Source organism: Vigna radiata, chromosome 1 (genome assembly GCF_000741045.1).
Source record: "Vigna radiata var. radiata cultivar VC1973A chromosome 1, Vradiata_ver6, whole genome shotgun sequence".
In the NCBI taxonomy this organism is placed as follows: domain Eukaryota; kingdom Viridiplantae; phylum Streptophyta; class Magnoliopsida; order Fabales; family Fabaceae; genus Vigna; species Vigna radiata.
In genome coordinates this window covers 8,997,362-9,141,540 of record NC_028351.1, presented here as the reverse complement: position 1 = coordinate 9,141,540, position 144,179 = coordinate 8,997,362, and the positions used below count along the sequence as shown (strand labels likewise).

The following is a 144,179-nucleotide window of genomic DNA, read 5'->3' as shown; positions in this document are numbered from 1 at the left end:
AATGTACCATAGATAAGTACTTAAGAATAGTGTCCATTGACACATCAAAAAACCATCTTCTTTTCTCAAATAGCTTTTACTACATGTTTTTGCAGTTTCAATTGTTTCCTTCTAAATGCAAGGATCATAAGGCTGCTGGTTCCTATGAATAATTTCATCATGAAGGAGAAAGACTTAAACCAGTTAAATTTTGTAACTGTAATCTTTAACTTTTCCCATAACACTACATTGGCTACTTTTAGCATTTTTATTTAGTATGTTTGAAAATTTTGTATAAGGAGAATGGTTACCATGATGCTAATTCACTCTTTAGTTGGAACAAAAATAGTTGTGTTTACTTATATGGCTATCTTTCAGATGATGTCTTTGTGTAGCATGACAGCTGGTTTGCTTTAGACTTGAGATGTGGAATTCCAATTCCTCATGTCCTCAGTAAGCCTGCTAAATATCAGAATGCATGGTCTCTCTGTTTAAGCTAAAAAAATGTATTTCATAATTAGATTTTCATAACTAGAGCTCGTTAAATGTGGAGTAAAAATGTTTTTAGAACATCCAGCTACTATTCATATCTTAAACCAGAAATTTATCCTTTTTTTCATTTGTTAGGTTACCCTCCCCTTCTTCAGCAACCTTGTCCTCAAGGTTGAAATTAAAATTAGGATACTGATCTTGGATAGTGAACACATCTTCCCACGTAGCTCCTTCGTTGCCACCTTCCTGCCACTAAACCAGGATCTGTGGTATTTGCTCATTCCCTTGCTGTCGTTGCCTCTTCCCCAACACTCCCACTGGCCAATATGTAGGCCCCTCTGCTTGTAGCTCAGCTGGCAGATCCTTCTTAACCTTCTTTGTTCCCACCACCTTTTTAAGTTGTGACACATGAAAGACTGCATGTATACGTGCATTTTCTGGCAGCTGTAGTCGGAATGCAACTGGGCCCACCTGTTGTAGCACCTGGAAAGGGCCAAAGTATCGAGGGCTAGTTTAGGATGTAAACGAACTGGTATAGATGCTTGCTTATGGGGTCGAATTTTAAGATAGACCCAATCCCCCACTTGAATGTCCACATCTCTTCTCTTCTTATTCGCTTGGCTCACCATTAAATCCTGAGCACGACTTAGGTGAAATTTCAGTTGCCTCAAAGCCTCGTCCCTTGTCATGAGATCTTGTGCGACTGCCTCTACCACTAACTCCCCTGGTACAAATCTGTTCAAGGACGGAGGAGCTCTACCATAGACCGTTTCAAACAGCGTACATCTCGCAGCTCCCTGGTAGCTGGTGTTGTACCAATACTCAGCCCACGGTAACACTGGATGCCAGTTCTTGGGCTGCTCTGAGCAAAAACATCTCAGATATCCCTCCAAAATCCGATTAATTACCTCTGTCTGTCCATCCGTGGCCGGGTGGTAAGCGATACTCATATTGAGTTGTGTCCCCTGCATTCTAAAAAGCTCCCTCCAAAACGTACTCAAGAACAAAGGATCTCGATCACTCACAATTGAGACAGGAACCCCATGTAGCCTGACAACCTCTCGGATAAATACCTCCGCCACCGTTTTGGCCGAATAAGGATGTCTAAGTGCCATAAAGTGTGCGTATTTGCTCAGCCTATCCACCACAACCAATATAGCATCATAACCTTGTGATTTAGGTAGCTTTACAATAAAATCCATGGTGATCTCCTCCCATACTGTTTGCGGTATCGGTAGAGGTTGCAACAAACCTTAGGGAGAAGCTGCCATATATTTGTGCTGCTGACAAATTATGCATCCTGCCACAAAATTGGTGACAGCTTTCTTCATACCCTTCCAATAAAGCGATTGGGCTATCCTCCTATATGTTCTAAATACCCCAGAATGTCCTCCAGTATTCGTCACGTGAAACTCAGCCAATAATTTGGGAATCCAGGTAGATGTTTCGGATATTACAAGCCTGCCCTTGTAGTGCAGTCGGTCATTTTCTAGAGTATACGTCGCATGGCATTCGGGATCCCTTTTAATGTCAGCTATTATCTTTTTCAAAGTCTCATCTCTTTCCACCTCCTTTAATACCTCCTGAAAATCCTGCCAATAGGACCTGGACATCACCCGTAACTCTGCCTCCTCCATTTCTCCTTCTTCCTTCCTTGATAAAGCATCGGCCACTGTATTGGAACTCCCCTTCTTATACATGATTTCAAAATCATAGCCCATCAACTTGGCTATCCAGTTTTGTTGGCTGTATGTAGTAATCCTTTGCTCCAACAGATATTTTAAACTACGTTGATCAGTATGCACCACAAACTTTCTCCCTAGTAGATAAGGTCGCCAGTGTTGGATGGCCAACACCAACGCCATTAACTCTTTTTCGTATACCGATTTGGTCATGGAAGTCTCGGATAGTGCTTTGCTAAAAAACGCAATGGGTTTTTTTCTTTGAGTGAGTACAGCTCCTATTCCCCCTCCTGAAGCATCACATTCAACGTGGAACTCCTGATTAAAATCATGCAAAGTTAAAATTGGTGCTGTAGTGACCGCCTTCTTCAGTTCTGCCATGGCGTGACTGGCTTGCTCGGACCATAAAAATTTGCCTTTCTTCAACAACTCCGTCAAAGGCTTAGCTATTTTTCCATATCCCCTCACAAACCTCCTATAATACCCCGTTAAACCCAGGAATCCCCTTAATGCTTTCAGAGTCTTCGGTTCTTCCCATTCTACCACGGCCTTAACTTTGTCCCCATCCATTTCAACTCCTGCTTCTGAAATTTCATGCCCCAAGTACGCTATCTTCTTTTTCCCAAACTCACATTTCTTTTTATTAGCTATCCAATCACTTCCTTCTAATACTTCCAACACCAGATTTACATGTTCAAGGTGCTCCTCCCAGCTGGCACTGTAAACTAAAATATCATCGAAGAAGACCAATACAAATTTTCGTAAGTACCTTTGTAACAGTTCATTCATCGCATTCTGGAACGTTGACGGTGCATTTGTGAGACCGAAGGGCATCACGAGGAACTCGTAGTGGCCTTGGTGAGTCCTAAATGTTGTTTTGTGTATGTCCTCTTTCCCCATTCTGATCTGGTGATAGCCGCTTTTAAGGTCGATCTTCGAAAAATATGCAGCCCCTCTCAACTCGTCCAGGAGCTCTTCGATGACAGGGATGGGAAATTTGTTCGGAATAGTCACCCGGTTTAACGCCCGATAGTCCACGCCAAAACGCCAGCTTTTATCTTTCTTCTGTACTAGTATCACCGGACTGGAATATGGACTCGAACTGGGCCGTATTATTCCCGCTCGCAGCATGTCAGCCACTTGCCTCTCGATCTCGTCTTTTAACAGATGTGGGTAACAATAGGGACGAACATTCACTGGGTTTTCTCCTTCTTTTAATGGTATCCAGTGCACCAAGTCTCGAGTCGGTGGTAACCCCTGCACTTCTCGAAAAACACGGTAGTGCTTCTGCAGAAGCGTCCCCATCTCTGCCCTCTGTGCTTCTGTCAAATCCACCTCTTCTTCCCGGTCCAGCTCACTCTCCACTCGGCCCAACTCCCAAATAATAAGCCATGACTCAGCATTTGTCATTTTCAACAAAGCGTGTGGCTCCACCAACTGTCGGGTTAGAGCAGGATCTCCTTGTATCACCACCCTTTTACCCCTCGTGCAATACCCCATGGTCATTGCCCTCCAATTTAACACTACTTCACCCAATTTTTCTAACCATTCCACCCCCAATATAGCATCGACTCCGCCTAACTCAAAGAGATGAAACTTCTCTTCAACCTCCGCCTCTCCCAGAACAACGACGACTCTCTCACAGCAACCCCTCGTTATCTTTCTCTGTCCATCCCCCAGACTTACAGTATACGGGACCGTATCTGTAATGGTTAGTTCCAATTCCTCCGCCAACTTCCGACTAATAAAATTGTGGCTGGCCCCACTATCAATGAGGACCAACACCTCCCGGTCTCCGATCTTCCCCTTCACCTTCATTGTTCGAGGTTGAGTTAAACCCCCCGCTGAACATGCAGATAATTCCATCGGTTTAACTTCTTGATCAGTTTCATCATCGCCGGCGTCCTCCTCATCCTCCGCCAATAACAACACTCTCAAGCTCCTTTCGGAACAACGATGGCCCGGTGCAAAAGGACCTCCACATTGAAAAAAACGTCCTTCTTCTCTCCTCTTCAGATACTCGGGGTAAGGCAAGTTGCGCACCGCTCGCGCTCTGTTATCCCCACCTCCAAAGGTACTTCCCCTCCCATTACCTGTTGTCGTCCCCCATTCTCGCCTGTTCGCGCCACTAATCTCCGTCCCCCCCGGCCGATTCACCGATGATCGATCGACATCGCCTCGAACGACCGCTGACGAAACCCGCATACTCGTGGTGTTCGGCCTAAAGCCATTCCACACCCCTCCCCGCGCTTTGACCATTGCATCCTCCACGTCCCGCGCAATTCTCACCGCCACCATGAATTCTTGGGGGTCTTGGATACGAACCTGTCCCTTAACGTTCTCTCGTAAACCCGCGAGAAAAAACCCCAATACTAACTCTTCCGCCAATCCATGGGTTTGGCCCAGCAAGATTTCGAAATTTCTAACGTATTCCTCCACCGTTCCCTCCTGTCGTAGCGTCGCATCTGTTCGAACACGGTTCCTCTAAAACCTCCTCCAAACCGATTCAACAATGCCAACTTCAAACCAGTCCACGAACGATCAATTGCTTTATCTTTCCAAACCTTAAACCAATAACTCACACTACCTTCCATGCTAATGTAGGCAAGTTCCACCTTGTCCTCCTCCGCTACCTTCTGGATGTCGAAGAAACGTTCTGCCCGATTAATCCAACTGTGCGGCTCCATTCCCTCAAACGCCGGTAGGTCCACCCGTTTCCGCCAATTCTGTTGGAAGCTACCTTGATCACGTTTCTCTTGATTATCATTCACTGAATTACTGCTTCCGTCAGACCCTCCATCTTGATTGTTCACTCCTCCTCCCATGAGTCGCATCATCTGCTGCATATCCCGTCGTATCGCAGCGGTTTCCGCCTTAATCCCTTCTACAGTAATTTCAAGGGTCTCCACCCTTCCGTCCATTTTGCTCTCCATCTCCGTCAACCCCTCTCTTGATCCGGTAGGTCGGACCAAATGTTAGGTTCCTAATTCGGGAACCAAAGGTAACGCAAACTAAACACACCAGAAACTTCTGTATAACTCTCGTTGTATTATCCACAAACACAATGCCTGGATACAGCTAGAGAGCTTAACCTCCCCCTACAGGAGTCACGCCTCCTGTACAGCTCACAAAAAAAATAACTGCCTCTTTATTCAATTATTCACCCTTTTATACTACCCATCCCGCCTTTCCTACTGTTATCGCAGTTAGGCTAACTAACTTCTAATTATTCTCTTTTTCCTCTCATATACACGTAACTTCCTAACATCATTTGTTATGTAACTTTGTTCTTTCTCAAACGTAAGTTTAAAGACTCAAAACCCAATTGATGAGCATTAAGAGATCTAGATAACCCTGCATCATTACAAGTCAGTCTGAATCTTTCTAAATCCTTTTAAGTTTCCAGTCCAATTTTAATTGATTCCTATTTCTGCACAAATACAGTGTGTGAATCTTGCTAGTCCACAAACTTTTTACTTTAGCAGCTAATGGTTTTGTGATTCCATACCGATAAGATGATTGTTCAATTTTCTCATGCTAATGGATCAATGAAATGAACATCCTTCATGGATTATGGCATGACTCCTTTAAGTACATAAACTATGACTCCTTTAAGGATTGAGATTTGTTCACAATACACAAGTTTTTGAATTCTGTTACAAAGATTAAAAAAATATATATGATCTAATTCCATCCAGAACCTGACAAAATCAAGGGAAAATCTTGACAGTCAGTTTATGAAAGCCATGTAAAATCTTGAAATGAAAATGGAAATTCTTTTGTGGGAGTGTACTGGAAATTGAGTTCCCATATATTTTCCAGTTTTTTTCTTATATTTATGGAGAACTATCGAGATATAACAGCACGAAAGATGGAGGTTTCAACAGAGGTCAACTTGACCAGTCGAAAACTTCTGACAATATTCAAATGAAAGTTTCTCCACACTTGCTAACCAGATATGTTATATATCTTGGTTAAACCTTTGTATTTGAAAATTTCAAAACTCTTAGATTCACCGACTTCTGCAAAGAAAAAAGAAAGAAGAATTGAATGAATAATCTTACAGTGGATTTATCAATTTACAAGATAAGGAAAATGCACTCATTAAAACTTGCCTTCAATAAGTTTTTCATCTCAATTGTCGAAATACTACTGCAGGGTAACTTGCATATGGCAAGTTCCTTTGGCTGAAAATCAGATGGTAAACAATTTGACGGATATCTCCACCATTCTATCACTCTCAAATTATCTGGGAGATATTCTGGACCTTTGGAAAAACTACCATGTCTAATAATAAGTGTTTTGAGGTTTTGCATATTCTGGAAGGCCTTTCCATCCCATTCTACTTTTTCTTCTTGATCAAATATGGAGAAATCCAGACATATGATTTCAATTTTACTAGTTCCCTGTTAATGCAAAAGGCATGAACCAACCACAGTACAAGAATGTGTAAGACTTTAGTACACATATTTAGGGAGAAATACTACAAAAGAAATAAACAACTATGATGTGAAAATATGATATTCAAAAACCATAAATCAAACCAATCATGAATTTAACTCACCCTGTTGTTTTCTAAAAGTTGTCTTACATCTTCGAGTAACCATAATCTCGTACGCTCACCTGGCCCTNTCAATGATTCCTGTCGGACAATATCTTTACCCATGTCCTCAATCATGTCATGCAATGTAACTCTGTCATAACAAGGTTTTGTACCATGACTAAGCTTAACTAAAGATTTCTCAACCAATGAGTCAATGTAACACTTCATGTTCTGACCATAATGAGCTTGAAGTATATCTTCGACCTCTGCCAATTCATATCCTTTGTAGCAACAAGCAAGGTCAAGGAAAACACTCCTTTCTTTTTCCTCCAAAGAATCAAAGCTTGCTTTAAGTACTGTTTCGACCGGATTACTTGGACATTTTTCTAATTGATGAATGACAGATTTCCATTCTTCTACACTTTTTCCACACAAGTTGGAACCTATTACTTCCAAAGCTAATGGAATGCCATCAGAAAAAGTTACTGCAAGATTCAAGAGCTCCTCATACCTTGGATCAAAGTCATGATTTTTAAAAGCTTTCCATTTAAGCAATACAAGAGCATCCTTGTTATTTAATTTCTTCACCTCATAAGTTATTTGAACATCATGGGAGGCAAGGAGCTGTTCATCTCGTGTTGTGATTATGACTCTGCTGCCACGACCAAACCAATCAGCTCTTCCAACAACTGCCTGCAATTGCTCCTGCCTGTCAACATCGTCTAGAATCAAGAGAACCTTCTTTTTCTGGAGCCTGCGTTGTATCATTAAAATTCCTTGTTCCACACTAGTTAACTTGATGTCCTTCTCTCCAAGTAAATTCTCNAGAATGGTGCTTTGGAGGTATTGTAACCCGTGCTTGTTTGATTTTTCTCTCACATTTTCAATAAAACATGAAGCATCAAACCTTTCAGAAATCAAATTATTATAAACTTCTTGAGCCAGTGTCGATTTTCCAACCCCACCAGTTCCATGAATCCCGATCATGTGGGCACCACCATCACATCCAACATCCAAAAGTTTCATTACCTCTTGCACTTGTGACTCTAGTCCAATTGGATAATGAGCATGATTAATCTTCTTGGAGACCCACTCCACAATCTTCCCAATAAACTCATATTCATAACCAGCCCTGTTTGAAAAAAGGTCTAGTTAGTTTAAAGTTAAATCCTTGTAGAAGTCAAGGTTGATAAAAAATTATTTTTCCTTCTAATTTTAACACGAAATCATAAATCCAAGTGAAACGTAATCTCATTTGCAAATAGAAGAGTGGCAGGGTGGGGTACCCATGGTCGATATGAAAGAAAAACAAGTTAGCTACTTGATGAAGAGCCATCTTCCATTTCAACAACTTTTCCATGTTATGTTTGAGCCTCTCCTCATGCTTAGTCAAGGCTTCTCCAAACCTGCCTTTCTGCAATTGCACCTGAGTGGGATCCACATAATAAAAGACTGGTAAGACCAGCAGTCTTTCTCTATTAAGGCAGTCAAGAATGGTTGCAAGTTCATCTAAGCACCAAGTGGAAGAAGCATAGTTTATAGAAAGCACAGTGATAGCAATCCTGGACTCTTCAATTGCTTTCACAGTTGTTGGTGTAATTTCCTCTCCTGTCTGATGGTTTTCATCATCAATGAAAGTGTGGATTCCACTGTCATTAAGAGCTTTGTAGAGATGGCCTGTAAAACCATAGAGTGTGTCTATGCCTATGAAGCTGAGGAACACATCGTAGCAGAATGCATCTGAACGTGACTCCAGTCCAACAGGGTCATTTTTATTTATAGCAGATTCCCATTCTTCTTCAAAACAACGGAAAGCAAGAAGCATAAGTTACAACATGATTCAATTTCTAATCTTAAAGGAACCGACAAAAGATCTAGAAGAGAGATATGAGTTCCAAATATAGTCAAGTCAATAAACTAGTTTGTTTAAAATCTCTTTCTTTAATCTCCGAAACTCTCTAGTCATATTCAGGTTGTGTCAAATCATGTAGCTTGTAATGATTGAAACGGAAACAAAATTATAAATCATCACTTAATAACCACATCATCTCGTTAACAAAAAAATTATTATGTATTGAATAGACTACAAAAATTTATTAAAGTTTCTCAATTTTATGAGAGACTTAAAACATGATTCAGTCTTAATATTATTATAACACGGATTTGTAGACAAATGTAAACTTTGTGAGTTTTAGTATATTTAAGATGTGAATTAGGTACATATTTTTTTACTCATAAAAGTTTAATATAATTTTGTTATTATTATAATAAGTAATTTAGAAATTAGAAAAACAACTCTTTATATAAAANATAGTAAAAATAGCTTATAAGTTATTCCAAAAGAATCTTTTTGTTTTGAAAAATTATAATTTTCTCCTATGAAAATTATTACCATCCAATTTCACTTGAGTAAATAAATTTATTTTAAAAAAAAATAAAAAAAATGAAATATAGAAAATATAAAAAATATGTTTTCAATTAATGATAAGTAAAAAAGACAAAAAATGAAATAAATTTTCTTTAAATTTTTAAACTTTAATTTTAACATAGGAAGAAAAAAAATATAATAACAAAAATAATAATAAAATAAAATAGTTCAATTTATTTTGTGAGTCCAAAAATTCAAAAGTTTTATACATATCCTTATTCTCCCTCCTTGTTTTACACCCCTGAGAAAACATGTCACAAGAAAATAGTTTAAAATCTCTAATTTTCAAGAAGATATGATTTTGATAATTAAAATCAATGTCTTGATATGATTCGCTTCATCGAGTTTCTTAGTTAGAGAAGGATATGATCTTAATAATTTGAAACAATACACCTGATAATAATTAGAATCAATATTTGAAATATTATATTTTAATTTGATTTTTGTAATATCAAGACCAATTCCTTTCTTATATTATTCATTTATAATTAAGACTAAGATCACAACGCATGCATAAATACAACCTATATATCATATGAAAAAGGGACACACATATCTTCTTCCCCAAAACTCTATTTCATTTTTCCTCTACACACTATCATTTCATACCTTTTCTCTACACATTAAACTTCATTCTTAATCTCGTCTTTATCACCATTCATCCTTCGTCAGTACCCCTAACATCATCATTGCCATGTTATGTGTATCTTTATAAAACAATTGTTTTGAGTGGGGTCTCCTATATCATCATTCTCTTAACATTTCTCAAGGTACACACAATTTTCTTTATTCCATTTTTGCTACACTATTTTGCTCACTTTCCATTACACTATTTTACATTTGTGTTTCATATATTTTCAAACTTGTTTTCCTTCTTAAAAAAATATAAAAAAAACTATAAAATTATAAAAAATGAGAACTTGTGTAATTGTCTACATCATTCTAGTCCTTTTTAAAAAAAATAACTGAATAATGTTTTTTAAGGTATAAGTACTTGTATGATCATCCACATCATCTTAGTACTTAGTATTCTTCTTTTCAAATAATTAATTAATGTTTTAAATGTATAAGTACTTGTGTGATCGTCGCATCATCATAGTGCTTAATACCTTCATTTTTCTCCACTGTATTAAAATACAAAAAATATTAAATTTTCAAAAATAAAAATATAGTTTTATCCACCACTTGTTTTTATGTTTGTAAGACCATTCACATTGTACGACATCTTTTTTTTTAAATAACGATTCCAAAATATAAAAAAAAATATATAAAATTTTCAAAAAATAAAAAATATCAATATTTTCAATAAAAAAATGGGTCAGAACTACGTAATCCTTGATTTTTCATCATGAATGAAGATATGTAAGAACAAGGTCAGTCCTTATCGAGTTCATTTTTCAAAAATTCAAAACAATCCATAATAATTTTCAAACAAAATTTTAAACAGTTTTTACATATAAAGAACTATAAAACACTAATTTCTCATTTCGAATGAAAATACGTAGTAGCAAGGTCCATTCTTGTCGGGCCCATAAAACAAAAAAAAAATTGTTTCTTTATAGTGTTATTCTTGGGGAAACTTAAACATTTTGAAACCACATCAACTTCATTGATTTACTTAAAGGTATTACCTTAGGGCAAGCATGGTAGGATTCTAATACCTTGCTTATGCTTCATCGACTCCCGGACCCAAAATCTGGTTCTTGTAGATCATGTCTTATTTTATGGTTTTCCATGGCCTTTTCATAATAAATTACGATCGCGAATCCAAAGCCTCTTCCTTAAATCCGTTTTTTCCAGTTTGACCTCCCATCGTGATTTTGGTTACGACAAATGGTGACTCTGATAATGCTAATTCTTACCATTATCTAAGCATCATTTTAGTAGCAAAATCAACTCTTTTCTAACTTGAAACTTGCTCAAATCCTCTCTTTTATCTAGTTTTAGTATTCATCTATATTTTGAGCTACATTACGTAAATAATACTCTAATCCCTTGTTTTTGATCTATTTCGATGTTAGGAAGATCCTCCATTACATTGAAGAGCCTCAGCGATCCAGGAAGCCATTGCTGTAAAAGTCATTTTCGCTTAAGCGAGAATAGTTTAGCTTAAGCGAAAATGACTATCTTCTCCAAGAAGTTTCTTCTCGCTTAAGCGAGAATAATTTAGCTTAAGCAAGAATTCGGGCAGTATATATACTCACGAGGCAGAAAGAAAAAGGGGTCTTTGGTTCTTTGGAGGTGCGATTTCACGGCTGGAGCTCATGGAGGGCGCGAGGAGCTTGTGGGAACATCTCCTCCTCTTCCTTTGGGTCTCCTTCTTCTTCCATCTTTCATGTTTGTAAGCTCTAGGGTTCTCCATGGAAGTGGAGAACCAAATCCATCTTGTTAGGGTTAGATGTAGCTTATAAACTCTTGTGTATTTGTTGAATGATTTGATTATATATATGCCTTTTCTATCAATTACTAGTATTCTTGTTTCCGATCTTAAAGCTTGCATGTAATGGGAACGTTCATGACTTGATTTTGGGGTTTCATTGAGCCAGGGATGGGATATGAAATCTTGAACTGAAACAAGGGTCCTTGTGGTTCATTGAGCCAGGGATGGGATATGATTCACATGTTGTCTTAGATCCTAGTTCTTAATGCGGGTTTGCTTGTTAGATTTTCCAAGGGATTGGAGTTTGATAAGGAAAACCTAGGCTCTTTCACCTAAGGGATTAGGGTTAGAGTGTTTTAGTGGATTGACTTTAGTAAATTGATGGAGAGGAGATAAAAGTGGTTTTACACAAGAGTAAATTGGTGAAATCTAATCTTAACATTGACATTTCATTCCATTTCTAGTCCTTCCATTTCTAAGTGCCTTCAATACCAAAGTTCAACCTTGTAATTACTTGTGAATTTATCTTTTAGCACATATTCTTAAATGAATGTTATGTTCTTAAGTCTTAATGAGTTTTTAATCACACAATTCTCTAGTATTACGAGTCTCTTGGGAAAACGATATCTGGTCTTACCAGTTTTATTACTTGAACGATTTGGTACACTTGCCAATGAGTCTAACAGACTCCATGGTGGAGAATCAGGCCTATGTGCAAATTGATATTGTTACTCTTTAAATATTTCTTTTCCCTTTATTTTTCCATATGATTGGTTCTTGTTCATTTTAATAATTTATCTATATTCTTGTTTTTTTATATTGGAATAAATGTACGATGCATATCACGAACAACACCCTATATCTGGGTCTAAATGTAACATAGAATTCGATCGATTGTGTAGCAAAGTCACTTGGGACATACTTCCTATTTAGCGATCGTGAGAACCCCTATCAGAATCTATTTTTTTCATTTGTATTTTCATATCTAGTTGCGCCTCAACTGTTGTGGAAGTGTTATGAAAAGATTCACAACTCTAATGGCCTTAATCTTTAAGTTTAAGGAACAAACCTTGTGATTAAATATATTTGACCTTATAACTTTAAGCAACCAATCTTTGGTAAGGCAAAAAAGGGAGATTGTAACATCCCAATTTGGGATGCCATGATTATGAGTAAAAATTTAAAATTTCTAAAACATAATATTATTGTAGAAATCCAAATTCAATAAGTCTTTACAATTAGGCAAAAATAAACCAAAATTCCAATGAACTACAAAATCAAACTCCAAATAAAATCGTTTATTTAAAACAAAACCCTAAGTTTCCTAACTCTCACAATAAGCTCATCATGTTATTCAACAACTGAGTTATTTGCTTTATAATCTACTCTCATATAAAAACAATCATAATAGGTGGAAACCACAACCACAACATGTAAAGGTGAGCTAACAGAAAACAATACAAGATACTACACAATAATGATAACTTTTTGGCAAGTATACCAAATCGTTACAAGTAATTCAGTAAATAAGTAAAGTATCGTTCTCTTAAGGGAATTTGAGTCACGTTATTCAATCAAGATTAATTATCAAAATCAATTACTGATGATAACATTTGATTTCAACTTTGGAAAATAGCATGAAATTAATAATGTAAAAATTTAAGATTGTAAAATTGGAATAAATATCACTAAAATTAGTCTTAGACCAACATTACAGTATCATCCTGAACAACATATGTTCACTGTTCAAGCATTCACATTAGCGTACCTTGATTTAATTCCTTAAAGCAAGTTCTAAAATTATCTATTAAATTATTAATTCCTTAATTCATTTAACAAATAACTTTACATTAATTTCAGATGTTAAGAATGACCAAAAGCACAGAAGTTATTCCTTAATTAATTTTAGTTGCTTTTCTTACGTTCCTGTTCCAAAAATCCTTTCCAGTACCAAAGATCATTTAAAGAAAAGTATACTTCCGTATAATCTTAAGCCAATTAAGAAAAACACAAGAACATAGACATATATTGCACATGAAAATTACATTAATGTAAAGTCATACAACTAATTCCAATGAACAGAAAAATTAGCCTCTCCTAGACATCTAGAACATACTCTTTACAACAATTCCTTGCAAAAAGCGAAATCTTGATGCCTTGAAGTGTCTCCTGATCATCTCCTGAATTTTTTCAGTATTTTTCGTGCTATATTTCTGTCATAAGATAGTTTCCGTCTTTCTGTCACGTCTTTTAAACCAACATCATTTAATTAATTCGCTCAACACATTGGTGTGTATGCGCTGCGCGAATTTCTTAATTGCTGCTCTTCAACTGATGACATTCGCTCAACGCATAGTACTAATGTGTTGTGCAAATGGCTTCCATCTAGCACTGCGTATTATGGCTTGCGCTTAGTGAACACTGGTGCAAAAACAACGTATAACGTCACACGCTCAACGTCCAACCACTGAATAGCCAACGTTAAAAATGACCGGTAACATTTTTGTAAATAAATGCAATTGTAGAACGTCGAATTGTATGGAATTCGACGTTATATTATGGTAATTATTTAAATCAGCGCTTCATTCTCTTTCTTCTTTCTTTTAAACCACCAATAGTACGTCGAATCTGTAGGGGCTTTGACGTATTATTTGTCAGCCAGAAGCCAAAAAGTAATCTCTTTTAATTCTTTTTTTCTTTTTTCTTTTTTCTTTTAATCCACATATAATACGTCGAATTATGTAGGGGCTTCGACATATTATTTTTCAGCCAGAAGCCAAAGAGTTACCCTTTTTAATTCTTTTTCTTTTAAACCACCAATTATACGTCGAATCTATAAGGGCTTCGACATATTATTTGTCAACCAAAAGTTTCCCCTTTTTAATTTGAGCGAGAGATTGAAAATTCATTCACTTTATCTTAGCGCGCAGGACCTTCTTCTCTTCTCAAACTTTTCTCGAACGAAGTTTGATGACCATCACATGTAATCTTTCTTTCATTTGATACAAATCCATGTTAATTAACTACTTTATGTATGATTTTCGTTTGTTTTGACCGATTATTTTCATGTTCTTTGTACTTCATAGGCGCATTATGCTTTCTCTCTCACTAGTAGAAACACTTTATTCTGACGAACCCACTAAAGGTTAGTTTTCGTTTTCGTTTTAAAGAACTTATTTGTTGAACTTGTTTGTTGTTTTTTTTAACTTATTTGTTTGTTGTTATTTGGTTGAATTTGTTTGTTGTTGTTTGATTGAACCTGTTTGTTGTTTGTTGTTAATACTATACTACACGTTCATAGTTCATGCTTTATAAAATGTCAAAAACTGAAATTGCTTATTTTTCTACTATTCATGTCTCTAGAGTTGTAAAAAAGGATCACAATTAATTAAAAAAGATAAAAGAATTTATTAATGTCGTATATTGATAAAATTCGACGTTAAATTTAAGGTCGAATTTTTTAAATTCGACGTCAATTTAACGTCTCTCAATATGATGTCGTTCTTGAATTTGACGTAAATGGTCCAAAATATTCGTCGTTATACGCTGTTTTTGTAATAGTGGCCTTATGACTGACAACATGTTAACTTCCCTGTACAATAATTACAGAACTTTTTACTTNCTATTATAACTTTTCAATGAGTAACAACATGAATAGTTACAAGATTGAGCTCATTTATAAGTGTGAAAACAACTCTTTTTCACACTTATCAACTCCCCCAAACTTGAACTATTTCATGGCATCATGAAATCACCAAAGAAAATAAACATCACAACAGACATTTGACATTTTGTTAAAATGACTATGTACATCAAAAAAAATTATTAGAAATTTCCCATAATAAATGTTAGCGTACGGGGAATGTAAATGGAAAATATCTTTCCCGGTCTTTCTTATTTGCATCATTATATTGGTCAATGCAAACAATAGCCACACAATAATGCTCCACTTGTTAACGTTCATTTATATATAAAAAAATGACGTAATTAATTAAGATGGTTGGTTCGCTTGATTTTGACCTTTGATAATTCTATACCCAATCCAAACAATTGAGTTTAAATTGATTTGTTTGATTAAGTTAGGTTGATCTAAGTCATTCATTCCTAATGATTTCAAACTATTGTTTTTACTACTTACAGTCATACGTGCCCTTTGATAGTTTTTGCAACTACATTTCATGTACTGTAAAAAAATTATTTTTACATTATTCGTTTCCGATAATTGTGAATGTTTTTTAATTTCAATCTTTCTTCTCTTTGGTCATCTAAAAGCTGATTATATGTTTATTGTTACATTATTTATAATTAATTTTCTATAATAGAAAAAGGTATAAACCTTCAATATATTATTAAAGCACGGGAGTTTTACTTTCATCCAGTTTATAGAAATAGTAAAAATAGCTTATAAGTTATTCCAAAAGAATCTTTTTGTTTTGAAAAATTATAATTTTCTCCTATGAAAATTATTACCATCCAATTTCACCTGATTAAATAAATTTATTTTTAAAAAAATAAAAAAAATGAAAAATGTAAAATATAAAAAATATGTTTTCAATTAATGATAAGAAAAAAAAATTCTTCAAATTTTTAAACTCTAATTTTAGCACAAAAAGAATAAAAAATATAATAACAAAAATATTAATAAAATAAAATAATTCAATTTGTTTTATGAGTTCAACCGTTCAAGGGTTCTATACATATCTTTACTCCCTCTTTGTTTTACACCCTTCAAGAAACATGTCACAAGAAAAAAAATAGTTTGAAATCTCTAATTTTAAAGAAGATATGATTTTGATAATTAGACTAAATAGTTATGATAATAATTAGGATCATATCTTGATATGATTTGCGGGTTTTTAGTTAGAGAAAGATTATGATTTGCGGGTTTTTAGTTAGAGAAAGATATGATTCTAATAATTTGAAGTAATATACCTGATAATAAATAGAATTAATATCTCAAATATTATATTTTGATTTAATTTTTACAATATCAAGACCAATTCCTTTCTTATATTGTTCATTTATAATTAAGATTAGGATTACAAAGTATACATAAATACAACATATAGTATGAAAAGGGGACACACATATCTTCTTTCCCAAAACTCTATTTCATTATTCTCCTACACACCATCATTTCGTATCTTCTCTACGCATTAAACTTCATACTTCATCTCATTTTTACTCTCAAAACTCATCATCAATCATCCTTCACCACTATCCCAACATCATCCTTGTCATCTTCCATGTATCTTAATAAAAAAATTGTTTCAAGTGAGATCTTCCTACATCATCATTCTCTTAACATTTCCCAATAATAAGTTACACACAATTTTCCTTATTCCATTTTTGCTACACTATTTTGCTCACTTTCTAATGTTCTGAATTTCTCTTTTTCTTTTACAACATTTATTTCATTTTCCATATCCCATTATTCTCTTTTACATTTTTGTATCATATATTTTCAAACTCGTTTTTCTTCTTAAAATAACAAAATATAAAAAAATGATAAAAAGACTATAAAATTATAAAAGAAAAATGAGCACTTGTGTGGATTGTCTACATCATTCTAGTCCTTTAAAAAAAATAACTGAATAATGTGTTTTTAAGGTATAAGTACTTGTATGATCATCCATATCATCTTAGTTCTTAGCATTTTTCTTTCCAAATAATTAAATAATGTTTTAAAGGTATAAGGACTCGTGTGATTGTCCGCATCGTCTAGTGCTTAATACCTTCATTTTTCTCCACCGTATTAAAATACAAAAAATATAAATCTTCAAAAATAAAAATATAGTTTTATCCACCACTTGTTTTTGTGTTTGTAAGACCATTCACATTGTACGACATTTGAAAAAAATTCAAAAATATAAAAAATATATATATAAAATTCTCAAAAATAAAAGAAATCCTGCTTGTAAAAGAAGTTGTGCTTCTGTTTTGTATGCACGATCTCTCCAGATTTATGGATTTTCCTTAAATCACTAATGGAAAATATGCTTTTTATAGTGATTCTTTATACCTGTTAAAATTTACTAGATATAAAAAGTGACACGGTGGCAGTTTTGTAAATATAAGAAACTTTTTTACACCAGTTACAATAAAAATAGGTAAGAAAAATGGTACAATGACAATATTGTAATAAAATACAAATATTTATACCGGTTGCAATCCGTATAGGTATAAAAAAATTCATTTTGGTTTAGTACCTATTTTGGTCCCTCCATTTGTTCAAAGATGTCCTCCCTTTTTTCAAAAGTTCACTAACATCCCACTTTTCGCAAAAACGGTGCACGTCAGTCCTTTTTGCTTACGGCGTTAAAGAGACTAACGGTAGAGTTGCCCCTTGGCAAAAATTTAATTAGTTGACCACTCATTATTGACGTGACATTGTGACGTAATTATACGTGTGAAAATAAGTTTAGTTTAATATTACGTGGAATATGTAAAACAAGGGGGTTAAAATAAAATTAGGATTAATTGCATTTAGGGTAAAATCAGCGAATTGGAGGCGATTTAGGGTTCGACAATTAGGTTCAACAAGAGTGTGCTGAAATTGCGTTCATGTTCTTGCGTTTTGCATTCGTGGTTCATTGAAGAACGTGGTTCGTTCAACAACGCTGGTGAACTTAGTGTTATTACTTATGTTGTTGGTGTTCTTACTTAAAGCGTTATTATCTGCTTTCATTGATGATGTTTGTCGTCTTTAATAGGTGGATTCTATATTTGTTTTCTAATGTGTGGAATGGGTTAAAATATTATTATATTTGTCGGGTATTGGGGGGCTTATGGAAAAAGTAGTCACGTTGGGTGTTGATATTGGTCCCATGGGTGTTAATTTAAGTTAACTGAGTGGTCCCCCTTTTCATTTGCAGGGTTTGGGATGTCTGACAATAGGTTTGAGGTAGTGGTCCACCACGGTGGGACCTTGATAAAGGAAGTGCCCTTTAAGTATATATGTGGGGAGATATCTTATTGGGACATTGACCCCAATACATGGAGTTATTTTGGAGTAGCAAGTTCTCTTAAAGATTTGGGTTACATTGAAGTAGAAGAGTTATATTACAATATTCAACATGTTTTACATAACATATATGAAGATAAAGGAGCTATGAACATGATGAATATGGCAAAATATTTGGGGAAAGTGCACTTGTATGTTGTACATAAAGTGAACAAACCAGATGTTGTAGAAAATGAGAATGAAATTATTTACCTATGCCAAGGGCCTGCAGAGAGTGGTGAGGGTAGTGGGGTTGAGGCTGATGTAGAAGGAAATGGGGAGGCACAAGTTGAAGTGCAAAAGGAGGTTGAGGAAGGTCTTGTTGACTGTGGTGGTGACTTGGAGAGAGATGATGGAGTGCAGGTGTTGACGGATTGGCAAGTGTACCAAATCGTACAAGTAATATAAATGGTAAGACCAAGTATCGTTTTCCAAAGAGACTCGTATGGATTCCTCATTCGTGCGAATTAAAATAATAAGACTTGAGAAATAAAAATTAATAAATTGGATTTATGGATAAAAATATTAACATGCAAAATAAAGTTGATTCAATTGACAAACGAAAACAATGGATGAATGGATGTTGTTGGGTACTAACAATTTCATCTATTCCACTCTCTCTTACATACTACCCTTGAATATTAGTTGATTGATTCAATCGTTATGCGACTTTCTTAGCCTTCCCTTAACCTGATCCCTCGGCGAAAATGGCCTAATATTAACTATTGGCTTGCTATCCCTAGCCTCCCCTAGTAATTAATACCGCATTATAAACAGAATTTAGCGCAATTGATCGTCCTATCCCTATCCCTAGGTGATATTGCAAAATCAAGAGATTACTCACCAATTCATGTCATTACTGTACGTTCCCATATCAATAAAGACAAACATCAATACACCGAATGAGTTAAACGATGAAAGCTTTAAGCACAGATGTTAACCCAATAATTAATAATCAAAACATATGGAGACCATATAAATAATCAAGAGATTCAATAAGAGATAGTATCAAAAGATTACATTGTTTNCCCCAACAACAATAGGGTTTAGTTCACCATAGTCATGGTGAAACTAGATGAAAAATGGAGGAAGAATGGAAAGGCAAACCCTAGAAAAGATGAAAAGGACCCTAAGCATCCAAGAGATCCTCCCCAGAGAGCACAATTAGGTTTGGCCGTTCTCCCCTGTCAAAAGAATGATTCTGAAATCGCAATAGGGGTATATATAGGTGAGGAGCGCGTCAAAAAATGGGCCCAAGTCCAGCGAGCCACCGCCGGGCAGTTTAAGTGTGTCGTCCGGCGGTTTGCCACCAATGCCTCAGAACCGCCCGGCGGTAATCGCTGCCGCCCGGCGGTTTCCCAAAAGCCTCCAAACTGCCCAACGCCCAAGCCAGTGTCTACTCCTCGTCCTAGACCGCCCGACGGTTTAAGTGTGCCACCGGGCGGTGCATCGACTCTTTAAAACTTCATTTTTCTGCTCTTTTCTTGAGTCAACGACCTGTATCTTCACTCCATTCTTTACTTTTCTCAAATTAGCTACAAAACAATGCAAAACAAGCATAAAATCGCTAAAAACAACTTTTGACTCCCTCGAGAATCATTTATTGAGTTTTGCTTGATTCTAAGCTCATTCTGAGTAGTAAAGGGTGTAATTTGGTCCCAATTGACATACGAAAATAACTGTTTTTCAACCTTCATTAGCAGGTTGACATAGAGGGTAGAGTGGAGGTGGAGGAAGTGGGTGGAGTAGATGTTGAGCAAGACGGTGCAATTGAGATGGACAGTGACGAAGAAGTAGAACTGCATAATGAGAAAGAAGTGCAAGTAGATATTGAGGATGAACCATATATTAGTGGTGATGACAACTTAGAGGAGGAAGGAGATTTGGGTATTGGTTTGAAAGACAGTGATGAAGAATACAGGCTCGAAGACAGTGGTAGGGGGTTGCCAGATGATGAATAGGAGTCTGATGTGCTCTTAACTCCAGAAAATAGTGGTAGTGAGAATGATGACAGTGCGACAGACCAAGTCGAGGTCCCTTTCCTACATATGGAAAAAAATTCAATGGCGGATTACAAATGAGAATTTGGTATTGTATTTAATGATAAGGATAAGTTTAAGGAAGCCATTAGAAGTTATGCTATTCATGTTGGGAGGGCTCCTAAGTTTGTAAAAAATGATAACCGTAGGGTGAGGGTGAGATGCATGGGTGGGCAAAAAAATTGTCCATGGGTAGCTTACTGTGGGTATTTGCCATCACGCAAGATTTGGCAGTTAAGGAAGATTGTTGATACTCATTCTTGCAGCAGGCAACTGAACATTAAAATGATGAATACTGAGTGGTTGAGTCATGAAATAAAAAAGTCTTTACATGAGAATCCTAGTATAAGGGTCCAAAACATACGTAATAAAGCATTAAGGAAATGGAACACCAATGTATCAATTTCAATAGCAAGAAGGGCAAAGTTAATGGCATCAAGTCAACGTGAAGGAGATTTTAAAGAACAGTTTAAAAGGATTTTTTGACTATGCACATGAGGTATTGAGATGTAACTCGGGGTCAACGATGAAGGTTAAAGTGAACACTGATAATGGTCAGTCCATCTTCGAAAGAATTTATGTTTGTTTGAAAGCATGTAAGGACAATTTTATGAGTTGCAGGCTCATCATCTGTTTAAATGGTTGTTTTTTGAAAGGTCTTTATAAGGGAGAGCTGCTTACTACTGTTGGTAGGGACCCAAATGAGCAAATGTTACCCCTTGCATATGCAGTAGTTGAAGTCGAAAATAAAGATAGTTGGATGTGGTTTTTGCAATTATTGGTTGAAGACCTTGGGAGTAATGAAATTTGTGGGGCGTGCACTTTGATGTCTGACCAACAAAAGGTACATGCACTACTTACATTATTTTATTCTTCGTACTTTATTAATCATGTATGTTTGATTAAAATATTGATGTCGTCAAGGGTTGATGTCAACTATCCAAGAGCGTTTGCCTAAGGCAGAACAAAGATTCTACATCAGACACCTTTATGCTAACTTTAGGAAAATGTTTATCGGTCAGATATTGAAGAATCTGATGTGGAGGGCTGCCACAAGCACGTACCCCCAGGCTTGGGAAAGAAAGATGTTGAATATCATAGCAGTGAATGAAGAAGCATATAAATACCTCATATCCATTCCCCAAGGAACATTGTTTCCCTTACATGCATATTTCAATGACTGATGTATGGTAACTCATTTTCTTCATTCTTGTGCAACAGGTTTTGGTCAAGATCTAGATTCACAACTTAAGCAATTTGTGATACCCTAGATAACAACATTAGTGAAGGTTTCAACAGTGTTATTGTTCATGCCAGAGTAAAACCCATAATCACCATGTTGAAGGATATTAGACTGTATTTGATGAAAAGATAGGCCACCAACATAACGAAGGTGGCATCTATGGATTTCGATGTTTGTCCAAAGTTCAAAAAGAGACTTATGAAGGAATCTAATTTGTCAAGATATTGGATCCCAAGGTAATATTGTTCTTGTGCCTTATTTATGTTCATATCCAATTGTTCATGTGCCTTATTTATGTTCATTTCTTTCAGCTGGTCTGCAAGAAGGATTTTTTAGGTTAGGCATGTTTCAGTCATTGGGAACAAGTCACAATGGACCTGGACAATCATGAATGTAGTTGTAGGAAGTGGATGATCAGTAGCATCTCATGTTGTCATGCAGTTGCAGCGATGAACTATTTAAATGTAGACCCAAAAACTTTTATACCAACTTGGTTCAGGAAATCCACATATGAAGAGACATATGCGTCCATCATTTATCATGTGAACAACCACCTCTTATGGGAAAAAGCAAGCTTCCCTGATGTACTGCCACCACTTAAGAGGAAGTTGTTTGGGAGGCCAAAGAAAAAAAGAAGATTGGAGCCATGAGAGCTAATTAAGGATGGGACTCAGATGAGTGTTGGTAGCCACAGAAAGAAATGTAGCATCTGCTTTGAATTGGGGCACAACAAAAAAGTCTACCCTTTGCGTCCAGCCATCATAGAACCAACAGAAGCAGCACAACCATCACACCCACAAAGTATAGAACCCCATGTACCATCTCAACCACCAAGTCCCAAATCCCCTCAGCCACCACAACCAACGCAAGATTCCATCCCAGATTCAAGTCCACCGATAGCAAGGAAAAAGTTAAATATTAGAAGAAAAGCTCCATAGATTTAACTCAAAATTTGGATGTATTTGGATCTATTTTGTACTCTTATTAAACACTTTAATTGTGTATTTTGTACTCTTATTAAGAACTTTAATTATGTATTTTGTAGTGCTATTAAGCACTTTAATTACATTTTTACCTTAAAGTTGTTGTGATATTATGTTGTGATATTTGGATGTAGTGATATTGTGTTATTATATTTGTTAGTATGTTCTATCAGGTTTCCTTAATATGTATGACACCCATATACGTTAGGGAGCGTCTTGCACAATTTTTTAGTAAAAAGGGGACCACATTTAAAATTTTTACACCATCATGGGGACTAAAACGAACTTTATTGCAATAACCCAGCTTGTTCACTCATATTACAACAACAACTAATATTACATGAACAAAACACCTAATATCAAGCTAAACACAACCACAATATGATAATGTTGAGCACAATAAGAACAAACACAACTCCAACTAAGAACTTTATCCTTCTCTGCAACTCTTTGACATTACTTTTGAGATCACATATCCTCTTGCTTTGTCTCAATATTTTACCATCTCTATCATCAGCGTTGTCTTTAGAACACCACTTGAAAAAATTATATGACATCCCACTTGTAAATTCACCCTATTATTCACCAAAAACACAAAAATGTGTGAACACATAAAATCCAATACACATAAAAGTGACTAGGGTACTCAAAAAACCTTGTAACGACGACATTCCCAAAATTTCCTCCCAGCATTCCTTTCAATTCTGGCAACTTTCGTCACAACAATATCACAACAATTACAAATAGGGGTTATCCCAACTCCCCTCGAAACAGCACCGTGAGAGGAATGCGAAAATCCTTTGTCCGTTGTCTTCGAACAAGAAGAACAAGAAGTCATTCCTAACCCTAACCCTTTGCTTTCAAATTTGGCAAACTGTAGAAAAAATCACCAACAACCCTAACCTTTGCTTTTAAATTTAGGGACAACAACCACGAATCACTTTGCTAACAGGATGATTCAGCAATTCAGTTTAACACGTCAACCAAAACTGTACAAGTCATCAAATTTTTGTCAGGGAGCAGCTCTGTCGTTAGTCTTTTTAACATCGTAAGCAAAAAGGATAACATGTACCGTTTTTGTGAAAAGTAGGATGTTAGTGAACTTTAGAGAAAAGGGAGGACAACTTTGAACATGCCCTACAAATGGAGGACCAAAGTAGGTATTGATAATGCTAAATATTACCATATTCTAAGCATCACTTTTGTAGCAAAATCAACTATTTTCTAAATTGTAACTTGCTTAATCCCCTTCTTTTTACTTGTTTTCTTAATAAGTGTGTTTTAGGCTACGTTGATGTAACTTCATCACTAATCCCATTATTTTGTAGCTAAAACTGTGCTTGGAAGAGTCTCCAATTTAAAGAGCTTAAACAGCCACAAAAGCAAGCAAAAAAGCAAATAAGGAGAGTTTTGGAATGTTGTCGTTGGGCTACCGCTTGAGCGCCATGTCTCTGGAATACTGTCGTTGGGGTACCGTTGGGCCACCGCTGGGCTCTCTGTCATTGGAATTTTTGGCGGTGGGCTGCCGCTTGAGCGGCAGTTGAGCTCTCTGCTCTCGGGAAGGCTACAGTTGTGTTGTCGTTAGGTTACCGCTTGAGGGGTGACAATGTCGATGTGGCAGATCTGGTCTATTTAGACCTAAAACGCGAAGAAAAAAGGGTCTTTGGTTCTTTGGAGGTGCGATTTCAGTGTTGGAGCTCATGGAGGGCGCAAGGAGCTTGTGGGAACATGTCCTCCTCTTCCTTTGGGTCTCCTTCTTCTTCCATCTTCCTTTTGTAAGCTCTAGTGTTCTCCATGGAAATGGAGAACCAGATCCATCTTGTTAGGGTTAGATGTAGCCTATGAACTCTTGTGTAATGAATGATTGATTTGTATTTATATATGCCTTTTTTTCTTTTACTAGTATTCTCTTTTCCGATCTTAAAGCTTGCATGTAATAGGGACGTTCATGACTTGATTTTGGGGTTTCATTGAGCCAGGGATGGGATATGAAATCTTGAACTGAAACAAGAGTCCTTGTGGGTCATTGAGCCAGGGATGGGATATGATTCACATGTTGTCTTAGATCCTAGTTCTTAATGCGGGTTTGCTTGTTGGATTTTCCAAGGGATTGGAGTTTGATAGGGAAAACCTAGGCTCTTTCACCTAAGGGATTAAGGCTAGAGTGTTTTAGTGGATTGACTTTAGTAAATTGATAGGGAGGAGATGAAATTGGTTATACACAAGAGTGAATTGGTGAAATCTAATCTTAACATTGACATTTCATTCCATTTCTAGTCTTTTCCATTTCTAAGTGTCTTCAATACCAAAGTCAAACATTGTAATTATTTGTGAATTTATCTTTTTGCACATATTCTTAAATGATGAGTTGTTCTTGAGTCTAGATGAGTTGTTAATCGCACAATTCTCTAGTATTACGAGTCTCTTGGGAAAATGATACCTGGTCTTACCGGTTTTATTACTTGAACGATTTGGTACACTTGTCAATGAGTTAACAGGTATTAAACCTTTTTTTATACCTATTAACCCAAGAACATGTATAGATTATTGATCTATATCGGTTAAATATTATACCAGGTATGGATTAATTTACATTCTTAATTTGTTTTTCCCACAATACTTTCTCTTCTATGTAAAAATTTATTCCGATTACCATTGTTCTTCGTTCGGTCATTGAAGTTGTTCGACGTTTGAAGTTGTTCCTCACATCTTCCATGTGAGATTCACTCACTTACAACATTCACATCTTCTTTGCCTTATTTTCTCTATCACACATTAAAGAGCATTTCTCATTATACGTTGTTAAGACTCCAACAAGTGTACCGAATCGTATCAAGTAATATAAATGGTAAGACCAAGTATCGTTTTCCCTAGAGACTCATTGGCCTAGATAGTCATGTGATTTGTTGATTATTTAAGACTTGAGAAATGAAAATCAGTGTTTATAATGCAAAACCAAAAATAAACATGAATGCAGTTGTTGATCAATTGACCAAAAGAATACATAGGTGAATGATAATGGATGAATTATGTTGTTGGGGTTTCCGACTTTATCCTACCCACTCTCATGTATTTACGAATTCAACTCCTTCATTAATGTCAATGTCACATTCTAATTTACCCTAAACCCGATGTCTCAGTGAAGAGAGCTTACTCCTAATTACTAGTTTATCATGTTTTGTCTCCCTAGTATTTTATCATGCATTACATTCGCACAGAAGCTTAAAGTCAATCGGTCCTCCTATCCCTATGTTTAGGTAATATTGCTCTCGAGAGAATTTTCCCAAGTCTAGATTTCCCCGTATGTGTTCATATCAACAAAATCAATGATCATGAAATTGAATGAGTTAAACAAAGCATGCATAGAGTGTAGAGGAAAAACCCTAATAATTAATAAAGTAAAGCATATATTATAAAGAATTAATTCAATACACGAGAGTTTCAAAGGATTACATCGTTTTCCCAACAACAATGGAGGTTTAGTTCACCATAGACATGGTGAAACTGGATGAAAATACTGAAAAGAATGAAACATAGAACCCTAGAAATTGTAGATTGGAGCTTCCGCATCCAAAATCCGCCTCCAAGGGGTGAAAAGAGTGTTTCTGCATCTCCTTCTATCAAAAGATAGTCTTTCTAAAAATCCTTAAATAGCTCATAAAAATAACAGGAAACTGGTCCGGCAATAACTTCACTGAAGAGGCTAGCACTCAGCAACAAAAGTGGCATGACTGCAACACTTGTTTTTTCCCTCAACGCAAATAATTGGAAGAAAGTTGAAAAATTAATTAGTGAAAGCTTTTCTGCTTTTATCGGAATCTAGTTTCGAACCAGGGCCTATGGGTTAGACTCACCAAGCTTCCACTACGTCACCCTGATTGTTGAAATGTGTTTTCCAAATTAACATAACAATTGTAAAATCATTTAAAGTTTACTTCCCCAAACGAACCTTTTACGAAAACGAATTGCAAAGTTGAGGTTGAATTATGATTTTTCTTTCTGCAATTTGAGGTTGAATTATGTCATATCCTTGATTCATTATGTTTTTTCTTAAATTTATGTTAGCTTATTTGGAGGAAATACCTTTTATTACCTTCCTGCAAGCACTTTTATTGAAAAGAATATGTAGCCAAACATGTTTTCTTAAATCTGTTATAGTACGATGAAGCGCCCAAAATACTTGATGGTAATCAGTTAACTCTGTTATAAAGCTGATAAGTATGCAGAAAAAGATGATCTTGTCTTTCAAGCCATCAGATAAAACAAAACCAAGTTTGAAGTGACTCCTACCCTATGTTTCTGTAAAACAGGTGGTTCAATTTCTTGAACGAGTCCATCATGCTCTGTTTGGGACATGTATACGTAGTTCTAAACTATATATATCCTCAATGTCACAAATTATCTTCTTTAGTTAGTTTCTGGTTATATTGGCATACTCAAATAAGGTCTCCATTAACTTTGGTATATCTCCTGATGTTCTAAAGTCACACGAGAGTTATTGCTTTGACACTTTAAAGATACATTGATGACTCCAACTCTGTAACCTTGTCTTTATACTTTTTTTTTTTAGAATTTATTTCATTTTCAAGGATAGTAAAAATTTGTTGAATGTTATTATTTACTTTGTATAACAAATAAATATAGAAATAGAAAGATGAATATGTGAACTTGTGATTATGATAACTCATTTATCAAGAGAATAATCAATTGTTGACATCCATAATGATATTCGCAATGTCAATGTCACTAGTCATTATAGTTGTCAAGATGAGTCACAATTCATAGGTCAACCCGGTCCACCAAGGGTTCGGGCCGAGTTGGATTTAAAAAATTGTATTTTTTTTATGTGGGTCAGATTTTAATCCGGTTCATTTAAATTCGGCTCATACGGGTTAAACCCGTGGTGAGCCGGGTTGGCCTACTAACCCACCTACCTAATTTTATTTTATTAAAATTTAATTTTAATTTAATAAAAAGATATTTATTTATTTATTTTGCTTGAAAAAATTATTTAAGTTCCTTATTTTCAAAATTTATTAAACACTTATGTTGGGAGCAAAATTTGGAAGTAAAATTTGTTTAAATTTGAATTATAGAAAGTTTGTAATTTTTTTATTTTAAAAAAATTATAATTAAGTGAGCTAGTAAGCCAATCCGTTTACCCACCAACTCATGGTGGGTCGGGCCGGGTTTAAATTTTTCTGACTCGCTAATAAATGAGCCGGATTGGATTGATTCACTAAGTAATAAACTCGTGGTGGGTGGATCTAGCCGGATTACCCGTTTTGAAAATTATACTAATTATAAGGTTTTTACTATATGAATGAGTGGCCAAGCGCCTCTGGGTCATGTTTTGAACGAGAACTTTGCTATTTAAAGTTATTGCGGGATAAACTAGTTAGATGCTGTTGTAGTTGATTTTTTTTTATTATTCAGTAAAAGTGTAAAATTAATTGAGTTGTAGCCAAATTAAAATTTTACTCCTCTTGCATCATATCAAATAAATAAGCGTCTTTTATTTCTTCATATTATATATCAATTATTATATACCAATTATCAAATAAACATAAGAAGAAAATCAACTTATATTTATTTCTATAAGATGGAGCATTGTCTGATATTTTAACATGTGTACATGTTTTCTATTATTTCTTTTTTGTTTTTATTTTAGAGTTTTACTAATAGGTGTTGTTTCTTGTCTGTGTAGGCAAACTGAAAATGTATACAAGAAGAAGATTGAGAAAAGAGTTGCTTTTCCATATGTATATCAGTAAACATATAGTCTGCCATTTCTCTCCACTAGACAGTGATGAGGCACTGTTGGAACGTGATATATTGAAAATGTAAGATTTTTAGAGCATGAATTTGTGATGTGTAGTTGGAAAATGGAGTATGTGGTTTTTGTTATTATTTGGAAGTTGATGGCTGTTTCTTTGGTTGGTGTAGTGATATGTAAGCATTAAAATACTACTGCAGAGGTGGCCTTGAGGCTTGTCGGGGTAGGAAAGACGGTAATCAATTGTGACTAGTTTTTATCATTGTAGTTGCATCTTTGTATTTGGATTTTACTAACATGTTGCTTTTCTTTAGTACCTTTCGGTGATAGTTGTAAATTCAATTGATATGTAAGCATTAAAATTGGAGAGAAATTAGTTTGTTTCATGTGTATTCTTTGAAGGAATTTCATTACTCTATTACGTGCCTTGTTGATTTTGATCTAAATAATGCAACTGTCATGAGCTATGGATAAACTCCGATGAAGCTTAATTGTCATAGTTACACTGATAGAGGTCATTTATGGTTTTTCTCCCTTGGACTTTCCAATTGAGTACATTGTTCAGCTTTGGAACTCATCTCCACTGTAGTACGGAATAAAAAGTTATTTTTTCGCACAGGTTATAATTTGTATAAAAATGAGACTCTTTTACCTCTTTCCAGAATATCAGACGTAAAATATCAGACTGTTATAAACGGAATCGGTGTAAAAAGTTAAACTTTTACACCAGTTCTAAAACATGTATAAAAAACGAAAACTTTTTATACTCTTGCTTCTATATCTACTCCAAATATAAAAAAAGGTTAAAACCACTTACTCGTCCCTGTTTTGGTAAGGTCTTTCCATTTTGGTCCCGTTCTTATAAAACTTCCCAATTGGGTCCTCAAAACGGCTAATTTGAAACAATCCAGCCCCTACCGTTAAAAATTGTTAACGGCCGTTTAAATTTGATGACTTGGCATTATAAATAAATTTTATATTAGAAATTATTAATGAATATAGATTTTATAGAAGGGTAAAGTGGGAACTTTCTTCTTCCTCCTTCCCAGAACCTGAATTCATCTTCTTCCCAAATAACATCACCCAACAGTACTACCAAACATTAAAATATCAGATCTACAAACTCTAATCTTCTCAAGATCACAAACCTACCCAGATCCCAAAAATTCAAAACCCTAAGATTTAAAGGAAAAAAGCTCAAATCTATTATCGGAAGAACTCGGTGATTTGGGTCTGCGGAAGAAGAAGAAAAATGGAAAACAGAGGAGACCATCTTGTTCTTCCTGTGGTTATTTTCGTAACTGCGTGCGTAGCGTTCTCTTGGAAATGATGTTGTTGGGCGAGTTTTGTCATATGGTCTTTTCAATTATTCGCTGCTTTGGGTCTTGATTTGTTTGGTTTTATCTTGTTGAGTTGTGATGAAGGACATTTTGGGAGTGAGTTTGGAATTTGCATTGTTTGTGCGTTATTTTGAGTCTGGACCATTGGGTGTTTTTGTTACGCAGGCTGTTAGATAAGAATAAGAAATGGTGAAAATTTGCTGCATCGGAGTTGGTTATGTTGGTGGGCCAACCATGGCTGTGATTGCCGTGAAGTGTCCTGAGATCAAGGTGGTAGTGGTGGATATCGCCGCTCCACGAATCAATGCGTGGAACAACGATCACCTTCCCATATATGAAAAAGCTCAGATCTATTCTCGCTTGATGATCTTGATGACATTCTAGTCCACCCATCTGTCGCACAAAAATCAGAAGTGGGAGAAGAAGACACATTGAATGTTCAGTTGTTTAGATCCATAGATGGTGGTGCTGCTTTGGCTTTCCCCAAGTCCTGAATGAAGAATTAGGGTTTCAGAGGAAGAAGAAAATCTTTCTTATTCCGAGTTTTCCCTTCTATTACACGAATATTCATTAAAAAAATTTAATATAAAATTCATTTATAATGCCATATATGCACATATTTAACACCGTTACTCAATTTTAACGGCAAGGGTTAATTTCAACGAAATTGGTACTTTTAAGGACCCAATTAGGAAGTTTTATAAGAACGAGACCAAAATGGGAAGACCTTACGAAAACAGGGACGCCTAAGTGGTTTTAACCTATAAAAAAACTGTTTTTAACCGGTATAAAAAACTTTTTTTTTGACCTAGTGAACTTTGTAATTTTAAATTTCTAACATCAAATATATAACAATTTGAAATTAATCTGAAATTAATCCATAGAACCGTTATTGAAGCTAATTACTCAACCTAATTAGATGAAGACTGAACTGAAGCACTCTCTTTTCCTCCTTTCCCTCTGCTTGTTCACTTGTGTTATGTCTTGACAAAGACAAGCCATGTGTTGTTGTCATGTTACTGCAATTATGGCTATGAATGAAACAGGTAATAAATGGAAGAATACTATAAGCAATATGTGTGTGAATAGAATGCTATTATGTAATTACTAATAGTTTTATTTAAAGGCTGGAAAGGTGGCTAACTTTGGGATTATAAACATGTTATAACTATTGTGCTGTAATGCAAAGTATTAGATGATTAAAGGATCAATGTTTATGTTTCAATTGTTGTAAATTTGATTGGTTTTCGAGTGTTAAAGTTAATGCCGGCAGTGTAGGTTGAATTAGTATTATTATATACATGAACATGGTAAGATAAGGTAAAAGGTGTAGGGGTTAAAGTTTCAAAGTGGAGGTACCATGTGAAATTGATTTGTTACGTGTTATCATGTTAGTTTAGATATTAAACATGATAATAGTTGAATGAATATGGTGGTTTAACCCTAGAGAGGTTAATTGTGGACGTTAAGAACCCGTGTCTTCAAAATAGAGAGTGACCACTTCAATCACAAAATATGGGTTACTTTCATCTAGTAGTTGTTGCAGCTGGTTAAATTGTTCATCTAAAAAACCCTTTTTGAAGAAAACAAAGACACCCCCACATTGAGATATAACAAAGTAAACTAAACATCAGATAACCCAATAAACATAAGTCGTGAACCTTTTTTTTGAAGGTATTTTTTTAGCAGATTGGTAGATATTATCTCCATCTTTATCTCTTTTTGTTGTACTATTATTTTCTCAAAAGGTTATGGCTGTTAACCATGGATTATAGTTGTCGATAATACTAATTTTTTTAGATATCTAATAATGATTTTTCTACTTGAATAATTTTTCTTCAAATTTCTTTTTTTTTTAAATAAAATAAACTCTTTAAATAAAAATAACAAACTATATATCTTTTATTTAAAACAGTTAACCACAGTATATTTTTCCTAATTAGTAAAATTTCTAAAGTCTCACATTCTTTCACCAAAAACAATTTTCATCCCAAAAATTTACTTACAAAAGGTATCATCTTATATTTTCTTATGATAAGACCTAGTTAAACAAACACAACAATAAATTCTTACTTTAAAAATATGCACAACAATTATTATATATATTAATATACACCACACTTACACATAAAACAAATAATAAAAGAAATAAAGATATATTATGCACACAAGATTAAAACACATGATCACCAATCCATGACAAGGAGCTTTAATCAACTCTCTTACCTTCACTTCTATAATAATTATTTTTCTTATTTTAAATAGCAACTCTCATGTCTACCACATTTTCTAGATATCTAATTTTCCTGGATCTTATAGAGATTATTTTTATCATTTTCTCTTCACTTTTTTTTTTTTACATAAGAATAAAATGTACCATGATATTTAAACAAAAAACAAAGTCATGCTTTAATGAATTCATATTTGATTTTTTTTTTCATTTTTGCTTGTTATACCAAGTTCGTGGAATCATTCTTATGACAAAATGAATAAATAAATAAGGCAATAAACATTATTTTGAAGCATTTATTTGATTTGCATAGCATGAAATTGTTATAATACATCGTTTCTTCATCACTTTCCATCATACATGTTGTCCATAAAGAATCATCTACATAAATCAAAGTTTGATTTTTATCTTTCAAAAGTTGTAACTCAGGAAAATATTTTGACATGCAAATAAATTTGTCCAAAAAAATAAAAAATATAATAAAATACTGTGTTTGGAGATTTATTTTCAAACATTGAGGCAATTTCCTTTTTATTAATTTGTTTCAAAAAATCATTAGACAAGGGACACTATTTTCATTCTTCATGGACATCATCTTTATTTCCTACCATATATACTCCACTTTGAATTTAAACCTCGACCAATCTTCTCCTATCATCATTCATTGCCCTTATTTTGAAATCTAAATTGGGAAAGTTATGTTTGTTTGTCATCCATACTTTAAGGATAATGATATTTAGACAACATTTTTTTTACAACATTTAAACATTGATTACGTGTCGATTGATCAAAAATTACTCCACAATAATGTTTATGATTATTATTATTGATTGTAGAGTAATTTTTGACCAATCAAAGATTGACACGTAATCAATGTTTAAATGTTGTCAAAAAATTGTTGTCTAGATATCATTATCCATACTTTAAACACTTTTAAGGACATTACGCGATTTAATGTGTATTATTCAAATAATATTTTAAAACCAATGTTAAGCTAAACATTTTTTAAATAAATTGACCAGACAAACAAATTATAATTTTTTTTAAGAAGAAGATGATTCCATGAACTAAAAAAAATGGAAATTAATTGGTATGAATTTTCAAACATATACATAACAAAAAAAAATACACTTTTTTGCATTATTACATAAATAATACGGCTTCTAAGTGGCCAACAAAGAAAAACAAAACATTTATTTCTCTAACATTGCCTAAGTCATATTTGCACAGCTCAATCCATTTGATCCATCTAGTGTGACATTCAAGCCCAATTTCATCGAGTCCAATTCAAACTAGTTTTATTTTCTAGACTTGGAAAATAAAAAAAAAATTATCAAATTTTTAAAATAAAAAAATTTCAAAACAAAAAAAAAATAAAAATGAAAAAACTTAATTTTTGAAGATTTTCATTGTTCATTGTCATAACAAAGAACAATTTTAGAGCCCATAGACCCAATTGTCATACATGGTTTTCTTCGAGCTCAATTTCTCAAAAAAACAAATAATGCAATAAGAAGAAAATTAAAAAAAAAAAAAGTTCTCAACAAGTTTTATAATTTTTACTTCAAAAAAAAAAACAAACATAAAAGGAAAAATATCACATTTTGAGTAAATTCTTGTCGTACCTTTTTTAGGTCGAATATTCTAAATAACCTATAGCATTTTCTGTTGAGATATGTGTGTGTGCATTACTTGAAAACATTTATCCTCCCGTATTCCCAAAATAAAGGATTGATCCTAACAAACACTAACACTACCCACAATAATAAACACAAATCCTTAAACTGGAGCACATTTGTCTTGCCTAAGTTATTCTCATCTATCCTAGTTGGGAGATACCTGAATATGTCAAGACAAATAAAATACATTTCAAAAGTTTAAAAAAAAACAACACATGTTGAGGTCATTTAGTATTTTCACAAAGTTAATCTCTTGAAGATAAAACAATCAGAATTTGAAATGATGTGTGGTCATCCTTCTTTATCTAAAAAGTATAAAAAAAATTCATTGCTATCGCATTTGAGCCAAAATAAATCAATTCTTTTTCAAAAAAAAATTACAAGCAAGGGTTATCATCATAATAAAAGTTACCTTAATATGCACACAAAAAGCTTTGAGTGATCAAATGAAAAGAATGCATCAAGAAAGGAAAAAAGCAAAAAAATAAAATCATGAAGTGATGACAAATGAAGAATGAAATTTTGAAAAAGTAAAGTTTTCAAAAGTTTTGACAAATAGCTTATGTGATGCCTAGATAGTAACTTGTGTTTCAAATAAGCCACAAACATTTGGGCCTTTATATCCTTCTTTTAATATGTTTCAACCCTAGCTACTTTACAAGCCTAATAAAAGTTTGCACATATTGAATAATGGTTGTTCAAATTTTCATAAAGCTTAATTTTGTGATAAGGCAAAATGATCAACAATGTAGTTGTTAAATAATGATGAATGAATGAAACACAAACCAAATAAAAAAGAAGTGATCTCTTAGGAAGAGGAGGGAACTTCCTATTAACTGCTAAAAACATGCAAAAGAAAATCAAACTAATTTGGGCAATCCTTTTCAACCAATCCTTTCCATATTCATTCCCTATCTTGAACAAAACTCATGCCCAAAAACTAGGGCAGGAATTTTTTGCCTTAGCATTCAAGGATCCATATCCCCATACTAATTTCCCCAAATACCAAACTAGGACATCTTTTTTGGGTATCTCATATTTCACATTAATATACACATATTATATCTCCTTTGAAAAGTATACGAAGAATGACATGTCCACATGGCTATCCTAATCTCCTTAAATATTTACTGCTTTTGACTTTCCTATGAATTCAAGCATGCATATACAAATGTTTCAAAAGAAAAAGTCAAGCACATGAGCACTATTTTGAATATCCAACTTCAGAATTTGTGACATCCATTATTTCAAAAAAAAAATGTAAGACATGCATGAATTTAATTATTTCAAAGAAAACAAATTGACTCCAAAAAATAAAATAATAAAACAAAAAAAAAATCAATCAAAGCCAAGGCATAAAAAGTTTCAAAAAGTCAAAACACATGTTTGCATAGTATTGCATCATGCATGCACAAAAATCATAAATAATTATCAGCATAAACAACCATCATGTACATATCTTTGTTAATGTTAAAAAAAGGTACTCTATTTGGAACTATTTTCATGAATGATTATCAAATCTCTATCCTTCAAAAATACAAAAAGATCAACATACATCTAGGTTTCATCTTTCAAGCAAGTCAGGTTTTCTCTTACATATTGGGGTTCCGACACATTGATCCCTACACCAAGTTTCCAACATCTTGTTTCTCTCTCATATTGGGGTTTCAACACCCTGATCCTTGCACAAAGGTTCTGACACCTTATTTTTCTTGCATATGGGGACTTTCGACACCTTGGTCACTACTAAAATTTTGACAACTTGTCTCTTTTCTCCTTAAATCAGATCCTCTCATTGGGAATCATCATTTAATTCTTTTAAAAAAAAAGTATATCCAAGATTTCTATAAAAAATTACAAAAAATATTCAAAAATTTATAAATTTCAAAAATTCAAAATCTAGAAGATCAAGCTTGTTTTAAATTTCATATTAGACTTATGCAAGGCAACGATTGAACTTGAGGTTAATACACCCTTTGTGAGGTTCGTACACCTCAATTCTTTATTTGTAGGGTTAGAACACCCTTTATGAGGTTCGTAAACCTCAATTCTTTATCTATGGGGTTAGTACACCCTTCGTGAGGTTCATACACCTCAATTCTTTACCTATAGGGTTAATACATCTTTTGTAAGGTTCGTACACCTCAATTATTTATCTATAGGGTTAAAACACCATTCTTGAGGTTCATACACCTTAATTCTTTTTCTATGGGTTAGTACACCCTTCGTGAAATTTATACACCTCAATTCTTTATCTATAGGGTTAATACACCCTTCGCGAGGTTCGTACACCTTAGTGCTTTATCTATAAGGGTTAGTACACCCTTCACGAGGTTTGTACTCCCTAGTTCCTTAATTCATAGGGTTGATACGTCATTTAAGAGGTTTGTACACCTTGATTCTTTATTTGTAGGGTAAGTGATAATGTTAATTCTTTCCATTATTTGAGCTTCATTTTTGTGACAAAATCAGCTCTCATATAGCTTATTACTTGCTTAAATTCTCACTTTTATATTCCTTTGTAAATACTCTTATTTTAAGCTACAATTATGTAATTATAACTCTAATCCCCTTTTTTGTATCTATTTTAGAGTTAGGAAGATCCTCTAGCAAATCAAAGAACTTTGGTAACCCAAAGAAGTAAGAAGATGCAAAAAAAAGGAGATTTTGAAGCCCAGGTGGTGATGAGCGCGACCTCCTAGTGTTGAGCGGAGCCATTAAGTGCCACAATTACAGAGAACATCCAAAGGCCTTAGCATTGAGCACCCCTACCACCACTAAGCACCATAATTACAAAGAACACCTAAGGCTGAAGACAAGCGTTGAGCGGCAGAGCCTTGGCACTAAGCGATGCCTATGTTGATGTGTCAAAATAAGCTTATTTATTCATGTTCTCTCAAAGGAAATAATGTCTTTGGTGGCTTAGAGGTACGACCATGTTGTTTGGAGCTCATGGAGACTGCTTGAGGCTTATGGGAACATCCTCTTCTTCCTTCTTGTGTCTCCTTCTTTTTTTCATCTTGCATTTTGTAAGCTTAAGGCCCTCCATGGAAATGGAAAGTCAAACCCATCTTGTTACGATATTTGTAGCCATTGAACTCTCATGAACTTTGTAAACACTTTGATTATATACATGTCTCTTCCATTAAATGTTAATTTCTTAGTTTTACTCCTAAATGCTTTGATTATATACATGTCTACTTTTTCATTTAAATGCTCATGTCAAACTTACTAAGTTACTCAAACCCAATCCCTTGGTAGAGAAAGCCTATATTTACTCATTAAATCCCAATCCCTTAGTAACCTTACAAGTTCATCTACATTAAGACTAGAGGTTTAAGACGACTAGAGGTTTAAGACAACTAAAGGTCCAAGCTCCACCCCTAGACATTATTTCCTTTAGGTGTTTAGTCCAGTTCAAGGTTCACACAATATTTCCCCATATCAAGCAAACCAAAGAATCATGCTATGGTTGATAAAGTCACAACAAGCTTTGAGAGAAGGAAATAAACACTCATAATAAATGAAAGAAGCTTATATTCATTCAAAACAAGTGCATTTACAAGAGAGTTTTGTAGTTACATCATTCCCCAACAAAATAAACTTAGCTCTCCATAGTCATGAAGAGCTTGAGCTTACAATGTAAGAAAATGGAAGAGATGGAGACCCAAGGAGGAAGAAAGGAGAGTTCTGACTGCTCAAAACCAACTCCCAAAGGTCCAAAAGGGTGTTTACAAGCTTTAGCCGCCAAGAAGATGGCACCCTCGTTGCATGGAAGCCTTAAATAGGTCTAGGGTGCCACATCAGCAAAAGTCGCGCCCAACCCCCTCTTTTGGGGCGCCTAGGCGTGAGGGTTGTTCAAGGACAGCGAGTCAAAGGGCGCCCAGGCGCTAGGTTTTGGCTGAATCTGTGAATTGAATGGCGCCCAACCCCCTTCTGGGCGCCCAAGTGTGAAGTTTGCAGTGAACTGCGAATTAAAAGGGGCTAAGCCCCCCTCCTGAGGCGCCCAAGCGCAGGAAATATTCATGATCCTTCAAGAACACTTGCTTTTGTAGCTTTTCCTGGGCTCCCACTCTTGGTAGTTTAAATGTTCTTCCAAAGCACACAAATTTCCTACAAAACTTTTGGAATTAGTGTGAAAACTCGTATGTGTAACCTAAGCTAAACTTATTCACAAAGTTAGATAAAAGAGAGGATTGCACGTGTTTGAAGCTTCAATAGAGTTGATTTGGTGAGAAAATAACACCACAGATAATGGTAAGAATTACCATTATCAGTAACATAGATTTTCAAACTCAATTTTCTTCTTAAAAAACATAAAAACTATGAAATTATAAAAAATGATTTTTCAGCATTTTTAAATGTATGAGCACTCGTGAGATTGTCTACATCCTCTTAGTACTACTGAATACATTTTTTAAAAAAAATAATTGAATAATATTTTTAAAGGTATAAGTACTTGTTTGATCGTCTATATCATTTTAATACTTAAAACTCTTTTATCAAAATAATTAAATAATATTTTAAACGTATGAGTACTCGTGTGATCTTTTGCATCATTCTAATGATTAATCCCTTCAATTTCCTCAACCATGTTAAAATATAAAAATATAAAATCTTTAAAAATAAAAATATAGTTTATCCATCACTTATTTTTTTTTTGTTTGTAAGATCGTGCACATCGTAGGATATCTTTTTTAAAAAATATAATTCAAATATATATATATATATATATATATATATATATATATAATTCTCAAAAATAAAAAATATCAATATTCTCAATGAAAAAGGGTTAGAACTATACGTAATTCCTGATTTTACATCATGAATAGAGATACGTAGGAGAAATGTTCGTCCTTGTCAGATTCATTTTCCAAAAATCCAAAATAATCCATAATAATTTCCAAACAAATTTTCGAAAAGTTTTTCCATATAAAGAATTACTTAACCGTGATTTCTCATTTCTAATAAGAATAGGTAGGAGTAAGGTCAATTCTTGTCAGACCCATAAAATTTTAAAAAAAAATGTTTCTTTATAGCATTATTTTTGGGGAAAATTAAACATTTTGAAAGTCACATCAACTTCATACATTTAATTAATCGTACTGTCTTTGAATAGACAATGTAGGATGCTAATACCGTTTCTATACATAATCGACTCCCGGACCTAAAATTTGATTCTTATAGACCGCATCTTATTTTATGGTTTTCCATATTTTTTTTCAAAATGAATTGTGGTGGTGATTCCAAAATTTAATTTTTTACATATGTTTTTTTTTTCGGTTTGTTGTCTCGTAATCTGATTGCGAGAAAAATAGATACTAAAATTTATTTTTGGTCATTGATTGACAATGGTCATGAATTGAGAAAATTTTTTAAAAGCAGTGTAAAATGAAGTTATAGGTTTTTTTAAGTAGTTAAAATATTGTAGATTTGAATAACAAAACCATATCTAAGACAAAACGAGAGTATCAAAAGCACAACCTATCCATTCTTCTGAGTCTCACTTATCGTGTTGTATTTTAGAACTTGAATTATATCTTTAGGTAACCATAATCTTCTACACATTTTTGCCTCTTTCGGTGATCTTGTTGGTCAATTTGTCTACCCATGTCCTCAATCAGGTCATGCATTTCATCTCCCACCCTAACAATCCTTTATGAGAGATTAACTAACACCTTAATATGATGTTTCGTGCCACCGTTATAAATAGCATTGAGCATAATGTCATCCTCTTTCAATTTATATCATTTAAAGCAATAAGTAATGTCAAGAAGAACACTTTTTTCTTCTTCCTCTAAAGCTTCAAACTAAGTTTAATCAACTTGTTCCATTTTGAAAGCTTTCCATGTAAGCAACTGAAGAGCATCTTTGTTCAATGTCTTGACCTTATATGTTCTTTTGACCTGATGAGATGCAAGTGATTGTGTATATCGAGTTGTGATAATGATCTTGCTGCCAGGACCGAACCAATCAGAGCTTCCACACAGTGCTTGCACTAGTAAAAAATTAAGTTTTTACAACGCACATTATGCCACGGTTCACCAGAAACCGCAACATAATGCTGCGCGGTGACATTTTTGAAAATAAATCGAACTCATAGACTGCAGTTGCACTAAGAACCGCGGCCTATTCCCCAGTCAAACTTTTGCATTTGATGCCACGTCATAAAAACAATAACTGCTGGGGGAATAGGCCGCGATTGTTCTGAGAACCGCGGCCTATTCCCCCTGCAAATTCTGAAATTCCCCATCAGTCAGCCCTGCAATAAATTTGCAGGGGAATAGGCCGTGGTTCTTAGAACAATCGTGGCCTATTCCCCGTGCAAATTCTGACATTCCCCATCAGTCTGCCCTGCAATAAATTTGCAGGGGAATAGTAACAAGTATCCTTATATCAAAGTTAATTTTTGATTTCAGGTATATGTTTGGGATCAGTAACAACTTGGGGCGCTCTGATGATTATGGATTCATTGATCCCCAATCCATTCACGAATCAAATGATTTTGATCAAATCAACACAAATCTCATAAGAAGTTTTGCAAGCAGCAAGAAAATATATTTTTTGCCTTATATATCTGGGTAAGTGAACTTTGTTAACATAATAAAGTTACATATGTGATTTTAAAATATAATAGTTAAGTTATTACGAATTTCAGGCGCCATTTGCAGCTTCTTGTTATTTCTATGAATGAGAGCTATGCTTTGTGGTTCTGCTCATTGCATAGTCCTCCTCCCACACATCTCAGACAATTAGTTGATTGGTAAGAACCTCAATGTTTGGACTTTCTTTTTTATATAAATGAATGCTAAAACTTTTTTTTATATATATATAGTTCTATTCCAGCAAGTATGGTGATGGTTGAGAGATCAATTGCTAACAGTAGAAAGATTGCATGGATTTCTCTCAAGGTTTGACATATGCTAAAGCTATACTTTCTTATAGTTGTTTGGTTTTAATGTTTTTCACTAACTATTTACAACTGTGATGATATATTGCAGTGTAACAGACAGAATGGGTCATATGAGTGCATATACTATGTAATGTATTGGATGACCCATATTATTTGTTCTCATATCACAAGAGGCTGAGAAACGGTAATATTTAAATCTAACAAATTTTTATTTTCTCCAAAATTTGGAATTCATATACACTTATTAATATCAATTGTTTTGTACAGAAATTCAAGACTACTACATCAGTTCCTGAGAAGCCAATTTCATTCATGAGGAAAGCTGCTGCAAAATATTTAGTTAGATTATATAATAGATCATAGTTATTAGATTTAAACATTGTATTTTATTAGATTGTATTTTATTAGACTTTGTACTTTATGTGATGTTAAAATACATTTGAATATGTGTTTGATTTGTTGAAATTGAATTTGAACATGTGTTTGATATGCAGGTTTGTTTTTGTGGTAGTGGATATCACAAAAACGGACCTGATATTTAAAAAAATTGCAGGAGAATATGTCACGGTTGTTTCCACAACCGCGGTAGAAAGTATGTCATTTTTTTAATTTTTTTAAAAAAAGACTTTTGGCCGCGGTTATGGCATGAACTACGGTCTATTCCTGGTCTTTTACCGCGGTTTGAACCGCGACCTATAGTGGAACAACTTTTTTTTTAAAAAGAAAGGGGTTTTGGCCGCGGTTATGGCATGAACCGTGATCTATTCCTGGTCTTTTACAGTGGTTCGAACCGTGGCCTATAGTGGAACAATTTTATTTTTAAAAGAAGGGTTTTGACTACGGTTCCTATTGCAACCGCGGTCTATTCGCAGACCTTTTGATCGTGGTTCCAACCGCGGCCTATAGTCACAGACTTTTTACCGCGCCTGAATATGTCGCGGTTCGTAAACCGCGACGTATAGGGAAAAATAACTACGGTCGTTTCCCTTCGTTACACTAGTGTTGTAACTGCTCGCATTTGTCAACATCATCAAGAATCAAGAGAACCTTCTTTCTCTGCAACCTTTGTTGTATCATTGAAATTCCTTTATGTTCACTTGCTAAGTTGATGTCCTTCTTTCCAATTATTTTTGAAAGAAGGATGCTTTAGAGGTCTTCCAGCCCATGTCTGTTTGATTTCTCTCTCACATTTCAAAGAAAATATTAACAATCAAAACTGACTGCAATCAATTATAAACTGCCAGAGTGAGTGTTGTTTTTCCTACCCCACACATTCTATGGATCCCTATCACTATTTTGACACTGCAAAAAAATAAATACCAGCACCATGAAGAAATAAACTTAAATTTAGGAGTTATCAAATAATTCTTAAGAGTAGTACTGTTTATTACATTTGGAAAAAAAAGTCAAAACGTTACTCTGTCATGTTTAACAGTCATTATAGGAAATTATTTGTAATAATTAGGAGCATTATTCAAATGAAAGTTTCTCCACACTTGTTAACGATATGTTATCTATTTTGATTAAACATTTGCATTTGAAACTTTCAAAACACTTAGATGCACCGACTTCTGCAAAGAAAAAAGAAAGAAAGAAGAATTGAATGAATAATATTACAGTGGATTTATCAATTTACAAGATAGGAAAAATGCACTCAATTAACTTGCCTGCATTAAGTTTGTCAACTCAATTGTCGAAATACTACTGTAGGGTAACTTGCATATGGCAAGTTCCTTTGGATGAAAATCAGATAGTAAACAATTTGACGGATATCTCCACCATTCAAGCACTCTCAAATTATCTCGGAGATATTCTGGACCTTTGGAAAAACTACCATGTCTAATAATAAGTGTTTTGAGGTTTTTGATAACGGTTGAAAATACTGTTATCTGTGATGTAATTTTGATACTAAATGCACCATTTTCTGCTTAGAAACTTGCTTTGAATCATGTTTTTCTATTAAGTTGTGTGAATAAGAGAGTTGAAGTTGAATTTGATGAGTTTATGACTAATTTCCCTTGTTTTGGTAGGAAATGAGACAAATACGGAAAGCAGAGCTGAAGTGCCAAGGAGATGAAGCTCAGAAAGGCTTGGAAAAGCACCAGAGGTGAGAGAAGCACGAAGCTTGGACACCCTTTTAGGGGGCTTAAGCGTTGAAGAGTGCAGCCCACCGCTCGGACGCCTCTTCGGGGTGCTTAAGCATCGAATCCACGAAGCTTGGGTGCCATTTTGGAGGCTTGAGCATTAGGAACCACCGCGCTCACCACCCGGGCACCCTAAATAGGGCGCTTGAGTGCCAACGTCATGGGCCAGACTTTTTTTTGTTCTGTTTTTTGCTCTATTTAAAGGACCCAGGCGCCCTAGGTTTTGTATCTTTGGCAGGAGGAGCGCAGCTGGTCACTCTTTCACTCTCTGTAGGCGAATTTGGATGCGGAAGCTTCCATCTCCAATTTTTAAGGTTTTTCTATCTCATTCTTCTCCATTGTTCACCTAGTTTCTCCATGTCTGTGGGGAACTAAACTCTATTTGTTGTTAAGGGATGATGTAACTTTGTGAACTCTCAGGGATTAATAATATATGTTTTGTTAGAGTGATTCATCTGTTTCAACGCTTGTTGTGTTTAACTCATTCACTAACATGCTTTATGAATTGCATGACTGTCGGGAAATTCCTTACAATTCAGGTTTTTGTTGAATTACTCCCAAGAGTAATATTTCTCAGGGATGAGGGTATGAGTCTTGGTTGTCTTAAGCTCTTGATCTTCACATCTTATTACTAGGAATGCTAGGAATTGTATGAACTAGTAATTAGGGACAAGCTTACTCGTCGAGGGATCGGGTTTAAGTAATTTAGTGAGTGACGTTAACATTAATGCATAAAGAAGAATTCTTATATACATTAAAGGAAACTTGGTGAAATCTATCCCCAACAACATACTTATCTCATATTAAACAACATTCATTCATCATTGTGCTACTCTGCTATTAATCAAACTTGGATTCATGTTTAATTTTCTGTTTTGCATTTGAAACCAATAATCTCGTTTTTTGTAATTCGTAACTAATCGGGTTATCACAAAACTGTCTAGTGCCAAGAGTCTCTTGGGACACGATACTTGGTCTTACCATTTTATATTACTTGTGCGACTTGGTACACTTGTCGATCCATCAAACAAGTTTTTGGCGCCGTTGCCGGGAACTCACGGTAAGTTGTACACTTGTAGTAGTGGACAGTTGCCCCCCAAGCTACCACACAAGATTAGTTTGTCTACCATCTATGGCAAAAGGATACTAGACCATAGACTAGGACATCTTGTTACTCTTCACTACATAATTCCCTTTTCTACTTGAGATTAAATGATTATCGGAGCGCCATAATCCAAACACACTACTCGACGCCTAAAAGTCAAAGAGCTCACTAACTTCGTGATACTCAACGCCCAGAGTGGTGCTCAACATCTTGAAGCCTAGGGGCCTTCAAGTTTGACAATACTAAGCATCACACAAGACCGCTCTACACCATACCAAATGATAATCAGAGAAAATCTTTAAGATCAATGATCGAAAAGGAATTAGAAAAGGAGATTCGATGTCACATGCATCAAACCTACTTATATGTGGCTTAAACAGAAAATCAAATAAAAAAGAAGTAGAAACTAACTTACTCTATAAGAAAAACTGATATAATGATATTGTAGACCTCACGATCGTCTAAACAATTCCTGATTGTAAAAAAATAACTCATAAGCTAAGAATCTTAGAGAAAATAAAAAAGAAGTTTAGAGAAAAGATTTTAGAAATATGATATATATTTTATATAATGATGCACATTTATAAAAATTCTATTTATATCATCAAAATTTTAATATTTAAATAATTGATCTCGTCATTTTAAATTATTTATAAATTCTAATATTCTTAGAACTTTACAAAATTTAAAAATTATATAAATATTTTAAAATTATTTTCATGAAATTATATATTATTTTAGTTACTGTAAAAATAAAATAAAAAAGTTATAAAAACTAGTGGAAACGTATTATGTGTGAACAACTTTTTATCAACCAACACTTTATTAAACTATAAAATGATTTTTAATTATTGAAATAAAAATTATTATTAAATTATAGAATAATTTTTGCAAAAAGGATTATATAATGTTTTTTAATTTTACTATAGATTATTCTTTTATTTTGTAAATGTTTTTTATTATAAATAATATTTAAATTTAAAAAATTAATTACTAAAAAGATAAAATTAGAAAAAAGTTATATACACAAAAAAGAAAATTTACCTTTTTTTAGTATTGTAATAAAATTATAAAAATAGTAAAATATAAAGTTTTATACAAAAGTATATACACAAAAAAAAAAATACCCTTATTAGTTAGTGTAATAAAATTATAAAAATAGTAAAATATAAAGTCAGATATACTTTTAAAATTATATATTTTAATATAATTAAAATGTAACACATGAAAGTGAAATATATATTAAGTATAGATATAATATATTTGTTAAATAATTATTATAGATTAAATTTAACAAGAAAATTATAAATCCACTAATGTAATAAAAAATAAAAAAAGTGCAGAATGCAATTTTAATTATGAATAAAACATAAAACAATTTTTTTGTTGAGGTGAACTGTATGGAAATATATTGATTTTTTGTTTTTTGGTGAGTGATTTTTATCATCACCACTCCATTCACAGGTACAGAAAACCCTTCTTATTCCCAAAGTTTCAGTTTGAAGGTAGTTTATATTCTCCAGTGAAGCTACTCACAAATCAAATCCTTTGTGCCCTAATTCCTTAAATTGAAACCCGATTCTCCATCACTCCAGTCCTTAATTTCGATCATCATCTTTGCAGTCGATTATCAGGTATTTCATCACAGGCCATTTCACAACACAGTACCGTGTCTTATATCTTTTATTTTCTTGAAATATGATTTTGAGGGTTTCCTCCAAAAAATAATGATTTAGATCTGTCACATTCGGACCGAGAATTCGGTAAGGTAGCAGTTCTAGAAGCGACTTTGTTTTTAAACCCTCCAAAATATTGTTCTTTTTTAGCTCTTTTGTTGACTGCAATGTTTGCATGCCTTTATATTTGATTGAACTTTGATGCTAGTGTTTTCCATCTTTGATATGGGTTCAGTTTTTGATTTTTTTTTCAATGGGTCTGTTTTTTTACCTTGAAAGTGCAAGTTTTTACTTATTGAAGATGCTGCTGCGAGTTCTGTATGAGGATTTCAAGATTCTGAATTGATAGGAGTTGTGACTATATGATTAATGTGTCTTTGACTCTAGTGAATTTTTTAATCTTCACAAATTTTGTCCAAGACTAATTTGTTTCCTGTACGTAGTCAGGATTTTGAATTTTGAAAACCATGATTAAGTTTCTGATTAGTTCTTGTGTATAAATGAGGTATTTTGAAATTTAATGAATGTCATGTTGTAAGTGTTATCATACAGTAGTATTTCAATGTTGTGATGTTGGAAGACTAATTAACTGAATGAGATTTAAGGTGAGGAATTGTTTCTTTTTAATTTTGATTTGTATCTACAGTCTTACTTTTTTAGTCCATTTTACTTATCTTGAACCTTATCCCCTTCGTCTTGGGTCTTTAGGTGGGTTGAGGAGGTGATGCATTTTGATTGTTCATTGTTTCCATTGATTCAATTAAGATATCTAATGATCTTTATTGTTTATGCAGTCAGTTGGTGGGAACTCTGTTATTCTGTTTTATTGAAGAAGTTCAAACAATGGATGATTTAGGTAATAATATCTTGGCTTCACTTTTTGTTTTTACATCCACGTAAGTTAGTTTGATGTTAATGTAATGACTGGAATCTTGCTTTTTTATTGAATTCTTTAATTATATGTTATGTAGAAAGTTTCATTATTTTTATTCAGTATGTATTTGTCTTTTTAATTATATTTTTTTACCTCCAATGTCCAGACATATTTGACATTTTCTCTTCTCATCATCTTTTTATTTTTTATTTTAGATCCTTTCTTCTAAAGGAGGATTAGGATATTATATTTGTATGTTTCACAAATTACTAGAGAAAACTATATAGGAATCTGCTTGGTGCTCATTTTTGTTCATTGTCACTATGTTTTGGATAATTTAAAAGGTATGAGAATATTCATAACATTATAGCACTCCCCCTAGCTAGGTTGGACCAAAACTAGAAGAGATGCAACGGAGATGGTTGGAATGGTGATGGGAAAGAGCTAAGGCTCTCGCCAAAGGTGATATAAGGTGGAAGGAAGTGGTGTTTGATCATGCTCAAAGAGAGGTTAGGCTAACTCTTGAGGAAGATGGCTAGATGAGACCACTTAAGGTGCTCTAGCCTTGGGTGACCTAAAATGAGTAGTATAGCTAAAAAATGACAGCATAATGTTACTCAAATTCAAAGGTAATTACAAGAGTGGGAGATACCTCTATTTATAAGGGTGTTTCTAATTTGTAAAAAGCAAAACCTAAAAACTCAATTTGGCTAGTTGAAGAACAAGGTGAAAATCCTCCCCATTAGGAGAGGACATGTGAGAAAAATCCTCTCCGTTAGGAGAGGAGCTGTAGCCATTACCTAATGGGAAATCTTCTCCAATGTAAGAGTGACACATGACCACTAACACATATGTGGAACACCCCACACTTGCTTACCAAGCTAGCTTTAAAACGTTGACCCCTTGGTTAAACTAGCTCTTGGACGTCCACTTGGGTCAATATTGGGCCTTGGCCCTTTGTTGACATAAGTTGTCAAAAACTACAAGGCCCAAAATAAATTTGTTAGGATATTTACCTTATTTATTATCATTATATTGTGTTTAGGGTTACCTTATTTATCATAATTATATTGTGTCTAGGGTTACCCTAATTATCATGTACTCTTGTATCAATTTATTCTTATATATAGAGGATTATGAGAGGAATCAATCAAGCCCTCTAAAATTATTTTACAGTTTAATTCTCAAGTAAATCCTACAATAATAGGCTCATGATACAAAGCCAAATAAATCATAGACTATTTGGTCTAAAATACAAGGACAAAATTGCTCTAAAAGCTTCATGATGGCCTGTTAGGAATAAAAGAGAGTAAATTAGACACGTGTGAGACACGTGTAAGCATAGTAGTATATTATAGTTTGTTAGAAGAGAGAGAGGGTATAAATAATAAACCAAATAGAAGAAAAGGGGTATCAAACATTTTGTTGCCTGTAGGTATAGACTGGATTGTTTAAGTGGAGGAAGAGAGGCTTCCTTGGGTGTGTGTTGTTTCTCATCTGTTAGGGTCCCTTAGTAAAGGAACCTAACAAATTTGGTCCGACTTGCCGGATCCAAATCGGAGGAGTTGCGCGATAGAGAACAGGTTGAATGCACTGAAGGAAAGGTGGGAAGGAAGATTTGATTCCATGGAGGCGACGTTGGAGGAAATTCGAGCGGAGTGGAGGGGAATGGCTCAAAACGCAAATCGCGACCGTGGAAGACGAAACATTAATCGCGACCGTGGGAGAAGAAGGAACCAGCGTCGAGCTCCGAAGGGAGTCGCGATTCCGTCAATGCTAAACGCAAACGGCGACCACCAGAGAAGTCGGAGGACGAAGCGGAAGAGGACAGAGGATACGTGCAACATAGCGGGATGAAGCGCGTTGAACTCCCAAAGTTCGAAGGAGTGGACCACATGGGCTGGATCGCGAAGGCAGAGAAATTTTTCGATCTACAGAACTTGACAGAGAGGAAGAAGATGAAGCTCGTATATACCTGTATGGAGAGAGGCGCGAGCTACTATTGGATTCGCTTCTGGCGGAAGAAAACCCGACATCCGAATTGGAAGATATTCACGGAAGCGCTGACGCGGAGGTCCGGCGAACTGAATCGAGACACCGTTTGTGAGGAGATGGCAGCGGAGCGACAGGAGGGAAGCGTCGACAAGGACTTCCAGGAGTTGGGAAATTCGGCGCCACAAGCATCGGGAAAACCAGATCACTCATTTTCTGTTTCTGTCGATCTTGGAGATGGCATTATAAATGGTGTTGAGGCTGCGGGGGCTATTGAGCGAAGATCAGATACTTATTCGTTGATTGGTGATCTGTTCGATCTGGGGTCGGCAATGATGAACAGTGATTGCAATGACAAAGAAACCAAACAAAACAATTCGGCAAATGGACCATTTAATTCCGAAAGGGACAGTTCGGTGGAAAGAAAGCTTGATGAGGATATTTTGAGCCCTCAAGAGAGGAAGGTTAGGGATTGGCTCTTCGCTCACTTGGAGCATGATTGTGCTGCTTCACTTAATAATGCTTCTCTTTCCTATTGGAATCACAATGAAGTGTATAGGAGTTTTGGAGGAGATCATGGTATGATTAAAAGGGGTCACAGTTTTGTTGTTGAGTATCCGGGAGAAGGAATCACAATTCCCTTGAACCATGTTGTAACAAATGTGTCAAATGATATCAAGGAGCCTGGTCAAAATTATAAAATCAAAGTTTCTACAGCAAATAGCAATGATTTCTTTGGTTATACTGTTCTTGTTATTGTTCTATTGGGAGGTTTGAAGGCTGGAACTATACCGTTCTACCCACCTTTGCCATAATGGAAATGTTTTTCTTGGAAGCGTTTTAGCTATGGAACTCTAAATACAGTGGTTCTGGAATTTCCTAGTGAAGTTTGGGATTATGCTGGGGACTACTTCGAAGCAACAGATGCGAGGAGAAACAGTAGAGGTCATTGCTTTATGTTCTGTAATGTTAGGAACGCAGTTGGGGTTCCTGCCCTTATTGCATTAGAAGTTGGTAAAGTAGCCATAGATGGTCAAAGCTAGAGCTCTTCGGATCATCTCAAACATGCATTGAAGGTTCTCCGAAAAGTTTTTGAGCAAGATTCAGTTCCAGATCCTGTTACATATGTGGTGACTGATTGGGATACTGTTTGGGGGCCGATGATGAGTGGATTATGTGAGTCTGTTAGCAAAATGGACATATTGAGCACTGGAAATGAATATATTAGTGAGGTGAAGGGATTAGAAATCAAAGACAAACTTTATCTCTTTGAGTTGGGAGGTTTGGATGTGAATTTAGGAGCTACCTGTTTGGCATCCCTGGGAAAAATGAAAGTAGATTGGTGGCAGCTGAGCATGAAGATTGAGCAAGAAGAATGGAAGACATCGGTGGAGGATTCGAGGAGCAAAATGTTGGAAGTTGATAGAATCCAGGAAGAATGGAAGATATTAGAGGAGGATTTGCCACCACCCAAGCCTCCAAACTTGAATTGGAGGGCGTCACTGGGAAGAGGAGTATTACGGCAAATAACAGTTTCCTAACTTAAACCTTGAGGACAAGGTTGATTTTGAGGGGTGAAGTAATGTTAGGAATAAAAGAGAGTAAATTAGACACGTGTGAGACACGTGTAAGCATAGTAGTATATTATAGTTTGTTAGAAGAGAGAAAGGGTATAAATAATAAACCAAATAGAAGAAAAGGGGTATCAAACATTTTGTTGCCTGTAGGTATAGATTGGATTGTTTATAGTGGAGGAAGAGAGGCTTCCTTGGGTGTTTGTTGTTTCTCATCTGTTAGGGTCCCTTAGTAAAGGAACCTAACATGGCCCAAGATGGACAAAGTGATAAAGTTTAGGTCCATCTTCCACAGATGATGTTAGGTTCCTAGGTTGGAAAGCTAACTACGAAGACTAACAATAGGTAGAAACAGTAAAGAAAGAATGAGTTCTATTATTGACAGCAATCGAATTCTCTTTATGGTTGGTAGCATAACCTCCCTGGTTAGGAGCATAACCTCCCTCACAAGGTCCAAGAACTGTCTATACAAAAGAATGTCACTCAATGCCCTCTACAAGGTTACAAGAGCTCTATTTATAGCAACTCTGACCCACTCCCCTATTACAACATAAGCCTCTACACCTTTGACTGTTCGGTCCTGCACCCTACACACCCTTGACCGTTTGGTCCTTCACCCCACACATCCTTAACCGTTCGTCCTGCACCCCACACACCCTTGACCATTTGCTTCCCCCTGCCTTATATACTATCATTACACCTCGCTGCAAAACAACCTTGTCCTCAAGATTGGAACAATGAAGCTTGAGCTCATGGCATTGTGATATGGTCTTATCATAGGAAGGGAACCCGCTGGCTATTACCTGCAACTTTAGGTCTGGAGGCTTGGGTGGTGGTCGAACTGAGAGATATAATTTATGGACCATTTTCGTGTCTTCATTATTTCCTTCAAGGTGAGGAGCTTCTTATTTTTTCCCCTGTCTTCTATTGTTTCGGCTCGCATCCCCCTGCCTTTCTACCGTTCTGCTAAAACAATTCTAATTACTGGAAGTATTTCTTGAATTTGTATCCATGACTTTCTTCTTCTTTAGGAAGTCCTTCCACCTAGACAAATTCTTGATTATCCAAGTGAACTTTCCCATATGCTCATCATACATCCGATAACCCCTCTCCCTTCTTTCGGCAATCACACGAACACTCATGGAGAAACTGTTGAATTCCTTGCTCGCATAACATGAGGCGTTAAAAACCCTTGGCAAAGTTGTTGTGAGATCTTCCCAAGAAAATTTCTTGGATTTTTGTTGCCCGGACTTGAACTCATGTTCTGTCCTGTCTTCCAGGTTCTTTGAAGGTTGGTTTTTGTTTGAATATTTTCCTTTATCTAAGGGTTGCTTTGCTTTCTTGATGCCTAAAAGAAGTTCCTCTCTTGCTCTGTGAACAATCTCAACTAGGTTTCTCTTTGACACCATTGTTTTAACCCCAAACTTGTAGATCATAGCTTCTTTCAGGCCCTCCCAAGATCGGTTTCTAGCCTTTTCTTTCCAGAATTTGAACCAGTACCCGACGCTTCCCTCCATGCTGATATACACCAGTTCGACCTTCTCCGCCTCTGTCATTTTCTGAATCTCAAAAAACTTCTCAGCCCTGTTTATCCAGTTCAATGGGTTTGGTCCTTCGAAAATGGGTAACTCCACCCTTCTCCACCAACTAGGTGGCCCCTCAGGACGTTCCCCTTCTTTCTCTCCATCCATGTCGTCTCGACGGTCCCCCCGATTGCCATTACACCCTTCTCCCGTCTGAGTTCCCTTTTATCTATCTGGTTTGCGCTCCCATGATCCTCATCAATTCTTAAATGTCTTTGCACATCACTGCGGAGTCTTGACGATTTGCCACCGATTCCGCCTTCAAACCATCCATGGCAATCTCCATATGTTCCAACCGTCCCTCGACCATGTTCATGCGCCCCTCCATTTTGATCTTCACGCCCAATTGGATCCGATAGGTCGGACCAATTTGTTAGATTCTTGGATTGGAAACCTAACTACGAACACTAACAGTAGGTAGAAACAGTAAAGAAAGAATGAGTTCTATTATTGACAACAATAGAATTCTCTTTATGGTTGGGAGCATAACCTCCCTGGTTAGGAGCATTACCTCCCTCACAAGGTCCAAGACCTGTCTATACAAAAGAATATCACTCAATGCCCTCTACAGGGTTACAAGAGCTCTATTTATAGCAGCTCTGACCCACTCCCCATTACAACAGAAGTCTCTACACCCTTAACCGTTCGGTCTTGCACCCCACACACTGTTTCACCCCACACACCCTTAACTGTTTGGTCCTACACCCCACACACCCTTAACCGTTCGGTCCTACACCCCACACACCCTTGACCGTTCCGTCCTTCACCCCACACACCCTTGACCGTTCCGTCCTGCACCCCTCACACCCTTGACCGTTCACATCCCCCTACCTTATATCCTTTGAGATGACTTCAACTCTTGTTAAAAGTGTTTGACCATGGTTAGGAGTATGTCATCATAACAAAAGGGATGGTGAATGTATTCTTGAAAACTTAGTCCTTGCTGGCTCTTGACACTGGACCATTAACTCAGGAAGGTGTGAAATATTTTTTAAACTAAACACTACTCCAATGTTACATAGTTATGTAATAAATAAGTGAATATTTATTGAAGTTGGACCAAGAGTGTTAATAAATAAACTAAACATGGATCCAACCTTGTTACCTAGTCATGTAATAAATAAGTGAAGATTCATTGAAGTTTGGGCCAGGAGTGTTAATATCTAAACTAAACATAGCTCGAATGTTACATATTTATGTAATATATAAGTGCATATTCATTGAAGAATAGTCCAACAGTATTAATAACTAAACTTTCTTCTTAAAGTAGTAACATCACCTTCCCAAGCATTTGACTACGATGTGTTCCTCAATTTTAGAGGCTCAGACACACGCCAAGGTTCTATTGGCTATCTCTACAAAGCTCTACATGATAGTGGAATCCAAATTTTCTTTGATGATGAGAGCATTCAGAGTGGAAAGATAATAACACAAGAACTCAAGGAAGCAATTAAAATGTCTAGGATTGCCATCACTGCGCTGTCTACAATCTATGAATCTTCTTCTTTTGTTTAGATGAACTTGTAATCATTCTTGAATGCTCCAAAAACAATGGACTCTTGGTGTTGCTAGTCTTTTACAAGGTGCCACCTTGTCATCATCGATACTAGCTAGAAAGTTATGAAAAAGCATTGGTCAAACAAAGGCAAAGACTCCACCAAAACATGGAACCTTTGCCCTTGTCTGGTCAATGCTTCTTCATAACTTGGGTGAATATTGGGTCTTGGTCCTTTGTTGACATAAGTGGTCAAAAACCCTATTTTATTTTGCCCAAAATACAATGTCCGAAATAAATCCTACAATAATAGGTCCATGATACAAAGCCCAAATAAATCCTAGACTATTTGGCTCAAAATGCAAGGACCAAAAATTATTCCGGCTCTAAAAGCTCCATGATGGCCCAAGCAAATTTAGACTTATCTTCCATAGATACTTCAACTCTTCTTGAAAGTGTTTGGCCATGGCTAGGGGTTATGTCATCATAACAAAAGGGATGGTAAATGTATTCTTGAAAGTCCGTCCTTGCAGGATCTTGACATTGGACCATTAACTAAGGAAGGTGGGAATTATTTTTTAAACTAAACATGGCTACAATGTTACATAGTTATGTAATAAATAAGTGAATATTTATTGAAGTTTTCTCCAAGAGTATTAATAACTAAACTAAGCATGGCTCCAGCCTGTTATATAGTCATGTAATAAATAAGTGAATATTCATTGAAGTTTCGGCCAGGAGTGTTAATATATAAACTAAACATAGCTCCAATGTTACATAGTTATGTAATATATAAGCGCATATTTATTGAAGTTTGGTTCAAGAGTGTTAATAAGTAAACTTTCTTCTTATGGCTGTAACATCACCTTCCCAAGCAACCAGCTACGATGTGTTCCTCAATTTCAGAGGCTCAGACACACGCCAAGGTTTTACTGGCTATCTCTACAAAGCTCTATTTGACAGTGGAATCCACATTTTCATTGATGATGAGGGCATTCAGAGTGGACAGATAATACCAGAATCACTCAAGGAGGCAATAAAAAAGTCCAGGATTGCCATCACTGTGCTCTCACCAGACTATGCTTCTTCTTCCTTCTGTTTAGATGAACTTGTAACCATTCTTGAATGCTCCAAAAACAGTGGACTCTTGGTGTTGCCAGTCTTTTACAAGGTGCCTCCTGGTCATGTCAGACACCAGCGAGGAAGTTATGGAGAAGCATTTGCCATACATGAGCAAGGGCTCCACCCAAACATGGAGAAATGGAAGAAGGCACTGAAAGATGTAGCTAACATTTCTGGCTTTCCTCTCGATTATGGGTATCCCCCTTCACCAATCTTTGTATTTTCTGTTGGATTAAATTTCATTTGTCATTAGAATGGACTCTTTGAAATTCTAAGGGAATATTTTTTTGGTTGACGTGTTTGTCAAGACATTGATAAATACAACACAAGGCATTAAGTTTGACTTGGTTGAACTTTTTGTTTGAAGCAGAAATGAATATGAGCACGAGCTTATTAAAAAGATTGTTGAGCGTGTCATCAGATTTCTCAATAATGATGAAAAAAGTTTGCATGTTCCAGATTTCCTAGTTGGAGTAGGGTCACAGGTTGAAGAAATAAGAAACCTTTTGGCTGTTCGAGATAATGGTGTCAATGTCAACATGATAGGGATCCACGGAATGGGCGGTGTGGGGAAATCAACACTTGCCTGCCTTGTTTATAATTTGATTACTGCTGGCTTTGAAGGTTCGTGTTTTCTTCAAAATGTAAGAGAAGAAGCAAACAAACATGGGTTAAAACACCTTCATAGCATCATTCTTTCACAGCTAGTTGGAATGAAGGAAATCAACGTGGCAAGTGAGCAACAAGGAATTTCAATAATAAAAAATAGGCTCAAACGAATGAAGGTTCTCTTAATTCTAGATGATGTAGAAAAGCACGAGCAATTACAGGGAATTGTTGGAAGTGCTGATTGGTTTGGTCCAGGCAGCATAGTCATCATCACCACTCGGGACAAACAACTTCTAGCATCTCATGGGGTTAAAAGAACACACGAGGTGAAGGAATTGAATAAGAGAGATGCTCTTAAATTGCTTAAATTTAAAGCTTTTAAAATGGAAGAAGTTGATCCAAGTTACAAGGAGGTATTGAATCAAGTAGTAACTTATGCTTCTGGTATTCCACTGGCTTTGGAAGTAATAGGTTCCAACTTGTTTGGAAAAAGTGTTCAAGAATGGGAATCTGCTATCAGACAATATAAAAGAATCCCTAATAATAAAATCCTAGAGATACTTAAAGTAAGCTTTGATTCATTGGGAGAAGAAGAGAAGAGTGTTTTTCTTGACATTGCTTGTTGCTTCAAAGGGTATAAATTGTCAGAAATTGAAGAGACACTTCGTGCTCTTTATGATAACTGCATGAAGTACCATATTGGGGTGCTAGTAGAAAAGTCTCTCATAAAGATTAGTCATGATGAAAGAGTCACATTTCATGACTTGATTGAGGACATGGGTAAAAGAATTGACCGTCAACAATCACCGAGAGAGCCAGGGAAGAGGAGGAGATTATGGTTACAGGAAGATATTATTCAAGTTTTGAAAGACAAATCGGTGAGTGAGTTAGTGACTTATGAATGGTTTTGTCTCTCATCCTTTTTCTGTCTATTGAATGTTTTCATCACAGTTGTCTTTTTTCTTAAAATTTGGAAATTTCTCTCAATACTTTATTCAATGTCTTACATATACTTGTTGATTCGTGCATTTTGCTATAACAGGGAACTAGTCAAATCAAAATTATCTGTCTGCATTTCTCAATATCCGACGTCCAAGTAGTAGAATGGGATGGAATCACAGATATGAAAAGTCTTAAAATACTTATTGTTAGAAATGGTATCTTTTCCCAAATTTGGAACTATCTTCCAGAAGGTTTGAAGGTACTAGAGTGGAGAGCATAGGTATCCAACTAATTTCATCCAAAGAACTTTCCATATGGGAAGTTACCTAATGGTTGCATCACATCATTGGAGTATGGTAGGTTATCCAAGGCAAGTTTGAAGAATACATTTTACTCACGCTGTAAATAAATAAATTCACTGTAAGCTCATAGTAATATTCTAGAGGTGATGTTTGCATGTAAGTTTATTGTTAATGGTATTCAAAGATCTCACTTGGTAAAAAAATATGTACTCATCTTGCCGAGTAGTTTGAAAATATTTTCAGAGCATAGTAAATAGAGGAGAGACACCTCTATTTATAGGAGGTACCACAATTTTATGTACACGAGACTCACTTGTGCAATGTATCATAGATAAGTCCTTAAAGATAGTGTTCATTGACACATCAGAAAACCATCTTGTTCTTTTCTCAAATAGCTTTTATTATATCTTTTTACAGTTTCAATTGTTTCCTTCTATATGCAAGGATCATAAGGCTGCTGGTTACTAGTATGGCTATCTTTCAGATGATGTCTTTGTATAGCATGACAGCTGATTTGTTTTAGACTTGAGACGTGGAATTCCAATTCCTCATGTCCTCAGTAAGCCCTGCTAAATATCAGAATGTCACTAAGATGGGTTCTAACATGGGTCTAATACATGTTAAGAAGTGGATTTTTTGTAAGATGAAGTTTGTACCAACTTATATACTTTAAATTGGTCTTATCTCTTGATAATATATGGGACTTTCAACACATTTACCCTATTAGCTTGATAATAAGTCCATTTACCAAAAAAAAATTAATCATAATAACGAAAGAAGAAAACAATGACACAACATTCTTTACCTGCTTCACTAGTTTACATTAAATCCAGGCTTTCCATTTCGGATTTAATAAAAATACTAATCATGTGCCACAATCGAACACTCTGCTCCTAATACTTCTTTTCTCTTCTTCAATTTATACAGATCAAAATAATAAGTTTATATAAAATGAGTTACTATGATAAAGTATGACACAGGATAATTTACCTTTCACACTAATTTTACCACTTACAAACTTTAACTCCATCGAACTTCACACTTTACACTTGCACAAATACCGTGTGTGAATCTTGCTAGTCCATAAACTTATTATTTTAACCATATAACTACTATTCAAATGAAAGTTTCTCCACACTTGCTAACCAGATATGTTATATATCATGGTTAAACCTTTGTATTTGAAAATTTCAAAACTCTTAAATTCACCGACTTCTGCAAAGAAAAAAGAAAGAAGAATTGAATGAATAATCTTACAGTGGATTTATCAATTTACAAATAATGCACTCATTAAACTTGCCTTCAATATGTTTGTCAACTCAATTGTCGAAATACTACTGCAGGGTAACTTGCATATGGCAAGTTCCTTTGGATGAAAATCAGATGGTAAACAATTTGACGGATATCTCCACCATTCAAGCACTCTCAAATTATCTGGGAGATATTCTGGACCTTTGGAAAAACTACCATGTTTAATAATAAGTGTTTTGAGGTTTTGCATATTCTGGAAGGCCTTTCCATCCCATTCTACTCTTTCTTCTTGATCAAATATGGAGAAATCCAGACATATGATTTCAATTTTACTATTTCCCTGTTAATGCAAAAGGCATGAACCAACCACAATACAAGCATGTGTAAGACTTTAGTACACATATTTATGGAGAAATACTACAAAAGAAAATAAACCAACTATGATGTGAAAATATGATAATCAAAAACGATAAATCAAACCAATCATGAATTAAACTCACCCTGCTGTTTTCTAAAAGTTGTCTTACATCTTCGAGTAACCATAATCTCGTACGCTCACCTGGCCCTGTCAATGATTCCTGTCGGACAATATCTTTACCCATGTCCTCAATCAAGTCATGCAATGTAACTCTGTCATAACAAGGTTTTGTACCATGACTAAGCTTAACTAAGGATTTGTCAACCAATGAGTCAATGTAACATTTCATGTTCTGACCATAATGAGCTTGAAGTATATCTTCGACCTCTGCCAATTCATATCCTTTGTAGCAACAAGCAAGGTCAAGGAAAACACTCCTTTCTTTTTCCTCCAAAGAATCAAAGCTTGCTTTAAGTACTGTTTCGACCGGATTATTGGGACATTTTTCTAATTGATGAATGACAGATTTCCATTCTTCTACACTTTTTCCACACAAGTTGGAACCTATTACTTCCAAAGCTAATGGAATGCCANCAGAAAAAGTTACNGCANGATTCAAGAGCTNCTCATACCTTGGATCAAAGTAATGCTTTTTAAAAGCTTTCCATTTAAGCAATACAAGAGCATCCTTGTTATTTAATTTCTTCACCTCATAAGTTATTTGAACATCATGGGAGGCAAGGAGCTGTTCATCTCGTGTTGTGATTATGACTCTGCTGCCACGACCAAACCAATCAGCTCTTCCAACAACTGCCTGCAATTGCTCCTGCCTGTCAACATCGTCTAGAATCAAGAGAACCTTCTTTTTCTGGAGCCTGCGTTGTATCATTAAAATTCCTTGTTCCACACTAGTTAACTTGATGTCCTTCTCTCCAAGTAAATTCTCTAGAATGGTGCTTTGGAGGTATTGTAACCCGTGCTTGTTTGATTTTTCTCTCACATTTTCAATAAAACATGAAGCATCAAACCTTTCAGAAATCAAATTATTATAAACTTCTTGAGCCAGTGTCGATTTTCCAACCCCACCAGTTCCATGAATCCCGATCATGTGGGGACCACCATCACATCCAACATCCAAAAGTTTCATTACCTCTTGCACTTGTGACTCTAGTCCAATTGGGTAATGAGCACGATTAATCTTCTTGGAGACCCACTCCACAATCTTCCCAATAAGCTCATACTCATAACCATCCCTGTTTCAAAAAAGTTCCAGTTAGTTTAAACTTAAAGCCTTGTATGAAGTCAAGGTTGATTTTTTCGTCTAATTTTAACACCAAATCATAAATCCAAGTGAAACGTAATCTCATTTGAAAATAGAAGATTGGCAGGGTGGGGTACCCATGGTAGATATGAAAGGAAAACAACTTAGCAACTTGATACAGAGCAATCTTCCATTTAACCAACTTTTCCATATTATTCTTGAGCCTCTCCTCATGTTTAGTCAAGGCTTCTCCAAACCTGCCTTGCTGCAATTGCACCTGAATAGGATCCACATGATAAAAGACAGGTAAAACCAGCAGTCTTTTTCTCTTAAGGCAGTCAAGAATGGTTACAAGTTCATCTAAGCACCAGGTGGAAGAAGCATAGTTTATAGAAAGCACAGTGATAGCAATCTTGGACTCTTCAATTGCTTTCACAGTTGTTGGTGTAATTTCCTCTCCTCTCTGAAGGTTTTCATCATCAATGAAAGTGTGGATTCCACTGTCATGAAGAGCTTTGTAGAGATAGCCCGTAAAACCATAGAGTGTGTCCAAGTCTCTGAAGCTGAGGAACACATCATAGCAGAATGCATCTGAACGTGACTCCAGTCCAACAGGGTCATTTTCATTTATAGCACATTCCCATTCTTCATCAAAACAATGGCAGTCAAGAATCATAAGTTACAACATGATTCAATTTCCAATCTAAAAGGAACTGACAAAAGATCTAGAAGACAGATATGAGTTCCAAATAAAGTCAAGTCTAACAAATAGTTTGTGTAAAATCTCTTTCTTTAATCTCCGTAACTATATAGTCATATTCAGGTTGTGTCAGATCATGTAGCTTTAATGATTGAAACGGAAATAAAATACAAAGAAAAAAAAAAAAAAAAACCTTTGAAACCTGTGGTGAATATCTGAAAGTTCTTAAAATTGGAACAATTTGAAAGTTCAAGTCTTTCAAGAGAGTTGAAGTTGAGAGATGGAAAACTAATAAGCTTGCTGCAACCAACAACCCTCAATATTTTAAGTCTAGTCAGAAAACCAACTGAGGCGTGAACTGTGATTAAATTCTCACACCCTTTAAATGAAAGTTCTATCAAATTTGGGAGATCAGATACATCAGGCAACTGCGTCAAAATTCTGCACTCGTCAAAATTCATGACGGTTAGAGTTTCGTACTTCTGCAAAGAAAATAAGGGAAAAATAAATAAGAACCTAACTAATAAACTTGAAGTTAATTTTGTAATTTTCAAGATCAGAAAAATATACTATTTAAACTTGCCTTCGATAAATTATCCAACGAAGATGGTAAATAATTTGAAGAAATTCTGAACCATATCAGTGCTCTCAAACTTTGAAGAAAATAATTAAAAAACTGAAATTTTTTATCATATTTTTCGGGGGTTTTCATCCTCTTGAAGGTGTTTGCATACGATCCTACTGTTCTCTGTATGGCAGATATGGAGCAATCAAGATTATTAATTTCACTTTCAAAGTTTATCTGTCAATGCAAAAAGGCGCGAATCAGCCACAACACAAGCAGATATGAAGCAATCAAGATGGTTAATTTCACTTTCAAAGTTTCTCACTCACATTGTTATTCGAAACATTAATCATATCTTTATGTAACCATAATCTACTGTTCTTCCCCAGCTCTTTCCATAATTCCTTCCAGACAAACCTAGGCATGTCCCTTACCAAGTCATGCATTGTAAGTCTATTATCAAAATAATCAAACTTCAACAGAGATCTTTCAACCAGCATGCCAATGTGTTGTTTCATGCTACGACCATAATAAGCATGAAGTATATCTTCAACCTCTCTCAGTGCATGTTCTTTTAAGAAACAAGCGATATCAAGAAAAGGAATCTTCTCTTCTTCCTCCAAAGCATCAAAGCTTACTTTAAGTATATTTAGGATTTCCCTCTTGCGAATGCTTTCATATTGTTTGATAACGGTCTTCCATCCTTCTATACTTTTTCCAACCAAGCTGCCTCCTATTACTTCTAAAGCCAGTGGAAGGCCAGAAGCATAATTTACAAGACGATTCAAGGCTAACTCAAAATCTGGATCAGCCTTTTCATTTCTGAAAGCTTTCCATTTAAGCAGCTGAAGAGCATCATTGTCATTCCATCCCTTCACCTCATACATCATAGTAACTCTATGATTAGCCAACAATTGTTTGTCCCGAGTTGTAATGATGATTCTGCTGCCAGGACCAAACCAGTCACGTCCTCCAGCAACTGCTTGTAATTGGTCGGGCTTGTTAACATCATCCAGAACCAGGAGAACCTTCTTCATCTTGAGCCTATACTTTATCGTAGAAATTCCTTGCTGCATACTTGTAAAGTTGATGTCCTTCTCTCCTAATATCTGTGATAGAAGGATGCTTTGCAGGTGTTTTAACCCATGTTTGTTTGTTTTTTCTCTCACGTTTTCAAGAAAACACAATCCATCAAAATTCTCACCAATTAAATGATTGTAGACAGCTCGAGCAAGTGTTGATTTTCCTACCCCACCCATCCCGTGGATTCCTATCATGTGAACACCATCCTCAAATCCAAAATCCAAAAGCTTCCTCACTTCTAGCACTTGTGACTGTACTCCAATTGGGTAATCCGAAACATGTTTCAAAGAATCACGAGTAATCTTGTGATAGACATCGTCAACAATTCTCTTAATAAACTTGTATTCATATCCAACTCTGTTTCAAACAAAACATCGTTAAAACTAAAAGCCTAGTATTGTCATGGTTATCAAATATTTCATCTCTCAAACTTAATGCAATACAATGAAAGTTCATGTATAAAGATTGGTAAGGTGGTGTACCCGTCTTCGAAATGATAGCCAGACAAGTTAGCTACTTGATGCAGAGCCATCTTCCATTTCTGCACCTTCTCCATATCTTTGAACCTTTTCTGATGCATAGTCAATGCTTCTCCATAACTCCCTCTCTGATGTCTGACATCAGAAGGGTGGACCTTATAGAAGACCGGTATAACCAACAATCCTTTGGTCTGGCAGTGAAGGATGTTTGCAAGTTCATCCAAACAGAAGTAGGAAGAAGCATAGTTGTGAGAGAGCACAACAATGGCAATCCTAGACTCTTCAATTGCACTCAGAAACGTTGCTATTGATTCCTTTCTCTTCAGAAGCATCTGATCGGTGAAAGTGTGAATTCCCCTCTCACAGAGAGCTTTGTAGAGATTGCCAACAAAACCATAGCGTGTGTCTGCTCCTCTGAAGCTGAGAAACACATCATAGGTGAATGATGCAGCCATTAGAGTAGGGGTTGGTATGATTATGGATCGATTTGTCGGTCTGTTGGAATGGAGAATCAAACTTGAACAAACGTGAACTATATAAACTCAAAGATTAAGCAGATAGCATCAAGTTTTGAGTTGACTTCACGCTAACATACATTACAACGTATAAATAAATTATCTTAATTAGACAACCTTGAACTTTTCATATTATGATTATAAGGTGGCGTTTTGTCTCTTTCACTGTCAGTTTCAATTTTTTTTTTTTTTTTGTGGTGATTTATCACTTTTTATTATTGGAATGGGTTTGAAAGTGTTAGAAATTCAAGTGTGAGTTTGAACACTACAATAAATAGAAATGAGAAAGTTAAACAAAATATATGGAAGAAAACATCTAAACTCATTATTTTAAGGTTTCTCAAAGTTTACTCATAACTTAACTGTGTTAAATCTTCGTTGAAAAAACTAAAAGATGTTCAAATGTTCAGGTTGGTTTGGATTCAATTTTGTTTATTTTCACGTATGGTTGACAGCCGGTTGTGAAGAAGTGAAAGTGGAATTGGCTAAAAGCAGTGATCAATCTTTCATGTGATGTATCTATTTTTGTTTAGGTATGGCCCATTCATTTCCTTGTTTCTTTTTATTCTTTTGCTTAATGGATACGAAGAAAGATACGAAGAAGAAAAAGAATTAAACCATTTAAGAGAGAAGAAAAAGAAAAAAAAATCAAGAATAACTAAGAATTCAAGATGAAGAAGAAGAAGAGATCAATGTTTAACATTTCTGCTGCTGCAAACATTATCTTTTGTTTGTCAATCACGTTAATATTTTATAATTTTTTGTTATTCTAGTGCGAGTTAATAAGACTTTTTGGAACAAAAATTTTGTGAAATGAAAATTCTTGAGTTGTAGTAAAAGGATAAAAAGAATGAGAAGGAAAGAAAAAGAATAATAAGATGGGGTATGAAATTAAAACACAGGTTTCCTTCATTTACAGTTTAACACCTGATTCTCACCATGCAACACCAGGAATGAAGCAAACAACATCCCATAGAATTCCTACTCAAACCAAAAAGGAATTATTCTCAACCCAAAGCTAAATATAAAATGAAACTGAATCACAATTCTTTTATTCATTCAATCCATTTCCACAACTTCGTCTAGCAATAGAAAAATCTCAACTCAACCATAAAGGAAAATACAACTATGGAAATCAATGCTGCTGAAGCTGCTACTAATCGCTCCTATGAAGATTTTGAACCTTATTGCAAATGGCTTACACAGGAAGGACAAGCGATTCTTGAGATTCATTTGAAGGGTACCTGTTAAATTTCCTTTTTTAGTTTCTACTTGTGTTCTCATTTATATATGAATCACTTAATAGTTTTTCCAAAACATTCACATCTATAATCAATAAAAAGTGGGAAAGTATAATATAACTTTATATGGTAGAGTTGTTATAAACTATATATAGATAGATTCGATTGGTCTGAATGGAAAAAAAGGTTGTCTCTTATGGTGTTACATTTTTACAGGCTTCAAAAAGGAGCAACTTAAGGTTGAAACCGACAACTGGGGGACACTAAAAATTTATGGAGAAAGGCCTGTGAATGCGACCAATAACAAATGGTGCCGTTTCCAGAAAGAAATTAAGATCTCAATAGGGAGTGATACGAATGCAATTCGTGCGAAGTTTTCTCATGGCCTTCTCTTCATTGCCATGCCTAAAGAAGCAGTAAGGGAGCTGTTCATCTATGGGGCAGAAACAAGAAAGAGAACAAATGCTATCAAAGTGGCAATTGCAGTAGTGTTTGTGGTGGCACTCGGGACTTACGTAGCTCGAAGAGTATATAATGATGAAAATATTCAGTTAATTAGCTAGAACATCAAAATTGAAATGTGGGGTGTTTGAAAATCAGGATATGTATTCTATGCTGATAATGCATAGCAGAGGAATGTTTGCTTTCAGAATGGTTTTCTGTGACAATGAGAAAAAGTGAGTAAGGTGTTCATACTTTTATGTTTTCTTGTAACATGTACATACCTTCGAAGAATAATAATAATAAAGTGTGCTTGGGATCACACATACACTCATGCTTTGGTGGTGATTTTAGTGCTTTTTCTGGTGTGTGATTCTGTGTGTGTGTCAGAATGAAAAATCAAATTAACTCTTGTCAGCATATAACTAGTTGCTCCAACATTATTGCAAAATTGTTAATCAAACAAAATAAAATAATCATACTGTGCTATCACTCTACCGACTTCATGATAATTGTCATCATCTGTTTTGTTTATTTTTATCTTTTTATTGATAGTTCTATTATTACTTTTTAGATAATTAAGGTTTTTATCACCCTATTAGTTTACTTCAATTACAAAAATCAAATATAAATTTCAAATCTAGGCCAATTCAAAAGATCTTATAAATAGAGGCTTGACAGGATTAGAAAACACATCCTTAAAACATAGGAAACAGACACTTTTCATTATTCTTTTCTAGTGTTCATAATGTAAATGAGTAACTAATTTTCTTATTCACAAGGGTGTAATGTATTTTAACTCTGCGATTTCTACTCATTAATATATTTCTTTTCCACCACTTTTGTGTTATATTCTTATTCGTAACTGCATGATTATTGTCTGCATATTTGCTAATACTAGCTGATTGAAAAATAGTTTGGGAAACATGATTAGGATTGGACAATTAATAGATTTCACATGCTAGACCTAAATGCAAAACCATTAGTCATTCATAACATTGAAATGTTGAACTTAATGCAAACTTATAATAAAATTTGCTAAGACATAAGGATTTTTATTATTAAAGTTTATATTTGTTGCTGAGATATTAAGGCTTGTTAGATGTGGTGTGAATATTCAAGTAGGAATTAAAAGTATTTTCTTTGATATTTTTGCATGGAATTGGATCATGAAATCCAACACCAGTGAAGTCTTTACCATATATTTCATTAAATCAATTTAATTTCTTTCAATAATTTTAGAATTATTTTTTAATTAAAAATTTATACTTTCATTACTTTAAAGTGTTCTTAACCTTAATTAGTGAATAAACGTAACTTTTCTTAATAATGCAAGTCTTTATAGGAAACAATATATAATTTTATCCACTTTATTACTTGTACGATTCGTGATTCAGTGCACTTGCTAATTTTGTTTTCAATAGTTTAAGAAGGAAACTGTTTCAACAATCATGGCTTTTAGAAAAAATTGTCTACAAAAATTTCTCACTTGTTACAAAATTGACAAGTGTACCAAATTGTATAACTAATAAAATGGATAAATTCAAATATGGTTTTCCACAAAGACTTGTGTTGTTCAAAAAAATTATGTTTATTCACTAATTAAGATTAAGAACTTTAAAGTAATGAAAAGTATTGACTTTTAATTTTAAAATTGTAAAAAGCAATTAAATTGATTCATTGAAATATATGGTAAAGACTTCATTGGGATTTGGTTTCATGATATAATTTCATGCAAAAATACCAAACAATATACTTATAATTCTTACTCGCGCATTCACACTACGTGTAACAAGTCCTAATGTCTTAGCAATAAATCTAAACTTTAATAATAAGAACCTTAGTATCTTAGTAATTTTGATTTATAAGTTTGCATTAAGTTTAATATTCTGATGTTATGAATGACTAATGATGAACTTTATATCTAAATGTTTAATGAATTAGTTGTTCAAACGTTGTTTTCAATAATTAAATATCCACATATATGCAATCAATTAATTCATGAAGTTAAGATGGAAAATAAAACACAAGAATAATAAAAAAGAAATATATTGAATAATAAAATTACAAAAATTGAAGATGCATTACATCCATTAGGTGAAACCAAAGTAAATGAGCTCAGTGACCCGAGTGTGAATTGTTTGATGGCAACTATATCCAATTTGAAAAATTAAATGAATTTTGGCCTGATGTGTTATGTATAACTCTTTTTTAATTAGTTTACTATGTTATGTGTTTTGTTGGTGGTTGTGTATACTTTTTTATTTTCTTCTTAATCACCTTGTAGCCTGAGCCGAAAAAATGTAGGTGTTGAAGCAAATGAAGAGCCTTCAATTTGATCTTTAGAATAGTAGTTCATAACTGTCATATGTTCAGTTTTCTGAAAACCTATATAGTACGATATAGTTTTTCTATATATTTAATATGTTAGTATGATATTATTCCTTTTGAATAATTATATTAAAATATAATATATTTCATGAATTATTTTTTGATGTTATTAATTATGAAATCTCTTTATTTAGGAATCTTACACATTAGAGACCATACAAGAATGCTCTACCTCTTCCATAACCATGGTAATTCTTCAAGTATATTGAAGAGATCTTTAAATATCTTTGATCAGTGTAATTATCTATTTAAACCCATAATAAAAGTGTTTTTCTATACATACTTAAAAAATTGAACTAAATTAAATAAAAGAAATTCAAATTAAAATCACTAAATATTATACTTGAAATTCTATATAAACAAAATATTAAAAAAAATCTTCTCAAAGAGTATAAAGTTTCAGTCTATCCAACTTTAATTTTAAAATAAATAAAAAATCATTTAAAAATATTAATTTTATAGGTTTATAAAATAAAAATTATTCAAAGAGTATAAAGTTTCAGTCTTATATTTAAGGTTTATGAAATAAAAATTATTTTAAATAGACTTTTTGTTTCTGAAGATAAACTTTCTAATTAATCATGGTATAGATGTAAGAAACGCACCTAATACGGTAGTCCTTCTTTAAATTTCAAAGTCGTAGATTATTATGTCTACTATATTATTATATAGCAATATAGTAGACAAGTATGGTGCATAAAGTAAAATGAGACCATTAAAAATCAAGCTATTTACTCTTTAATGTTTAAATTAATAAGAATTAATAATGAATATTAAAAAAATAAGAAATACGAGTATATTAAGGACTTGAATCTCATAGTTCAATTTTAACTTTTTTTACATTATGTTTACAAACTTCCAGAAACAAATGAATATATTATATTAATTTTATTACTTAAAAATAAGTAAATATTATCATCAATTCTTATACTATAATAAAAAAAATAAACTATTATATTATAAAATATTACATATAAATATATTAAATATATTTATAATACCTTATAAATATATACAAAAATATCTACTAGTACTTTTCGATCAATTCCTACAAAATCAATCAGTAATAATATTTTCTTTCTATAGAAGAGTTAAATATGTTTTTAGTTTCTATATTTTTGGGACGATTTTGGTTTTAGTTCATTTTCAAACCAAGGTATAATTTAGTTTTTCAACTTTAGAAAATTTTGGTTTTAGATTTTTTTTATCAAATTTTTTAACTTTACTTGTTGTTTCAAGCACGTTTCATTATAGCATTTGGATTGTTTACATTGTTTGACACATTTCAATGTTAACTGAAAAACGTGTTAACAAATAAAGTTAAAAAAATTAATAAAAAATACTAAAATCAGAGTTTTCTAAAATTGAAAAACTAAATTATACTTTAATTTAAAAATAGACTAAAACCAAAATCACTCCAAATCAGAGGACTAAAAACATAAAAACATAGTAGGATGATATCGGATGAATATGAACTTAAGCATTTTCGCATTATTTCTGAAGTAATAGTTTTTATTTTTTTGTCGACAATAAAAATAAGACTGATATATATGTAGTTATTTTTTATAACCAATTTAAAAAACTAAAATATTATTTGTACATATAACTAATCAACATAAAATTATCTATGGATTGAGACAAATTTTAAAAAAATATTTATAAGAATAAATTTGAAGAAAAAGAAATAACCCACTCCTAAAAAAGAACAGACTTAATTGAAACATTTTAATAACAGAGAAACTAACTTGAAATAATAAATAAATTGTTATACAAATAAGTCGCTAAGCATAAAATCAAAGATTAAGAATAATTAAAATACCTTTTAGCTTATTGATTGATTTTGACAGTGTATCATTTGCTATGTACCTTCTCCAGTATTTGTCCCTGTTTTCATCTGCAAACTCCTCCTTTCCCAAATCAAAACCCTAAATTGACAGCATTCTCATATTTTCCAATGGGTTCGAGAGGAGCCACCGTGGTGCTATCGAGAGCAAACAGGATAAGAACGAAGCTGCAGTCGGCGCTGGAAGCCACCGTTTTAGAGGTGGACGACGTGTCACACCAGCACGCGGGCCACGCTGCCGTGAGGGGAAGTTCCGACACGGAGACCCACTTCAACGTGAGGATCGTTTCGTCCAAGTTCGAGGGTCAGAGCCTCGTGAAACGACACCGTCTTGTCTATGACCTCCTCGCCGATGAGCTTCAGTCCGGCCTGCACGCCCTCTCCATTGTCGCCAAGACGCCCAACGAAACAAGTTCTTCTAAATGACGCATTGCGAAATCTTGAAACTTTTCGGATGTGAGTTTAAAGCTTCTATCTTCCCATTGTTTTGAACTTGTTTGCCCAATCGGGTTCTTTCTGCTGGGTTTTGAATCCTACTGGAAAATTTAGTTGCAAACTGAGTATAGAACAGATCAAGGATTAGGTAGAACCTGTTGGGATTAATTTGTATATATAAGAAGAAAATGTGAAGGAAAAACTGAAGTAGGAAAATTAATCTGTTTACAAGTTTAAATTAACTTAAAACTAGGGAGCTTTTGCAGATTACATTATGGTTGAGTTAATATTTACTCCTAGATAAATTTATTTCATTTTTTTTTCTTTATTGGTCCATATATAGAAAATGATTGGTGACAACAACACTAAGCTTCTAAATTTCGGTTACGGTCTATTTGTGATACTTGATATTTTGGGAAATTGTAGAAAAATACATTTAATGTGGCTGCAATTATGGTCTCAAAATCCTTGATGTTTGGCTGAAGTAGCTGTTGCTTATAATGTGTTTTGGGTTGTCATGCTGCGACTTTTGCTGTCTTTGTTCGTTATATGTGGCAAAATCAAGGATAGAAATAGACTGCAACTGTGGCTGGAACTATGATTAAAATTAGTGGTGACCACTGATTTAATAGCTTTAGCTTGAAATTTAGTAGCATATCTTAGTTTACTTCATTCACCGTCCAAATATGTATCATGTCTGTCAAGATTTGGGGTAATGGTGGTAAATCTTGACATTATTTTTCTTTGATGCTTTGATTGCTTTCAATGAGTTTCCACAATTCCATGTATGGCTGTCAAACCCGGGTGTTCAAAAATAAATTCGTCTGAGAGCTTACCTCTCCAAATTGCCCTCACTTGTTTCTGGAACAGTTTCTTGATGGAATTGCTCACTAATTGGGTGGGTTTGTTCAAAACCATGAGCTGAAGTCCAATTTCGTGAGTTATTAACTGCTCTGATTTTCAGCGAAGCAATGATGAGTTGTGGCTGGACTCAAACGGTTAGGGCTCAGCTCTCTTTTGTCTCTCTGTTGCTTGATTCTCATGAAACGGAGTTCAGTTTATGTTCTGTGAAATTGAAAAAACAGAACCATCTTGTGTTGAAGTCATCTCTCCCCTTCTGATGCTTGTCTCTCCTTTTGTGACAAAGTTGCATCTCTCTCTTGGCTGTGTTGAAGTTGCCACTTCTTACACACCTTCCTCTGCTATTTGCAACAGGCAAAAGCTCCTTCCTCTGTCACACTGACCCGTTGAGCTCATCCCCTTGTATGAGTCTGATTTTGGTCTAATCATTGCAGTCTTGATCCTGTGTGTGACTTTCATTTCATTATGTCCCATTGGTAGATCTAGTTCTCTGTGGTTTTGTTTCTTTGCTTTGTTGTGAAGTTGAAATATTGAATTGTTGTTGTATTAACAGTATTATGTTTATGCATATATGTTATTTAAGGTTTTTTAATATTATTTTTTAAATTAGGTAAGTCTTACAAATTTAAGATTGAAGTCTTACAAATTTATGAAAGCTGAGTTTATATAGGTTATTTTAGTTTGACATATTTTCTTCTATAATGTCATTGATGGAATCTGACTAAAGCTCCTATGATGAATTAACCTGATGCCATAAAACTTCTTATTCCATCGTTCCAATTCCAGAAGATTAGTTAATTTTTCTTAATAGTGTAGAAGAAAGTATAAATCTGAGGAGCTTCTGTCAAACTTTTTGATATTTTTGTCAACGGTTTTTCCAAAAGTGCTTACAGGGTTGTTCTTAGTAACTTCTCACAAACAATAAATATGTTAGGAAAGACATCGGATCAGTGATAACAGTTTGACCAAAAGGAGGATGGAAGCTGTCAATCAACCTATTTCTGTAATATTTTTATGCTGATATTAGGCCAAAACATTTTAAAGTGTGTCTAGTTTTCTTCCTACTATTACTTGTTAAATTGCTGTATGTCACTTCAAAATTTTTGTTTTAAATCTTGAAATGATTAGTCGGATTGATTTATTTGAACTGCTTTTGCATATTGACTTTTATTAACTTTCCTTTTCAGTTTCATTCAACTTTGGTGGGTGGATGTCTCAGTGGATTTGATTCATAGAAGTATCAAGTATAAAGATGGTGGCAACCCCTCCTATAAGATGGAGAACAGGGAAATTGAATTTCGATGCTAGGGTTTTTAGTGGAAGTGATTGAATGATGGAATAGATAACAATTATAATATGAAATTTTCACCTTGATTTTGCATATCGACGCACCATCTTTGCCCTAAGCAGGCATAAATACCATATTTGGATTAAATTGTGGACATCACGCATTCATTGAAGTAACTTTTTGTTTCTAATCAAAATATAATTGTGTTATCATTGTTGTAATGATGTTATTTGTGGATAAAAGTTTTAGTTAGCATACCTTGTATGGTTAGTTTTGTTGGTTAATTTAACTATAAAAAAGTGCTTTTAGTGACCTGAATGATTTTTTGCTATGAAAGGGAATTTTTCATATAAGAAAAACGCATAAGTGATTGTATTAATGACTAATGAATGCTTAAACACAAACAGTAAAGAACAATGAGGAGCCTAGCTTTCACTAATCCATAGTTTAAATTCCTGGTGATCATGGTTTATCTCCAATTTGGTTTGGCTAGCTTCTCCCTTTTTAAATATATATAAACATAAACAATCAGTATAAAATCATATGTTGGTTTCTATTTCTTTTTTAAACTTGTTCTTGTGTGTGTGTTTTGTTATTTTTAACAGAACAAAATTTATTTTGTCCCTCCTTTTCTTTTAATTGATGGGATATATTATACATATTAATTAGGATAAAAATATATTTCCAATGTTTTTGGTCTCTATCTATTTTTATTTAAATTTTATTTCTCTTTTTTATTCATTTAAATTAAACAATCTTACAGTTTCATTACATGCATTGATTTATTTTCATTTCTTTAAAATTGTAAACTATCTATATTTTAATGTTACTTGTCTTCTTTCTTTTTCATTTAACTTTTTCTTACCAATATACATTCCCTCAGTATGAACATAAAATACTTAGTGCAATGTAATTAATCTCAGATTTGTTATACAACTTATATGTTTCAATAAGAACACTTAGTGCAATGCAATTAATCTCATATTTATTAACTGATTAGTATCTTTAAATCATATCTGGTTATTGACTTGTTGAATTAGACATTGGGAAAATGAATGTAGTATTGGACTATTAAATCACTGGTTCATCCAGTGTGTGTGTATATATATATAGGATAATTTAGTTTTTAATTATTTTAGTATTTGAAATCAATTCATAATTACTTGGGTCATAGATCAATGAGGTCTAATTTATCATCCAGCCAGATTTAAGTAATTAAATTTATTATTTTTCAAAAACACAAACACATAATTTTGTAACTTATTTTAATCTCATTTTTTAATTGAATGATTTTATTTTTAATAAATAAAAGGTAGATTATCTATTTAATAAAATAAATACTTATATAATTTATATTTAGCTTAAAATAAATTAAGAACTTTATTTTATGAAATTATATATTATTTTAGTTACTTGTAAAAAAAAGAACCGCCAGTGAAAATATGTGTGTACAACTTTTTCTCAATAAAATGATTTTTAATCATTGTAATAAAAATTATTAATAAACTATAGAATATTTTTTGCAAAAAGATTGTTATAAAAATAATATATTTTTTAATTTTACTATAGATAATTCTTTTATTTTATAAATATTTTTTTAAATAATATTTAAATTTAAAAAAATTACTAAAAAGATAAAATTAGAAAAAAAAAATATATACACAAAAAAGAAAAATTACCTTTATTAGTTATTGTAATAAAATTATAAAAAATAGTAAAATATAAAGTTATATATAAAAATTATATAAAAAAAAAAGAAAATTACCTTTATTAGTTCGTCTAATAAAATTATGAAAATAGTAAAATATAAAGTTATATATAAGAATTATATAAACAAAAAAGAAAAATTACCTTTATTAGTTAGTCTAATAAAATTATAAAAATAGTAAAATATAAAAGTTATATATACTTTTAAAACTTTATATTTCAATATAATTAAAATGTGACACATGAAAGTGAAAATGTATCAAGTATAGATATAATTTGTTAAAAAAATTATTATTGATTAAATTTAGTAAGAAAATTATAAATCCACCAATATTATAAAAATTTAACAGAATGCAATTTTAATTATAAATAAAACAAAATAATTTTATAAGTTTTAGGTTAAAAAAGTCCCAATTAAAAATAACTAAGAGAAAATTTAAGAGTATTTTAATAATTTTAAAATTTAAATTAAAATAAATAAAAATATTTATTTTAATATTTTTAAAATTTAAATTAAAATAAAAAAATATTTATTTATCGTCTTATTGATTTATGGATATAAATAGTTATTATCTTTTATTATATATTTTTTAAAAGATAATTATTTTTTAAAATAAAAAATAAATTAAAAAATAATAACTGTTATCAACCAGATCATAAATAAATGTCATTTATTTTTTTATTTTAATTTAAAATTTAAAATTTTTAAAATATTATTAAATTTTAGTTTTTTAAAAAAGTTTTGGTACCTTAAAATTTGTTAAATTTAAAATATACCAACTAAATTTTTTTTATTAAAATAAAAACTAACTTTAAAATCAAGATATATTAATAATTTTGTGAGTGATTTTTATCATCACCACTCCATTCAGAGTTACAGAAAACCCTTCCTATTCCTAAAGTTTCACTTTGACGGCAGTTTATATTCTCTAGTGAGGCTACTCACAAATCAAATCCTTTGTGCCCTAATTCCTTAAATCGGAACTTCACCCTCCTTCGACCCAGTCCTTAATTCCGATCACCGTCTTTGTAGCAGTCGATTATCAGGTACTTCATCACATCTTCCATCCATTTCACAACACAGTACCGTGTCTTATATCTTTAATTTTCCTGGAATATGATTTTGAGGGTTTCCTCCAAAAAATAATGATGTGGATCTGTCACTTTGGGGCCAAAATTAGGGAAATTCGGTAGAGTAGCAGTTCTAGAAGCGTCTTTGTTTCTAAACCCTCCAAAATATTGTTTTTTTTTTTGCCCTTTTGTTGGCTGTAATGTTTGCATGTATTTATATTTGATTGAACTTTGATGCTAGTGTTTTCCATCTTTGATATGGGTTCAGTTTTTGATTTTTTTTTTTCAATGGGTCTGTTTTTTTTCCTCCAAAGTACGAGTTTTTACTTATTGAAAATGCTGCTGCGACTTCTATATGAGGATTTCAGGATTCTGAATTGATAGGAATTGTGTGACTATATGATTAATGTGTCTTTGGCTTTAGTGAATTTTTTAATCTTCACAAATTTTGAATTGATAGGAATTGATTTACTGTACTCTTTTTGGAATTTTGAAGACCCTGTGGATTAATTTTTTGATTAATTCTTGTGTGTAGAGGAGATGCTTTGAATTTGAATGAATGTCATGTTGGCAGTGTTATCAGTCAGTTATATGTCAATGTTGTGATGTTGGAAGACTAATTAATTGAATGAGATTTAAGGTTACAACTGTAAAACTAGTTGTTTCTTATGATTTTGATGTGTCTCTACAGTTTTCCTTTTTTCATCCATTTTACTTATCTTGAACCTTATTCTCTACATCTTGGGTCTTTAGGTGGGTTGAGGACGTGATGGACTTTCATTGTCATTGTTTCCATTGATTCAATTAAGGTATCTAATGATTTTTATTGTTTATGCAGTTGGTTGGTGGGAACTCTGTTATTCTGTTTTATTGAAGAAGTTCAAACAATGGATGATTGGGGTAAATAATATCTTGGCTTCACTTTTTGTTTTTACATGCACATAAGTTAGTTTGATGTTAATTTAATGACTGGAATATTGCTTTCTTTTATTAAATTCTATAATTATATGGCATGTAAAAAGTTTCATTATTTTCAGTCAGTATGTATTAGTCTTTTTTATTCTTTTTACCTCCAGTGTCCAGACATATTTGACGTCTCATCATCTTTTTATTGTTTATTTTAGAACCTTTCTTCTAAAGGAGGATCAGGATATTAGATTTGTACGTTTAACAAATTACTAGAGAAAACTATGTATGAATCTGCTTGGTGCTCATATTTTGTTCATTGTCACTATGTTTTGAATAATTTGGTTAAGCTATCAATTTGTATCTATGAACTTCGTCATAACAAAAAATGTTTGTAATATTGATTCATGTTTGAATCAGTAAAGATTAAGTAAGCCCATTACTTTAACAGTTGGGTTCTGTTGTTTTTAGTAGTAGTTAAAATGGCTAAACTTATAAGGAAATTCTCAATTGTAAATATGAATTATGAAAACTGTAAGCAAATCACATTACTCAAAGTCAGACACTTACTGATTTTTAAACCTGTCCATCTAAAAATAAAATAAAATGAATTCTTATTTTGTTGGTTCCTTAGAAAGAAGATTCCATCTATTAACCAATTCAGTTCTCTTTTATTTTAATTTCAAACACAATATATGTTTGTGAGCCTGTATATTATGTTTCTTCTACTATCTTTTGTAGCCAGTTAATTTGAGAGTGTTTGTTGCAGAGGATGAGCAAATTACTCCTCTTGATCTTGCATCAAAAGATCCAGTTAAAAGTAAATGGGATGACGAGGATGTGGATGATAATGATGTGAAGGAATCATGGGAGGATGAAGACGAACCTGCTCCGGTATGAACAATTGAACATGATGTAACAGCAAATAATTGTTTGTGTATGATTGTACTGGTGTGTGATCTGGGAAGTAAGATGGTCATTTCCCATTCTTGTCAAATAACATTCCCGTTGGCGATTAACACCTTTTATACTACTGCTATGCTATGCCAATGCAACTTCTGTTACTATAGTTATTAGCCAATATGATTTATAATTCATTAGTAATTATTAAGTACAATGCATATTTACTAGAGTCTGCCGTTATATTTCCTTTATCTTTGTTTATCTGTCCATTGTCTTCTATAGAGGGGATTGTATAAAACTAAAAAAGTTGCAGGTAGTTTCATGATTACTTCAGTTTTGATTTGTTATTTCTAATAATTGTTCTTCTGTTTTCTCCTGAGTTGTTAATTTCCAGAATTTTTGGTTACTTTGAATAATGTTATCAGGCACCTGCTGCACCTGTTGTAAAACCTACTGAAAAGCCTTCAAAAAAATCCTCTGATAAAGCTGCTGATAAGAAGGGTAAGACAATAGAACCCGTAAAGGAAGAACCATTGGATGCTATGGCTGAAAAACTTCGCCAACAAAGGTATATTGTCTTTTATCCAATTTGATCATTCAGACGTTGTTTTTATGATGTTTGTTATGAGTAAACTGGCAGGTATAATTTTCTACTGAACTCCACATGTAAAAGTGTGTAGGTATGCTACATATGCTGGTTAGGAAAATATGATTGTGAACAAGGGAAAATTGTAACAAGGCAGGCCATAACACTGAATTTTCATAGTTGGTTTTAGTTACTCTTAATGCAACTTGGCTTTGTTTGCATGATAAAATGATCTTAAATATCACTTAATTGTGTTGTTTAAGTACAATTTCGTTTTGTTAGGGCTATATCTCCTTTGACTTTTACTTAACTACTTTGTTTAATTGCAATGATATATAGGTTTACTTTTAGTAGTTGCAGTATTTACATAAAGATATCTAAGGGGTTTGTGTTATCTAGCTCACATAAAGAAAGTCAGACATTAATTGGAAGCAAGGCATATTGACTACAACATTTAGAAAAAGGCAGATCACTAACTTAGACCATGAAGTTTTATCTAGTTTCCTATTTATTTTATCACAGATTAGTTGAAGAAGCAGATTATAAGTCCACTAAGGAATTGTTTGGTGGGGGAAAAGATGAAAAGAACCTTGACACTTTCATACCGAAATCTGAAAGTGATTTCTTGGAGTATGCAGAGCTCATCGCACACAAGCTTCGTCCTTTTGAGGTCAGTTAAATACTCCTGCTTTCTTCGTTCCTTAAATGTGTCAAAAGGGCATTCTAATTTGCTTTTCCGAAATGCAGAAAAGTTTTCATTATATTGGCTTGCTGAAGGCAGTAATGAGACTATCAATGACTTCTCTAAAAGGGGCGGATGCCAAAGATATTGCATCTTCAGTAACTGCCATTGCAAATGAGAAGATCAAGGCAGAAAAAGATGCCAATGCTGGTAAAAAGAAGACAGGTAAGTTCATACTTGATATCCTTTATTTCTTTTCTATTTTTGTTGATTTTGTCTCATTTCATTTGGGTGTTTTCGTTGTTTTATACTGCAGGTGGCAAGAAAAAACAACTTAATGTTGATAAGCCTGATGAGGATTTTATACCTGCTGATCGATATGATGCTCTGGATGACTATGATTTCATGTGAAAAATTTTTGTCCAGTTCAATTCAGATTCAGTTACGGGATTCAACATAGGACGTTGGGACAAGACCCTTCGGCATACCCTTGTCAAAAGTTAATGAGTGCTGTCCCGTATTTTGTCTTAATAAGAGTGTGCATCAGTGTTTTGTTTTCTCATCGTCAATTTTGTCACCCCCATATACTTGGAAGTTAGTTATATGATTTAATAGAACTTAAAAAGGTTTGAAGATGAACGTGGCAACATTCAACATTACCTTCAACTTGGGGACATTTTAATGTTCTTGGACTGTACGAATAGAACTTGACTTTTTTTGTTGTTAAGGGAACTTGTCATTGTCTTCTGTTAATGTCGGATTTTTCAGCATTGATTTCTTGTTTGATGTGCACTGTAATGATAGAGATGAATACAGAATGCTTAGTCAAGAGAGTGTGAGCTACCAAATAGATCTTCACAAATATTTAATGAAGTCCTTATAATTTAATTCAATTTGGGTTTCGGTTAGATGATTTCAAGAGTTTTACTTTCTACGTATTTGAATCATGGTCCCTTAGTATTAAGATGATGGTTAGATTACAACAATCAATCTTTCATAGAAGAGTACAATATCCTATGAAAGAAAAATATAATGGTAAATGTTTTTAATAATGCCATATTGAAAGTATACTTTTTCCAACATGCTTTTGCATCTATAAAGTTATCAATTTCCTTTCCAGTCACCTAATTTTTTCGATAACAGTTAGGTTCTCTGTTTTGGTTTTCATATTAAAATGCAGTAAATCTGAAAGGACAAATCCTTAGTCAACTCAAACTGAAAAATTCACCATTGACAATCATGCAAATTGTATCAGAAGCAAGACGAGGTTGTGAGCTATCATCCATGGGGAAGTTGGCATAAGTGTGTAGACTAATCTGTTCTATTATGGTTAAATTTTAAGTTGCTTAGATATTCTATTAAAGGATTAAGTTATTTTTTATTTACATTCAAATTAAAGACATATTTTTGGATGATCCCATATTTCTTTTAACAAAAAAGTTTGAACATATTTCACCAACATTTTCTTAAACTATTTTGAATGAGATATTAAAAAGCATAATACTCATTTTAACTCTTTCATATACAACAGTATGGTATATAAATTATCTAAAATAAGTTTCTTCTTAATCCACATTTGGATAAAAAAGAATGTTAGACACAGAATTCATGAAAAAAAAATAGTGTTTAAATTTTAAACAGTCCCTTAAAAAATGTCTAAATTGGTGTTCGTTCATCCTATATTATTCGGGAATTTTAAAGAAGTTATATATATATATATATATATATATATATATACGGAGTTGATTATGTCGACTTGATTGAAACGTTAATAAATTACAATTTATGATAATTTTAAAATTTTTTAAAAAGTCAGTTATCATATCATAGTATATATAGAGAGAGTTAGAATAATCTAGAGTGTTTTCAAACAATTTAATAATTGACTAAATAAAAACCTTATATATAATTATATACTAAAGATATATTTTCTAATACATTATCGAACAATTAGAATATCAAAATTTGGTTTTCTATCTTTTTAAAAAATAAAATGCTAAAATAGGCTTTTAATTGTTATAAAGGAGTAAGTCTTTATTTTGATTTTATAATTTCTCTTCTTGTTTTTCTAAAATTAAACAAAAGGTTAAATAACACATATTAGTATTATGGTATAATATTAATAAAAAATTTCAAAAATATTTTTTCTTAAAATTCATAAAACAAATGCCATTTAGCAGTTTTTAAGTGAATATTAAAAATGACAAAAAAAAGTGTTGCGAAATTTAAAGAATATATATGTATTAATATTAGAATAAAAAGTCACTAAGTACAAACAAATATTTCAGATTTTACAAAGGCAAATAAAAAATTATATTCGTCAAAATCTTTCTAATTTTAATTTTACTAAAAATATAGTTAAGATTTAAAAAAAAAAAAATATCAAGAGAACTTCTCAAACCACGTGGTTGTTATATATAGCAGTCATTGTTGACCTTATATGCATGCCCCTATGGTAGTTTCTATAAGCCACCCAAATTCCAAAGTTGATTATTGGAATCAATCACCAAATCTAGGAACTGATGATTTTAGCATTTAAAGGAACGAATGGAATTGCGTTTTTTCCTCCTTTCAATTCCATCGCAAACCGTATTTCCCTCTGATCTTTTGGAGCCACAAATGAACCAAAACAAACCCCTCATTAAAGAAGGAACGATGAGCTGAAAACTGAAGGACACTCTTTTGAACCATTATTTCCTCTACCCACTTCCCCTTTCTACCCTCCCTTTTTCCGGTTTGCTCTTCCTTCGCTGTGACACATCAACAAACGGTGAAGGTTTTGCAAACATGAGTGCTAAAGCCTCCGTCTCCAAGGAACTCCATGCCAAGCACACAAAGGTGCAATTTTTCCCCACCCCTTTTCATTTTTTCTCAGCCACTTCATCTGGGTGATGAAGATCTTGAGTGCCGTCAACTATCGACTAATTGGGTTGACGTTGATTTTTTTCTTTATCATAATGTATTTGACAATGTGTTTTTGTGTATTGGGTCGTGTGAAGCTAGCAACAACTTCTTTTACTTTGTTTTTTCAATGGATGCAGATATTAGAGTCACTTGTTAAGCTACCCGACAACAGGGAATGTGCAGATTGCGGGACAAAGTACGAGCCTTATTTCCATAACACATTGTTTATGTTGAGTATATTTCATTTTTGCTGGAAATTACATAGGCTCTTCATGTTGTTTCTTAAAAATTCACATGAGATAAAGTAGTCGAGAGACGTGGAAATAAGGGTATCGTTTCTGAGATTTGTACCTTATTTGCAAGATAGAAGACTCCTAAGTCATTCCTTGTTAAACAATTAGCACCAGTGATGACTTGATTAAAAAAATACCCAATGCAATGTGTTAAGGAATTAGCGGGATGAGAAAAATCTCTGATGGTACAAAAATAGTTAAGGAAATACTATAGAAGGGGTATTGAGAGAAAATCCAAGAAACTGTCGGAGTGGCAGTGTAATTTGCTAATCTTTAACTATAGTAAGTATCTTTTGGGGGAGGGGGGAGTATTAAACAATTTGGGTACTTGTGTTATATGCACTTGTGTTATATCCAAAAGTATTTATGTTTGTGCTTAGTTCAAAGTTTTCCTTTTTATTCACTTTGCTGTTCATATCCTTTGAATTCGGGACCAACTGGGGTTTTAGCACTGATTATTTACTTTGAAATTGATTAGGTTTCTTTCATGGTTTTTAAGAACTTATTTTAATATTTCAGGGCACCTCGATGGGCAAGTGTGAACTTAGGAATATTCATTTGCCTGCAATGTTCAGGAATTCACCGGAGTCTTGGAGTACATATATCACAGGTTTATATACATATCTTTTTCTGTTTCAGTGTACAAATCGATAATTGGCTAAGCCTTCTGATTTTGCTGCTAGGTGCGATCCACAACTTTGGATACCTGGTTGCCCGATCAAGTTTCTTTTATGCAATGTAAGAAACTACAAAATTTGGTTCTATATTTCTGAGTGAAAAAATATTTTTTAAGCATATTATGAGATAGTAAATAGTCAGATACTATGAGTAACTCGGTTGCCTTTTCAGAACAAGGGATTAAACTAGTTCTGTCAGAAGGTTAGATGTTGGTCTGTCAAAATTGTATTAGTAAATCATGTAAGTGGTATGGAACATTCCATATATATGTATTCAGATATATCATTTATATGAGATTACGTAATATCCATTTAACTGGTTGGTGAAACTAGATATTCATAGAAGATAGGATAATTGTTAGAAAAAAAATACTGGGCTCTTGAATTCTATTGCAGCTGAATTCATTTAGTACTTTGGTTGTCTGCAGAATGTGTACCTAGCTCATTTATTGATTTGTTGTATTTTATGCAGTAATGGGTAATGCGAGGTCCAATAAGCACTGGGAGGCAGAGTTACCACCAAATTTTGATAGAAATGGATATGGAATCGAGAGATTTATTCGTTCGAAGTGAGTTCAAACTTTTAAGGAATTATTATGAAGAACATTGCTTGTTTGCATAAGCTTAAATTTCCACCTAATTTACCATATTTTGATGCTGTCAACTTGCTTAAAATCTTCCAGGTATTTGGAGAAAAGATGGGCTTCAAAGGGTGAACTAAAACCAGCTTCAAAGTCAGCTGAAATGATCTTTAACCGGAATGAGTCACCAGCTGCTGGGTCGAAGAGTGCTATTCAGAAGAGTAGGAGATTGTCTCTTGAGGAAAGCATTTTTGTGAAACATATGAACCATGTTCCACCTCCAACGACAAGATCTCCTACACCAAGATCTCAGGAGGTATTCATGTTTAATCTCAAGTTCAATCCTTGATAAAGAATTTTTTTTGCACTAATACCTATACATTGGATCTTTTAAAGAACTAATCACATGCACTTTTGTTGAGCAGGTAAGGGAGACTTTTATATGGTTTACCCTACATATGGGTGGCCATTTACACTTTACCTAGTTTACTATTAGATACTGTGATCAAAATGATATCTTATTGAATTCAATGTCCTCTTTGTGAAATATTTTTTTCCATAATATTCTCCTAGTGCTCTACTCAAAAGATTTGTTTGCCTCCCAATATTTTTACTACGTCACAAAAAGCCGATAAAAAGTTTGTTTATCTTTTGTAACTCAGCTGTCCCCTGATTTGAAAAACAATCTTTCACCTCTACCATTAAGGAGGCCATCTGCATCATTTGATTTTGACAACTCCAGAATGAAGAACAATGGTACTGTTGACCATTTTGGCTTGTTTTCCGCCCCTAATGCTAAACAGGAGTTCTCAACTACACCTCCTAGCTGGATAACGTTCGATTGTAAGAGGGAAATACTTTTATTGCACATTTTTTGTTCAATATCCTTGCACACTTCGTATTGGAACTAATAAGATGGTGTCATCTCATGTTATGCATTACAAAATTATAAAATCAATATTCATGTTTGCAGGAGAAGGCTTATGAGGTATGTTTGTAGATTGTTGAGCTAGCTCTTTGTGTAGATGCCACAGCATTGTAGTTGAAGGTCTTGTAATGTTGCATGAACTTTGAGCTGCATTGATCTGGTATGTACTTCTCTTTTCCAACTATTACAATGTTGATTTGATCTTTTTCTTTGTTTTCATTCTCAGATGACCCTTATATTTTTATATATTTTCCTGAAATCATGATATTTGCCATGGTCTGTGGCTGTAGAACTGCCTGAAATAGTTGAACTAAGCTGAAAATGCATCCTTATACAATACAATGCTTCCAAAATTTGAGATAACCATGCTTCCAACTTTCTTAGTTTTAGTGCAAGAGATTGGTCTCACGTTAATAATTTGATACATGGCTTATATCTTGAAAACAATTTATATTGAAGATTATGTTTCCTCACAGGTTTGATAACAACGTTTGCAATCAAACACACTGCAGCAGGATATAAATTCTGTGCACGTTTGCACTACTTTGGTGTTGCTGTATCACACAGCCTATGGTCGTTCATAAAATGGTTTGATCAGTACTGTAGTTTCTGTCACTTTTTCCTTCTTACAGCCATTGGTTGAGATTATGAAAAGACCGAAGTAAATAACAGTTCTTTTCTTATCAGTGTTAGTTCCAGAGTCTGTGACCGGAGATGCTGTCCATATGCCCCAGCCTAATTTTGGTCTTTTCTAGTGCACCCTTTTCTTTAATTCATCAGTGAAAATACATAGCAATCTTAACTTTCTGCATTGAATTCTGGGTTGCTTATCAATGCTTCATATGGCCAGAAGTTTTATCTTAGTTGCCTTGAAACTGAAAATCTTGCAGTGCCATTACTGTGCAGGCTTTAATCTTTCTAAGCAGGTAAGAAAATATAATGGTTTAACAATAGTAAAAATTACATTGGTTTAAATAGCTTTACAATAAGGGCTGAATAGTAATTTTATAAATGTTTCATATTGATTGTCTTTCTTGACTCTGAATAGATAACAACAAATATAAAACTTTTCGTTGCTTGGACTGAATTGTATTAGTTATTCAAAAAAATTGATAATATAATAAATGGAAGATAAAATCATAATATTTAATAATTACATATTATAACTTTTTAAAAAAAAATCACAATTTTAGTTAAAGTTTACGACTTAGAAAGGTGGTATGATCGTGAGCAATTGGTAATAGAACCTAATTTTAAAAGCGTGAATATTAACGTCGTAATAAATAAGCCTTTAATATAATAAAAAGAATTTAATGATATTTTAAAAAATCAAAGCTGAATAAAATCGTCTCGGTGAGGCTGCTCGCATTGTAGTTTACCCTTCGCAAAATCAAAATCTGTGAGTATGAACCTCTCTATCTCTCTCAACGTATAAAGGCGGGAAACACAGAATTTCTCCCTTTACTATCAAACTCACCACCGCAATACGTAGCTTCAGACTCTACCGCGCTCTCTCTCCTTCCTTCTTCTTCTTCTTCTTCTTCTTCTTCGATGCTTTCAGAAATTCACTTTCTAAATTTGCGGTAGCTTCAATTTCTTCTGTTCAGAGGCCATCTCCTCTCTGTGCGAAGCTCGTCTCGGTATGCCTCGTATTTTCTCTTTCGGTCTCCTCAAAAAATGAACTCACGTATTGATTATAACTTGTTAGTTGTCTCATTAATTAAGTTTCAGATTTCGAATTGTTGACAACTGCATCCAGAGTTTTCAGAGCTAGACTTCCAATTCTGTACTGCGCAATTCTATTGTCAGTTAGTTAGCTCTGAGTTTTCCTTTTCTTGCTTGATTCCTAGAAAAATGGAGAAACTCAGGCCAGCGTGGGCTGTCAAGGCAATCATCGTCATCCTTTTCACTTCGATTCTTTTCCGATGCGTCTGCGGCGAGAATCATACCGTCGGCGGAGCCTCAGGCTGGGATCTCCGTTCCAACATTCAGGCCTGGTCGTCTACGACGACGTTTAATATCGGAGACGATCTCGGTACGTATCCATATGTATGTTCATCTTAATCAATCCATGCAAGCGTGCACCACACACCACATACATATATATCTTCATCTCCGTTCATCTTAATTAGTCCATCCATGCACGCACGCACGAAAGCATTTATCTCTTACGAGAAAATAATTTCTGTCAAGCATAACGTGTTCTGCAAACCTTCGAGTTTCAGATGGTTTAAATCTATCAGGTGTAATTTAATTAACAGCAGAGTAATAGTTGATTATTTTAAGTTCTATTTTGAATGTTTGTTATCAGAATCGTTGAAAACAAACACGTTTTCTTGAGTATGTTTTCGTTTATCTGGAAGCTAGTTTAGCGAAGTGAAACGAAAACGAAGACGCAGCCAAGGGCATTTTCGGCATAACGGATTATATGTATTTTTTATTAATGGTTAAATTAATTTTTTTTTATCTTTATTTTTTAAATGCAATTTTGATTTATTCTTCAGATTTTAGTCTTTACATTTTAGAATATCTTTTTATCTAATTCTTCACTTTTTAATGTGTATTTTTTAAGTTTTAATTACTTGAATTATTTTTATGGTATTTTCAATACATGTGTTAGATTTAAAGTTTAATAACATAAAAAGTAAAAATAAAACATATATGAAATTAAAGATTCAGTTTATGAATTTTGAAAATAAGGAAGTAAATTGAGAAATAAAAAATATAGAATATTTTAAAAAATAAGCTAAAAAGAATTTGAAATATTAAAATGTGAGTAAACTAAAATAATAAAAGTTCTGGTGCGGTTTGGTTGGCAGTATTCTCGTACACGCCAGTTCACGATGTGGTGGAGGTAAACCAACTAGGTTACGACACGTGTACGATAGCTAACGCCCTTGCCACGTACGATAATGGAGAAACCGTGATTCACTTAAGCGGAGCGGGAACGCGCTACTTTGTGTGTGGCAGAATGGGCCACTGTCAACAGGGCCTTAAACTCCAGGTCCAAGTTCTAGCCCAGTCTAACAACGGAAGCAACGACGATCAAAACCAAGGCCCCGGCAACACCACCTCTTCTCCTCCGCCTCCTTCTCCTCCGCAGCCTCGTTCTCCTCCGCGGCCTCCTTCTCCCCCGCCTCACGGTGTCGAACACTCTCCCGCAGATGAGCCCTCACCCTGCGACTGTTCGGGTGCAGACGAGCGTTTTGGGGTGGTGCCGTTAATTACGCTCGTAATTGTGCTCGCTTTCGCCCGCGCTCCTTCTTCCCTTTTCCACGCCTCCGTTTTCATCTCATGCGTTTAAATTGCTGCATTTTAGTTTTACCTCAGCCTATTGCTCAGGGCATATATGAATGTGTCGGTTAGAAATTGAATAATGAGTATGCTTTATTCAGTGTGAATATTTCTCTGGATGCATGGTATGTACTTTCCTTTCTTGTAAAGTACTAGTTGCAGCTCTGCATGCATATTCAAAGTGAATAATTTCTGTGGTTATAAACTTGCTTTTTCACTTGGTTACTGTTCTGTGTGTGAATAATAAAACGGGATGTATGTAAAATAGATAAGTAAAAAAGGTTGTGAAAAATGGACGTCATCTTTAATTACAACAATAGTTAAATCGTTAATTACTGATTACATTAATTAATCTTAGTTATGTATTATTAGAGACAACATGTAATATTAGAAGCAGCGAAATGTTATTTTCTTTCCACAATCTTTGAAAGGTCTTTAACAAAAACAGAACCTCACTAATCCAAGGCCAAACTGTTGTGGGTTGGGCCTTTAACACCAGCAATTCCTTGTCGCCTTTGTCTACAAGATGCCAAGGCATTATTCGTGTTGAGTGATGATCAGGCGGCGTCCATATTACCATATTGCTTAGCCCTTTAGAATACCATCATTAAATTCCAAACCCAGCAGAAAGGAATGTTGAAGTTTGAAATAATTGACGACGATGATAATGCTGATAGTTTGTAATTAAATTGTCATAGGTACTGATATTTAGACTTTGTATGCATAGATGGATGGTGTCCTCGTGAACCTAGAGAAGGAGAATAATAGTAGCCGCTAGAAGTTACTAGTCTACATCAGGGCCAATTTTGAGTGCTGCTTCTTCAAGCTAAATGCAAATTAGCAGCTTTCAATACATTCTTAATCTACGGCCATTTCCTTTTTAAACTAAAATTAGTTTATTCATAGATTCATTATAAGTAAAATATATATCTATTTCTTGTGAAAATGTTTGTCCAGAGTCTTCTCTGGGTCCCTATTCTCTGGCCCACAGCTTCCTTGTGCCATGACAACGTGTACAAGGATTTTCTTGGTGGTTTCCATTAGTGGCTAATGAGAAAAGGACCAGTCTTTGATAATGGCAAACAGTGGGTCTTATTCTTAGGTCGTCTAATTTATACACTCTTCGTAATCAATATTTACACATAATTATTACCATAACCAACGGTTATGCATTGTCACACGCGTCAGTAGTGGCAGTCACTGATAATTCAAATTTCTACTAGAAGAAAATAGCCCTGGTTGTTGAATTATACTTGGCCACTTTGATGGCAGCAGAATTCATTGACAAAAGTAGAAAGCGTCAAAATAGAAGGAGAAGGCAATATTATGATAAAAAACTGAACTTTCCCAAATGAAGCTATAAAGGTATTTTGCAGGCAGAAGATGGGGGTCCGTGTCTGTGGTTTGGTTTGGTTTGGTTTCTCACAAATAAAAGACTCTCACAACTTGGATCCACTTACATTTTCAATTGTACAAAGGTCCTACTTCTTTATGAAGTTCTGCACTTATACTTGATGACACAACAATAGACATGGGGCTCTTTCTGCTTCAATTTTCACTGGCATGTAAGGGGGCAACGTGCTTTCCGACCTAAGGGTGTCATAATTAAAATGAAGGCTTAAAGAAACAGCAAGTCCCACTAGATCTATAATGATCTATACCATGCTGACAGATACTCACCATGTGCTTCTGTTCACCAAGTTTACTGCCATAATCCCATTATTTCATCCAAAACTAATTGTGCCTTTGTAGACTTTGACAGCATAACCAATCTGCTTAAGCCAACTTATCTCAATTGATGGTCACATGCAACCATGCACAGTTGAAAAGACAACTCACTCCTCACACTACATTCAGTTTATCTTCTTTCATGTACTTCCCAAAAGAAAAATGAATAAAATAAAAGGCTCAGTTCCTTTCTTGCCCTATAATACGCCAAAGGGTCTGGTCTACCAATGTACACGAGCTGCTATATATCAACTCCTTGCATGATGAGTACGGTTGTCACTTGTTTATGTTAGGTGTATATGATTTGGTTCAAATGGTATGTATCCAACTTTGTTCCCCCCTTCCTTCTGTGTCGGTTCTCTTGTAATTATAAAAGTAAAATAGGACAACCATTCAACCAATAGAATCTACGACGTAGCCTTTTTATTTTTTAAACCATGTTTATTCATCATCTGCCAAACTCAAACCCACTTTGATCCAACTCCACTCAGACCAACATAGTACTTTTTCGCTCACCAAGCATTTTGAAGCTGGATTAATTGGTAAATTATTAAGTCTGCATAAAATAGCAGAAATTGTACATTCGATATTAAACAATCTTCTCATAATGATGCTACCTAGGTCCAAACTACATAATCAATACAAACATTAGATGATATGAGAAAAACTAAACTTCTGAATAGTTTAGTAGAACATGTAGAACAAGGATCTAGAGCAAAGAAAGAGCACAACAGATTGGGAGAAACTAACTAATGCCCACCATGTCACAAGAAACTTGACAAGGGAAACCATGTCTGATACTTGTCTTGGCTTCTTCACAGTCTCAGCAGCAAAAATATGTACACGGCAAGTCCTGCCAATTGAGAAGAAAGAGTCAACATACGGAAACCGACAATTCGAACTTATATGTGGGATTTGTTTATATATATTACGTACTAATAATGTAGATTATAATTTTCCTACTCTTCAATCAAGTGTTTGGTAGGTGGAACAGTCTAATCAAAGCTAGATTCATTTAATTTCTCCAACCACTACTTATGTTTCGCCATGTGTTGAATGCCTAATGCTTCAAGAATATAATTAGATGCATAGATATATGCACCATGGAATGGCAGTGTCACTTTTTCAGTCACAAAAATACATATGTTTGAGTATATAAGAAGCTCTACATAGTCCTTCCTGAGGTCATACCTCGTAGGAAAAAGGATAAAAAGTTCAGCAGACATTTGATTATGTTTAATTTAGGTATAAAAAGATTCCATACGAAAGTGCTGTATTTAACTACTATTGCTAATCCAAACACTAATATGCGAACAGTTGTCATCTAGCATATGACAAGACTAACCGTTCTAAAAGCATAAGTGGTTTGGCGAAAAATTACTGAAGGGCTTAATAACAACAAATATGTTACATATACATATGATTACACACATATCCGACAGTGAAATTCTGCATAACACATGGATTTAGTAATGTGCTGCCGAATGCAGTGAGAACTTAAATAAGCATATCTGATAAATACCTTCAAAATGGTCAACAAAGTTCCATAGATTCTCATCACTTTGCTAAATTTTCACTGTGACTGGTTAAAATGAAAGAGAGTAGCTAGCCACATCAGACACGGCGATTTACCATTTCCTTGAAACGCTGGATAGATTCCAGCCTCTGCAACATCATTTGATGGTTGAATTTCTTAATGAAAGCTTCTGCCCTGCGATTCAATTCCTCTGGACTCATAGATTTTTCCCTTCTCAAGGAAGCTCTATCGTTGAAAGTGTCTGACTTTTTGAGCTCCTTTTGAGCCCAAGCCACGGGGTCGTCATCATCATCACCCTCTCCATTGCGACGAAATGGCTCTGCCTTGGCAATCCTTGCGCCCCATGTGTCGCTCTTCTTCAGCTGTGGCCTCATCGTTTTCCCCTGCCCCTCCATGATAGCCTTCCACGTGGCTTCTAGTGTGTCATCACCACCGGAATCCGGCAATAGATAATCATTGGTGCAATTTTCTAGCAAAGGCTGGAGCACGATTCTGTCATAGGACAAATCAGTCTCTTCAACTACCTTTTGTTCTTGCTCTAGCTCTTGTTCTTGTTCTTCTTCAACCTCCTTTTCTTCTTCCTTGGGTTCATTTGTTTGGCTCTCTGGCTCGGTTGGGTGGCTGGCAGTGTCTGAAATGGTGGTGGTTGCGTGCTTGGGATCAGAGGACGCAGAAGAGTCAGAGAAGAGTTTGGGGTGGCTATTGCTTTTGGGGTGGAAGTTGGAGGAAGCTGCAATGATGACGATGATGAAGTTGACAATGATGTAAAGGAATGGGAGTGTTAGCCAGCTTCTAACTGAGACCCAAAACTGAGGAAGAGTGGAGAGAAGAAGGTGAAATGTGTATGGGACTACTGCCACTTTAAACAAAACAAGAGTGGAGACAACCCCCATGGACATGAGCACAAGCTTTGCAGCCCACATGGCTGTTTCAAATCTGTTTGATTTGAGAGAAGATGGTTTTTGAAAAAGATCCATCGCTGACATGTTGCAGGCAGCACTACTAATAATCACTCTTCACAACAACACGCAGATTCAAAGAAACAAAGCAAAAGAAAGAACCCTTCTGCTTAGAAAAAAAATGAGAAGAATAATACCCAGAAACAAAAACTTCTAGGTGGGTGGGGGAATTTACCAACTAGTACATAGACATGAACAAGCACCAGTTCTTCAGAGGAAAAACAAAAGAAAGGAGCTTTTTTGAAACTGAGGTTTGTGTATGAAAACCAAATTCTGATAGTTTTTCATCACGAAGGAGAAGCAAGATTTGTGGTGAATGACTGCAGATCCCTGAAAGGTGATGAAACAGAAGTGAAAGAAACAGAAAGAGAAAAGAAAACCTGAAGACAATGTATTGAGACGAAGCTGGCCAGAACTTGAGTCCACTCTAGTCTCTAGAGTACAAAGAAAGAAAGAAGGCTTTTAAAGAAAGGGAGCTTTCAAATTTCACTGTTTCAGGTGCTGTAGTTAGCAGCAGAACCAACAAAAATTCCATTAGTACTGAGTAGGCAGGGTGGTCATAGAGTAGTAGAGGACCACATGAATGAACCAAGATGAGATTTTAAATGAACATCATCTATCTATGAATTCCCAACCATTTTTCATTCCCAACCAAATACACTGTCTGATGAATTCCCCACCGTCAGATTCTTCAATAACAGTGAAAAGGGTATGAGAAAGATGATAACTTTTGCACTCTCACCTTCACTCATTGATATATAGGAGGTGCCAGAGATAGAAAAGAACCACCTAAACTTTAACTATTGTTTTATGAAAAAAAACAAAATGTTTGGATATATTTTCAGATTTGAAAAGTCAAGAAAGAGTAAAGGGTTGAATTTGGGTGGAAATGGTACATTAATTATTAGTTAATTAACCATAATTAGGTTAGTTGTTAGCAAGGTTTAATTTATTTTAAGAAATGTAAGCAATATTTGAAAGTAAATTAAGTAATCTGAATTAAAGTGGTAGCTGCGTTGAGCGGCGGTGGCCACAATTTGCGGAGGTGCTGATTACAACTTTTGGCACCACTCAGATAAAGCTCCTCAACTAACCATAACACTACATGCTACATGTTTACATCACAAATTATTACCTTAATTTTAATCATTATACCTACATTTTTTTTCTAAAAAATTAATATAATTGATATAAAAATTAAATATTAATTATGTGTTTCGTTTTCAAATATTTTTAGAAATTACGTTTTATCTCTATATTATTTTTAGAAATAGTATAAAATATTATCTTTAACAAATAATATGCAAATAACATACCAAGTTTCATCGTGATTATAGTATAACATCAAAATATCATTTATTACAAAAATTGATATTATTTTTATAAAGTTTAGGATCCAGACACAATTTTTAAAAGTATTTAGAAAAAAACATATTTACTCCAAAAATTAATTATATTATATACTTATTTATGATGATATTAATAATTCCTCAACATGCATTTCTTATATTTATTTCGAAAAATTGCTTTATATCCACGTTAAAGTACCCTCTATCTGTGCCAATTTATTGCAAGAAATAGATTGGTTGAATTTTATTATTTTCTAAAAGAATAAAAATTGAATTACTTTATCCTAACAAATACTTAAAAAAATTAAAACAGTCAAATCATTCTTAAATTTTGATATTTTAATATGTTTCGTGCAAAGGCAATCTTAGCATTCTAATCTTTTGAACTTTTCCAAAAAAAAAAAATACAATAATAAATATTTGTGAAAAAAAACTATTAGCTAATTATTATTATTACTTAAACTCAACATTCCACGTTGTAACAATCCTTATCCTTAACTTGTTCCATTGAGCAAGGTTTTGAATTTATACCAATAACAAAGTGAAAAATAAAAACTGTCAAATCAGTATCTTTCAATGGTTGGTTTTGTTTCCTCTATTTTATTCTTCAAATTGTTGATAGAAAAAAATTTTACATTTTTCTAAATCACGATTTCCAATTAGTTAAAAATTATATAAGTATTCTTAACAACACATTATTTAGTAAAAAAAAATAACATAAAAAATGAATAAGAAATCTTGCAATTAATATTATATTTCACCATAAATCATGGAAATAAGTGATTGAATTATTATGGTTGTAACATAGTCATAAACAGTGATCTATCAACACCATGGATAATATGAAAAATAAATATCTTTTCAAAAAAGAAAAAACAGCCATAAATATCTTCACTTGCTTTGCATGGTCAGATAAGTGTCATTGGACTTTTTCCTTTTCATACAATCACTTTTGATTAAAAAATTGAACAAAAGATCAATGAAATTAGTTAGACAAATTTAAAAAAAGAAGCTTTTGGTTAAAAATTGTAAACTGAATTTTCAAAAACTAAAAAATATCATAAAAGAAGTTTCTCACATGCATTATTCAAACAATCTCCATTATACTATGTGATAATCTTGACGTTGGATTTTCTTTTAAAGTAATAAAATTCAACATATGACTTGGTTCCCATGATATGTATCAACATGACATGACCATAAATATATTCAAAGCTTCTTTGTAATTATCTCTAACATTTCCTAAAATAATTGAGTCAAACATTTAGATTTCATTTTGATGGTTTCCTCAATTAAGTCTAATCAACAGTAACTTTCTTTTTCTTTATTGTCTCATCACTGTTACATATTAATTATAGATTAATTATTAAATGTATTTATTGATGGCATATCTTCAAAAAACATTTTCAAAGTGTTTAAAATGTAGTGAATATATAGAATATATTAAATTAAAAAAATTGTTTATTTATATGTTAACAAAAAAAAAAATGAACCAATTAGAGTCCAGAACTCAAGACCACAGGATCCAAATCCAAACATTATTATCATTGTTGTACACTTCAAAAGTTATGAATATTACTGCAGACCACAAAACCTATAATTGAGTAATAATTTATAAATGTTTATAAAGAAGCTATTTTGATTTTATGATAGCATAATGTTAATAAAAGGAAATTACCAACATGGTGCAGCTTTGCAAGTTGCAGTACGCGTGTTATGTAATATCAATATCTATGCATGTGTGCATAGAATCTAGTCAATTTCATCACAACAAAAACAAAACACAGTGCTGCTGAGTTCATTTCTATTTTCAAAGTCACCATATATATACTTTCCACAACACTTCATAAGTGAAACCTAAATATATACTCCACGTTAATATATACATATTAATTGATGTCGGATATAGCCATTTCTAATGTTAACTAACATCGAAAAATGTACATTTCTTTTGACATAAAAAAAGTTAACTAGTAAACATCATACCTTTTTTTTTTTTTACAGTAGTGTTTGTTTTCAATATACTTACGTGTATCAAGATTAATGTTAGATCTATTGAAGATAAGGTTTATGTTAGAGTATAAACAAAGTCTCACATCGAATAGAAGAAAACTAATCATAAGTTTATACATACATAGATACTTTTAATTAGGGGTGGACAAATGAAACTATACTGTATTGTAACTGAAAATTTTAACTACTATTGAGATTTTTATCGAATTTCAATTATACTTCTGCAAATCATTCTAATTCCAGAATTACCATTTCAATTTCTCGAAATTCCTTTCTTATCCAATTTATAAAAATAAAAATCAAGATATGTATAAGTTTTATTTACAGACCATTTTTCTTACATTTTATTGAAAATTATTGCTCTATATAAGTTCACTTTGTTATATAATATTTTTGCTTCACCCAAATTAAAACTCTTCAACAATACTAATGCAGATAAAAAAAAGTTAGAATTTGTATTTTCTTTCTATTAAATAAAATCCTAGATAAACAAAAAAAATCTATAATCTTTTCAAAATGTTAAAGACAACTTATTTTTTATTGGTTATGATGTTCAATTGTTCAACACTATTATACATTTGCTTAACAATTAAAAAAGAAACAGACAATACAGTATATTTAAGTTATAGTATAAATGGTTCAGTTCTTTTTAGTATAAGATAGTACAGTTAACTATAATATAATACAATTCAGTATTTTTTATCCAGTTCTATCTCTAATTATAAGAGGTTTTTTAGAATAGTACCAAAAACAAAATCGTGAAAATTTAGTCCAAAACGAATAATATCTTATCATATGTGGAGATATAAGAAAACACTAAGAGATTTTGACATGTTTTAGATCATTTTACATTAACAGATTTTTATATATTCGGCAGTGGAAGATAAATATTTAGAAAAAGTAATTGAATTAGTAGGATATAAGAATTGTACAGTAACATATTTTGTTGGGACTTTGCATGAGTGTGAAATGGGGTCAGTTGTCTTACCCTAGGGAACCAGCCACACACCGACTCACCCCAACTTGTTTCTACACACTACATACAAACATCTTTTCTCCTTTTTCTCTCTCTCTCTCTATTCCTCTTTCGTAGCTTATATGTCTGCTAATCATAACCATGCAGCACTCTTTTTCTTAAACCAAACTCTGATAATCATCATAACAACAACACCTTTTTCTTCAACCTCAATTTTCAAATTGGAAAATGATATTTTAACACCATTTTTTGACACCATCTTGACACTGCACACGTGTTCAAATATGTGTTGGACGATTTCAAATTAAAAAACAAACTTTGGTTTTTCTCTTCCAAATATACTCCTGTCTCAACTTTTTTAATTTTAAATCGTCCAATCACATTTTGACACGTGTGCAGTGTCAAAATGGTGTCAAAAAATAGTGTTAAAATATCATTTTCCTTTCACTATTTTTTGACACCATCTTGACACTACACACGTGTTCAAATGTATATTAGACGATTTCAAATTAAAAAAACAAACTTTGGTTTTTCTCTTCCAAATACCAAAACATGAGCAAACTCATCCTACACACCTTTCTCCTCTTTTTTAACATTCTCACTCACTTCCTTTCTCTCTTTTTCTTTCTTTCATGCATTCTTTTTTTAAACTTCTTTCTTTTCAAGGTTAGCTTTTACAAACTATTCTTACTTTTAAATCTTTTCTAGATACTATAATAATTTGTTGATTTGAGTCAAACTGTGCTTGCTTGCTCATTTATAAAACAGTTTTAAGTTCAGTATTTTCTTATACATGAAATATATATAATTAGGAAAGATATTGTTCATTAGTAAAATAAGGATTGATAAGTATGTCATGCTATAATATTGCATTTACTCAAAATATTCTTTCAAAAATGTTATATTTATGCAACAGAAAGATTTGGTAACATATATAAAACCAATTGACAAGAGCAACGTATTGTTATCGTCTTTATTTTATAATAATAACTGGTGGGTGTGCCTTTGTTCTCAATGATTTTTATGTTTATAAAAAATATAATTATAAAAGAATATTTATTTGATAAAAAAAAGTATTGAAATTATACTCGATCAAGAAATACTTTATAAGAATATATTTTTTGTGTGTTCACATTATAATTTTATCCTATTTAAATGTTTTTCTCATTAAGTGTTTACTTAATAATCTGAACATGTAAATTAATAAAAAAAATATTAAATGAAGAATATTAAAAAAATTATAATTGTTGATTGTACATTCATTTTGGAGTATTTTAACCACAATCATTTGATAACTAGTTAGTCCTTATTTCTAATATGCTCCTACTAAAAAAGTTTCTTTTTTATGTAGAAAATTGTACATCGATTAAAAGTAAATTCAATTTATATTATGTAAGTACGGAAAAATATGACTTTATAACTAAATTTTTAAGAATAATTCATATTTAAATTTACATTTTAATATAATATCAAAACCTATCTTAATAGAATTTGCCGAGTTTATTACATTATCATTTTGTTATGAGACCAACCACATCTAATGCCATATACGAGAGATTTATATATCGTGTTAGATATATTTTTTTCTCAACTAAAGAGGATACGAATTTATTAATTTGTCTTTTTGTTATTCAATTAAGAGTGTTATTGTTTTTTAATATTTAATGTTTGTGATGACCAAATTAACAAAAAATTTGAACTAATTGTATGATATTATTCATAATCAGAAAATTATTGAGTTACAAATTAGAGAAAATTAGAGAAGACAATCAATGATTTCTTTGTCAAGAGATATGGCAAAGAAGGTTGGTAACAACTCAAACTTTTTTGCTAAATACAAAGTATTTTAGCTACACTAATTCAAGAAACTCAAGGAACTTAGACTCTTTTGTTGAATAGAAGAGATTGTTAATGTTTTGAATAAATTTATAGTTTGACGATGACATTACAAGTGAATATGGTTATTGTTGGAAGTCCCACATCGATTAGAAATAAGGTTAATTTATAATATATAAGTGAGGTGCAATCCTCACCTTAAAAGCTGAAAAGCTGGTTTTGTAGGATTGAATTAGGTCTAAAACTCAATTCTAATAGTTATTCCATGTTAGAAATGTAAAATAATTATCATATCAAAATATATTTATGTAAAAATTATGTTAGGATGCACTTAGACATGCAATTACTTACATCCAATAATTCAAAATTTAATTTTGGTAAATTAATCTATTTATAAACCCTTAATGTGTAATATTTTCCATTTTTGAATAATAATTCAAGTATTTAATGAATCATAGCTAAATTATGTCTACCAAATAATATCTTCGAAATACAGAGAGTTAAGTGTACGATTTGTGAGTTGTCAAAAAGCATTTTTCTGAAGAAACTTAAAGAGTATTTTAGGATATGCATTATTTCATGTGTTTCTAATAAAAATACGTTAGGTGCACGTACATTGTTTTATTCCATTAATTGAACTATCAAAAATAATTATAACTTTGAATATTTAAAGTTAAGTCCATCCATACAATATTCCTCCAATAAATGTAAGCTTCTGCAACTAATTTATACAACATTTGAAGAATTAAAGAAAAATTGTTTCCTATGAATAATTAAGGTTAGATAATCATTTTGATCACTGAAATGAAAATAATAACTATTATTTTCATAAAAGAACAAGAACATTAATTTAGTATCTTCAAATCATTCCTATAACATTAACTAAGTATATAATTTTCTAACCAGAGCTAAATACATTATCGTATTAACGAATAAAAATTTCTATAACATAATATTAATTTACTAATTCAAAATATTGAATTTAATATAATATATCTTCAAATTCAAAATCCAAGTATTTATTTGCATAACAATATTGTTATTAGTATACAATTCTAATGATTATTATTTACATTTCATTACTTTACAAAAAACAATTAATATAAAAATAATAGTATCTAATTTTAATATATTTCTTTTAAATAGAAAAGAAAATGCTTATGCACGACTTTCAAATTAGTTTTTAAGAGAAATAAAAAAAAAAACTCAAAATCATATATATATATATATATATATATATATATATATATATATATATATATATGCTTGTGAAACGGTTTTATTATTAAACTTAATAATTAAGAACTAATTTTACAATAAATTGTATATTAATAAGATCAATCTGAAATTAAATTATGATATTAAATTATTAAGTTTAGATATACTGCATCAAGATATAAAATTGTTGCATTTTTTCAATTCATAAAATACAAAAATTTACTTTATTCAAAATTTAATGTTGTAGACTTTTTATCAACTTGAAATAAAATTAATTTATAATATAAGTAAAACTATTCTAACTTTACAATATATTTTATAAAAAAAATTAGACATAAATTCATTTATTAATATAATATTAAAACATGTTTTAAATGAAATTGTTTGATTTTATTATATTAATTATTATAAAATTACTATAAAATCATCTAAAAGTATTTAATCTTGATCACGAGATGTATTGAATATAAAATAAAATTGTTAAAAATATCGTATCAATAAAAAATAAAATCAATTTATAACAGAACAATTCTAACTTTAAAATCTAATTTTGTTAATTTTGTGATATAAGTCATACTTAAACTCTCTTTCTGATGAATAAACTTCAACTTAAGAACAAAAAGTAATATTACATCTAAAGAAACAATAACAGTAGAAAGTCTCTAAAGCATTATACTTAAACCAAAGAAAAAGAAAGGAAAATTGTGTACGGAACTACGTAAGAGATCTGATGATAGGACGAACAAGAAAAGTTGAACAGAGAAAGTCAACAATATATCAACACTGTTTCAAACAAGATCAATCATCATATCATTCACTTTCACAAGCCAAAATATGCTTCAAAATGTCAAACTTTCACCACCATTTATGTGAAACTACTGTTTCAAAACTGATAAATACCTAAATCTAACAAATTATTGCACACATACATACGTATATATGGAGAATGATACTTTCACAGTATTTTTTTATAACATTTTAATATTATTTACATGCCATTTTATGATTCGTCTATATTGATGTTTATAATTATTATTGATTATAAAGTAATTTTAGACCAATCATAATATAATACAAAGACGATGTTAAAATATTATAAAAAATATTGTCAAAGTATATTAATATATATATATATATATATATATATATATATATATATATATATATATTATACGGGGGTGGCCGGTTGATCGGGAAGATGATAAATTGGTAGGAGGAATAATGGGAGTCGATCGGGAAGGCTTGGGAGCTGATCGGCATGGTCGGTAGGCCGGTCGGTTGAGTAAAGAGGAGGTGCGGGCAAAGCATAACAGGGTTATTGGAGTAGTAAGGCAAATATCTAGGACACATTGCAACGGTTACAATTGATAGGCGAAACTTGTGGGATTATGGATCAGCGGTTACAGATAGTTAATACTCATTACTTGAGTCTGTTACCTATAAATACAGGAATGATTAGACACGTAGGACACTTTTGATCAGATCATACTTTGCACCGATTCTATTGTGACTTTGCTGACTTAAACGTCGGAGTGCTAACATACAGGTCACAACCAATCGGTGATAGAACGGGAAGGATCTTTGGAGACATATAGTCAAAGTGATTGGGAGTGCATTCGATCTTGGATCCCATACCCGAAACATATATATATATATATATATATATATATATATAACAGAGTTGGATCAAAAGCTAAAATACTGGTGTGAGAACTACTTGCACTTTTTTTTATTGATTTGGAAAAAAGTGTCCCTAATTATTTTGACTGTAAACTTGACGATTGAGAGGCTGAAATAAAATAGTTCAATGATTGGTGAAAAAGGAAAAAGAAAAAAAAATTATACATAGAATAATGGGTGGTTAAGTTAATCTTCTTCACGGGATTCTAAATTGATGTTAGGTGTAATAATAAATAGTAAATTCAACTGCAATAATCAATGATTTAACTTTGCATTAGAATGTTCTATTCAATCTATATAACATACTGCATAGGGATGCATAAAAAAACATCATTAATTTGGTGCATCCAATTGTTATAAAATATGCAATGTTAGTGTAATCCTTTCGAGAAAGCATCTAAGATATAGTAAAAAAAGATTGGGGTCATGATTAGGGTGGTCCTAAGTTTCAATCTTGTTTACATTTTTATATAAGTAAATACAAGTTTATTATGTTAGATACTTTTTCAAGGAGATACACCAATAAAAATTTAGTACCAACAAAACATGGGACAAACTATATAAAAAACAGTATTTTGAATTACTTGTTAATAATTCAAAACATTAATTACTAACAACTAAATTCGATTTATTATATTTCAATCCAAACAGAAAAGGAGATAAGGTTTTGAAGAATGAATTTTGAGCATTTCTTGCTTCTTGACTTTTTGTTTCTTCTTTTAGAATGTCTTCTGTTTGAGTATCTTCCTAGAATTCTTGACCAAGATGTTAAATTGTTAAAGTTACTTCTTTACCTAACTTTTGCATTACGTATGTTTATATGGAAAGGTTCTATTACATTTCTTTTTTCTTATGAATTTGACCTTCAAATTTGTAATAATAGGTGGATTTAATTTTGTTTTTCTGGTACATTGTTTTGTAAAATTAGAAAGAATTAAGTTCACAAATATTATACTAAAATTTTATTTTATTGAGTGACTAAAATATTGTTATTTTATTTAATTATTTTGTTGTTTGATTTTTTTTTTCAACTGAGGCAATTATTATTTTTGTTTTTCTATCTATAATGTATAAATCAATCAATCTATTTCTTTCTTTTCTAATTCTTTTTAATTCTATAACCAACCTATTCTTTTTCTTTTAAATAAGAATAAGTTGAATCAATCAATCTATTTCTTTTTTTTCTAATTCTTTTTAACTCTATAACCAACTTATTCTTTTTCTTTTAAATAAGAATAAGTTGAACTAAGAGTTAAAAAAATTAATAATTCTTCTTATTCTGTTGATTAAATATATTAAAGTTGATCTCATACATATAATCAATATTTTTCTAAAAATATCCATTTTTTAATAATTTACATTCACTATATTCATAAAAATTCTAAATTTTCTTATTATAATGACAGTGGGTCTTTTTCTTTTGAGTAATAAGAAATTTCATTCTAACCAATAAGAGTTATTAAGTCACCATTAGAATCTTGTCTCATATTCGCAAATACACATTTATCGTGAAATTGATAACAGAACATTCGGTCTATTAAACTATTCGTTAATTAGGATAATCAATCATTCTTCTTGGACATCGACTAGGAGGCTTATATTCCTACCACATTCAATTGTTTCACATCATTTAAGAATCAATATCAAACACAATTTAAATGCTCATTTCTTCTTTCACATTCCAAAATGAACAATACCTCTAATATATGGTTATTGACTCGAAAAATACTTCTTAACAAACTTGAGATCGAACCAATAAAAAAAAACATAAATTAAGAGACACATTAAAAAAATAATAACATAAACCACTTATACAAAAGCAAAAATAATTTTAAACATTTAATAAAATAAAATATTTAATATAAGCTCAATTAAAAATATTTACATTTATAAAATATTTAAAAATTAATTAAGTTTACATGTATAAAAACCTTTCGAGTGAAAATATATGAAACTAAAAAACAATTTTTTTTTTTTGTAATTTTTTATCGCATCAATGACTTTATTTCCTATTGTACAGGAAGTTTCACAAATGTAATTTCATTTAGAGCATATATCGAAGCAATAATAGTGCTTCAAAACTCCAAGTGTGTGTATTTATTTAATTTTATATAGGGACAACTTTTCCAACCAAAATCATTAGTTTTATAGTCGAATGCTTTCATGTGTATAAAAAACTACGCAGCAAACTATAAAATATGGATGATTGCATTATGCATATATATGCTTTCCACTATCCATAAGAAACTTTCTGTTTTTACATAGAAACCAGTAACTAAGTTAATTACATTAATTATCAAAGTTGTCGTCAATTCTTTTGTCTTATCTCATTAAACAAAATTATCACATCTATTTGTAAAAAACATAATTCAAAATAGCCAATTGCTTCTTTCTCCCATGTAAATAAATATTTTGGAGTTTTCAACTATAAAAAGGAAAAAAAGAAAACATAAGAACAAAATTGAAATAAAATATTTTTATACACAAACAATCTAACACAAATAGTATATATCTGAGCTCATAAAGATCTCAATGGATAGAACATAAACTAAAAATATAAGAGATAAATCTGTCAAAACGATTACAACACATTAAAATCCAAAGAGATAATCTCGTTGGAATAATCTAAAAGGAAAATATTAATTAAAAATTGAAAAAGTTAAAAAAAAAATATAAGAAAATAAACCTAAATTTATTATTTTAAGATTTTTGTTTGAAAGTAGTATCATATTTATAAGGATTAAACTTTAATCTACTTTTAATGAATTTTTAAATAAAAAATCCATAAATGATTTAGGATCCTTAATTCGTTTTGGAGATCAATTGTAAACCGTTATAACAATAAGAACACAACGTAATACCATAACAATAATAATAATAATAAATAAAAGTTATCATAAAAAAAATACGAACTCACTCTTGAAAAAATATTATTGAGAATAATTCAATAATAAATTTAAATCTCAAATTAAATAAAACACAAGAAAATTAAACATTATACAATAAAAAAAATCTATAAACTTATTACATACAATTTTAAGTTAAAAATGATGACCATACTTAGTTGAACTTACATAATCTTTTTTTAATAAACCTCAAAGAAAAAAAAATCAATAGCAATCTTAATAATTTGATTAAATTCACCAACAGTTTATTTGTTATATATAATTTAAAATAAATCATCATAAATATTATAAAAAAAAAACTTATATGTATTCAACCGAAATACATATTTCGTGTCAAGTTGAAAATAGGTTAATACGAGTATATATTCAAGTTGTTTTAGCGTAGTTCAAATATAAATTGAAAACTGAAATTAATTTGAATACATATCTCAGTTACGTTGAATGATTCAAAATTAATTTTATCCAAAACTTAAACAAAAATATAATTTATGAACTAATTACAGAACCTTTTGCTAATACTTAAAGGCAAAGATTCATTAGGTGAGTCACTGACACTTGACACATACAAAAGTGTCAATTTATTATTACTATGATTAAAGATTATGTAGAAGTTTATCATCTACTATTTATTTTATTAATCCTTAGTCAAATATCTCTTAATACCGACATTAAAATAACAACAAATACCATGCAGACTACTTGTTATCTGTCATCATCATATTGAAGTTAATTCAAACTCAGAATCATTAAAAAATTAAGACTTAATAAAAATATGATACGAAATTCATCAGAAGCTTTGATGTTATTAAAATATAGAAATGGAAGTGGCAAAGAGAAAACGACAATACATGTAGAGATGTTCTTATGCACTCTTATTAACGTCTACTTTTCGCATAGCTTTTAATTATTCACTAATCGTAATTAGAATACACACTAAACTATTCTGCATAAAAGTTAGGGAAATTATTATTTGCTATTGTCCCAAAGGTTTTTTTATTCATGTGATAAAAAAGCACAATTCACAAAAGGTTTGATACTCATTTTATGCTTAAAAATACATAAAAGTAATTAATTTCAGTATAATGATTTTAATTACTTGGTTTTATTCTAAAAAAAAAAACATCTTTGGTTATATTTATTAGGAATAGTATGAATACTTAAAATTAAGAGTAATTTAGAAAGTCAATGTTTAATAAACTCCTTGATACCACTTTTAGGAGATTTTAGGAAGATTGAGTTAAAGAATTATACTACTTCTAATGTAAAAGATTTTATATAAAAGATCATAACATTACATTCAACATAAATTCTTGAAGCATAATTTTTCTGAATTTTACCTTTTTACTTAATTTAGAAAGATAATAAGATAGAAATACCGTTCTTAGAATTTCTAAAAAGAAAAGAAATTTATCATTTTTTATATAAAAATATAAGAAAAAAAAATCTTACATCAACTCTAACATAAAATCTTAAAACTTAATCTTTGTGGGTCTTAATTTTTTTTTCACTCAATTTTCTTAATCTTATTTAATATGGACATTCAACTTGTAAATAAATTTCCTACACTATAATTCTCTTCCCACTTCGAAAAAATGTATATTATCTTGTAGATGTTGAGAGAATGGTGTTCTTACACAGCACAGTATTTGTGATAGTGATATATATAGATATGAGTAGCAAGTGAGAAAGTGCAGGAACTGAGTGGAAGAAAGAGTAATTGAGAAGGTAAGCATGGTGCCATTATTACAACAAAAGTGCATGCACACATATACTTCCCTCAAAAGTGTGTGCTGCCATCCTCAAAAATATTCATCACTCACCTACCTACTTATCTTGCATGCCACCCAATGTTATATATATACACAGAAATGGATGATATAGTCTAATGTAAATAGAGGTGTCAAAATGAAAATATGTTTAAGTTTCCTAACATAAAGAAAGTGTAATAAGGATCATGATATTTTGTAAGACTTTCAACAATTGATTAATATTTTTTTAAGGATTTGTTTTGGAACCAATATATATACATGATTATTGTGACATTGGGCAATAATGAGGGTGGAGAGTGATCGCCAGTGCAAGAGGCACAGACAAGGAGCGTTTCTTGGTAGGTTTCTAGTGGAAGAGGTACATGGACGAATCGAACATACATCAGAATGAGAGTGATCTAGAGATTGTATGGATATGTGACTATACGGTTGAAAGATAGTTTAAAGAAATTAATTTAGCTACTCATATCAACAAATGCATTTGTTTTTCGATAGCCTAACCCATAAGAACTCCATGGTTAAATACTTCCAAATGCGTTTAAGTATTTTTTTATTGACATTATCTCTAGTCGATGTGAGACTTTCAACACTTTTAACCTAAACCTCAAAACAATGCGTTTAAGTATTTTTTTTATAATTTTTTTTATTTTTGTTATTTGGATATGTCTAATAAAAAACTTAGACTCAACCAAAGACCAATACTTTCCAAACTTTGGGACCCATATTCCCATAGATTTCACTACTTAATTTTGTCATTATTGAAGTTATAAAAAGGAAGAAGAGGGTTCATTTGATGTAGCATGAATTGAAGAGAGAGAAAGAAAAACTGAGAAATGAGATGAAGAGAGAGATGGATTTGTAAATGAAAGAGGCAAGACGCCGCCTAGTGGAGACCAGCAATAAAGATCATTCTTATTTCTTACCACAATTAACCTACCAATATGTCTCCATCCATAGCCTTCAACACTACCACATTCATTAGGGTAGATCAAGATCACAAACAAAACAGTATAATAAGACATATATAATATGCAACTTATTACCTTAACCTTATCAGTCATTTTAATCTGCTCAATCATTAATGAAACTATTTCACAAAAACAATGTTTAAGCAGAAATTTGATGTGAAAAGGATATATGAATAAGAAAAATTAATGTGACAAAGATAATACAGAATAGAGGATGAGATTTCAACTGTTACAGTTGACCCTTTAAACCACCAATTTCTTCCTAACTCTCTCTGCATGTATTGCTAAATTAGCCTAATGTTCATGCTACAAGATTTTGGTTAATTTGGCCTTACCTTTAGGTTTAGGCAATCAGGTTCATCTATATAGATTTTCTTCCATGCAGAGGGTCTCATAAAGAAATCAGACCCTCATTATCCAAAGAAATAAAATCATATTTAATCCAAAGAAAAATAATGTATTTGAACCCATTTAAACATCAATAGGTTTAAGTAAAACTTCATTGTTATTATTGAATCTCCATGATTAATTCTTCTTGGAAAGATTGATGATATATGATGGCATTGTTTGTGAATTATGAATGTTATTATTGATTGTAATAGATGCATGTGTAGCCATAAACAAAGAATTAAATGTAAGAAAAAAAAATGAAAAAGCATTTGCACAGCCCTGTCGTTATTAGGTGGGTTAAAGGCAGAGGACAAAAGCCATTTTTTTCGGTACCTAAAAGGAAATTTTATCCACTAACACATGCCATCCATAAATACATACATACTCAAAGTGGGTAGGGCCAAATCCAACCACTAACTACTGTACATAGTTCATGCCTTAACTTTAAGTTTAAGATTATAACCAATTTATATTTCATAAAATATCAACCTTAGTATATAGATACTTTTGCAATTTACACTCATGGAAAATAATCAAGAATAATTATACTTTGACAATATTTTTTTGATAACATTTTAACATTGTCTATATGTCATTTTGTGATGGATCAATGATAGTGTTTATAGTTATTATTATTAATTGTAATGTAATTTTAGATCAATAAAAAAATGACACGTAAATGATGTTAAAACGTTGTTAAAGTATCAGTAATAATCAAATTTGTGTGATAGCTTCGGATTAAAGCTTATGGCACCTGATCAATTGCTTCTTGAAAGTGAAGCCATAAATGTCACTTTCCTTGGCCAATCTTTGGGTCTCCACACTCATCTTTATTCTTGTTGTACTTCCTTTTTTTTAGGAAAATTCCTACCTTTTATTTCAAAAATTGTTCTTGTGACAAGACTATTTATATTTTTTTCATTGAAAAGTCCATCACATGTGTGTTTTTCTTCCAAAGGATATATATATTTTGACATAGTTTGGATTTAAAAATAAATAAATAAAAAACTTTTTTTTCAATTATAGAAACTATGGAGATATATCAATTTTGGGTTTGGAGAAGAAGAAAAAAAGTTCAAAGTTGAGTGATGAAAAAGTATATTTGATGTAAGTTTCATAATGAAATTGAATAACTTAAACAACATGCTATGGTTTGAGAGTTGGGTGGGATTCTCTTATATATTACCTAACTATAATGTTACCCTAAATTCAAACTTTCCAAATGTTCCATAAAAGCATCACTTTCAAAGTATAAACTTTCATATTCTGAAGATGCCCTCAATTCTCAAAAAGGATTTATGTATTATATTGGTATGTACCCCATCTTCTACGCGTTTCGTTATATGTTTATTAGCTTCTTCTTTTTTTAATGGAAAAAGGGTAATTCAAAGTTGATGGAAGCATCTAAAAAATGGGAAATTAAACATTCAAATTGTGAGTGAATGGGACAAATAAAAAAGAACAAAAGAAATTGGTGGAAGAGAGGTTAAGGCATCTTCTTATTATATATTATTCTGAATGGATGGCCTCAAACATCTCCATCACAATTTTACATGAGACAGAAGGGAGATGGATATGTGAGTATCAAAAGTGATTTTCAATCCAATAGATAATCGAATTTGCACATGATATTGTCGGTTTCATGTCAATTGTTTCAATTTCTTTTTTCATGTTTTGGTTGAATACTTAGAACTTATTAATATACATGCCCTCTTACATTCTCATCTAATCTTCATCTATTAGGAGTTAAAAAAAATTGCTAATATTAAGAGTGATACCATAATATACTTTTATATTCAATTGATACGTACTGTAAAGATAAAATAATCATAAAAATCTAATTTTTTGTATTTTTTCAAGAAAAAAAAATAAAAATAAAGAAGAACAGTGTCAAATAAATGTAAAAAATTTATATATGTCAAAAAATATTTTTTTTTATTTGATTAATAACACTTTATTGTTTCAAGAAATTTCAAGGCACCTTCAATATATATTTTTTATTATTGATTGCTATGTTATAAGTTGGACCAAAGATGTAGCACATACACTTATATTTCATGTAGACTTGACCAAATATCTTGATCATGGGTTTGCATGTTGAAGGAAACTTTTGTTGATTATGTTCAGTTAATTATATGTGGGAGGGGGCCATGATGAACAGTTGAGATGTCAACTTAACAATGATATTGAATTTGTTTGATTTTGATTGCAACATGCCTTGCTGTACTTGCACCCAAACGGGTCAACCATCATAGCTTTGAAGTATTCAATTTGGTTATGTTTCAAAAACATAAAATTCAAATACCATAAACATTATTTATCTGACTCGTTTTAAAAGTGAAGATCAATACATGGAATCATTGCTTGGAAATCGTATAATTGTGGTCCTAGGGTTCCATGATGTTACTGATAAAATATGGATTTGTGCTGAGTTTGGTGGCCCTCTCCAAGGAGAAGAAAAACAGTGTTTATTATTTGGGATAAGTACAATTTTGTTCAGCTTTCTAATTGAGTATCCTTCTATTCTATTATAGTAGCTATATTACTTTAAAAGAAATGACATAGCTAAGGTCTTGTTCCCTACCTAAGAGAAATTAATATTTTTTATTCTTCAATCATCTGTCTTAATTATTTATTGAATCATATTTGTAGATTCTTTGTTTGCATTTTTATTTTCTAAGAGGATTAGTTATATCATTTATTAAAAAATAAAATAAAATCTTTCAAGCAAATATTTTCTAAAAAATCTTAATTGTTGTGTTTTCGTATACAAATGTTCTTAATAAATTCTCATTTTTATTTCCTGAATAATCGAATGTACGTAGCATGTCCCTGAAAAAAGTATTATTTAGTACGAACAACTATTACAAGAAACTTGGATAATTGTGCTTGTTAGTGAACAACAATTATTGCTTTTTTTTATCTATTTTCTAACCATTTTATTGGATCTGCAATGACTATGTTGCAGCAAAACCATACAGCAATTGCGTTTAAAGTGTATCCTTTGATCTATAAAAAAGAAACATTGTCTATAACTTTAGTGGTGATGTAGGCTCTCCCTAAAAAGTGCACCCTGTTTAAGGCTTGGAAAGGGATCGTTTTTCCCTCTTCTTCAATTTCTCTGTGGCAAAAAATAGCCAACTAAATTTACTAGCTTTTAATATAAAAGAAAATCATAACATTTTTCTTGTAAAAGAAAATGATTGAGCATTCTACAACAGATTGAATAGAGAAATCCTGGATTATGTTTATGGCTATTCAAGCCGTACTAACTAAATCCAAAAACTGATTATGCATAAATGTTGTTTAAGAAAATGTGTATGAACATTTGTAGAACAAAAGTGCTTTTGTTAAAAAAAAAATGTATTAGTTCTTGATAATTTAGCCTACCAAACTTGTGTGAACAACTACACGAAACTTATAGAGTGAAAACAGAATTGAAGAAAGGCAGAAGAGATTAACATATGCACATCTTTTTGAAATCCAACATTATAGGAATCGACAAATACACCTTAGCATACATGATTGGGCCAAGAAAAGGGTAGAGCATAACTTGTTCGTAACCAATCGAGACTCCTCAACATGGTAGGTAATAGTTGATATAACTAATAATCTTAAACATATCAATCCAAAACCATAACTTTCCTTAAACAGTATATGAATTTGTACTATCAATCAATTTATATAAACTGTTCTTGTTAAATAAAAATTATTCCACCGAATAAACCATTCGGAATGCCTAATCTGATGGAATCCTTGGTTTATTAAATGTTAATCTTAATTAAACCTAACCCTCCTTCACCTAAATGTTTGGTTTATACATTCGAAAAGTAAATTAAAAAAAAACAGAGACAGTTATACATTCAGATTTTTTATACATGCAAATACTGGTGCTAAGCCTCCACACAGCAAACACAGACATGCAACATTTGATCCTACACTGCAGACACCAATTCAAAATATATTTTAACTACAAATTTTTTTAAAAAAAAAAAAAGCACTTGGACTACTCCACCAACGCACTACTTTTTTAAAACTCTACTGCCTAGCAAAGCCACCTTCATCAAGGGCAGTTGGCTACAGCGTCAACTGAAAACCCCAAGTAAGACTTATGTGCTTCGAAGCAGATAGATGGTAGTTTAGGTAAATATTGGCAGCCCTAAATGTTCTAAAACTACAAACATATCACAACTTAGAGAGAAGGATATCGTTTCGAAAACCATATATAGTGCTTTTATGAAAGCACAATCAAACATGCCCATTAAGTACCCAACCCAAACCCAGCACTTTATAAAACAAGTAGCATCATTGGGCATCCGTGCTTATACCATTTTATATTAACAACAAACTGAAATTTTAATAAAAGACGCATCACCATAACATTAAGCAGTACCATAAGTAAATACAAGTCATACTAGAATCACGTGTTTCAAGTACCGGGAAAACAAAACTAACATCAGTTCAACAGGGTAAAGTTTTGAAAGATAGATCATAATGCATGAAAAGTATGGTCACAGACTCGAGCACTCCGGGTGCCCTATATGCTGGGCATCCTTCAAAACACTGCGTACAGCGAAGCATCTGGGTTCACCTACAAAACCATTACTCAACTCAGAACATGAAACAAATAAAACCCTCACAGCAGTAGTGAGTGATGGCAGATATGCAGCCCCATGCAAAGACACAGCCAGCACACGGCAAATATGAGATGAAAAAGACATTTATGCACAGACTATTATCCTAATGACTGGGGTAGTGCCCCTCAGAGCATGAAGTAGTAGACCCCAGTCATAACAGAAGACAGATTGACAATGCGAAAATGACTTGTGTGAAATGGAAATGGAGCAGGGATGAGAAGAATATTAGTCAACCTTGCTACCAATTAATCATAAGACGTTATTAGCTAATCATTATTAACACTAAACCGGCCATTCATATATAAAAAAAACCCATAATCATGGCAACTAGAAATCAATATCCGCAGACAAAATATGTTGGTAGAAAGTTTTAAAGGAAAAGCACCAAAAAATCCACTAGCCACCTTATCATTAATAAAAAAACATTTTATTATTCAACAAAAACAAAGAACTGTATGTGCCATCATGTTCAATTGAAAAAGGTAAAAGTAAAAATGCACCTTAAGGCAGAATAACTTAAAAAGTAAGGTTCTAAATATAAACTTTGGACAGCTAGAAGTTCAAGGAAAACTACAATGCAAAGAATCTTTCAATTTGTTTGAAACCTTGTACCATAAAAAAGAATACACCAGAATACAGAAAACTATAGCCAAAGATTGCAATCTAAGCTCAGATATAAATTCGGAGAGTAAGACAAAATTAACTAGAGCCACAAAATACGTTTCCAAATTCAAAAGGCAACCGAAAAGATAAGGTTAAAATTTAGATATCCGGTATTTAAATTAAAAAAGTCCTTCATTGAATAATCCAACTAGAATATGTATCTTTAACATAAAGTCGCTAAGAAACAATGTTATTGGCATGAATTATGTCCAACAATGAAGAAACAGCCAGTCAATTCTTAAGCCAGAAAAACAAGTTCTTCACACACTGGACCTATGGTCAAGAAAAGTGTATTAGCATAGCATAGAATATGAAAAAGATGGCGGCCAATGTGAGGGATTTGAAAGCATGAGAAACAGCTCAACGTCTACATTCTGCTTTTCAGCAGTTCAAAATTAAATGTCCAAAGGAATAAAAGATTTTTGGTTGTGTATGTTCGTTGATGAGTACTGACCTTCTTTGGTTCCAGGCAGTGTTTCTCTGAGGAACATATTTTTGTTCTGGCTTTTCTGGGGGCAAGCAGTAGAGAGCTGGGGAGCTAGAAAACAAAAAACAGCAATGTTTAGAGAAATTATTATGCGCACATTAAGTAAAAATAATAGCAATAAACTATATGTAAGAGGATATGCTAAATTTTCACCAGGTGTTGCCAGAAGCTTTGTAGAAATTTGTGGAGCCAGAGTGTGCAAGATAGGAGAACAAGAAAGTAACTCGTATCAGAAAGAGGCACTTCAGAGGCAAAGCATCTGAAAAAACCATATTAAGAAAAGAATTAGAGAAACTTGCTTTATTTTCCACATAACAATATACGTAATCTAAAACCTATTCCAAAAATGAAACAGAAAAAGGGTATAAAATTAAACCTTGATTCACAATCAAACATTCCAAGCAACACCAGGGACAGATATGGTGGAGGAGGAGCAGCGAGTGCAACCACCTCCAACACTGGTGCAGGTATTTTGGCTCCCCTTTCCTGCACCAGTAGTAGGAAGTATTTCATTGATTGCTATTCAGAGTCATAGACGCCTCCATCATCAGAGAAATCATCAAATGTTCGCATATCAAGCTGGTAACGCAAGATTCCACCTATCCCACCAAAACCTCTGCAAAACTGTGAACCTTCTTGAGATTTGTTGGTGACAAACTCAAGAGTGCAACCAAACCGTTTGTATTCATTTGCAAACCACTCCAAAAGAGACAACTTCTCCTGAACCTCAAAATCAGAAGAGCTTTCAGGATCCCGAAAATTGCTTTGGTTGGCCTCCTGTTCCTTGTTATAGTGCTTAATGACAATCTCTCCAGTAGCACCATTTTTCAAGGTATACCTGTTCATATCCAGATTTTCCCAGACAATAAGTGTCTCAACAGCACCCATCTCCAACGCTTTCAGGGTATCATCAACCCCAAAAACATACTTTCCGGTATCCTGGCTGATTTCCTCAAAGTATTTTCCAATCAATCGTTTCTCCTGGATAAACTTTACATTGGAAAGAATTTCAGCAGACAACTCAATAGCCTGATTAAAACCATTTTCTCCTCCATATGAAACATCAACAACATTAAGTATTTTTGCCTGAAGTCGAGGATCAAACATGTCTGACTGACTGAGCTCAGTTTTGAAATCAGCAGAACCAGCCAGTATTAATCCCGAAACATTGGGTTGACTGGTGGTAGGATTGATATAGAACTGGGTAGCAAGCTCTGCTGTCTTCCTGACATAGTTATGACGCTTCTCCATGCGAAGACGGGCAAAACGCAGAGCTGATTGCCCTCCTCTTCCATGTTTCTTTGGGAGATCCACACTGAATTTATGAAGCACCTCTCTTGTGTTACCACTCAATGTCCCAAACAAAGTACCATTACCATCCATGACAATAAATCCAAACTTGTCATCCGACTCCAGTAGCTCATTCAAAGCTTCAGTGTGAAACTTATTGTCACAGAGATAAAGAGATGCATTAATAGGTCTGAAAGGCTCAAAATCAATAGTGACCTTCTTTTCCTTCCCATCTTCAGTCACAATTGTGCCAGTATACAAAACGAGCCCATTTGGAGGAACCTTGTTATAGAGCTTAAGCCTCTGTTGAGCAGAAGTGATAGCACCTAGAACTGACTGTCGGTTCACCCTGCTTTTGATGTTTGAAGCAGTTCCAAACTCGTCACCAAGCATCTTAGTGACACGAGATATTTGATCTCGAGGGGGCATGATAAGTGAAATCATACTTGTGCCATTTCCTCTAGCAGCCTCAAGAGCTTTGATCAATTTCTTGATTTTCCACACCTCAATGTTCTTATCAGTCTCATGACCGTCAGCCATCTTCAAACAATAATAAACCAAAAACCTTGAAACAAATAAAAGTACAACAAATAAGTCACATTCATTTTTTTGGGTCAATAGGCGTAAAGATGAATATACCAGTTCCAAGGACAAATACGAACAAACCACATGAATACTTCAAAAACAAAACAAACAAAAAAAACACCAAGGCGTCATCCCATTTATCATAGCTCACCTTCATTTCTCCGAAAACTCACAAAACCCCAAACATAATCCACTAATGACTAAAGCAACAAGTAGACTCAAAATTCCACTCATTTCATTTGACACACAAATCAGCCGAAAGGTTTTCATATAATCGTATCATATTAACATTCAAATAGTCTTTTGAAAGCACTTTCATATACTCACAATTCCAAACTCCCCCATATAATCGCTACTTTCCCCATAAGTTACAGCAGAAACAAATAAAAAACAAAGATGTGAGGTTCAGACATATTTAAATCATAATAAAATAATATTATTATTATTATTAAAATAATGATAACAACTTTTTTTCTCACTCTCCTCCATGTTCACCTTCTCCCTCGTGCCAATTTGCATATAAAATATTCACACCATAAAATCCACAACAAAGACGCTAATTATAAAATAGAACGAACCAAAAGCGCAGATTCGCAATAACACAAAGTAACACTAACACACACATATATATACACGCACGTGCATGCCTCTAAAGCATCACAAATCAGGGCATATCATATCCCATTAACAGCAGTATATGACCATTAAATCGATCAATCCAGACAAAAGAACAATAAAATTATAAAAGGAATGATGACGATTACCGACAGCGCGAGAAACCATAAGCGATCGAAAGAATAAACAACAAAAAATCGAAATATATATAAATAAGAGAACGATCGAGAGTTGGATGATAGCAATTGCGGAATCGGAGATTGGAATTGGCGAAGAAATTAACCTTTAATGTAGCGGCGGCGAGGGAGAAAAGAGGCCGCAGAGAGAGAAGCGTGCCCTAGCTCAACTATGAAATGGTGAGTTTGTTCGTTGGGGGAGTGTACGCGTTAGTGGTTTTGAAGGGCAAAAAACGGTGTCGTCGCCGATGCTCCGTTTTGATTTTTATATTTGAGGTGTGACGTGGAATTACTGTTTAGTCCTTACTTCTCCTATGTGGTGCTTGATATTTTTGGAAGGTATTTATCAATTTTATTGCAATTATAAATGTAAATTACGTTTCTGTCAACTTTTTAGTTTCAGTCTGACACGTAAGTTCAACGTGTGCTTGTATTGTTTGGTTTTAAAAAAAAGTTTATTTGATTTGGTGATCTATTTTTACTGTTTTTCTTCAAATAAGGTTTTTCTATTTCTAAATTGATCAATTTGATTTTTATTTTTGAAAAATTAGAGCAATTAAGTCCATTTTGTTAAATTTTCTAGATGACGTTGAAAATCTTGCTTAATGACAAGATGAGGTGTCATTTGGAAAGACGTGGTAAATAATACGTGGACTTAAATTATTTATTTAGGTTTTAAAATCAAAGAAAAATGAAAAGGGGTTCGCTCATCCCTGTGAGTAGAAAACCTAAAGTTTATGCAATCTGTAATGGGTGTCGTTACCACCATTGGGCCAACCACCGTGGCGCCCTTCCCTTCGATCAGTGCATCGTCGACGACATCGTTCATCGCCATAGTCATCGCCGGTCACACCGCCAAGTCCTCCTTTCTCGTTCCTCTTCACTTCCTGTGACACATTCTCACAACTACTAACGAGATCAGCTGCTACCGGTGCTGGAGACACTGCCAGCGACCGCCATCGTCGTTACTGACGATGGGCTCTCCAATTATTTTATTCTATGTTTCCAATCGGGTTGGTATCTCGCTCTGATAGGTACGTTGATGGTTTTGTGACAAAAAAAATGTAGAGGAATGTTGGGGTTTGCGATCAAAGGTGTGAGGATTTTTTACTTACATTCCTCTTTGCAGGTTTAGGTAGAACAAAAAATGATGGAAAGAATGATGGAGTGCGATCGGTGCGATAGTTGCATGGAAACGCACCACAGTGGCTATCAATGGTTCAAAGAGAAGTTGAGGATTGGGGGAAATGGTTGATGGGTACTCAAAAAAGAAGAATGATGGTGGTTTGCTCAAGAGAACAAACTTTGAACAAAATGGCGCGAGGTTGGAGATCCTGGTATCCATAGACAATCCCGGTATCAGCCTGATGCGCTGCCTAGTTGAGTTTCACCCACTCCTGGTTGTGCAATATTCTTCACTACTCCTGGTATCCGTATACACTTCTCGTATCCCCTAATACACCGTTTAGTTGAGTTTCACCCAATCTTGATTTCTACTAGACAATCCTAGTATCAACTTGATATGTTACCTCGTAATCCTTAACTCGCTTGAGTTAACAACAAGTGTTTTAATTCTCTGTAGAATTTGCAATCAACTGATTGCTTACAATTCATTAAACGATTGCTCTCACAAAGAGGACATGTGTTCAATACAATACAGTCTACAGACTCAATGAATGTTTCTCTCATTTCTCTCTATTTGCAAATCATAAGCTAATATTACAATGACGCTTAAGAGTGTCTCTTGAATTTTGCCTTTTCTCTTCTCAAATATTCTTTTTGAGCTAGAGCTTTTATGTGTTTTTCTTTGAACGATGTTCCTTCTCTTTGTAGGATGATATTCTCTTCGTAGGATGATATTCTCTTCGTAAGATGATATTCTCTTCATAAGTTATCCTTTTGATTCTTTCTTTGAATCATTTTTTATTCAAAGGCTCTTCGAAAGATATTCGTTAGACTGAGCTCTTGCCTTGAATCTTTTGTCTTCTCTATGTTGTCGTGTGAAACAATCGTTGGTTAAAGTCAACTTGTCAGAGCAAACTTGTTTTTTTAGTACATCGATGGAAGTAGGTTGTATTATTTTTTTGACACAACTTCTAATGGAGAGAACATTACGTGAATGTCTTCTTTGTCTTTAACGTCCACTTCTAATATATCACGAACATAACAAGTGGATGCGCGTAGTAGGTTATCATGTGCATACAGCAGATACATATTATTTCTTAGCACTTTTGTTGGTTTTGAGCATTTAATGCTTGATCAAAACAACAAAGTGTTTTTTACATTTTCTATAGTTAAGGGAGCATTTTATCATTTAAGTTTTTCTCTAAGATACCAAGCGTTGAATAAGAACTCTATCGTTAGATGAAGTGAATGGTTTAGCTCATGGTATCGTTTAGTCTATTGTAAACACTTTTGAGATTTTACTTTCTTTAGATAGAGTGTTTAGCAAGTTTTGTCTTCTACATGTTTTTGGAATATAAGTTGAGACACTTAAGGATTTTACCAAAAACATTCTCTCGACACTTCGACATCCTTATCCATTTAAGAGTTTAATTGATTAACGTTTGATACAATATAGCTTTCTCGTTTAGCATAGCTCTCATAGACGTTTTGACTTGAAAGTCGTTTGGTGTTGCCTCTGAATGCCTTAACTTTGGTTGTTTTATGTTTCGTTTATGCCCAAGTGTTTTCCTAAGACTTTTCTTGTGTTATTAGATGATTAGGGATTTTGAGCCTAATACTCATGTTTCTGTTTATCTTATTATTCTAGTTATAGTATCTTCAGATTCTCATTTTGTTTAATGTTATTTGGTTAAACATCAAAACATATGAGAGCGTTTAAACATATAAGTCTTATAGACGATTTTGTGTTAACATCTTATAGTATAATATATTTTCTCATTAATTATTGACATTTTATTACCTTTTATGTTTATGTTAATTAATTCATTCATTTCAATTTTTATTGTTAAAACTAGTTTTAATTGTAAGGAAACATATATCTCATTTTTTTTTCTTTTATAGTATAAGATATTTTTCACAATCAATTATTGATATTTTCTCTTTTTTAATTTTTGAGTTAATGAATTAAAAATTATTGATAAAAATAATTTTAATTATAGGAACACATTTATCTCAGTTTTTTTATAATATAATATTTTCTCATCTTTAATTATTGATATTTTACTTTTTTAAATTTTTTGTATTAATTAATTAATTAACACTAGTACAAAAACGTTGTTTAACTTCACTCATAAGACGTCGGTTAGAAGGTAACCTGACGTATATTAATAGACGATGGAACTACCATAAATAAGTTGGTAACCACGACTTCGGTTTTTAGGGCAAACGACGTCTATGATATCATAGACTTCTGTTCTGCCCAAAACCGACGTCCAAAGGCCTGAGATAGGTGAGAATACAGTCTTTTTTGCCCCATTGACGTCGATTGTAGTGGCAGGATGACTTCTACCTGGCTGCAATTAATGCTCTTCACCTGATTCCTAGACGCTTAGACGTCACGTAGTAAAAAACCGACGTCTATGGGCTTGTCCGGAAGGTGGAAGACAATCAATTCTACACTATAGACGTCGGATTTCTTGGTGACTGACATCTATCCGCCTTTAATTAATGTTATTCACCAAACTCACAGACACTTCGACGTATGTTACCAGGGCACCAACGTCTAAAATGTTATAGACGTCGACGCCTGTGGACAACCATCATCTACTTCCCTGACAAAAAATGAAACGTCAATCAGATCAGCGTCCTTGACGTCGGCGTCCCGTGTGTCCGACGTCTAATAGGCAGATTAAAAGTTATCTTGGACATCATATTAGTGATATAACCGACGTCTAGATGACTATAAACATCGGTTTCCGTAGCAACTGACGCCTTATTTCATGTTAAATAAATCGGAGACTCGCAGTTCTGCGACATTGCATTACAGTTTTTGATAATCATCATCTTCCTCCTCTCCCTTTTCTCTCTTGCGCCATTTGTATTCTAGTTTTTTATAACATCATTGTCTTCCTCCTCTCCTTTTTCTATCTTGCGGCATTGCATTCTGTTGGCTGCAAAACCAACGACAAGTGCACCGGTCGCAACGTAGCAAGTAATAAATATCATTCTCTCCCAAGGGACTTGTGCAACACATGACAACTCTTCCTTTTATAACTCAATTAGACATAAAAGTACACTAAAAACTCAAGAAACTCTTTTTGGTATTTTATCAAACAGATGGTGTGCAAGAAATTTAACATAGAGTATTTACAATTTGCTAAGACCAGAGTTCATCCACTTCACTCTTGTGCATTGACAAACATCTCAATTCCAAATTCAAGTCAAAATCAACTCACAATTATACTTAAATCCTATCCCTAGTGACTTTAAGTCTATGATAACTCATCAAGTTCCAATTCCTTGAATCCTCAACAAGCAACCAAGCATTAAGTTCAAGAGTTTTAAGATTACTAATGTATCATGTTCTATCCCTAGATACAAGCTCCATTAGGTATTCAATTTTAGTTCTAAGTTCAAGTCATATTTCCCAATACATCAAGAACTACAATTCAAGTCATGGGTGATCAAGTCATAACAAACATTAAGCATAGAAATCAAATACTAACATTGAAATGGAAAAGCATATGTATTAACATCACAACTACACAAGATTCAGTTTATTACATCTAATATCAATAAATAGGAAAAACTCTCTATGGTGGAGAACTTAGAGTTCACAAAATTGAAGAGATAGGGAAGAAACTGGAACCAAGGAGAAGATGCATAGCCTTTCCCAAGGTTCTTGGTAGCTGCTCCATGCTCCATTTGTGCCTCCCCTTCACATCTGCATCTCCAATTTGTGACTCATCTTCTTCCTCAACCCAAAAGGGGCAAAATCACCATTAATGAAGCTTGAAGACCCAAAAAGGAGTGAGAGAGTTTCCTAACACCCCAAACAGCCTCCAAGGGCCTCTCACAATCTCTTTAGGTGAAGAATGAAGTATAGGAGGAGAAGAATCTCAAAAAATCGTGAGACCCATGTTTAAATAACCCATTTTGACACATAAGCGAAAAATGGCGCCCCAACCCCCTTTTGGGGGCCCCGAGCCTGACAGTTTTAACAGCATTCTAAAATCCAGGCTCTTGTGCAATTCCAAAGGCGTCCAACATGGGTATTTGCTTCAAATTGATCTTTTATTGTCCCAAAACATGTTCCCTTGAGTTCTTGCTTGTTTTCCACCACTGGAATCGCTTCCTACACATTTATTTTACACACTCAAACAAAGAGATTAAAGGTAAAAACAAGCATATACTAAATAAAACACAAGAAAACTAGAAAACACACTAAACGTGAGGATAAAACAAGGTAAAAGCTATGAAGGAGTTGATTTGTTCACAAAATACACACACACAAACACATTAAATCAACCTTTATCACATTCCAGGTGCGTGTTTTTTTATTTAAACTGTTTAAACTTTGTTCAATCCGATTATATTATTCTTCTGGCTCAACTGATTAATATTTGTTTTCCTTGTGTTGTGTTTTAGTGCAGTTTTGTTCCTCTCTTGGGGTAACGTAGTACTACATTCTCCCTTTGCTAGCTGCCTCCCAGAAAAAGTAGCGTCTTTTGGATTTTTTGTGGTGTTTCGACCCAAAAACGACCCTGGGTCATTGCCTAGTTATCGTTTCACCGTAATTTTTCTATCTTGCGATTGAAAATGGAACTAAGCAAGAATCCAGGTTCGGTTTTGGGTGGAAATGTCATGAGAAATTCAAAAGACGCAAGCTTTTTTCGGGGGAAACTAGCAAAGGCAGAGTGTGCTACTGGGCTATCCAAAGACAGGAACAAAACTGCACTAAAACACAACGACTATGTTAGACGTCGGTTAATGCATACACCGACATGTATAATGTCCTTAGACGTCAGTTATTGCCATGTTCGAAGTCTTTATGTGCTCTTAAACGTCGGTTAGTGCTTACATCGACGTCTATATAGTGCCCTTAGATGTCGGTTTAGGACTACAACGGCGTTTTGTGACGTCGGGCATGACATTAACTGATGTTTGTATAGACGTCTGTTATATGGATGTTCGACGTCCCATTAACGTTACCGGTATTGACGACGGTTGTGAAAAAGACGTTAAAAGCCCAAAATAACATACGTCTAAAGCCCTTTCTGCACTAGTGTAATTAATTAATTCATTTCAATTTTTTGATAAAAATTATTTTAATCATAGGAAAACATTTATCTAAAAATATTATAGTATAAGATTTTTTTCACCATTGATATTTTATTATTCTTTTAAATTTTGTGTTAATTAACTAATTCATATTATTACTCCTATAATTTTATTTTTTTATAAATTTTGTAATTATTATTTGATATATTCAAATCTGTCAATTTTTTTATTCCATTTATTTAAATTAAGTATTTATAAATTTAAAACACCAATGATTAATAATAATAAAATTATAATAGTTTGAGAAATGAGAGACTAGCCCAATACAAAGGTTCGTAAAAGGTTCGTAAAAGGTTCGTAAGCATAAAAAATTCTAATTACCTTTTCTTCACCAATAAAATTCAAATGTTATTTCTACTCCACTTATTGATGCATCGTCGTCGTAACACTTTCACAAAACTATAATCCCTTTTTGTTTCGTTGCCTATTTTACCTATTCTTCCATAACGTGAATGCTTCTTCTTCTTCACAGATTTCACCTCCTTTAACATAATATCTCACCTCCGTCATTGGCTTCTCCGTGATCAAAAGCAATGTAGATTGGCCACGACGACATCGTATCCATCTTCGTCCTTGTGTGAGAGTTTGTTTTCTAGTTGGTTTCTCTTGTGTTAAAATTCCAAGTGTGAGTCTAAGACTTACATTAGATAGAAATGAAAAAGTAAAACACTATATAAAAGTGAAGACCCATAACCTATTGCCTTGAGATTTTAGGTAGAAAGTGGTGTCAATCCCTTATGTTGTTGGGCTTAGGTTATTAATGATGTATCTCCCCAATGAACCTTCTTCTCGATAAACTCAACAAACTGGTATCAAAGTCGATGATTAGTACGAAAAGGGGTACTTAAATGCTTTCGTTGAAGGGAGAGTATACCAATGTGGAAGGAACTCACCCTTGAAGATGGAGATTGTTAAAATTCCAAGTGTGAGTCTAAGTCCCACAATGGATAGAAATGAGAAAATAGAATATTATATAAAAGTGAAGACCCACTAACCTATGCCTTAAGGTTTTGGATAGAGAGTGGTGTCAATTCCTTATGTGACTAGACTTATATTTCATTGGTGTTGTATCTCCCAGTGAACCTCCTACTCAATAGACCTAACATCTTGAACATCCACCATGTTGTTGATGCGTTCTACATTCAAAACTCAACGTAGAGCAAGATCTTTGTGGTTTATTCAGTTTTTTTGTTTAGTTTTGTATAATAGTGATGGAGATGATTAAATATTTAATTTTTGGTTGAAGGATGGATCTGTGATGGTTTGTGTAGGTAAACGTGTCGAAGAGGACTCTTTGTATTTTTTTATTTTATTTTTTTGGATTTACAAGTTATAATTTGGAAATGATTTGTGTGATGTTTTTGGTTTAAAACATGAGGCGAATATGGTTGATGACCCAAAAAATAGTGATGGAAACTCGGTTGAAATTTATTTTGTAATTATGAATGTGTGAATTAATTTTATGTTTATGTGTTTTTAATTTACTTACAATTCTTGATATGGGATGAAAAATATGAATTGACTAAGAAAAATATCTGATTAAAAATCAATTTTTTTAATGGAACATAAAAAAATCCAAAATTTAGATATGAATACTTAAATAATCAATAATCAATATATTTATTAATAATTATCGAGGAACAAAAATTCGTCAATAAATCATACCATAACATTTTTACTAACAGTAAAAAAACAGTTATTATTGACATATTTTTTATAGTTTTATATATATATATATATATATATATATTAATTGTCGATAAATTCAATTTTTTTTATAGTGAAAGAAAAAGAAGATCATGTTTTGTTTTTGTTTTTTATTTTGCATGAAAATCTAACATGAGAGAGAAAGAAAAAACTTGTCAATTTTCAAATTGATCCCAATGTCGTGTTCTTGTCTACTAATTAACTTTTCATAAAGATTAGGAGAGACGTTCTTTTTTTCAGCAATTTGTGAGTATAAAGAAAAACGTATATAATGGAGATATTCACTACCTCATCTCTCGTTTAAAAAGAGTTATTTTCAAGTGTATGCATTGATTTGTATAATGTTTTTGATCCCAGTAGCTTAAGAAAAACTTTGTGAATGCATGATTGATGGCCTTTGTGATGTTGGAAGGTTGAGAATAGTTTTGAATGTCCTGAAATCAATTCTATGTATAAGAAAATCGGTTTTTCAATTTGAGGTAATCGATTTTACACAGTTGTTACTCCACATGCATCAATGCAACTTCTTATAATAAATAATAATAATAATAATAATAAATTATAATATTAATAATATTAAATAATAATAAATACTAATAATTGTAAATAATAAACAATAATTATAATATATTAATTTTAACACAAAATATTAATTATATATTTTAATTTATTAAAGGTTTATTTTTTGTTTATGGTAAACTTCATAAAATTTACCTTTAAATCGATTCATTTTTATTTTTAAATCTTTTAAAAAATATATAAAATTTTTATCTTTAAATCCACTCAAATTAATTAATGTGGTTACTCTCTCTTAAATCTATTTTCATAAAAATCACATCCTAAAATTGTTCCCTTAATATTTTCTGTAAGTTCTTTGTTCAAATTCTGAAAAATATAAGGTTTAGGATTTAAAACAATAATATTCACTATAAGGTTCAGGTTTAAAACAATAAAATCGCCCAGTACCTTTGCACGAGTTTCACACTATTACACTGTAAAAAATAAAATGAAAAAATTATGTGAATTTTATAACTTTTTGAGATATTTGTAGCTTATTACTCTTGTTGATTGCAAGCTTAATTTATCAAAGCTCTTATAAAAGAAACGCAAACTTAATTATCTTATTATTACCTAACGCATAAAAAAAGAGACCCAAACGCTAATTGTAAGAGAATATAAGATGGATAAGCCAATTAAAAGAAAAGGCTAAGAAATATATATATATATATATATATATATATATATATATATATATATATATATATATATATATATATATATATATAGTATCAAACAGAACAGCATTTCATAAAAATGTTCAGTTAGGGAAAGTTAATTTGGAGGACTACATGCAATTTTCAATTTTTAATGCAAAATTAAAGATTAAAATGAAACTATAATTCTTTAATTTTAAATACTAAAATAATGAAAAACTATAAAGTAAAATTATTTCTTAAATCTTCCATTTTCAGTAATTGTTGGAAAAGAACTACTTTTTCTCGAATTATAAAAGCCGGCACCGGAGTTACTTTAGAACTCGGGTGAGTCCACTCACCCGAGCCAAGTCAACAGAAACTCGTCTCTCAGTCACTAATATAGAAATCGAAGCAAAAAGTAACATCATCGTCTCCTCCTGCTAGAGACAGATCTCAGATTCTGTACGCTAACGTAGAGAGGGAGAGAGAGAAAGAGAGAGATGGCAACTACGACGTCGTCTTCAAGCAATGAAGCGCCGGAGACGAAGAATAAGAAGAAGGAGTGTTTGGGTTGGATAGAGTGGTTAAGAGGGTGGTTCTATTTGATCTATGAAATGCTCTTTCAGCGCATCATGGCCAGCCATTTGCACAACCCCATGCCGCTCCCTCCCGTCAACGACCTCACTTGCATTGTCACAGGCTCCACCAGTGGCATTGGTCTCGAAATCGCAAGGTTCACTTCCCTTTAAATCCATTTTCATGCTTTTAAATGACGGGGTGTTGTTTTTGGGTGTAAAAACCCGAGCTTTGGAATTTTGATGAACTTGGGTTATCTGAGGTGGGCGGTTGTTGAGTGATCATGGGTGAAAGGTTGGTTTTGGGAAGTGGGTCTGTCTTGGTTTTGTGGTGGCGGTTTTAAAGGAGGGACCTTTGCGGCTGGTTTTGGAGATGGGTTATAAATGATGTTTACCGTTTTGGTTACTGTGCGAAGTGAGCCTTATTTACCATGGCTAGGTTGTTTGGCCCACTGTGGACCAGCTTGCAGTAGTTTTATGAGAGGTTTTCAATTGTTTCTTCAGGAGAATCTCCTTCACCTGTTGTAAGGTTCTCACTTGAGAACCAGGTGATCGTTTGGAGGAGGCTGACATGACTTCCAATTGTAAGAATTGGTTCTTATAGAAGCAATCTGGCCCTATGACTAAAAATAGTTTAATTAATCTTTTGGTCCTTATACTTGTGCCAACTTTTTCAATCTTTGTATTAAAAAATCTCTATGTTTTAGTTTCTATACTAGCAATTTTTTATGTTTTCGTCCTTATGTCTCCATTTTGTGTCAGTTTAATACTGCTGGAAAACTAGCAAGGACTAGTGCAAAAATTGGTTGGTACAGGGACCTAATGATAAAGCTCTTAGAGGCTGAAGTTGACACATATATAGAGACCAGAAGATATTAACCTTTAAAAAAATCATTTTCTGAAATAATGAGACAAGTGCTTAAATGACTTCATCATTGGAGTAGAGAATTCTTAAATCTGGTGAAACATGTAAGACCTGCTAAAAGTGAGTTAAGAACCTTCACTTTAAGTGTATCATTGGAGATGCGCTAACTAGTGGATAACAAATCTGTATTGATTTTAATTTATGTGTAAAGTTTGATTTATCATAATTCAATTATTTTCTTTTTTGTAAGTACTTCTTCAGAAGTTTCTTAAACTGGCTCTTATGTAAAGTGTATGGGTTTTTTTGTTTAAATTCTAGATTGGACATTAAGAAGTGTGAGCTTTTATGTTCAGAAAAAAATGGAGTGATGCATTTATTTAGTTGCTCTTCACATCGTGCAGGCAATTGGCACAGTCAGGTGCTCATGTTGTTATGGCCGTCAGGAACACAAAGGCAGCCCAGGAGTTGATCCAGAAGTGGCAGATTGACTCTTCAGGATTGAGTATTCCTCTTAATGTTGAGGTGACTTGTATATCCATTGCTCGTTATTGTGTGAGGAACATTAAATCCGCAATCTTGAGCATGCTTTGCTAAATCATCTATGATGATTATGATCCGTGGATCTTCTTATGTGTTTAACTGTGTTTGGGTTAACTTGTTTTGCTACAAGCTTTTATACATGACGCTCTGAGGAGAGATTTTGGTTGAATATTTGTTTTAAATGCCAGATAAGCTTAATTAACAAAGTGTTTTGGGATTACTTCTCGTCATTGACATTTCCTTTTGGCTCATGAAGGTAATGCAAGTTGATCTTCTCTCGTTGGACTCTGTTGTGAGGTTTGCTGAAGCATGGAATGCTCGTTCAGCACCCTTGCATGTTCTCATCAATAATGCTGGAATTTTTTCCATTGGAGGTTGGTATTTCATTTCTGATCAATCAAAGCTGTTCCTGTATTTTGGTCTTTTTGTTGTCAATCATTCTGAACTGGAAACAGCACCAACTATTGGTTCAATCCTTTAATGGTTTGAGTACTTTCAAGTAATTATAATTTTCCTTTTCTTTTTCATCAACTGTCGTGACAAAATTATCAGAGTTAACTATAATATCTTCTTGATTGGTTCTCATTGATCACAAATGTAACTAATCCATCCACTGTTTTTGTTCATATTCAGAGCCGCAAAAATTTTCAAAAGATGGTTATGAACAGCACTTGCAAGTGAATCATCTGGCTCCTGCGTTGCTTTCTATACTTCTTTTGCCATCCCTTATTAGGGGTTCTCCTAGTCGCATTGTTAATGTGAATTCCGTAGTAAGTCTCTCACTATTTGAGCATATTGTTATATGTCATAGCCCACAGGATTTAACCTGAGTTATTATCAGCGGTGGATGGAGGGAGGCCAAAATTCTGCCATATAAACACACCACTGTGGCTTTGGGCACTGCCATATAATCCATTAAGTGTTATTGCCTTTAATTTGTACTATATTAATATGCATGAAAACTTATTTTTGTTTGGCTAGAGGTTGGTTTGACTAATTCAACATTGATTACTTGTTCGTTTTTTATGCATGTTCTTAAAATATAATCAATCATCTAGGGCTATTCTGTTTGCAATGGTGAGGAATTCAGGATTAATGCTTTCTAGAATTCAAATTTAGTAGAAATTACTTATTATGAAAGGTTAAGTTAGTTTGGAAGACATCTTCTTTCTTATGTTTAGGTGTTTTTCTTGGGGCAGTGAATCCTGGTTGGTATGTTTCCTCTCACTGTTTTCTAGTAAAATTTGATTTTGAGTAAAAACCATGAGACACTTGTGACCCTACAATATGTACTGTTCATTAGTTCTGAGTTACTTTTTCAAGTAAATTAACGAGTTACAGAATTTTCTTCTGGTATATTATCAACTTTTTTATGACATTTTAATTAGCTTCAGACAACAATACCATTAAATACTCTTACTCAAATGTATCTTTCTATCCAATGCAAAATTATCAACGGTTTAGTTGTAAAAATACAATGCTATTTCTGAGGTTTCCCTTTATATACGTGTGTGATTCTTGCTGGATGAAATAATTGTATTCCAAAAATTCAAATATAGAATAAGTCATTTATTTGAACACTTGAAAAAGAGAGCAGGACATGAGTTGGACTTATAAAATTGTTGACAATCGATCAATTGGTGTATTCCAAAGAATTAAAAAATTGGATGCATAATATAAAGGAAACATGTAAATAAGTAATGAGTGCAGAAGTAAAGGCTGTAGATTGATATTTGGTAGGGATTTAATATTCTCTGTAATATTGTTGTTTTTCTGCTTAACTGTTCTATGAACTTTAACTTTTGAATGCTGATCACTCTTTTGTTGTCATCACAGTGGGTAAAGTAATTCCTGGAAAATAAAAAACGTATTTTGTTGTTATAAATTTTTATATTTTATTTTTTAACCTTTACTATTCTCTGACCTTAAGAAAATCTCAATGTGCTTTCTTTTCTTTTCCCCTCTTTTTCTGTAGATGCATCATGTTGGCTTTGTAGACACGGATGATATGAATGTCACATCTGGAAAAAGGAAATTTTCTAGTTTGGTAGGGTACTCAAGCAGCAAGTTGGCAGAGGTACATTTGGTTTAAATGTTTTTGTCAAATATCCATAGTTATTTTTGTTGCTGCTAAATCATATATGCTTAGCCTTATTTGTTGTCCACAATTCAACTGATAGTGGCTGGTCTTGATGCAAATTAAATGCATGTTTTCTTTCTGTGTGTGTAATGTTAACCATTTAATTATTACTAATCTCAATCTTGCATATTAATTTTTGCAGAATCGAAACAAAAATAAGCACACCATTATATGATTTTATACACAAGTGTTCAAAATTGTAGTGTATAATAATGTACACTAATTTTAGGATACTGGAGTACAAAATAATTATGGATTAATAAGAAAATTTTGTAACATTGATGGTGTATTTATTCATTTGGGAATATTTCTGTATTGTATTTTCAATGCTGCCCCATCACTAATACATCAACAGACTGGAGATATGTATGTATGTATGTGTGTATGTGTATATATATATATATATATATATATTTATGTATGTGTATATATATATATATATATATATATATATATATATATATATATATGTATTATGTATGTATGTATGTGTCTATGTATGTATGTTTGATGTATGTATGTTTGTATTGCGTTCTTCTCACTTTGGCTTTCCTATTTTCCTCTTTTTATACCCTTTTTATTATGGAGCATTTTTTTTTTGTATTAAATTGTACTATTATATTACTAATTAACCGATTATATAAAATGATTATCAATGTAAAATATACTTATGTATGTATGTTTTATTAATGTCTCTCCCTGTGTTTTTTCCTTTTTGTGTCGATTCTTAAAGTCTGGTTATTAATATCGACTTCTAAAATTTATTCTTACTGATAAATGTTGCAATATCACATGAAGAAGATGGATTGCTTGGTTTACCTCTCATCTTGAAGTTGTGAATGAAACAAGACTTGGCATTTTCTGTTGCAGATTATGTTTAGTAGTATTCTTAATAAACGACTCCCTGCTGAATCTGGCATCAGTGTATTGTGTGTATCGCCTGGAATTGTCCAGACCAATGTTGTAAGTCTTTTTAAAACTTGGAATGTATCTGGATGGAACATGTATGATTTTATTCTTAATCTTTCAATATGTAGTTTTGTTTTTACAAATATCTGTCAAATTGAATATAACTTTTACAGAAAACCTTCAGAAATAATCTTTTGCAAGAGATTAATTGCCCTGTTAATTTGCTCATGTCCTTTGCCAGTAGGAAAACGGATTAGGAAGGTACTATGTAGAAAATAAATGCTTTATAAACTATGATCCTCATAGATGTGTTGTGTTGATTATCTGCCTATCATTGAAGGAGCAGGTAGATGAAGAATTTTATGAAATTGTAGATAAGTATAGAAAGTTAATAATAAGCTATAAGGTTGAAGTCTCAAACATTACTTCAAGTAATATTTTAAAAAAACACTAAAACGCCATAAGTTAATGAGATAAGCTCAATTATCAAACCTTTATTTTGGTTTTAACAAACGTATAAGCCAGAGAAATGAGTTAGCTGAAATGATTTGTTCAGTACACTCTTGGAGTCCTCTTGGAATTGACCAAAAATAATTTATTCTGGTTTGGATAATTCAGGGTTATAATTTGTTATCATGTGATTTGTGGATTGAAATAGCTGATTTCAAATTTCAGGAATTGATAGAGATGACAAAATGGGTCACTCAGCCTGATGCAAGCTATTGGCTTTGGTTGGCTGGGCCAAAAAGGCCCGTTTTAATTTTGGCTTCTAAATGTTGTCCAAGCATGTTGAAAGCCCGATGTTTTGGGCTGAGAGGACTAAGCCTGAAAAAGGCTTTTAGGGTTAATTTGGGCTCAAAGTTCAAAGTCTAAACTATACATTTTATCTGATTGTTCAGCCCAATCCTTCCATTTTACCATTACTCTGTAGTTAAGTGAGACTTTTTAATTTCTTTGTTGCATGATGGGATATATGCAGTCATTGATTCCTTGATCTTTCTGCGCCATTTTATAAATCAAGCTTTTGTTTTTGCTTATATTTTCTACTCTATCTATTTCAGGCAAGAGATCTTCCAAAACTGGTTCAAGCTGCGTATCATTTGATCCCTTACTTCATCTTTAGTGCTCAAGAAGGTCTATTTCTTCAATATATTCAAACTAGAACTATAACAACCTAACAATCTTGAGTTTTTAAGACATCACGAATTACCATGACTGTTCCCTGTAATATTTGAGTTGTGATTGGATTTGGAACCCATTGTTCTAAAAAACATGATGAAATCATATGCTCTCTTTCCCTTTTCCGTTTCTCTTTTGGTTCTAACATTTTTGTATTCTTGAAATCATTTCCTTTCCTTTAGTTAAGTATTGGCAGCATAGTATTATGTAAACATTATCCGATGCTATAATCAACTGTCGTACCATATATTTGACGGAATGTTTTTGCAGAAGTAAAAGATGTTCAGGACTGACTTTGAATACATGTCACTTGTGCTGCAATGCAGGTGCAAGGAGTGCGCTTTTTGCTGCCACCGATCCTCAAGTTCCAGAGTATTGTGACATGTTGAAAGCAGACGAGTGGCCCGTTTGTGCCTTTATTTCTCAAGATTGTCGTCCAGCAAATCCATCAGAAGAAGCACACAGTGTTCAGACATCATATGAAGTTTGGGAGAAGACATTAGAGATGATTGGCCTTCCTTCAGATGCCGTGGAGAGGCTTTTAGACGGGGAAGAAGTTAAATGCCGTTATGGACAAGAACAGTAATCTAGTTTACAATGATGACTACAAAACAGTTGATTAGCCGAATTGTCGCCACGTGCTCGCCCTTGATCTGTGAGGGCACTTACATTATTTATAGATAGCAGTGAGCTTTTTCATTCTCAGTATGTGGGAGAGAAGAACCCTTCTTTAGTTTTGGACATCATATATGTACATCCATTTTGATCATATTTATGCACTAAATTGTCACTTGTTACTCATAATGGGAGAGAATTTAACCAAACAAGTGTTTTTGGCAATGGAACTTCTGATGGTCATCCATAGGAGTAAGAACTAAGTTAGTAAGCACTATGTTGTGATAGTTATTTTGACCATCCTCCAAAGTGGGTTACAACAACAGTGTTGCTTTCAATTTTGGAATTTATCTTGCAGTTCTTACTTCCTAAAGAGCTGTCACCTTGCTTGAGATCAACTTGTTCTATAAGTTCTCTAATTCATTAAAATTGTTTAACTTTCTTTGTTAGTCAGTAAAAAATGATTAAGTGGGACATAGAACTTCTCTAACCATGATTATAACTTTAGTTTTACCAAGTAATAAATAAATTAAGCAATGGTTTGATTATATCCTAGATCCGGTGTTTGTGCCATGATGCAAGGATTAACGGAGGAACAATTTGATGATGATGGCTTGGTTTGATCTGATAACTTAACTACCACTTTAATTTGTATAAGATTAACCAAGTTGGGGGAAAGTATGGTGGTTACATCATTTTATCTTTTCCATTCTTTATATGATCTGTTTTTAGAAAGCTGATATGATCAACTACTCGAACCAACAGGAATGTGTTCGGTAAATAATACTGACAAGAACAAGTATCAGATTCTTTAAACATCACTATACAATTTTTTTTTTCAATATTTAGAAAATAAATTCTGAAGTTGGTGATTGAACACGACGATGATTCCATTCAAAGAAGATTCATAAAATCTGAAATATTATGAAAAGTAGCTATCAAAGTGACTAAAACACCAATATCAAACATGATTATCAGTTAAGGAGTTACATTGATGTGGAGCTTCTGCCCATTTTCACAGTGATCATCAACTCCACATATGAACCATGCACCACCTTTCTCTAAAATTATTGAGTCGTTGCCACTGGTGAACCTTTTCATATATGAGTCCTTCATGCAACTCTCATAAACTGTGGAATCAACTTGCAATACATTATGTTGGCTGCTGTCATAATTGAACACTGGTAACAGAAGTATCAACATGTTTATATATATTTTGTTGAATATTAACTGTTAGTGAAAATGTTCAATTTTCGTGTAATAAAATATACAAAAAATGCCATATTTCTGGATAATATGCTATGAATGAGAAGATCTAGGTAAAATGTATGTATTGTATTTTGCAAAATTATTATGTTATTGACTCTGCAAATTTGATTTTAGTTTGTATGCAGTCATTTATGTTTTCTTGACAATTTTAATAAATCTAACTTTTAAACATGTAATTGGTAAAGGTAAGTATGTATGCTCTTAGATTAATTCAAAAAATATAAAATAAAATCATAAGGCTTTTTAAACTTTTATGAAACCAAAAGTATTAAGAGTGGCGGTGGTTATGAATCAATTATTTTTTTACTAAAAGTCGCCATAAAGTGTAATACTAATGTTTCTTTCAGATTAAAGTGACTTTTTACTCCATTAAACAATGAATCACTCATAAATCACAATCATGTTTGACACTATTTTCAAAGACATCAAGCAAATATATTGGTGTTTTCCCATGCATAATCAAACATACTGGTGACAATAAAATCTTTTCAGCTTCTCTGTATTATGTTCTAAATGTTACCAGTAAAAAGAACAAGTTAACAAAAAGAAAACGCTGGTAAAAATAAAAATAAAAAGAATGATAATACAACAACATGTGAAAGAGTATGTTAGTCATATTTCTTACTATGAAATGTGAAACTCTACCCTTACCTAGAACATCACCAACATGAAACTCTTTTCCATCACACCAGTTGTTGAAATCTACGAAGTCAATCCAACCATAACTGTCACCAACAATGTAATTTTCTCCCTTTGCATGAGGCACAATGAAGGAGGTTATGATGAAAAGATAGAACATGATTACTGTGGAGTAATTATAAGCCTCAACACCCATCTTTTGTTTTTCCTTTTCTTCTTTTCAATCTTAAGAGACTACAATATGACAAACGACCGTAGGATAAGAAAGAACATAATTCACCAAACGTTGGTGTCTCACAACATTCTGATGTCACAAATTAGGTAGTCACGTATATCGTGTTAATGTCTAGATAGTTAACAAAACATGTTAGGAAAATTGTAACTTCAGATAAAGTATTCAACACTTTTTGTACATTATAGATAGGTTTAAACCTCTTTTTGGTCCCTAAGTTATAAGCGGATATTCAGTTTAGTTCTCATTTTTAAAAATGTAAATCTTTGTCTTTAAGTTATAAAAAAATGTATCAAATGAGTCCTTTTTTGACTTGAAATACTGTTTTTGGTTGTTTCTTAACATCTGTTACATCTTTAGATTGCTCTAATTTGTTTCTTAATAATAACAACACTTTAGATTGTTCTTTATACTTTGACTATGAACATCAAAAAAGGACTCATTTGATACATTTTTTATAACTTAGGAACCAAAGGTTTACATTTTTAAAAACGGGGATTAAACTGAACATCCGCTCATAACTTAGGACAAAAAGAGGTTTAAACCTTATAGATATAAAAAAAATAGTTATAAACAGTATTGTTTACATATTATAATTTTGTTTGTTTGTGCAAGATATCTTATAGTTTCATAACCATTGTATGAAACACCTATCCAGTATCTACTTCTAAATATCATATTTCGAAGACTAAAAGATAACTGACTAACCTTTATGTATTTTTCATAAGCATCCATGATGATAATGTAATAAAGCTCACTGGTAAATAAATAAGAAGATTTTCATACGCTTTTAATTTTATCTGTTCAATTTACTCATTGTTTTTACGTTGTTCAGTTCAATCTATTATACTGATTATACGACTGACTTACGAAGAGTGACGTGATTTTTTATTATTTGTTTTGTGGGGTATGTGAGAAATATGCCTCTTATCATTAGCATGGAAACTGTCACTGGTTTTGATTTGGTTTGATTTGAAATTTGGAAAAGAGACAGATACTTACAAATCAAACGTTTGATAGAAAATGATAACATTTTATTGAAGTAGGGCACTGTGTGAGATTTGAAATTGACGTTTTTGTTGGAAAATGAAGCCTAAAACAAGGTATAGTAGCAACTTCAAATTTCAAAATACGCAAAAGACCCTACCATCTTAAAAGACTTGCCAAAACACAATTCAATGACGGAATCCAACGCATGTTTCCAGCTAACCACTAAAGAAATTTGGTTATCCTTGTACACACCAAACTTCCATTTTTAAAGAGTTTCAAGTGCACTGATATACATCAGTTGTTACTAGTTATGGAATGCATGTTTTAAGTTTGATTAATTGAAGTGAAACTAGTAATGTGATCTTCATCTTGTAAGTTGGAGTTATTAAATGTGTGAAAAAGTGAAAAAGTAAATGATGGATAAAATGACATCAAAGTTGGTTTGGTGCTTGAACTATTATATAGCTCTTGTAAGATGGATCTCAGACTTTTTGTTAACTAATAACATAATATTGCAGAATTGATGAACTTAAATAGTGGAGGCAAAGGTAGAGAGACACACTCTAGCTTTTACAAAGATGATGTTAACTGATCTACAATTAGTTTGTCATGGATTCAGCTAGAGGGTCCTCATGCATTTCTATCTTGAAAGGCCTCATGTTGGAATGTACACCATGGCTTATAAGTAAACCTAGTAGGCTACTGCTGCTACCTTTAAAGTACCAAAAAGTATGCATATAAATTTTGATAGAACTTTTGTGGACTCCAAAAAAACTACCAGTCATCACACTCATCAAGCACAGGTTGGATTAGTGCCACACAATAACAAATCCATGTTCTTCAGCTTTTTCCACAAACTAGGGGATTTCTTCCCATCAAATCTCTTCCTAGAAGAATTACCATCTTTCCACTTGAACCTCCTAAACTTATCCATCTGAACACAAACCTCCAAAGCTATCCCCTCCCCACTCTTCCCTTTGTTACCATCTTGACCATCTCTTCTAAGAAGTTTCTCATAGTACTCCTTGTTCCTCTTCTCCAAGCCATGTATCTGTGCTTGAAGATCTTCAATTTTCCTGTGTAGCATGTACACCCTATGATCCTCCCTCATCTTCAGCACACACTTTGCCAGCTCACCCGCCTTTCTCTTGATGAAAACTGATTCAGATGCCAGCTCTTTGTTCTCTTCCACCAAAGTGTTGATTCTGTAACTCAAACTAGCATTCTCATTCAACAGAACGATCCTCTCAGATTCCAACACCTCAAGAAGACTCTTTTGTAGCTCACTTTTTCTCGATGACTCACAATACCTCCTCTCCATGACACCAACCTCGTGCATCAACAAGTCATACTCAACATTCCTGACCACAAGCTCGGCAACAACGGCATCAACATCAAGCATGGAGCTCTTAGCGAGAAGAACAGGCATCACTAGGTGTGGAGGGTGTTGGTAGGAGATTGAGCTCTCTATATCTGAATCAAAGTGGCTCACGCCACTCGTTTCTTCCTGGTCAGAGAAGCCTTCATCAACAGCTGAGACTTGGGAAGAGTGTCTACTATGATGCTTGTGTTTGGCCAGTGTTTGAATGTAACGATCAGATAAGGTTATGTAGCCATTATACAAGTCCTGCAACAGGGACAGTAGCTGGGGTCTCTTTTGGTAGTAGGATTCTGCTCTTTCAGCAAACGTATCACCAATTTCTTCTTCTTCGGTTGTACTCATTGTCAACACTTTCATCCTCTCCTCTAATTCTGCCATCAAACACCAATAGTTTCACATTTCCATTAGCACAACAATAAAAACAAAAGACCCTTTTCTTTTCTCACTAGGTGAGGCTGGCTACATAGATCAAACAACCCTTTTCAGTGCAATTAAAAAAAGACTGCATGCTTTTTTTGCATCAGTAATTACAAGAACAAGAGCACAGAGAACAATGTTTTTCCTTACCGGGTTTACACAAGTCCATAGCTTCAGAACCATTAAGTTTGAACTTGTAAAAAGATTGACAAATGGGATGTACCACAAAGGAGGTTAAATAGACCCTATCCAAACTTGGTTGATGAGTAATCGAGCACTGAGAAAGGGACATGTTACCAAACCATGACACCATAAAAGGGAACACTGACAAAACCTATAAATAATTCTGGTACGCAAGATAAAACGTTACAAGGAAATTAAATAGTGCAGGGCTAAATTTGAAAACAGAATTTGAATTTGCAACACGAGTTAGCCACAAGGGTATGGCACATTGCCACTCTAGTGTCTGGTCTAGAGTTACATCTACTACCTCTAGTTTTGAATGCAAAGGTCAAAATCATGTACTATACCTGAGCATGTGCACTGTTGACAGAAAAGCTAACGTTCTCCAACTTTCAAATTTTTTAAGGGTAAAGCCAATAAAGTTTAGGGGAATATGAGCACAGGCCACGAGGCAAAATGGAAAAGTCACCATTACAAATGCCACCAAAATCTAATGTGCACTGCAGCAAGGCAAGTGACGTGGCCAGAAATCAATGAGTTGTGTGTGTGACCACCAGGTCCATTCTAGTTTCAAAATTTGAAACACAAGATGAGTGTCCAAAAAGCACCGCAAAGGCCAAACAAAAGAACAAAAGGGTATGAGAAAGGGACAATGGATCAATCGCCAGAACAGGGACAATGGGTATACAAGTCTAGTTCAAATCAAATTGGAAATTTGAAAACAAAAACACACCAAAAAGATAGATAGACCTGTCAACAGCCTCCTATACGAAAAGATATAAACTTTATATAAGTTTTTCCTCCCCAGAATCCATGCACCTAGTACACAGTAAATAACACAAGGGAAAAATGAAATTTCTTTAGTTAAAACTGCAATCTTTCGAAAATCTAGAAAAAAATCAATTTTTTAAAGGCGCGTGAAAAAGGGCGCGTGGGAAGTGGCGTCTGATGATAAGAAATTGCAGAAGGAAAATAGTTATGTACGGCATTGTTGTTTCCAATGAGGAGTTGGACATTTGACAGTTGACAGGGACATGTCCTGTATGGGGGATTCTTCTCTTTCATTTCTCTCTTCTTCCTTCCATTCATTGATGAATGCCAGAAAAAGGTTTCCACCGTTTCAACATTACCTGTACCACACCTAATGCATGTGATTTCATTTATTTCAGATTTCTTCTTATTTCCTTCATTTATTAGGGTTTTTCGCACCAGAATGATTCAATTTGCTTTTAAAACTTAATAGGAGAGTTCCCATATGAATAATTTGTGGTACATTACAGTGAATCTAAATTAAAAAAGCTTATATAGATATTCCAACATAATTAAAAAAAGTAAAAATAGAAGTACTACATCAAAGTATTACTCACATCAGTAACTTTTAAAGTTTTACACATATCCATAATTCTGAAAATAAATTACAGCATTATGTTGTAAAAGCCGCCTTCACTAGTATTAATATTAGTATACAACTATTAATTGATACACATTCCATTATTAAGTTAAAGGGTACTTGGTAACAAAACAGACAAAAAACAAAGAGATGGGAGTTGCAACGTTGAGTTTTACTTGGTTAAAGAAAGTCTGGTTTTGTTGGTAGAGTAGGGTAAAATTAATGCATACCAGAAATGTTGGTGAGAAGCCAGGAGGGCATGTTATTGCTGAGGATGCTCTTGTCCTTGGACCCTTTAGTGGATGATGAGTGAAGCAATGTGAAATTTGAAATCACCTTTTCCTTGCCCATGTTGGGGTCCCTCACCATCAATATCCTTGCTTCAAGCCCCCCTATGCAGTGCAATCATAACACATTGGATCAAAACAACAACAGAATCTTTGGAAAAGGCCTGCTGCCAGAAATAGAGGGTCCTTTGAATTTAAGAAGGATGAACAAGGCACAGAACAAAAGAAAAACAAAAAAAGCATACAGAAATTAAGAAGGTATGAATATTGAAATTAAGAAGGTAAACACAACACAAACACATAAACAAGCGCAGATCTCCATAGACAATTCAGAGCAACTAATTACTAATAAAGTATTGCAAAACTTCACACTGCACAAAGCCAAATTGTTTAAAATATGAGGAAGGGTGCAATCTGAACATTCAGAATATAGCAAATAGCCCAAATCCCGAGGGATTTTAAACCTGAGAATTCTGAGATTCTAAAAGGGAAATTTCCTATTTTTTATAAGTCTTCAAATTCTGTAGCTAAACCGGGAATCAATGAAGATAATGTGACCGACGTGACGACCTCAAAGAACACATATGTAAAGATTCAGGAACCAACAACAGAAGAATAACAAAAAAACCATGAACTACATTATTGTTTTTTTTTTCATATTCTGTTTTAATGGCAGAGAAAAACAGAGGAAGAGGGAGAGAAAAAGTCGAAAACTTTTTAACATTCGTCACCAAATTTGAAAACTGAAACACACCCATTAAAGAGCAGATACATTGTTAAACAATGCAGCAAGCGGCAATCTCATGGCCCCTCAAGAATCACGTTCATAGTCACATAGTACTCTGCTAATATCCCAGAAAAAAAAAAGCAGGACATAATAATGAACTTTTAAAATTATAAAACAAACAATGGTAAAGACAAATCCAAGAACTGTAGCAGAATTGATAGACAAAATCAGTGGAAGAAGAACAGAAGAAGAAACTCACTGTGAGAAGTGCAGGATGAAGGGTTGAAATGCAGCTCTAGAAGCGCAGAGGAAGTTGATTTGAAAGAAAGTTATGTATGTTTATGTGAGTGATGATAAAAAAGAAAAGCGATTGATAGAAAGAGTGGGACCAAAGGAAGAGGAGTGAGAAAATCTCGAGTGTCGCAGTCCAATAGCAACAACAAATAGTCAAAAGCATTAACTCAAAATTCTGGAGTACAGTGTGACACTGTAACAATCTTCACCAAAAAATATTCTATTTTCTAAAATTTATGATAAGTGATATGCTAGTTTTGGACTTTCATATAATTATTTGATTTGTTGAGATTTGGTTTTGTCTTGATTCTGTGATCTTCTTCATGTTTAGGTATTTGTTTCCACATAGTTGTTATTTGGGTGAAGAATACTGTTTCAGTGGGATTTGGTTGAGTGTGATCGCATTATGAAGAACTTTTAGCTGTGTTTTGATGTTTCACTGAACCAATTACATAATAATATATAAATGATATTTAAATATTATAAAAAATGTTATCTAATTATCATTATTTATGTTAAAATATATTTTCGTATGGTTTGATTCACCTAAATTTCGTGTTTATCAAATGTCATATATATGGTTTACAATATAATTACGTAATCCAATTAACGTTATTCTATTCGATTTTCGTTTATATATTTGATTCTCTTATAACAACATATTTTCTTTCTTTTATTATTTGTTTTTATTGCCAATCAGAACATACTATTAATTCTAACAAACTCTTCTACAAAGAAAGATACATCATTTATAATTCTAACTAAAGTAGAAATACTAGATAACCAACAAAGTTATAATCCACACACAAGTTATTTCTAAATCAATCATAATCACTTCTAAAATTTTCATTTCTCTCTCTTAATTCAAATAATTTACTTTTTTTGTTTTATTTTTTCTCCCATAAATTTTGTCTAAACAATGACTTAGGCCTTGATTTTAAGGTGAAAAAGATATAAAAGATTAAAAAAAAAAGAAAAAGAGTGAAAACATGCTAAATAATAAATAATAAATAAAAGAAATGAAAGGAATACACATTAAATCTTTTTATATACATAATAAAGTATTTGACATTTTTTGTATCATCTATATTGAATTCTCTCAATCCTCACCTTTAATATCTTCAATATGTATCTAATCTTATGATTAAAAATTAAGTTAAATCATAATATATAAGTAGAGAAGAAACTGGCCTACTAAACTATTTTCAGAGTTATACTTAAATTTTATTATTTAAGTAATCTTTAAATACAAATGTGTTAGTTGTCAATAATTTATTTTTTAAATTATTTTATCTATTTCCTTAATTAATTTTTCTCATTAAAAAGAAAATTTTTAAACATAAATTCAAACATACCACTTATCAAAAAAATTTATTAAAAAAATTATCAAAATAAGATCATCATATATAATACTTTCTCTCTTGTACCTCCTTTCTTTTTCTTTAACCATTAACGTTTACTGCTAAGTTTGTTCGAATGTATAAATAATCGTATCAGTCACTTACTGAATCAAGAAATTAGACCAAACTTATATAATTTGCCCAATATTTTAAAATAACAAAATTGATTGATTGGAAGACATAATAAAAAATGTGATAAGTGTTAAAGTGTGTGCAAATCACAATATTCAAACACATCTCATGATACTACACAAACAGATGGATGGTCTTATATTCTGCATCTTTGACAGTACAAGAAGCAAAAATACATTACTGATATGAGATTAAGATGCTACTCTTGTGATAATCAAGCAGTTTCATTGTGATTTTGATTTCCCCCACTACCCTATTTCTGCAAGAGTTTAACTTATATACATTTTCAATATAAAGTATTTTTATACATTATCAGACAAGACTTTACCTTATCATCATCACATGATGATAAAATGGTTAAATCTTATCAGATAGCTACCTGCACAAAAATACTTTAGATTAAGAGTGTATATAAATTAACATGAAGAAGACCCTTTTGATGAATTATTTTCCTAGCTCAAGGGCACCATCATTATGAGAGATCCAACTGTGTTTCTCTTCCTCCTCTTGCTGTTTCAGAGTCTCATAGAGAGGAGCATTTCTTGTCTCAGGTAGCCACATGCTCAAAACTCCACTAGAAATTGCAAAGCCTCCAAACACAAGAAAAGAAAGAGAGGGACTCAAACGGCCCAACACAACCAGCAAAGGGGCCACAGAAGCCCCCAACATTATGGCCTGCCGCAACATTGACACAGCAAAGTTCCTAACATTGGTAGGAAAAAGTTCCACACAATATATGTACAAAATATCAAATGTTGTGGAAGCCCCCATGAATCCTATTCCTTCAATGATCAACTGGCCCCAACTACCTCCTCCATGATTGTTCTGCACTTTTGACGTTCCTCCTTTGTGTGAAAAAAATGTGCATAGGATGGAGGACACTGCAGCTATGTAAGAAGACACAGATAACAGCAAACGTCTGTTGGTAAACCCCAGGAGGAAGGTTCCAATCACCACAGCAGGAATCTCCATCACTGCATTGATTGCTACTGAGACATAAAGGTTGAAGTTCAAGTTTTCTACATTGAGTTGAACTCCATAGTAAACAAAGCCAACTCCAAAGCCAGCTAACATAACAGTGATCATTCTTATGGCTGCCCATTTTGTGGTCCAAAGTTTCTCTCTATTGTTTGGAGTTATTTCAGCACCTTCACTGGTGGTGCATGGTGCAGCATTTGATGATCCAGTAGGGTCGGTTAAAGAGAGGTTGCTGGGGAGTTTTTGCTTCCCATTGAGTCTTGCAAACCTGTCCAAAACCTGAAGGGCCTCTTTGGTTCTCCCTTTTATGAGGAGCCAACGTGGGGATTCTGAGACTAAAGGTAGGAGTAGGACAGCATATGCTAGTGGAAGAAGGGACAAGACTTTGTACAAGCTCCTCCAATGTGTTCTGGTTGGATAGGCCACAAGGGGGAGTGTGAGGAAGCCTACTGTAAAGAAAAAGAAACCGTATTGGCCTACTTGGCCACGCCACTTGCGGCCTACTGATTCTGTGGTGAGCACAAGACAGCATATGCCAATTCCTGACCTTGCAAAGCCATTGGTGAACCGGAAGAAGGCATAGGTCCAAATGTCTGGAGACAGAGAGGTGGCAAAGGCAGTGATGGAGGTTAAGATGCAGGAAAGTTGCACTGTTCTTTTTCTTCCTAACCATGTATCAGATAGGTGGCCATACACACCAGACCCTGCAATAAATGCATGTAGATGATTGTTATCGGTGTTACAATCAGCAAATTTAGTTACAGTTTAAACAATTATACCTTCAATCAATCACAGATTTTCCTGAGTACAACTTTTAAGATTTATATGCTCTTAGATGATTAATAGTGTAAAATCTTTTATGGTATCTTTGCCTGGAATATTTTCTCATTAGTTATGTAATTTTCTCTCCAGAATATGATACATGGTTATGCAGACTTGGTTTCACATTGCCTTTTTACTGGACAAAAGGTCAAATCATGGGAGACAGAAAAATCTTACCATTGGTTTTGTAGTAGATAGGTAAAGGTAACAGAAATGAACTGAAAACATGTTTACATGACGTGTTTTGTAGGAAAACTACAGAAAAATGACACTGGGCAGGGATAAAAAATGATTTTACACCTTGATATGGGGGTTTTCAGGACAGTTTTTTTATAAGTAGGTAAAATAATGAATGGTAGATAATATGAATTTTTATATACTGTAATTGTGATAGAAGTTATAATAGTTAATATCGTGATTTTCAATTATTCTTTTATCGTACAGTAAGATAATAAGAAAACAAGTTAACGAGTTAAACAGTGGGAGAACAACATTTTTTTGGACTAGGATTTATGGAAGAGTGTTATTATATAAAACATCCATTACAAAGACAGCCAGTCATAACTTTTCATCCACTAAATTTGTCCAAAAATATTCGATGGGCCATAATCATATTAAAAAGATGTTGCAGAGTTTCACATATATAAATGGTTTACAACTATTTATCTAATAGAGTTGCGTGTACTTGCTTACTTTTACTATATTATGGCTAAAGTTGTAACAGATTAAAAGAGCTCTAATAAAGGAGAAAGCAACCCTTGTGCAAACTAATACTGCAAGACAAATTGATAAAAGAAAACGTTCTAGTCAGTGGGGTAGAGTGCACATGGTTCAGTAATCAGAAATGATTCTTTGAGACAACTAAATTTTTTACATTCATTTGATATTATCTTTATTTATTTTTTACTCTTTTTTTTCTTGAAAAACTACAAAACTTTACACTTTTTGAACCATTTTACTCTTATATTTTGTTTGAAATGAATGTAAAAGTGTGTCATGATATTATCACTCTTCAGTTGACGTAACAAAGAAAAATTGTCAGCATAGTATTACTAACAACACCACTTAACATTCAATTCACCATGACTAGCATATTTACAAAACTGATAGTGAAAAAAGTGAAACTCATCACAAAATTTGAGCTAATTAGACTAAAGAGCATGTTACTTGTTATTCATTCCTTGTAAAACAAAAGAACAAGCAATGTGTATTTATCAGTTGATGTTTAATGAGATTCAAAAAAAATATGAATGAGGCTTGTTGAAAGAAATGAAACTCATCCTTTTTGTTTCAAGAAACTTGAACTGATGTGTTACACAGTATGATACCATCATTGCTCTGAGAACAAAAGAACAAGGAAAAGGAATATGTATACCTATGAGAGAGCCAAGGAAGTAGACTGAAGCAGGCAAAGCAGCCAGAAACCTTCTATCACATACAAGATTCCACTCTGCTATGGTGGAACTAGTATGGCCACCAACCCATTCCCAAGTCCCTGATACCAACTCACATACAGAACCAGTGTTGCTGCTGCTGTTGTTGTAACCTCGACACAATCCACTTTTGCACCTCCAAGGTGGTTGAGCATCAGTGAAGATTGTCACCAAAGTACTCTGAGCATCAAATATCCATGCCAATGACACCAAGAGCACATGCACCAGCTGAGAAAATCCTAAGGAACCAACATATTCCTCCACCACCTCATCCACAGTGAGCTCAAGTTTGGCCTCACTTCCCTCCAAATTTGTGCCACCCTTAACCAGCGTTTGCTCCTCTTCCATCATGGTTCCTACAATCAAAGAAAAGGGAAACCAATCAGTTCCTACCTTGATCCAAATGTAAGTATATCCACATGTATATATATACATATTTTGTTGCTGACATTACTCTATACAGAGGTTTCGTTAAAAAATAATGGGGTGACATGACATCTAACACATAAAACACCCCTTTTTTTTGTGTATATAATAAATAAAATACTGGTTTGGAAAATATGTGCTGAGTGTTTCTAGTGAAACAGTTTTGGTGGATGCACTGTGTTTGGGGTGAAAGTGAGTGGTAGTGGAGGGATACCAACTAGAATATACCATATGCCAAAATTTGATGACAGACGTATCATACGAAAACAGCACCTAGAATATAGAATTAATTGGTGGGATAATGTGGAACAAAGTGATGGAAGATTGATGAGTTATTGCTAATGGTAATGGATGAATCCGGGGCCCATAGTATTCACATTTGTGGTGGTTGGTGCAAGAATCAAGAAGAGAGTTAGTGATAGTTCAATATATGATCCTGAGAAAAAAAAGCACACTGAATAATATGTATATATAATAAGCATGAAAGGGTTCTGAGAAGAGAAGTTTTGGCGTTTGAGAATCAAAATCTGCCACACCTTTTGAATGAAAAGAGTGGAAGTTTGGATGAGCAGAGCTAGAAAATTGACATGCTGTTCTTAGATACTGAAAAAATGGCTGATATCTTGGCCATGAAACAAACATATGGCGTGCATATTTAAATTGTTGGGGTGAGTTTGTTACTTTGTTTTGAGAGATATTCATTATCCATAGCACTTGTTATTTAGATTTTGACACAAATTGTTTTCACCATTTATATTCAATTTAAACACTTTTATTGCTAATATGATAATATATTTTTTTTTTTAATTTTTAAAATTTTATTGACTTGTGAATAATGATACTTTATATAAAAACTTATATAAATTATTTACGGCATTAGATGGTATTTTGTAAAATATTCCAAGTGGGGTTATTTACAAATCATTGATCTGTCGTGATTGTCACATTTTGATACACATTTAAATTATCATTTCTTAAATTATTTATTACTTGTAGTTTGATCTTCTTAGCCATGAATTATGCAAAAGGAAAGGGTTTGGTGAAGTTTTAATCCTGAAAATCATGCGTCAATTAAAGCATAAAATTTTCTTTTGAAATTGTTTTCTTACGATAATGACAACAATTAAAGATAAGCTAGAACCAAATTTTCATTCATTTTGCATTTTAAATATTGGGTGAAAAATTGTATTTTTTTTCGTAAATGCTAAAAGCACCTTTATTTTACTCTCTTTTGTTCTCACTCGAATGAAGGAAAATATTCTATTTTTGGAGACTCCTCAAAATTATTAACACTGATTTGTCATTCCACATAAATTTTGAGATATAACTTTCACGAAACTATGAATAAGGTGGTTTAAATAGTATACTCTTTCACGAATTTTGGACACTAATTTCTCATTCTACATAAATTTTTAAATATATCTTTCACGAAACTATGAATAAGGTGGTTAAATAATATACTCTTTCACGAATTTTGGACACTAATTTCTTATTCCACATAAATTTTTAGATGTAACTTTTACGAAACTATGAATAAGTGCTTAAATAATATACTATTGCGAAAATATACGATATAAAATTGCACAAATATATATATATATATATATATATATATATATAATTTTAATTAATATTATTAAAATAGGTTGAAACTCGTGAATCAATTCGATTTATCATGGATTTAGATCAAATTGGATTGAAAAAAATTTAAAATTTCGATACAATCAATTTTGAGCTCGACCCATTAAAAACTTGAATCATTCGATTGAATCTATGATGAACCAGATTAATTCACCAATCAATCTAATTTTATTTTTTATGTTTGCTTATGCCTCGTATTTGAAGTTTATGATAATTTTAGACTGTATTTTATTTTATTTTATTTTGAATTGTTTGTGAAACTTAACATCATATTAGGTTAAAATTTATTTATATTTAAATTAGTATTTTTTAATTAAAAAAAACTATAATTACATGAATCAATGTGTCAATTCGTATAATTCATCAACCCATGAATCAAATTAGGTTTGAGATTTTTTCCAAATTACTA

The 144,179-nt window shown here is 33.0% G+C and overlaps 13 protein-coding genes, 1 long non-coding RNA gene and 1 pseudogene across 30 annotated transcripts; 6 read left to right on the top strand and 9 right to left on the bottom strand.

Annotated features, from left to right (window-relative positions):
* Positions 1-5,741: 5,741 nt before the first annotated feature.
* On the bottom strand, positions 5,742-8,802 carry LOC106756920 (TMV resistance protein N). The gene is made up of 4 exons (XM_014639521.2): positions 7,983-8,802; positions 6,718-7,828; positions 6,269-6,559; positions 5,742-6,175 (listed from the first exon to the last, which is right to left on the bottom strand). The coding sequence occupies exons 1-4, from the start codon at positions 8,519-8,521 to the stop codon at positions 6,128-6,130; spliced, it is 1,989 nt and encodes a 662-aa protein (XP_014495007.1). The 5' UTR covers positions 8,522-8,802; the 3' UTR covers positions 5,742-6,127.
* Positions 8,803-39,610: 30,808 nt separating this feature from the next.
* LOC111241412 lies at positions 39,611-42,139 on the bottom strand (annotated as a pseudogene).
* Positions 42,140-45,384: 3,245 nt separating this feature from the next.
* LOC106768705 (inactive protein RESTRICTED TEV MOVEMENT 2) lies at positions 45,385-64,283 on the top strand. Of its 3 annotated transcripts, XR_002668868.1 has the most exons (4): positions 45,385-45,596; positions 46,433-46,494; positions 62,754-62,876; positions 63,801-64,283. XR_002668868.1 is itself a non-coding variant. In XM_014653981.2 (2 exons), exons 1-2 carry the CDS (start codon positions 63,472-63,474, stop codon positions 64,145-64,147), a joined length of 459 nt encoding a protein of 152 aa, XP_014509467.1. In that variant the 5' UTR covers positions 62,942-63,471; the 3' UTR covers positions 64,148-64,283. The 3 variants fall into 3 exon arrangements, 1 of the variants encoding a protein (XP_014509467.1); XR_002668869.1 differs by lacking the exons at positions 62,754-62,876; positions 63,801-64,283 and adding an exon at positions 56,576-57,020 and having other exon boundaries at positions 45,387-45,596; XM_014653981.2 differs by lacking the exons at positions 45,385-45,596; positions 46,433-46,494; positions 62,754-62,876 and adding an exon at positions 62,942-63,583.
* LOC106770853 (TMV resistance protein N-like) lies at positions 54,007-56,542 on the top strand. Its single transcript, XM_014656686.2, has 3 exons — positions 54,007-54,473; positions 54,649-55,765; positions 55,930-56,542. The coding sequence occupies exons 1-3, from the start codon at positions 54,007-54,009 to the stop codon at positions 56,107-56,109; spliced, it is 1,764 nt and encodes a 587-aa protein (XP_014512172.1). The 3' UTR covers positions 56,110-56,542.
* Positions 57,077-59,318, bottom strand: LOC106756909 (TMV resistance protein N-like). Its single transcript, XM_022784075.1, has 3 exons — positions 59,139-59,318; positions 57,883-58,993; positions 57,077-57,722 (listed from the first exon to the last, which is right to left on the bottom strand). Exons 1-3 carry the CDS (start codon positions 59,210-59,212, stop codon positions 57,399-57,401), a joined length of 1,509 nt encoding a protein of 502 aa, XP_022639796.1. The 5' UTR covers positions 59,213-59,318; the 3' UTR covers positions 57,077-57,398.
* LOC106756898 (TMV resistance protein N-like) lies at positions 60,378-62,646 on the bottom strand. The gene is made up of 2 exons (XM_014639500.2): positions 61,832-62,646; positions 60,378-61,706 (listed from the first exon to the last, which is right to left on the bottom strand). The coding sequence occupies exons 1-2, from the start codon at positions 62,281-62,283 to the stop codon at positions 60,578-60,580; spliced, it is 1,581 nt and encodes a 526-aa protein (XP_014494986.1). The 5' UTR covers positions 62,284-62,646; the 3' UTR covers positions 60,378-60,577.
* A 3,981-nt stretch (positions 64,284-68,264) lies between the features above and the next one.
* LOC106765639 lies at positions 68,265-71,065 on the top strand. The gene is made up of 2 exons (XR_001376052.2): positions 68,265-68,715; positions 70,743-71,065. It is a non-coding gene; the product is annotated as an uncharacterized LOC106765639 (long non-coding RNA).
* Positions 71,066-73,410: 2,345 nt separating this feature from the next.
* Positions 73,411-77,451, top strand: LOC106770935 (eukaryotic translation initiation factor 3 subunit J). The gene is made up of 7 exons (XM_014656825.2): positions 73,411-73,597; positions 74,460-74,521; positions 75,297-75,421; positions 75,856-75,998; positions 76,539-76,686; positions 76,764-76,923; positions 77,015-77,451. The coding sequence occupies exons 2-7, from the start codon at positions 74,509-74,511 to the stop codon at positions 77,107-77,109; spliced, it is 684 nt and encodes a 227-aa protein (XP_014512311.1). The 5' UTR covers positions 73,411-73,597; positions 74,460-74,508; the 3' UTR covers positions 77,110-77,451.
* A 1,676-nt stretch (positions 77,452-79,127) lies between these two features.
* Positions 79,128-85,836, top strand: LOC106765857 (probable ADP-ribosylation factor GTPase-activating protein AGD15). Of its 5 annotated transcripts, XM_022784052.1 has the most exons (9): positions 79,130-79,536; positions 79,740-79,798; positions 80,415-80,505; positions 80,579-80,633; positions 81,045-81,141; positions 81,256-81,469; positions 81,816-81,996; positions 82,127-82,241; positions 82,558-82,867. In XM_022784052.1, coding segments are annotated over exons 1-8 (750 nt in total). In that variant the 5' UTR covers positions 79,130-79,485; the 3' UTR covers positions 82,129-82,241; positions 82,558-82,867. The 5 variants fall into 5 exon arrangements, with proteins under 5 accessions (XP_022639778.1, XP_022639772.1, XP_022639773.1 ...); XM_022784051.1 differs by having other exon boundaries at positions 79,129-79,536; positions 81,816-82,241; XM_022784057.1 differs by lacking the exons at positions 82,127-82,241; positions 82,558-82,867 and having other exon boundaries at positions 79,128-79,536; positions 81,579-81,957.
* Positions 85,837-86,605: 769 nt separating this feature from the next.
* LOC106755746 lies at positions 86,606-90,377 on the bottom strand. Of its 2 annotated transcripts, none has more exons than XM_022784048.1 (2): positions 88,736-90,377; positions 86,606-87,956 (listed from the first exon to the last, which is right to left on the bottom strand). In XM_022784048.1, exons 1-2 carry the CDS (start codon positions 89,624-89,626, stop codon positions 87,927-87,929), a joined length of 921 nt encoding a protein of 306 aa, XP_022639769.1. In that variant the 5' UTR covers positions 89,627-90,377; the 3' UTR covers positions 86,606-87,926. The 2 variants fall into 2 exon arrangements, 1 of the variants encoding a protein (XP_022639769.1); XR_002668860.1 differs by having other exon boundaries at positions 86,613-87,956; positions 88,626-90,373.
* An 18,676-nt stretch (positions 90,378-109,053) lies between these two features.
* LOC106772503 (eukaryotic peptide chain release factor subunit 1-3) lies at positions 109,054-113,461 on the bottom strand. The gene is made up of 5 exons (XM_014658939.2): positions 113,265-113,461; positions 110,868-112,346; positions 110,645-110,750; positions 110,459-110,542; positions 109,054-109,295 (listed from the first exon to the last, which is right to left on the bottom strand). Exon 2 carries the CDS (start codon positions 112,319-112,321, stop codon positions 111,011-111,013), a length of 1,311 nt encoding a protein of 436 aa, XP_014514425.1. The 5' UTR covers positions 112,322-112,346; positions 113,265-113,461; the 3' UTR covers positions 109,054-109,295; positions 110,459-110,542; positions 110,645-110,750; positions 110,868-111,010.
* A 9,146-nt stretch (positions 113,462-122,607) lies between these two features.
* On the top strand, positions 122,608-129,521 carry LOC106774839 (retinol dehydrogenase 12). 2 transcript variants are annotated; one of them, XM_014661873.2, is made up of 8 exons: positions 122,608-123,039; positions 124,148-124,268; positions 124,543-124,660; positions 124,920-125,056; positions 126,262-126,363; positions 127,297-127,389; positions 128,397-128,469; positions 128,841-129,521. In XM_014661873.2, exons 1-8 carry the CDS (start codon positions 122,807-122,809, stop codon positions 129,098-129,100), a joined length of 1,137 nt encoding a protein of 378 aa, XP_014517359.1. In that variant the 5' UTR covers positions 122,608-122,806; the 3' UTR covers positions 129,101-129,521. The 2 variants fall into 2 exon arrangements, with proteins under 2 accessions (XP_014517359.1, XP_022639762.1); XM_022784041.1 differs by lacking the exon at positions 127,297-127,389.
* Positions 129,522-130,025: 504 nt separating this feature from the next.
* On the bottom strand, positions 130,026-131,247 carry LOC106756879 (mavicyanin). Of its 2 annotated transcripts, none has more exons than XM_014639482.2 (2): positions 131,050-131,247; positions 130,026-130,310 (listed from the first exon to the last, which is right to left on the bottom strand). In XM_014639482.2, the coding sequence occupies exons 1-2, from the start codon at positions 131,231-131,233 to the stop codon at positions 130,108-130,110; spliced, it is 387 nt and encodes a 128-aa protein (XP_014494968.1). In that variant the 5' UTR covers positions 131,234-131,247; the 3' UTR covers positions 130,026-130,107. The 2 variants fall into 2 exon arrangements, with proteins under 2 accessions (XP_014494968.1, XP_022633849.1); XM_022778128.1 differs by having other exon boundaries at positions 130,026-130,259.
* Positions 131,248-132,747: 1,500 nt separating this feature from the next.
* LOC106765736 (kinase-interacting family protein) lies at positions 132,748-137,064 on the bottom strand. 5 transcript variants are annotated; one of them, XM_022784037.1, is made up of 3 exons: positions 136,904-137,064; positions 135,861-136,103; positions 132,748-134,011 (listed from the first exon to the last, which is right to left on the bottom strand). In XM_022784037.1, exons 2-3 carry the CDS (start codon positions 135,997-135,999, stop codon positions 133,053-133,055), a joined length of 1,098 nt encoding a protein of 365 aa, XP_022639758.1. In that variant the 5' UTR covers positions 136,000-136,103; positions 136,904-137,064; the 3' UTR covers positions 132,748-133,052. The 5 variants fall into 5 exon arrangements, with proteins under 5 accessions (XP_022639758.1, XP_014506134.1, XP_022639761.1 ...); XM_014650648.2 differs by having other exon boundaries at positions 135,861-136,084; XM_022784040.1 differs by having other exon boundaries at positions 135,861-136,081.
* Positions 137,065-138,582: 1,518 nt separating this feature from the next.
* Positions 138,583-142,849, bottom strand: LOC106774067 (organic cation/carnitine transporter 1). Of its 4 annotated transcripts, none has more exons than XM_022784028.1 (4): positions 142,666-142,849; positions 142,358-142,565; positions 141,646-142,059; positions 138,583-140,152 (listed from the first exon to the last, which is right to left on the bottom strand). In XM_022784028.1, exons 3-4 carry the CDS (start codon positions 142,052-142,054, stop codon positions 138,915-138,917), a joined length of 1,647 nt encoding a protein of 548 aa, XP_022639749.1. In that variant the 5' UTR covers positions 142,055-142,059; positions 142,358-142,565; positions 142,666-142,849; the 3' UTR covers positions 138,583-138,914. The 4 variants fall into 4 exon arrangements, with proteins under 4 accessions (XP_022639749.1, XP_022639747.1, XP_014516420.1 ...); XM_022784026.1 differs by having other exon boundaries at positions 142,403-142,565; XM_014660934.2 differs by having other exon boundaries at positions 142,403-142,467.
* Between the last annotated feature and the right edge of the window lie 1,330 nt (positions 142,850-144,179).

Coding starts and splice junctions, on each gene's coding strand:
- LOC106770853 (XM_014656686.2), top strand. CDS start 54,007: ATGGCTGTAACATCACCTTCCCAAGCAACCAGCTACGATGTGTTCCTC. Junction 54,474..54,648: donor GGCTTTCCTCTCGATTATGG/GTATCCCCCTTC, acceptor TGTTTGAAGCAG/AAATGAATATGAGCACGAGC. Junction 55,766..55,929: donor AAGTTTTGAAAGACAAATCG/GTGAGTGAGTTA, acceptor TTGCTATAACAG/GGAACTAGTCAAATCAAAAT.
- LOC106756898 (XM_014639500.2), bottom strand. CDS start 62,283: ATGGCTGCATCATTCACCTATGATGTGTTTCTCAGCTTCAGAGGAGCA. Junction 61,707..61,831: donor GGCTATCATTTCGAAGACGG/GTACACCACCTT, acceptor TGTTTGAAACAG/AGTTGGATATGAATACAAGT.
- LOC106768705 (XM_014653981.2), top strand. CDS start 63,472: ATGGAAATCAATGCTGCTGAAGCTGCTACTAATCGCTCCTATGAAGAT. Junction 63,584..63,800: donor TCTTGAGATTCATTTGAAGG/GTACCTGTTAAA, acceptor ACATTTTTACAG/GCTTCAAAAAGGAGCAACTT.
- LOC106770935 (XM_014656825.2), top strand. Junction 76,687..76,763: donor ACAAGCTTCGTCCTTTTGAG/GTCAGTTAAATA, acceptor TCCGAAATGCAG/AAAAGTTTTCATTATATTGG. Junction 76,924..77,014: donor TGCTGGTAAAAAGAAGACAG/GTAAGTTCATAC, acceptor TTTATACTGCAG/GTGGCAAGAAAAAACAACTT.
- LOC106765857 (XM_022784051.1), top strand. CDS start 79,486: ATGAGTGCTAAAGCCTCCGTCTCCAAGGAACTCCATGCCAAGCACACA. Junction 79,537..79,739: donor TCCATGCCAAGCACACAAAG/GTGCAATTTTTC, acceptor CAATGGATGCAG/ATATTAGAGTCACTTGTTAA. Junction 80,634..81,044: donor TCAAGTTTCTTTTATGCAAT/GTAAGAAACTAC, acceptor TATTTTATGCAG/TAATGGGTAATGCGAGGTCC.
- LOC106755746 (XM_022784048.1), bottom strand. CDS start 89,626: ATGTCAGCGATGGATCTTTTTCAAAAACCATCTTCTCTCAAATCAAAC. Junction 87,957..88,735: donor TCCAGCGTTTCAAGGAAATG/GTAAATCGCCGT, acceptor CTCAATTGGCAG/GACTTGCCGTGTACATATTT.
- LOC106772503 (XM_014658939.2), bottom strand. CDS start 112,321: ATGGCTGACGGTCATGAGACTGATAAGAACATTGAGGTGTGGAAAATC.
- LOC106774839 (XM_014661873.2), top strand. CDS start 122,807: ATGGCAACTACGACGTCGTCTTCAAGCAATGAAGCGCCGGAGACGAAG. Junction 126,364..127,296: donor CAAGCAGCAAGTTGGCAGAG/GTACATTTGGTT, acceptor TTTCTGTTGCAG/ATTATGTTTAGTAGTATTCT. Junction 128,470..128,840: donor CATCTTTAGTGCTCAAGAAG/GTCTATTTCTTC, acceptor GCTGCAATGCAG/GTGCAAGGAGTGCGCTTTTT.
- LOC106756879 (XM_014639482.2), bottom strand. CDS start 131,233: ATGGGTGTTGAGGCTTATAATTACTCCACAGTAATCATGTTCTATCTT. Junction 130,311..131,049: donor TCATGTTGGTGATGTTCTAG/GTAAGGGTAGAG, acceptor TTCTGTTACCAG/TGTTCAATTATGACAGCAGC.
- LOC106765736 (XM_014650488.2), bottom strand. CDS start 134,370: ATGGTGTCATGGTTTGGTAACATGTCCCTTTCTCAGTGCTCGATTACT. Junction 134,012..134,207: donor TATGGACTTGTGTAAACCCG/GTAAGGAAAAAC, acceptor GTTTGATGGCAG/AATTAGAGGAGAGGATGAAA.
- LOC106774067 (XM_014661017.2), bottom strand. CDS start 142,831: ATGAATATCTCTCAAAACAAAGTAACAAACTCACCCCAACAATTTAAA. Junction 142,060..142,665: donor CCACTCTTTTCATTCAAAAG/GTGTGGCAGATT, acceptor CTTTGATTGTAG/GAACCATGATGGAAGAGGAG. Junction 140,153..141,645: donor CTTCCTTGGCTCTCTCATAG/GTATACATATTC, acceptor CATTTATTGCAG/GGTCTGGTGTGTATGGCCAC.